The sequence below is a fragment of the Epinephelus lanceolatus genome, chromosome 22 (assembly GCF_041903045.1).
Source record: "Epinephelus lanceolatus isolate andai-2023 chromosome 22, ASM4190304v1, whole genome shotgun sequence".
Classification (NCBI taxonomy): domain Eukaryota; kingdom Metazoa; phylum Chordata; class Actinopteri; order Perciformes; family Serranidae; genus Epinephelus; species Epinephelus lanceolatus.
The window spans coordinates 1,294,988-1,410,484 of NC_135755.1; the positions used below are offsets into that span (position 1 = coordinate 1,294,988).

Sequence of the window (115,497 nt, forward strand, 5' to 3'; positions counted from 1 at the left end):
GATAAACAACACTCCAAAAGTAATCAGTGATGACGGTTGTGTTTCTGTTCAACTGTTTTTGAACTGATTCTCCATGTGAGCCGACACAGTTCGCTGATACTAAATGCTCACTTTTTCTTATATTTCACTTACGTGTCATTAATTATCATTTATCATTGTGCACAGTGTGCATCACAAGCATACTGCTCCACCTGAGGAGTCCAACGTTTAAATCGCTGTTGAATTCTCCAAGTTCTTCTAAAACTTGTGATTAAAGACCAGGTGGTCTATAGAGTACCACAAGGTTTGATTTTGATTTAATTTGCATGTTACAAAACCACAAATGATCCCTAGATAAGATGCGGTTTGTTTCCTCATGCTGCAGACAATTGACCTATGGCTAAGCCACGCCCCCTCCACTCACTTAGACAAACTATCAACATTCAGTGAGCGGCGCTATGGCAGGTGTCACAGTACACGGCATTTCACAGGAGGCAACTGATGATTTTTGGGGACATAACGATCAGATGTCATTGAGAAGTAACCAAAAGGGCCTAAACTACGCATTGGAGGGATATATTCATCATTTTATTGTTGAGAAGGTCGATGAAAAGCTTAAATTACAAGCCAAAATTTACAGGTCACAGTGTACGCTTGTGAACCGCATCTGGTTGCCGTCACCATCAAAGACAACAAGTTAAAGTGCCACTGAAGTTAAGGTTTTTGGCTCAGAATATGAGAAAAGGATAACGGCCTTTTTACCATCTTTACCAAGAGTGTCTCTCCGTTAGTTTGGTGCTACAGTATTTACACTGAATCATTCAGCATAACGTTTGCCAACCTTTGTTATCTCTGCCATTACAGATAAGTTCACTAGCAAGGACCACACCACAACGATATGCAGTTTAAAGATTTAATAAGGATGTGATTGTCAGAAAATGGTTATGAATGGGGTGGTGATAAATGGGGGAGTGCAGATTGCAGGTGAATGAACGGGATGGAGATGACGTCATCGGAGGGTCGGACTGGGTGAGGTGTAGATGTGGGCGGAGAGACTCAGTGTGGGGGTTCCGTCTCGAGTTCTGATGAGCCCATGCTGTTTAGGAAGCCCCCAAAAGAGTCTGGTTAAGTGAGACTTAGTCTGTCGTGCGCTAGACAGAGATCATTGAGGTTATTGTGGATGTAGGTTTGATATGCTTGTGAGGACCAGCGCCCGAGGACCTGAATGACTTGGTCTGAAATACCTGATCTGGCGGCTGAGGAGGCGGCGCCGATGCGGAAGGAATGGCAAGAGTAATGATCAGATGAAATTCCGGAGAGACGGAGGATGTTATGGAAGTGTTTCTGGAACCAGAAACGGGTGGCCATCCTCCCTGTTTTGGTGAGGAAGAGGGGATCTTGTGGTGAAGCGCGGGCGGAATACCGGGCGTGGATGTATCTGGTCAGTGGCTTGTGCGGTCTGAGAAAGGAGTTGAGGTGGAAGATGTAGATGGGAAAGGTTACTCCTAACTGATCAGTTTTACTCCTGTGGAGCATGAATATGAGCGAGTCTGAAGTGTGGGTGGTGATGTCGGATAGACTGGGATGACGGGAAGGATCGTAGACAGATGATGTTGGAGCGAATTCAGAGCACCTCAGGAATCCGAAGAAAGCGAGTAGAAACATTGATTCCAGTGTTAAGTCGACTGTGGGAGAGATGTAACCGGAGCGCAGAGTGCGTATGCAGCAGCTGAGCAGATCGGAGGTGAGAGGGAGGCGTCTGGCTGTCAGCGCTGGTTCGTGCTTTCGTAAGCCTTTGATTAGCATGGTGACGTGAGCGTGCGAGATTGATTGACAAGGGAGGCCGGTGGATAATTTATGAAATAAGTTGATACCAGCTAGATATGTTTGTATGCTGGAGGCCCGGATCTTTGTTACGGTATGACAGTGTGTGATGAAGTTGCATATGAACATGGCATCCAGAGAGGGAAACAGTAGAAGATAAGTGGCGTGGTAATTCTTGAAAGAGTTCCAGCCGGTGAGGTAGGCAGATAGCGTGCTTGGTGCTAAACTGTTAAGGATGGTTTCTTGGGAGATGTGAGTGAGATTTGCCAGATGAGGATTTGGTTGAATATGGTTGCTGAAAACGGTGGGATCGGTGTGGGATGGACATCCGAGTCTGGAGCCCAGTGTCCGGATTTCTGGAAAGAGAAGCGGGAGAGTGAGTCAGCGATGGCATTGTGGTGACCGGGAATGTGAGATGCACGGAGGATGAATTGATACTGAACGGAGATGAGAGTGAGTCTGCGGGTGAATGGCATGATGGCTGGGGAACGGGAACGGCCTTTATTGATTATATCTACTACTGCTGTGTTGTCAGAGTGAATATTGATGCATTTTTTTGACCATTCGTGCCCCCAGATTAGAGTGGCGATGATCACGGGGTACAGCTCGTACAGAGCAGAGGAGGGAGAGCGTGACTCTGTGTCGAGGGACTCGAACTCGGAGGGCCAAGCGGCAGCAAACCACCTCCCCCCGTAATACCCGCCGAAACCCACGGAGGGAGCTGCGTCTGTGTAGAGTTGAATGTCCTCGGGATGGGTGATGAAGTCGTCATAGAAGAATGAGATGCCGTTCCAGGATGACAGAAATTGCTGCCACATGCGCATTTCTGTTTTACAAGTGTCGTCCAGAACCACGTGGTCGTGGAGAGCGGGAATGGATGCAGCTTTGGTCAGCAGTTGAGAAAGAAAAGATTTTGCCTGTGGAATTATGCGGATGGCATAATTGAGGTGCCCGAGGAGAGCGAGCAGCTGGCGTTTGGTGCACCTGTTTGTCAGAAGATAATTAGACAAGAGCAGCGAGATGCGCTGCACTTTCTCCAAGGGCAGTGAAGCCTGGAATGACATTGAGTCCAGAGTGATGCCCAGAAACTCGATGGATGTGCCAGGTCCTGAAGTTTTTTCTTCGGACAGAGGGACACCGAGGTCGGAAAATGCAGACGTAAGTGTAGTGAGACTGTGGCGAGGAGGTGAGGACGGGGGAGTCACGACAAGAAAATCGTCAAGGAGATGAAGAACGTAGGGGAGCCTGTAATTGTTGGAGAGGATCCAGCATAGAGCCTCAGATAAAGAGTCAAAGATTTTGGGACTGCTCTTGCAGCCGAAAGTGAGACGCACAGAGAAGTAGTAAGCCCCCTTCCAGCAGACACCGAAATAACACCAGAAGTCGGGGTGAATGGGCAAGACCTTGAATGCGCTAGTGATATCAGCCTTAGACAGCCATACTCCGTGTCCCGCCAGACGAATCAGTGCCATGGCGTGGTCAATGGTGGCGTACTGCATGGAGAAATCCAGGCTAGAAATAAGGCTGTTGATGCTCGGGATGTCGGAGCCGTGTGGGGACGACAGGTCAATGATCAGCCTCTTTTTCCCCGAGTATTTGCGTGTGGCGACACCGATGGGACTGATACGGAATACGGGGAAAGGAGGATGATCGAAAGGGCCTATCATAAATCCCTCCATGACTTCTTTTGCCAGTAATGTGTCAACAGTGTTGGGCTCCGTGAGAGCGGATTGAAGATTGTGACATGTGTGGGAAGAATCAGGAAGCACCTCCATGCCGGGGTGAAAACCGTGAGTGAAGCCAGAGATGAGAAAATCGACAAACTGCTTATCAGGGTGGTCACTGAGAGCAGCAGCGAGTGCACGTACCTTTATGGGCGTGCCGAGGTGACGTTCTAGTCATGCTGCTGTGTTGGTGGGATTGTGGGGGCAGGTGGTCCTGGCGTGAGCGCCCCCGCAGAAGGAGCAGACGTGCAGGAGACGGCAGCCGGACGAGTTGCAACCCCACTGATTGAAATTATTGCACACCATCCTGCCGCCCTGATAGAGGATCGGCCGTCCTCGCTTGTCGATGCCCTTTGGCACCGGCACGTTGACAGTGGGACGTGCGTCCTTGGCTCTGGGGATGACAGGAGGGGGGGGGAAGACAGACGGTCGAAGATCGGGGCATTGCGTGGAGTGGTGGGGCGGGAGTGCGGTGGAGGAGCCATGATAGTGCATGCAGAGGCCGGATGAGAAGGGGCGCCACATAAGTCGCAGGAGAGGGAGGAACGAGCTGCGAAAATGCGGCAGTATATTTCTGAATCGAGGGCCCCCCAGTATGTCCCCTGGTTTAGCTGCTGCAACCGGCCGGCTGCTTGTGCGGCAAATTGGACATGGTAGGTATAAAATCCCGTCCCCCCGAAACGCAAAGCCATGTCCAACACGATAGACAGATAATCGTCCAGCTCTGATCGACGGTGAGGAAAAGCAGAGCAGATGACGTCGCGAAAAAGGGAGAAAGCTAGAGCAAACTCGACAGGAGTCAAGTCTTTGGACCTGGTTGGCAGTGATTGCTTTAACAGAACTGGACTGAGGACGGTCTGCAGTTCCCTGGGTTGACAACTGTCAAAAAAAGATGGCTGAATGAGCTGGGCTAGGTCTTCATAATTACCGGACAGTATTTGCTGGCGCAGTGAGTGCGAGACGGGTGAGGGGCGGTGAATGGTAAAGGCTGGCAGAGCTGGTGGTGTGGCTGTGGCTAGAGTGTAGACGGCAGCAGAGGAAAAAACATTAGGGTGTTGGGGAAGGGAGGGGGTGGGGGGGGGGGGGGTACGGGAGGGGTAAGGAGAGACACGTCGGAAAGAGAGTGGAAGGCAGTGAAACACCCGCCGGAGGAGCCTGTTGTGCTGCAGGACGGGGCTCCTGGGCTGCGATGCCAGCCGGAACAGAATAGTTGGAAGGAAGGGTAGAGGAAAGGGATGTGGGGATGGAGGATGTGTGTGCACAGGGTGAGATTGGAGGCCTGCGAGACAGGGAGGAGAAGAAGGCAGATATTGCGCGTGACATATCTGCATCAGAGGGAGCAGGCACAGGGGGTGATACGACCTGACCCCCGACTGGGGGAATGAATGAGAGAGGCTGCTCCGGCTAGAGTGGCGGAGGCGCCGTGGCGGAGGCGCCGTGACGTCACCGACGGTGACGCTGGCGGGAGTAGGCCTCGGAGGGCGACCCGGAAGTGCGGCCGGCTTGGGAGAAGGAGCTGTGGCCTCGGGAGTCCGGACGGCGGCTGAATAGAGCTGGAACAGCCTGGACTTGTTGTCGCTGCGGTGGAAGGGGATGTTTTTTGCCCTCAGGAACCGCTGGAGCCGGGCAATGGTCCAATCTCTGATGTCGGGCTCTTGCTGTGGACGTGGTGGAGATGGCCGAGTGGAGCGTGACGGAACACCGCGGGAGCGGCGAGGTCGACTAGATGCTGCACCGCTTCGGGAAGGAGGAGGAGAAGACCGCCGCTGGCTCCCACGGTTGTGGACGCGGCGTCAATTTCCCACCCGCGAGGACGGAGAAGAGGAGGCCTGAGATCCACGAGGAGTTGGGGCGATCTTGTTGATGGAGTCCGACGGAGAACCACGGCGAGACGGAGGGATGTGGACCACGGAGCGCAGCCGGCTCCCCTGGGAGTTTCGGCTACCGGCAGACTGCTGAGACAGGGTCAGAGGATCACCTGGATCGAGCAGAGAGTCGTACAAGTCGTCGGAGTCAGACTCGGACAGGTTGACTTGCAACACGTGATCCATCGGTGAGTACGCACAAAAAAAACACACTTGCTGAGATAACCTACATAGGGTCGCCAATGTTCGAGAGATCTGAGAGGCCTGTGGTAGAGCTGTGCTGGTATATATATGTTAGTCAGGTGATTAGAGGAGTGGTTGAGGCGTGGTCCTGCTCCTGAACCTAAGTTAAACAATTAACTCCATTTAATGAAGCTAAGCTCCAGAAGTTAATGTTAGCAGTCCAGGGCTGTGATGACGGGCAGGTGCTTTGGTGAATGTCACTGATGGAAGTAGCTTGGGGCCATGTAAATAATGACATTCTATAACAAGACAACAGAAATCACTGAAACTACCGATTTCTACATATTCAGACAATTTTCCAGCCATCTGAAGTTTGGTTGTCCTTGTGAGCTGCTACCACTGTGTTGCACAACTCTGGGTATTCAGACACCAACATTATCAACTCCTCCATCTTGTCTTCTCTCTGATTCTGTGATGCCCACTATTTGTAATGATAAGTGCTAACAAAGGTGTCACCAGTAGGTGGCAGTATGTCATCAGGAGGCCACATATAAAGTAAAATGTTGTAACAGGAAGTGTGGAAGTTACGTGGGAGTTATCCAGCGGGAGCAGAGGAATAAACAGCTAGCTGAAGCTAGCATAAAGTTCTAAATGATGTTTATTAATGTATAGACAAGAACTTTACATGGTACCAGGACTGGGGTAAAGAAAGAGAAGCAACACAACAAGATGGATGCAGTAAAACCGCCAGGTCCGTTGAAACTGACTGGAAATGTGGATGCAAATTGGAGGACTTTCAAACAGCATTTCCAGCTGTATATTGCGGCAGTCGGAGTGGATCAACGAGCAGAGGAAAGAAAAATAGCCATGCTGCTCACGGTCGCCGGCCCAGAAGCAATAGAAGTCTTCAACACGTTTGTGTTTGCTCAACCTGACGACAAAGGCAAGTTTGACGAGGTCGTGAAGAAATTTGATGAGCACTGCCTGTCAAAGAAAAATGAAACGTACGAGAGGTACGTCTTTCGCTCACGCTTACAGCACCAGGGTGAGTCATTTGATAATTTTCTCACCGACCTTAAGATTAAAGCACAGTCCTGTAATTTTGTCGATCTCAGAGACTCTATGATTAGAGATCAAATAGTTTTTGGGTCTAATGAGAAAAAGCTCCGGGAGAAACTATTGAGGGAGACAGACCTCACGTTGGACAGTGCTATAAAATTATGTCACGCCAGTGAGCTTGCACGGCAACAGGTACTGACTTTCAGAGAGCCTGCGCAAGGAGCAGCATATCAAGAAAACGAGGCAGTGAACACCGTGTCGGTGAAAGCAAAACAACGAAAAAAAAGTAGAAACAATGACAATCGGAACAAAACTAGTGATAAAGAGATGTTCAACTGCAAGAGATGCGGTGAGAAACACGGACCTAGACAATGTCCTGCCTATGGAAAAATGTGTGCAAAATGTAAGGGACACAATCATTATGCCAAAATGTGTCTCTCAAAGAAGAAGGGACAGGGTGTGCACACAGTGCAGGAAGACACAGATGACAGTGATGATTTGAGTGAAACATTTTTCATAAAGATGGTGTCACACGATGAAGATGTTAACACACCGTCATCAAGAGCGGATGATACAGGCCAGGCTGTTAATTCAGTAACAGGAGATAAATGGACTGCTCCACTGTTAGTTAATGGGACTATTGTAACATTTAAGATTGACACAGGGGCCAAAACTAATTTGATCAGTGAGGAAGATTTCAGAGCACTGACACAGAAGCCTAGAAAATTTACAGAAAAAGTCACACCCCTGAAGGCTTATAATAATCAGCCAATACAAACAAAAGGTGGATGCAGACTGAAGGTGACAGCTAAAGGCAAACAGCATAACCTGTTGTTCACCATTGTGCCTAATGGACATGAGTCACTCTTAGGAGACAGAGCATCTGAGGACCTAGGTCTAGTAAAGAGGATTTATCAGATAAATACAGACAACATGAAAATAGTCAAACAAGACAAAAGACTGGAACACCAACAGTGCCAGGGAACCACAGACATCGTGGAAAAGTTTCCTTCTGTTTTCAAAGGACATGGGACATTACCTTACACGTACAAAATTCAGCTCAAGGACGATGCCAAGCCTGTAGTGCATGACCCAAGGAGAGTGCCAGCACCACTCAGAGCTGGCTTGAAAAAAGAGCTGCAAAGGATGACTCAAATGGGTGTCATTGAGAGAGTGGAAGAACCCACAGACTGGGTGAACTCCATCACATGTGTCAAGAAGAAGACTACAGGTGCCATAAGAGTCTGCCTTGATCCCAAAGATCTAAATGAAAACATTAAAAGAGAGCATTATCAGATCCCAAAACGAGAAGAGATAATGAGTGAAATGGCAGGTGCTAAGTTTTTTAGCAAATTAGATGCTTCACATGGGTTCTGGCAGCTGAGGCTGGACCCAGAAACCAGCAAATACACCACCTTTAACACGCCATTTGGACGTTACTGTTTCCTGAGGCTCCCATTTGGCATCAAATCAGCACCAGAGATCTTCCACAGAGCAATGGAGTCCATAATAGAGGGTCTGGAAGGCACCAGAGTCTATATAGATGACTTGGTTGTTTGGGGAACAACACAACAGCAACATGACGAGAGACTGGAGAAACTCTTACAGAGAATAAAAAAAAGTGGACTAAAACTAAACAGGGACAAGTGTCTCTTCAGTGTCACAGAGATGACCTTCTTGGGAGACAAGGTCACAAGTGAAGGGGTGGAACCTGACCAGTCAAAAGTGCAAGCCATTTTGGACATGCCTGCCCCCACTGACAAAAAGGGTGTCTTGCGAGCCATGGGAATGATCAACTTCCTGGGCAAGTTCATCCCTAATCTTTCTGCCAAGACAGCATGCCTCAGAGAGTTGCTACAGCACAACACAGTGTTTGAGTGGACAGCACGACATGAGAAAGAGTGGACAAAATTAAAGGAAACTGTAACCACTGAGCCAGTCCTCACATTCTTTGATCCATCAAAACCAACAAAAATCTCCACTGATGCCTCGAAAGATGGCTTGGGAGCCGTACTGCTCCAGATGCATGAAGATAAATGGCAGCCTGTGGCATATGCGTCTCGATCAATGACAGAGACTGAGCAACGCTATGCTCAAATTGAAAAAGAGACGTTGGGCTTAGTGTTTGGGTGTGAAAAGTTTCACAGTTATGTGTACAGACTGCCAACCTTTACAGCAGAGACTGACCACAAACCGCTTATCTCAATCAGAAAAAAAAACCTCAATGACACGTCACCCAGAATCCAGCGCATGATGATGGCGTTGCAGCGTTATGACTGTGACCTCATTTACACACCAGGAAAACACATTGTACTGGCAGACACTTTGTCACGAGCACCAGCACCAAGCAGTGACGTGCTGGTCAGCCCTGTGTCCGATGATGCTGAAACACACGTAAACATGGTGACTGCTTCTCTCCCAACATCAGATGTCATGCTGCAGCAAATTGTGCAGGAGACGGCAAAAGATCTACTGCTGCAAAAGGTGACCCACCATATCCAAAATGGATGGTCAAGAGGAGACTGCCCAGGGTTCTACCCTGTGTGCGCAGATTTGTGTACAGCTAATGGACTGCTGCTGAGACAAAACAGAATTGTCATCCCACAATCCATGCGCCAAGATATGCTTCAGCGCATCCATGAGGGACATCTGAGAGTGGAGAAATGTAAAAGGAGAGTAAGAGAAACGGTTTATTGGCCAGGCATCAACAAAGACATAGAGGAAATGATACAGAAATGTGAAACATGCCTCAAGCTTCACTACAAACAAACAAAGGAGCCAATGCTTGTTGCAGAGCTACCCACTGCACCATGGCAAAAAGTAGGTACTGACTTATTTCATCTGCATGGCAAGGACTATCTTCTGATGATTGACTATTATTCTAACTACCCAGAAGTTGCACAGCTTTCCAGTACATCAGCACAGTCTGTCATCACACACATGAAAGGGTTTTTCTCCAGACATGGAATTCCACAGTGTGTAGTCAGTGACAACGGTCCACAGTATGACTGTAGTGAATTTCATGAGTTTGCAAAGCAATATGGATTTAAACATGTCACCTCCAGTCCCTTGTATCCACAGGCAAATGGACAGGCGGAAAAGGGGGTCCAGATTGTAAAGAGACTGTTAAAAAAGGCAAGAGAGGGTAAAGCTGACCCTTACTTGGCTTTACTGAGCTACCGGGCTACACCTTTGGAGTGTGGAGCATCCCCTGCTGAGCTGCTCATGTGTCGTAAGCTGCGCACCACACTTCCATGCATTCAAACAAACAATGACAACAAAACCAACAACGAGCTGACTGACAAAAGGATGAGACTCAAGCACAGACAAAAGATGAACTACAAGAAAACGGCAAGGGATCTGGAACCTCTGCAGGAAAAGGATGCTGTGAGGATTGAAGGCCCTGAGATGTGGGACAGAAAAGCAACAGTCCTCAGTAGGACCCAGGTCATTTGTTGTTAGAACGGAGAATGGACAAATGTTAAGAAGAAACAGGAGGAGTCTGTTAAAGACTCAGGACATTGAGAGTCAGACAGAGGATACAGGGTCGGAACAAGAGGGTGTTACACCAGCTATGCACCACAGTGAGCCTCCTTCACCTCCCCCAGTGACTGTCACACTCAGAAGGTCTACCAGACAGAGGAAGCCTCCTGAGAGGCTCATAGAACAAGGATGAATTGTTCAACTGATAAACTGTGGAAGAAAGATGTTGATATTGTAGCACTGTTTAAAAAAAAAAAAAAAGAGTTAATACTTGTGCTGAATTTGATATGTTGTGAGTTATTGATGTGTTATTGACTGCTGCAGGTGTGTAAAGTGTGAAGAGCTATTTAGTATTGCAGTGTTCGAGGCTCATTTGGTCTGACCAGGGAGATTTATGTAATTTTGAAATACATAGAAAAGCTAGAAGCAAGAATATATTTTATTTTGCACTGTGTTCATATGTTTGGTTACAGAGAAAAGCTTAGTGCTGAGAAGTGTAGTTTGTTGCGCTATTTGTGACATGTGAAGGTTAAGACTGTTGAGATTTACAGAATAACAGTACAGTACTTAAAGAGTCGTGATTGATGTTATTCTCACCTGTTTGGAAGGGGGATGTAATGATAAGTGCTAACAAAGGTGTCACCAGTAGGTGGCAGTATGTCATCAGGAGGCCACATATAAAGTAAAATGTTGTAACAGGAAGTGTGGAAGTTACGTGGGAGTTATCCAGTGGGAGCAGAGGAATAAACAGCTAGCTGAAGCTAGCATAAAGTTCTAAATGATGTTTATTAATGTATAGACAAGAACTTTACACTATTTGATTGTCAAAGGCCCGGTGGCTACTGCCAGACATTCAACACGGTGACCTGTGTGCGATAGAGCAAAATCTGTGGGCATTCACATGTGCTTCATACCCCTACCGCCATGTTCAAAACTGCTTCCCCTCTGCCGCCTTCCCCTTATCGAGATGACTGGAGGCTGCTGCTTTCACAGTGTGAGGTGCCAGAGTGCATAAAAATCAAATAGAGCTTGTTTAAAAAAAAAAACAAAAAAGTGACAGGGAGGATCCCCGGGGTCCCCTCAAAGACGTACTGACTAAGCCCAAATGTCCCCAAACCCCTGCGTACATGTGCGGGGCCACTGGCTGGCCCCTGACCTCCTGTTGTTTTCAAAAGTGGCCCTTGGGCAACACAAGTGAGTGTCCCTGTGGTAAGCCCCAAAGCCACTAATGCAAAAATCAGCACAGCATGTTGAGATCAGAATTTTCACAAAACCAGACGGCACCAAATGGCTGCCATTTAGGAATCAATGCTTTATTTCAGTGTTGAGTGTGTGTGAATATTAAAGAGACGGTTCATAACAGTGAACAGACATGACAGATAGTAAATACAGAGAGAGAAAGAGCAGGCAAGAGAAACTGTAAGAAACTGATCAGTGCTTTAAGAGCTGTGTTCCAAAAACGCTACATATCCATTTGAGGAAAAAGAACTACAGCGTCGATCACATGGTGCAAACCAACAATGATGCTCGAGCCGTGTGTGTGTTTGTAATGACTAATGTAGCTGTAGCTCTAATGTTTCTGTTGTGTTGATTTAGGAATGTCTTTTTCCAGTTGTCAGAATTTCGGAAGTTCCCTCAAATGGATGTGTAGTCTACAAATGAGCAATATGTCTGAAATGGTTGTCAACTAACTTACTCATGTTTGCAGTACATTTCAAATCAAGGTCACTGAGAAGGCAAATCCATCATGTCAACGCTGAATAACATTCATTTGTATTAGACATTAAGGCTAAATCATCAGCAAACAAGGCCCAGATTACTTCAGAAGACACAACCTGATTCTGTTGAAACGATCAATACTGCCAACAAATCCAAAAGTCTTCAACCAGTTCACTGGCGATGAGCAAAGTTGGAGATTTGACAGCAGTATTGGGCGCTTAAACAAAGTCAGAGAATGTACCTTTAACAAACTGACAATCAGCACAATTAGGGAAACGACATGAACTTCTTTTTGGGACTCTGACGATTTATCGAACGTTCACTTATCAAACTGTTTTTGTCTTACCCATCTGTAAAAGTGACAGCTAGCATTAGCATTCAGCATTGAAACCAAGTTAGCTTTTAACTAGTTGTACCCTTTGTTACAAAAGGGACCGACAGTGCTTCTTAAAGTCAAGGATGCTTCCTTGGTAGGATGAGTCCTCCCAACTTGGGATCTACAGAGACTAGGCAAGACTCCTTCCTAGCATGTGGTGAACACACACTGGAAAAGACCTGTGAGTGCCGAGGTGTGTGTCACTGAAGAGGCCCCGCCTTCAATTCGGGCAAATCATGTGCAAAGGTTTGTGGGTTCTTCACGCCTGCTGAGGATACACACATGCATCCTTGAAAGTTCTCTGAAGGAAAGACTGTCCTCGGTAGAAATCAAAGGCTCCTTGACAGTGGAACCGTCGTTCAGCGGTATTCAATGACGTAACCTCCTTGAAGTTCAGCCGTTTAAGGATCGTTCCTCGACTTTGAGAAGCACCAGTTGTTCACATTTCAAAATAAACCTCCGTACTTGGTCAATAAGCTTGAACATTGTACTCTTAGCTACAGCTAACTTATTAGCTTTGTGCTAAACATGTCCAGTGGTTTCAATCAGAATGCTAACAAACTGTTTTTGCGAACTGGCTAGCTTGATTATTTGTCCCCTACAGCATGATGACTTTCAAACAAGACACGTCTGACACGCTGATTTGTCCACTCACAACAGTCAGTATAAAATGTATCAAAGACCAACAATCATGTTTTGATTCAACAGAACAGACAAAATGTACAAAAACAATAAGTATAATGGGCACTTAAGAATTTCAAAGCACACGGTGGAACACAATCAAATGGCAAGAGAGAAAGACTGAAATGATGGAAATGATAAATAAATAAATAAATAAATAAATAAAAGTAATAACTTACATATAGTTTACTGTTTGATCCAGTGTGAACTTGACAGGACACCATTTCCCCGACAAGCCAAAGATGTTTTCTGTATATTAACGATAAAGGTTGAAACTGTCTAACTGAATGCTAATGTGAGTAACTGAAATGCATTTCTTGCCTATTTAAATGCTTTGTATTACTGTTATTAATATGACACTTTTCCAAAAGTCATTTTTAAATGCTTCACATTGTCTCGTCTCTTGTCCTTTACTCAGCGTTACTGCGAGTCTTCGTGGGTGCATGTGATCTGTTTGTAAAATGGGGAGCTTACAGTTCAAATGCGTAGTGGTAAGTTTGATGTCAACAATCACGTAATACAGAGGCATGCTTTTAGAACACTGGGGTATTGTTTTATGAGCGGTGACAGGACGTGGAGTCGTACAAGCCAGTGACAGCACTTCTGGGAATTGTCAGAGCATTCTAGAAACCTTGGCAATGTTGAAGAACGTTCTAGATTCTCCTCCCCCGGCCTCCTGGTGTTTGTCACTGAGACGGCGAGCAGAAACAAGTGAGGAAAGATGTTGCTGATTCCAAATATGCCAATGAATTTAAACATTTTACAGGATATTATTAAAGGTATTCTCACAAATATATAGGATAGATTTATAGACGCTTTTCTTCTCCTTGCAACAGATTTGTCAGGAAAAAATATATTAACACCCAAACCAAGCATAGATAAGACGATGCTGCTCGTCAAAGCTACCGTGTCAATCAACCAATTGGAACAATCATCCAGACAATCAGAACCAGAGTTAAGCAATCATTTCTATTGATGAATCTATTGCCTTAGACTTTGATAGAATACTAGCATATGGCAGGAAAGTAAATAAACATTCCACATTCAGACAATCCTAATATACAAACAATGGACAACAGGCTAAAAGTGGCCCATGTCTTAGTCTAACGAGATTTCTTTCTCATTCAACAATAAAGTCATTGTACTGTAAATTTGGCTGGGTGAGAATGCCCTTTTTAAGTGATTCCTTGCTGAATATTTACAGATATACACGTTCACTGCTGGAAGTTTTCCAGTACAACCACAGTTCTCTACTGCTGGACCAGTTTGATGTTAAGTGCTTTGATCAAGGGCGCCCTGATGAGCTCTAAAGGCCCTGACACACCAAAGTGACGTTCAAGCGTCGGTCAATGTTGGGCCTTTGGTGAGCATCAGTGAGCGCCAGCGGCCCTCATCACTGCGGTGTGTCCCGCACCATTGGCCCTCGTCAGTCGTTGGCTTTTTTTACACCGATTCAATGCGTTGGATAAAGAGCTAAAGTCAAGAGGGAGTGAGACCAGGAAGGTGAGATTGTTTTTCTTTAGCCAGTGAGTTCTTTAGCAGAAACAAATCTTGATGGTTTGTGTTATTGTTCTTTGGCACACGATAAATATTCTCCGTTCTTTCAACATTGGATTGTGTTGGTAATGTGCTAACTGGCCAACTAATGTCAAGACAGCCTTCTCAACCTGTTCTCATTCCAAAGTTGTCGCATATCACCATTTTGCAGTCGCCTTTCATGTCTGTACATTCCACGCTAGGTATCCTTTGGCATCTGCTATTTACGCTCCAGGACGCTGCAGCCAATGCCAGGATGTCAACAAAAGCACATGGTTATGTTTAGAAAAAAACATCATGGCCTCCTGGGTAAAAGTGTGGGGTTTGTTGGACTCATCCACCTCCCCTTCCTTATATTACTTTGTTACCAGCAACGTCTCATACAGCCACATGTTTCACATGCTGCGACAGCTGCCGTCCTGCCAACCAGCGGAGTATCATAAAGCCGCCAAAGGTTGCACACTGACGCCACCCGGCGGCGCATCATACGGCCACTAAGGGTGGCTTTTGGCATCAGTGTCTGATGCTAAAATCACTGGCAAAGTGGCATTATTTGATGACTTCAGAATGAGAACAGGCTGGTCTTCTGTTTTCCCTTTTTGAATGACGATTACAGACAACCGCCACCTGCAGGCACAGAACATATGTGCTGGTTGGCTGTGGGTTGAAGTCTTTGCACACATAGGCGACGTGAGGCAACCTTTGTCGCTGCTAGTTCTCTGAAGTCTTTTTGGTGTGTCTGGGCCTGAAGAGTTGGTAGCTAATGCTTACAAATGTTAGAATATATGTTGGTGGAGGAATTTAATCTACTGTACAAAAAGCAGTAGGGGGAATCTGTAGTACCAACCCAGAGTGAGAAACCAAGACGTAGACATCTTTTAGCTCGATGGCCATTCATTTGTCTGTTACATACATATGAGAAGGCAGAACATTAGAAAACTTTTAATCTTGTAATCCATTCTCTGCAAAACACCAACCTTTATTTGTTCACTCATGCCTTCGATACTTCGCCAATCCCTTTATTCGTCATACCCTCCGTTTAGGAAGCAGTGGTTTCCAAAGACATTTTTCATCATCTCTTTTTGCAGCCTGTATTTTTTCTTACTTTTGTTTAAAACTGTTTTTTTTCATTCACTCCTCCATTTTTATATTAATGCCAAACTGTGAGAAAAAGGGAGTTTTAGAATTTGACATCATGATGCAGTCGTTGCATATCTGTTTTTACTCCAGTCTTGCATCACTCCAGGGTCCCACTGCGAGTTTCCTCAAATTTGCATTAGTGCAGCAAAGTCTTGAATCCACCATCAATCCATTCCCCCTCATCTACTATTCTTCTTATCCCTCTTTAGACTACAAGAAGATGTAGTTCAAAGACCAGTCTTTCTCATCCACTGTTTCAGGTGTTGAAGATTACTATGATCATACTTTATCCAAGTTATCGAAGATGTCAAAAGCAGATCATAGGTTCACTGTGGTCTGATGATGTGATGATGACTAATCCTTCTTCTTTGCTTCCTCCTCTTTTCCATCCATCCCTCCCTCCTTCGTTACAGACTGCAGTAAAGGTTCATGCAATAATTCCTAGAATTTGACATCGTGCACATCTCTCCACTCTGACAACTGCTCCCTCCATCTGTCTTTCTTTCCTCTGCTTCACTTCTCCATCCAGTCCTCCATCATTGTAGGTAGCGGTAGACTTTGAAGCAGTGGTTGCCAGAGTCAGCCACTACCACATGTCCATCTGAGGTCAGAGCCAGACCTTGGGGTCCGTACAGAGGGTCCGCTGACGTGTTGATGTAGGAGAGAAAGGAACCGCTGCCGTCAAACACCTGGAAATGTTTGAACAGACAAAGAAAATGTGGTTTGATTTTTGCAAAGGCTCCCGTTACTCCCCAACAAGGGCTTCTTGGCATTCCAAGCTGACAAGCACTGTTGTACCTGTATTCTGCTGTTGCCCCAGTCAGCTACGATGATGTTCCCATTAATGTCCACAGCTACACCAGTAGGCGCGTTGAACTGGCCGTTTCCCTCACCGTTAGAGCCAAATTTCAACACCAGCTCGCCCTCAAGGGTGAAAACCTGGCCAGGACAGAGTAAGAAAAATATAATAGAACCCATTATCCATGTGTCCTTGAGCAAAAATTCTACCTTAAATACCTAAATGTCATTTATTTATTTCATTGTAAACAAGAGGAAACTATATGACGGTAATGCAAGTCAGTAAGGCCTTACCTTGACGGAGTGGTTATGGAAGTCAGTCACGATGATCTCATTGTTCTTGTTCACAGCTGCAAAGTGTGGACCTTCAGGTGACAAGTGCAAAAACAACAAAAACAGATTGTGCTTTCAGTGTCTTATTTATCACTTCAAATACTGTTAGAGCTAAAGGCCTTTGCAAATCAAGTCTTTTTTTAGTTTGAAATTGTTGCACATTTCAAAAGCAAATACAATCACATTTGTCAATCATGTTTACACACTGTCTCCAAAACTTTCGGCCCTCATTAAAGTTTTGGTAACAGGTTCGATTGTCCTAATTTTTCTGCATCCGTCAAATGCCTTCAAAGAGTTGTTTTACCAAGAAGCAGTAAAGAAATGTAGAGTAACCTGCAGGACACATACGGCCGCAACAAGGAAGAGAAACAGGGCAAGGGCAGAGAGGAGGTGAGCAAGAAAAAGAAAGCGAAGATATATAGAAGCAATGTCCTTCTTGAAATCCTCCACAACAAAGAGAGGGTAACATTAGCCTATCCAGGAATGCACAAGAGTAAGGTTTAACTGCATAGTATCATTTCATAACTCAGGTGGCTGCGGTGCCAAATGCAGCCAGATAGTGGCAGCACCTCCAGTGTCTGTAAGGGCTTAGGGCTTGAGTCAACAAGTCTGTAAGGGATCCATTTGGGATTGGGGGAGTGTCTTTCCAATTTGCCTCACATTGCGAATTTTCACAACAAAGCATTAAAAACTCTTCACAGAGAGTGTACAAGGTTTCTGTTTTTTAATCAAACGACTAACACATACGATAAATAGGAATTCGGTGTGCAACGGCCGTATTTTAAAGGACAACTTTGGTATTTTTCAACCTGGGCTCTATTTCCCCATGTGTATGTGTGAATATGATTCATAGGTACAACTCGTTCTAAAATTGATTCAGTATTGATGCGTGAAACGAGCTAAAACGGTAATGGGGGCAAATACGTCCCGTATAAAGTGCTTTTTTTTTGCCACTGATCGGTTCAGATCACCAGTTCTATCTCTGTAGATAGCATATTGTAGCGACGCTGGGGCAGTGGTGAGTGTGAATGAGTGGAGTCAGCTGTCAGTCAGTGTTGGAGCAGAGAGTGGGAGGGCGGCCCCGCTGGGTACTGTAACTGAGTATGTGTGTGTGAAGTGTGTGTGTTACGCTAGAAGAGTCAGAGGACGGAGTCTTTTACGTGCTACCCCCTGGAGTGTTACCGGAGTTTTTGGAGTGCTCAAATAAACGGGCCTTTTCCCCGAACGCAAGAACAGGATGTCGCGCAACACCCCGTACAGCTTTCATAGGCTGCCTTTGTCGGACGGCGAGATGCTGAAGTTGTGGCTAGTTGTGCTACAAATGGATGCTAACACTCCTCTGCAGACACTGCGCCTTGCAGACCATCGGGTCTGCAGTGCTCACTTCTCCCAAGATGACTACTGCCAGCCGAAGAAGAGAAGACATCCAATCCCGAAACACCTCTTCCTCAAGAAAACGGCTGTCCCACAAGTAGAGAGAGCTACAGACACAGTGGAGCAAAGCTCGTGACATCACACAGCCCAGAGGTAAGGGAAAAGCTTAGTATGCTATTTACAGAGATAGCACTGGTGATCTGAACCGGTCAGTGGCGAAAAAAAGCATTTTTAATGAGCAAACTTATACGGGACGCATTTGCCCCCGTTACCGCTTTAGCTCGTTTCGCGGCTGCCGGCTGCATCCGCCTCCCTCAATACTGAACCAGTTTTAGAATGAGTCGTACCCATGAATCATACGCACACATACACATGGGGAAATAGGGCCCAGGTTGAAAAATACCGAAGTTGTCCTTTAAACATACAACTGCACGTGCAGTTTTCAGTGCAAGCAAGCACACACATACATTTCCTTCTGAAAATATTACTTTGAAAGGTTGTTTTCTTAGAATAAATCCACTGTGTAAACACACCAGTCTCAGTGAAACGATAAAGTAACTGCACATGTGGCAGTAATGTTGGTAAAATCTTTAATTTTAATTAATTGACAGATCATAATTTGTCTATAAAACATTAAAGACTGGCATGGTGGCTTCTTTTGTTAATTAATCAAACACTACCTGCAAATTGCTTGTCACCGTTGCCTCGACTACCAAACTTGGTGATGAGCTTGCCGGTCAGCTGGAAGATGAAGACAGTGCACGCCTTGTTGTCAACCACGATCACATGACCGTTCTGGTCCACGGACACGCCCTTCGGCCCCATGAGTCTGCCAGAGCCAAGCTTCGTCTGATGGACACCAACAAGAGGGAAGAACCATTCAACAAAACACGTGTGAGTTTGAACAATTAGTTGATCTGCATCAAAAAACTGTGCCAGCATTAACAAGTCTTTATAAAGTAAAGTATGAGTTACATTTCTACACTGACGTCCTGTCATATAAAATGAAATAAAATAATCAAACACTAAGTAACCTTTCATCCCTTCACAGCTCAAAGCCACATCGCTCTACCTACCTTGAACTTGCCCTCGCCAGAGAAGATGCTGACCCACTTGTTGTCGTAGTCGGCAATGATGATGTCACCGCTGGGGTGCACGGCCACGCCTGTGGGACGCTGGAGTTGCCCCGGTGACCGTCCCCGCACCCCAAAGCGACTCTTGAATTCCCCCTCGTTGGAGAAAATCTGGAGCGGGGGGGACACTTGTGAGGATCTTCTTGTACATGAGGCATACCTTAACTTATAAACCAAAAAGTCTGAACCTCAAACAGCCACTTGAAGAAGTGAAGAGCGGACAAAACGTGCTCTACCTGGACACACTGATTGTTGCTGTCAGCTATCAGTATCCTGCCAGTGGAGGAGGCAGCCACTCCTTGAAGGTTGGTGAACTCTCCTTTATTCCGTCCCTTTGTTCCTAAAGAGAGCAGGAAAAGTAAAATAAAACCACTGGTCTCATAGGCCTTTCTTACAAGCTATAAATCCTTTAGCTTCACTAGCTGTATATAGTTAAATTAATGTCCCACCGATCCTGAAGATAAGGTCGTCCTCTATAGGGTTCTGGGTTTTGCGTCGTGGGGTGCCCAAGGCGCTGCTGGCCCTCTTGGAGCCCTTTTTCTTCTGGCCGGGTGACTTCCCACGTCTCTTCGCCCCATCAGAGGAGCCCGTGGACGGGGTGGCGTAGGCTGCTGAGTTGGTTGCTGTGGTGGTGGAGGGAGACACCTGGAGAGGCAATGATGAAGGGAACATACATGTGACAGGGCATTCAGTGCAGTCGTATGCATAGCAATGAAAGTGAGGATGGTAAGATAGCAAGTTAGCAAAAGGTTTGACAGGGTGATGGACCCATTTTTCTGCAACGCTTTGGTTAGTTTTGGTTTGGAGCAAAGGGGATTATCCCATGGAAGGAGGTGGGCCCCCATTGGCTCCTGTGAAAGTTGCCCAGTGGTGCATGAAGCCAAAATGCATGGTATGAAATAACATGGATTGTTCATATAATGGGGTATGTAGAGCAGTCGCACCAAAGACAGCCAAGCATCTAACTCCTGACTTGAGTGGTGATAAAAATGATAAAGATGGCGAAGAGTACGGACTTGTTATTGCTCAGTCTTGTGTGGCTGAACGAATGACATTACAACATGTCTCCATAATGTTAGTACCTACACACAACCTTCACCCACCTCAACTTCGGTCTCTGAGACCCTGTTGACGGTCAGTTTGAAGGGACTTCCTTTAATGTGCTGGTCGTACAAACGGAGAGCCAACGAGAAGTCGCCCTCCTTTGGCACCGTGTACACAAACTCATAAGTCCCATTCTTGTGGTCCACTATTTCCCCGTCCACTATGCTGCCATCTGGTGTGAAGACCTGGATCAACACATTGGAAACACTTCGTAAGTTTCTGTGGATGGATCCACAGAATTTTATTTGAGTGTGGGTGTAAAAGGAACCTCAGCTGACAGGATCGCATTGCCACTCTTGCAGGCTCCTCCTGACTTGTCTCTTGTCACTATGGTAACCGAGGCAGGATGTCCCACAATGCACTGCTCCAGGCCGGCACCCATGGCTTCACTCTGGCTTGCCACCGCACTGAGGAAGAGGAGGAAGAAGAGGATGGTCAAATGCAAAAAACGCTTTCACAGTATGATCCTGAATGTTTAGTGAGGTCACAGTCTCACCTGGTCGTGACGATGGTCCCCAGGTTGTGTATGGACTTCCTCAGCCCGTCTGTCTCCATCACCAGATCCAGCTGGTCGTTCTCCTCCGGCTGACACGGCAGACCGAGGCCGGCCAGCTCCCCTAGCCTCTCCTTCAGCTCCTGCTCCACCTGAAGGCTTGCCACACACGCCTCCCCAGCCAGAGCCTCCTCCGTCTGGCTACAGCAGGCGGTGATGTCCCCCTCTCCCCGGACAAGGCTGTCCATCTGAGCCTGGAGGACCTGGACACGGATGACACATATGATGATGCTTTTTGCTTTGTGAAGCAGCCCACTGGCAGGAGAGGCTACTTTCTTAACCATAGGAGAGTGAGGGTTCTCAAACATGCGTGCACCTTCTGTTTGAGTCCGTATGTGACCTCCAGCTCCATCAGCAGAACACTCTTCCGGACATCCAGCTGCTTGTGCAGATCCTCGAAGCTTGACTGGATGTCCTCTTCAATGGAAGCTCTCTGATTGCTCAGCTGTTGGAGGATCTCCTTGACGAAGGACAGGGCGTCTGAAATCTGAGGGAGTCTGGAGAGAAAAATAGAGAGAGACGTGAGGACTGTCACTTTGCCACAGTGTGTCCTTGTTGCTCTGTGGTCCTGCATTTCCCTGCATGTCCACCAGGTGTCACCTTCTCATCTTCTCTCAATTGACTGTGTCTCACAGGTTGTTCCTGCCTGTGTGTTCCCACAGGTGTAATGTAACTAAGTACATTTACTTGAGTACAGTTTTGAGGTATTTGTACTGTTTAATGTTCTACATTTATATAACAGTTATTTGCAGATTGAGACTTTACATACACATTTGTTTTCAGGTTGTCCGTCCGTCCATCCAATCCTTGCAAAATCTCAAGAACGCCTCAAGGGAATTTCTTCAAATTTGGCATAAAGTTTGACTTGGTTTCAATATCACAAATCACAATTTGCCCCAGAGGCTTTATAGCCGACCCTTCAACTCCCCCCCTTTAACAGGCAAAGAAATGGTAGAAAGCTCAGGAAGAGCAACTGAGCATGATATCTCAAAAGCACCAAGAGGGAATTTCTTCAAATTTGGCACGAACGTCAACTTGGACTGAAGAATAAACTGATTAGAATTTGGTGCTCAAAGGTCAGTGTGACCTCACAAAACATGTTTTTGTCCATAACTGAAGAATTCATTCACTAATTCTGACCAAACTTGACACCAATGTCTAACAGGATAAAATAATGAAGGTCAAAAGGTCAAAGGTCAGCTTGACTGTGACCTCATCATGTTTTAACGTCATATCTCAGGAACAGAAGTGGAGACATTTGGTCAGATACTTCTACCTGTTCTGGACGACGCCCAGCCTCTCCTGCAGGCGGCTGCGGTGCTCCTCCAGGGCCTGGCTGAGGGGCACCTTAGGGTGCTCCTCATGGTCCGACACACAGTCCTCACACAGCGCACACTCGCAGGCCGAACAGTACAGGTCTGCCACCTGCAGATGAAAAGAGGAGGACAGAGGATACAGTTAAAGGGAGACACCTTTGTCTTTGATTAGATTAATTGTGTTACTGAGGTGAGTGACTGCGACCCCACACAAACCCAACAGGTCCTGACACATCAGGCTGTTTTGTCATGTCAGTGTCATTTATTAAGAAGTTTCTTGGGGGAGTTTTTCCTTATCCACTGTGATGTCTTATGCTGTAAAGCCAGTATCCTTCAGATTTGAATGACATAAAGCCAATATTGCCAATATAGGTCGGACACTAAAGGTGTACTATGCAGGATGGTCGGTTACTGTTTGAGTTTTGGGTTGGCTTTTACTTTCATTTTTGAACTTCTTTACGCTGTGTCTCTTGGATGCCTGCTGCTTACAGTCTGACACCTGGCAGCGACCTTTCTATAAAGCCCTGATGACACCTGAGCGCTGCGGGGACACACGCCCATAAATGTCCCAAACATAGAAAATAAGAAGAAAAGAAAAAAGTCAGACAGACGACAGAGTCGCTGCAGAAAACTACAACGCCACACACTGAGAGTGGGTCATGAGTAAAGAGGCATTACTGCTGTTTGAGTCTATTCTGGGTGATAATACAAACTTAACCAACATTAACCAAACACTAGGGGATCATATGCCTTGTCCCTCTGAACAAACTCTCTCAGTGTGTCAATGTGTGGATGCTGAGCTGTTTCTGTTACATGAATCCATCACTGTAATTATGTGTCAGGTTAAGCTAGTCAGGCTTGAACATACTTCATGAGTTGAACGTCCACAGACAGCTACAGCCAAGCAGATGCACAAGCAATTCTATTCCTAGTACAGTTGAGGGGAGGCGAGCTTACCGTCCTCCTACTGTCGACATCAGGTGAAAGTGAAACTAAAAAGATCCCGACTGGGTTTGGAATGAATTGTTTGGGTGCAGACAACACAAATGTGCGCATGCACTAGATGTGTTCATGACGACAGAACGTTGTTTGCACAAACTGTTTAACTCTTGAAATACAAATAGGTTCGACACAGAAGAAAGAAACTGATCCCCTTTCTTTGGTATCGATCTTATTGACGCCATTATCGATCTTCAAAATGAAACTGTAGTGTCAATAGTTTTGATATTTTAGGACCGATCCGCCCACCCCTACCTGCTACCCACCCTGAACCCAACAGGTTCTGACAAAGTAGCGAGTTTCAGGTTGATTGACCATGTTTGTTTGTTTGTTTTTCTTACAGTCAGTAATAAAGCAAAAGGGTAAGGGTACCGGTCCAGTTCAGCTGGCTATGGTCTCATGCAGGCCTGGGTTCTGGTCTCAGTTTTAGCCCTGTGCAGAACCCAGAGTCATGGAGCACACAGTCTCATTTTTGTGCTTGTTCGGTTTCAGAAGTTAGATATTTGTAATCAAAGAGAAAAAGACAAATAGTGCTGGACATGACCAGAACTGAAAATTACTTTTAAGGTTTTCGACACTAATGCGGCACAACTCAGTCGCCAGGAAAAATGCTGGCTTTTTCAACACCCTGTGGTTACCATCCGATTAGGTTTAGGCGCAAGATCCATTCAACTATGGTTAGGAAAAGATGATGTTTTGGCTTGAAGCACCCGGTTTGGGGGCACAATCCCGGCAGGAAAAGGCAGTGATGTCTTGGTCAAGGACAATTGCTTTACGAGCCCCAACACAAAACATTTTCTTCTGGCAACTGGGCTGATTATGCACTGGCTTTGGCTTGTCGTCATGTGCGACTTGAAAGATAAATCTGTGGCAGAAACTGCAACACCTGAGTCGTTTACAGCTGATATAATGCTGCCATGTATGCGGGGCGTGCACAGGTTATTACCACACACAGGCAGCAGAGGGAAAATGAAAGCACTGAATAATGAGAAGCTGCCTTCTACCTACCTTCCCTGCATGTTGGGGGCAGGCGTTTTTGCCGGGCGGAGCCTCCAGGACGGTGCACTCCTCACTGCTGCTATCTGGGGAGTGTTGGTGGGCCTCCATCTGCGAGCGGCAGCCTGGTGGGGGTGGACCTCCGAGCACACCCCTTACTCCAGACTGCAGCCAGGGGAAGGGGCTGGATGTTCAGATCCAAGGTTTTCCTACTGTCTGTTGGAGATGTTTGTGTCTGTAAACGCCTTGTCTCACACTTTATTCCATCACCCCGTTGAGAGGACAGGGCGAAACATTCAGATGTGCTCCTTATGATGCCTCCTGGAACATCATGGATCTTGGGAGAGGCATGACTTTTGCTGTCAAAGTTGAATGATATCAGCCAAGACGACAGGTTTTGCCTATGTAGCTCCTTCCTGCAGAACTGTTCCACACAGCAGCAAGACAAGAGTGCTGGGAAATCAGATGTAGGTCTTGTTTTTGTTCATTTAGTGGACAATCATCCACTTTGGTCAGAGCTTCATCTCTTTGCTGCAACGTTGCAGGGCTCAACCTTTAGACATGCCCTTTATTTGAGTTTGTGATTATTCCATTACATTCCTGCTTGGTGCAGAAGGAGCCTGGCATCCAAAACTCCACAAATTTTCCCTTTAAAAAACATCCTTCTGAGTCCACGTGTGATCTACTCCAGAGCAATAAATGTCTCTTGAAACACCAAAAAGAGGAGGAATTATAGTCCAATCCAGACCTTGGTGTTGATTTAAATCACAGAGGGTTCAAACGGAGGACAGCCTGGGGAGCAAAGAGAGGGATGAGGATTAGGTGGAACAGCAGATAAACATGGATAAACACTTCTGCTCTTAACTCTGTGTCATGTGAGATGTTTTATGATTTAAGTCAGTATTTACAGTCTGGCTCTGCAAACACAATTTCATAGACAACTAGAAGAGCACTCGGAGAGCACAGGCCAAATGCCCCATCTTGAAATGTTAACAAACTTGAAAAATAATTAGTGTATCCGCCCTGTGATTCAAATCCACCCCAAGATTTAATGGGTTCTTTCTTGGCCAGTTCTGCACCCTTCTGCCAAGTTTCAGGAAAATCAGGTCAGTAGTTTTTCCATAATCCTGCTGACAAACACCCAAACAAACAACTGAAAACCAACTTAGCAAAGTAACAGGACGAGACAATGTGACACATTGAAAAAGTGAAATGAAACGTACAGGTTTTCAGTTTGAGCCTAAAGCTCTGACTGCATAGAGGTGAACGGAAAAACCCCAAACTGTTCTGTCATGATGGTGTTTCCCTTCAAGACTACGCGACATCGTGCAAAGAGATTAAACACAAGATAACGCAAAACATAATGTGAAGCAATGCAAAAGTACTTCAAGAGAAGTCAAATGTACTGTCTGAGCATGCAAAAACTTGTGTGGCAATGCGAAAGAGTTACAAGTGAATGCAACATTTACTGCGAGGGAACTCCAACGTGTTGGAAAAGAGTGCAAAAACATTATGAGAGAACACAAGAAAACATAAAAGCATTGCAAGAGAACACAAAGTTCGTTTCCATGTAACGACCGTCAGGTAGCTCCGTACAATATCCTAATAATACCAATAACTGCCGTAACGTTGGCTTAAAGGTGTGGACCCACCCAACCGACATCAAAGAACTAGCGCGGACGAAAGCCAACTGTTGCGTCGTCTACGTCGCCTCACGTCGCCTCACGTCGCCCTGTGTCAGTTGCATTTGAACACACTACACGCACTACATCCGACGGCCAAGTAGCACGTACGTTCTGCGCCTGCGTGAGAGAGAGCGGAGTGAGAGAGTGGTACATCCTGTCAGCCGAGGGGTTTCCTATCTGTGCAGCCGAGCACCGCAGCACCTCCACGGACTATTACATCCAGACGGTCCCGGTGTTTCCTCCGCAGGCTCCACTTCACTCAGCTGCCCGATAAACCCGCTGCTTCTTACCACTTTAACCTGAATAACAAACCAGGGCTCGGTGCTCCGGTTGGATCCAAACGGAGAGCCGGAGCTAGCTCAGAGACTAGCGGAGGTTAACTGGCTGTGCTTCCCTCCGGTCACGCTGCGGCTAACGCTCCGCTAGCCGCTCCCAGCTAGCTCCGCTTTGTTATTCAGGTTAAAGTGTGAAGAAGCAGCGGGTCTGTGGGGCAGCTGAGTGAAGTGGAGCCTGAGGAGGAAGCACCGGTTAGCCCCGGTTTCACTACAGGCAGATTCACTCGCTACAGGGGCGAGGAAATAAAACCTGAACAGCCAATCAGAGTGATCTCTCTCACTGACAAGCTCCGCCGCTGATTCAACATGCTCAATCGGCCAAAAAGCCGCCGACACTGAAGTGCCGACGGTGCGGGACACACCGCAAAAACTAGGCCGACAGACGCTCACCGACGGCCCGACTTTGGTTGACGGCCGACCGTCGGCTTGGTGTGTCAGGACCTTTAGAGCTAGACAAGAAAGCAATATTGAGCAGATATGGTGAGTGACTACAAACAACCCAACTTTATTGTTGGTCACAGCCACAGTTGCTGACCTTTAACCTGGTCACCAGAGTGACGTCCCCTCATCATTTATAATAATGGAATAAACACACACACATCCCCGTCAGTCGTCCCCACTATAGGCATGCCCATATGTTCTTTCCAGGTGGCGCATCAGATCGCTGCACACCCCTAATTAACTCCCAGATGGTACACTCTGAAATGAGGAACGTATGCAGCAGGTCCAGGGACAGATGGTACAATCCACAGATGGGGAGAGGTGGGGCGGGGTGCTGTGCGGCATGTAGGACCAACAGAGGGAAGTGAATGAGGAGTAAGACACTAATACAGAGCTTCCAGCAGCTGGAATGTAGGTCACAGGAATGTCTTCAAAGTGATGGAAAGAGGGAGAGACGGGAGTGAGGCTGCGGTTTCCATGGTAACAGACTGCATGGGGAGGGGCGAGGAAGAGCGGCAACAAAAAGTGCAGCAGTCATGGACCCTTTAATCCTAAAATCCTATATTTAACAGTCTGTGTGCCCCACAGAGCTGGAGCCATGCCGGCTGCGTTCACACTGATGGTACAGAGTGTCCCAGTTCATGAGTGACATACAGATGTGGTGACGAAGGATCAGTGTGAACGCCAAACAGAGAACTTGGACCTCATGGTTCCTTTTGCTGTGGTGAGGGGGAAATAATTCAAGGACACTCCACTGAAATTAAACAGATTCCAATTGCACCCGGCTGAGAAAAGTCACACTGCAGCTATTCGGCTCTTTAGATCTAACCCAACACGTTCTCACCCCAACTCGTAAAATATCACCACTTTGTCAGTGATACACCAACAAAAGTCCGGAGTTATGTTTAGAAAAAAACATGATGGTTTGGCTTAAAATTCACATGAGAAACAAACAGCAGGCCCACGAGTGAAATTTGTTTGTTTGTTGGACCCATCCACCTCTCCTCTGCCCTCCCTATTCAGACGTTCTCACTTTTTTTGTTACCGTAGTTACCGGCGGCGTTACAAACTGCTGCTAACGGATGCTTATCATATCAGTGTAACGGGTGCCTCTGTGCGGTCGTGTCCGATGCTTACATCGACTGACAAAGCGGCGGTATTTGACGACTTGGGTTTTTGCCTGCTCACCTTCAAACTGATGTGGCTGGTGGTCTTACTGCCACGAAAGGTGCCTCTATGCTTCAGTGACTGACTCTGACGTCACTGACAAAATGGTGTTATTTCAGAGTGAAAATGGTAGTGATGGCCTAGTGAAGCCTCATGAACTATTGCCTTTATTTTCTGACTCAGTAACATTCTGTTCAGGGTGTTATTGTAAATGCCAACAGTTTAATGTCGACAGATGCAGCTGATAATACAATAAGCTAGTGATGGCCTAGTGGAGCCTCATGAACCATTTTCTTTATTTCCTGACTCCACCAGATGGCGCTCTTGGTTTAAAGATAAAGGCTGAAGGACTGACAGAGAAGTGTGCTTTCAAACCTTTGTTGAACAGACAGCGCCATCCAGTGGCTTCAGAGAATAAAGACAGTGGTTCATGAGGCTTCATTTGGCCATCACTAGAGAACAGGCTGCCAAACCACGCTAGATATCCTTCCGCGTCTGCTGTTGATGTTCTAGGATGCCGCTACCAAAGGCATCAAACACATCATGGTTTGGCTCTACATTCATACAGGAAGTGAAGACCGGTGTCCTAGGTGAAAGTCCCGCCCTACAGGGACTTTCCAGTTCCTTATGTGTTGTCGTTATCAGCAGCGTTTCAAACTGATGCCGCTCAGTGGCATATCATACGGCTGCAACAGGTGCTGTCCGGCCGCACTATGAACTGATGCCATCCATCCGTCCATCGCCAGGTGGCTGTTGGCCTCAGGTGAAAGAGTAGTGGTATTAGACGAGATTCTCACTGCACTCTGCTGCTGAGTTATCGCTGCGACTGTTTATTTATTGTTTATATTTTGGCGTTAAACGCTCTGACGTGTTCCCGTCAGTCTCTCTGCCTCCTCCAGTGTGTCGTTCGGTGTGTTGTTGCCTGTCGGTGTTCGACCACGTCTGTGTGTAACATATGAGCTCAGTGTTCTCATGAATGATTCATTAGGAGGACGGATTATGGATATGAGCTCCTCTCATCTGGTTCATAATCCTGTTTTAGCTCCTCCCTCAAACATTCTGCTCAGAATACACAACCTCGCTGACACACACACACACACACACACTATATTTTCTGTCTGTGTTTGTTTTTGTCTCTAACGCAAATACATATCTTTTTTTTCATGCAGACACTGCTGCACCCCCACACCTCCATCTCTGCAGCACAACACTGCAAAGGATTATGGGACGTTACTGAGGCTCTATTGGCTCTGTGTGTGTGTGTGTGTGTGTGTGTGTGTGTGTGTGTCTTGTGACACTGTGGTGGCTGTTTGTAACTGTCACTTACAGAACGAGAGACAAATGAACCCTCTCTTTCTTTCTTTCTTTCTCTTTTTCTTTCTTTCTTTCTTTCTTTCTCTCGTTCTTTCTTTCTTTCTTTCTTTGTCGTTCTTTCTTTCTTTCTTTCTTTCTTTCTTTCTCTTTCTTTCTTTATCGTTCTTTCTTTCTTTCTTTCTTTCTTTATTGTTCTTTCTTTCTTTCTTTCTTTCTTTCTTTGTCGTTCTTCCTTTCTGTCCTCCTCTACATGTTCACAGAGCATAGATCACTCCTTTCCTCCGGCTGTACGTCTCCAGCCCACAGGCACAACCATGAGGCGTTGATTCTAGTTTCAGACTCGCTCAACCAAACGGTGAATCTGTCGTTTAGTCAGTGATGCTACGATAATAAATTCACCATTTTTACGAAATAAAAACTGATGAGAATATAAAAAACTTAATGTTATTCCCATTATATATTTGGTTTAAAGAATTCCACCATTTTAAGATGTTTTCAAATTACTGTCATCTTGAATATCTTGACTAAATGAATGGAAATAACATTGTTACTGCTCATACGACTAACTCCATGGTCACAACTCCATGTATGTTGGTATACTAACATATATAACATATAACATATAACATTGTAATAGTACATGAAGAGCCACCTCATCCGTTTGGCAGAGGTCTGTATGCAGAAAACTATGGGCTATTTTCACTGCTTTTTCTTAGTTACGATATTAAAGGGTTAGAACAATGTTGGTTTGGCTGCCCTGTGTACAGACACATGGTACTAATAATTTTAATATTGTTATCTGTTTATATGGCAATCAGTGCTATTTAAAGGACATATGACTGAACTGTAACATTTACAGAGTCTTACTGCTCCACAGCTGCTTATCTGATCTTTAATTCTTATCATTCTGTGGCTCCTGACACTCTTTGATAAACCATGAAGACATATTGACACTTCAGAGCAAATTAGAATGGAAACAGGTGATCTGATAACTGGAGGCTTATAACGTCCACCTGTGCTTGTACAGCGACAGGTGTGTGGACACTGTTGATGTGACGCCTCTTTGCTTTTTGTGCCGTTTATTCCTCAAACACACGATGTCAAAGAAGATTTTGGAATCAGCCGACACTTCGTCAAAGGCCTGAGTGAGGCTTCAGACTTGGCTTTCACTTGGCCTCACAGGCATAGACGTATAATATTAATAATCATCAGTGTGTGTGTGTGTGTGTGTGTGTGTGTCTGTGTGTGTGTATTTACTGCTCCGCCACACTGAACTGCTCGCTTTATTGCTCACTAGAGATCTCGGTGCTATGAAGTCCTGCTGGCTCTCAGCTGTGCAGGATTTCTACACTCCACCTTTATATAATTCATCTTTATCATCGTTATAAATTTTGAAATTTAAAAAAGTTGTGCAGAGTGGGTGATTGACCACGTGGTTTTTGTGCCTAAACCTAGCCACACGTTAACCACAGCGTTGTTGAAATGTAAAGTTTCAACGTATCTGCAACATCATCACATGATAATGTATGAAACATATCTGTGGTTTGCAGAAACATACCAGGCCAACATTTCTCTGGCCAGTGGACTGATTTGAGGCATTGGTATATTATTTTTAGAAAATGATGTCACTAGTTATTTTGAGATTTTACAATGCAATGATTTAGGAAACCCTGTTTCCCATGTCTTGGAATTTTTGAGACCTTTAAAAGATGATTTAGGACATTTAAATACCAATTAGGACCTTATTAGACATGTTCTCCCCGTGTCAGCATGGGTTTCCTCCAGGTGCTCCGACATGTTCTCCCTGTGTCAGCGTGGGTTTCCTCCAGGTGCTCTGACATGTTCTCCCCGTGTCAGCGTGGGTTTCCTCCAGGTGCTCCGACATGTTCTCCCCGTGTCAGCGTGGGTTTCCTCCAGGTGCTCCGACATGTTCTCCCTGTGTCAGCGTGGGTTTCCTCCAGGTGCTCCGACATGTTCTCCCTGTGTCAGCGTGGGTTTCCTCCAGGTGCTCCGACATGTTCTCCCTGTGTCAGCGTGGGTTTCCTCCAGGTGCTCCGACATGTTCTCCCTGTGTCAGCGTGGGTTTCCTCCAGGTGCTCCGACATGTTCTCCCTGTGTCAGCGTGGGTTTCCTCCAGGTGCTCCGACATGTTCTCCCCGTGTCAGCGTGGGTTTCCTCCAGGTGCTCCGACATGTTCTCCCCGTGTCAGCGTGGGTTTCCTCCAGGTGCTCTGACATGTTCTCCCCGTGTCAGCGTGGGTTTCCTCCAGGTGCTCTGACATGTTCTCCCTGTGTCAGTGTGGGTTTCCTCCAGGTGCTCTGACATGTTCTCCCCGTGTCAGCGGACAGCAGCAGTATTCTTAGTAACGCTGCCCTTTAAATAAATGTATTTAATTTCAACCTCTTCTCAGTTTATACTCATGGAAATGCATATTTTAAGATGTCTGTAGCCCACAGAATAATTAAGTTCTAATGTTCGCTGCACCAAAGACGGATATTTTAGATCTTTAAACTGATTAATTAACTTACTGCAGTGATGGCCAAATGAAGCCTCATGAACCAGTGTCTTTATTCTCTGAAGCCACTGGATGGCGCTGTCTGTTCAACAAAGGTTTGAAAGCACACTTCACTGCCAGACCTTCAGCCTTTAGCTTTAAACCAAGAGCGCCATCTGGTGGAGTCACAAAATAAAGAAAATGGTTCATGAGGCTTCACTAGGCCATCACTAGCTTATTGTATTATCAGCTGCATCTGTTGACATTAAACTGTTGGCATTTAAAATAACACCCTGAACAGAATGTCTCATGTACCTTACACACTAAAACACACTTTGTTGATTGCAAACCTACTCACGTCATCTCGGCTCAGCGGACCAGACTCCATTACATCATCATGAGACTCTTCCTTTACAAATGTCAGAGACTGTGAGCTCATTTCAGCTGAACAGTATCTGCAGGTTGAGACAGTTCAGAGGAGCTCGTCAGTAAATCTACTGTGTGACGTCTCACACACACACACACACACACACACACACAGAGGTAACTTGATCTCATAATACGACATATTCCCATGGGAAAGTTCACGGTCACTCTGTCTGTCCCTGTTTTTCTCTCTGTTTTAATGACAGTCTTCCTGCAGGTCTCTCACTCATCCTTCTCCTCACAGTTCATGTGTTCATTTATCTTTTGGTGAAGGAGCCAATGAAAACATGTTTTACTAAGTATAACTGTATATTTCTGTTTAACGCTGACGGACCACAGTCGCAAAGACTCACAGAGCCACAGGATCACTTTGATTCACTATTTAGGCAACTAATCACCAAGTGTCTCTGTGTGGTTACCTTGTGTCTCTTTGTGGACATTTTGTGTCTCTTTGTGAACATTTTTCCTTCTCTTTGTGAACGTTTTGTGTCTCTTTGTGAACATTTTGTGTCTCATTGTGGACATTTTGCATCTGTCTGTGGAAATGTGTCTCTTTGTGGACATTTTGTGTCTCTTTGTGGACATTTTTTGTGTCTCTTTGGTCATTTTGCATCTCTTTGTGGACATTTTGCATCTGTCTGTAAAAATGTGTCTCTTTGTGAACATTTTTCCTTCTCTTCGTGAACGTTTTGTGTCTCGTTGTGAACATTTTGTGTCTCGTTGTGGACATTTTGTGTCTCTTTGTGGACATTTTGCATCTGTCTGTGGAACTGTGTCTCTTTGTGGACATTTTGTGTCTCTTTGTGGACATTTTTTGTGTCTCTGGTCATTTTGCATCTCTTTGTGGACATTTTGCATCTGTCTGTAGAAATGTGTCTCGTTGTGGACATTTTCTGTCTCTCTGGTCATTTTGCATCTCTTTGTGGACATTTTGTGTCTATCTGTGGAAATGTTGTTTCCCCTTGTGGACATCTTGTGTCTATTTGTGGACATTTTATGTCTCTCTGGTCATTTTGCATCTCTTTGTGAATATTTTGTGCCTATTTGTGGACATTGTATGTCTCTCTGGTCATTTTGCATCTCTTTGTGGACATTTTGTGTCTATCTGTGAAAATGTTGTTTCCCTTTGTGGACATTTTGTGTCTCTTTGTGGACATTTTTTGTGTCTCTCTGGTCATTTTGCATCTCTTTGTGGTCATTTTGCATCTGTCTGTGGAAATATGTCTCTTTGTGGACATCTTGTGTCTATTTGTGGACATTTTGTGTCTATCTGTGGAAATGTTGTGTCTCTTTGTGGACATTTTTTGCATCTCATTGTGGACATTTTGCATCTGTCTGTGGAAATGTGTCTGTTTGTGGACATTTTGTGTCTCTTTGTGGACATTTTGTGTCTCTCTGGTCATTTTGCATCTCTTTGTGGACATTTTACATCTGTCTGTAGAAATGTGTCTCTTTGGGGACATTAACTGTCTCTCTGGTCATTTTGCATCTCTTTGTGGACATTTTGTGTCTATCTGTGGAAATGTTGTTTCCCCTTGTGGACATTTTGTGTCTCTTTGTGGACATTTTTTGTGTCTCTCTGGTCATTTTGCATCTGTCTGTGGAAATGTGTCTCTTTGTGGACATTTTGCATCTCTTTGTGGACATTTTGCATTTGTCTGTGGAAATGTGTCTCTTTGTGGACATTTTGTGTCTCTCTGGTCATTTTGCATCTCTTTGCGGACATTTTGCATCTCTTTGTGAACATTTTGCATCTATCTGTGGAAATGTTGTGTCTCGTTGTGGACATTTTGTGTCTCATTGTGGACATTTTGCATCTGTCTGTGGAAATGTGTCTCTTTGTGAACATTTTGTGTGTCTTTGTGGACATTTTATTTCTCTCTGGTCATTTTGCATCTCTTTGTGGACATTTTGTGTCTCTCTGGTCATTTTGCTTCTCTTTGTGGACATTTTGTGTCTCTCTGGTCATTTTGCATCTCTTTGTGGACATTTTGCATCTGTCTGTGGAAATGTGTCTCTTTGTGAACATTTTTCATCTCTTTCTGGACATTTTGTGTCTCTCTGGTCATTTTGCATCTCTTTGTGAATATTTTGCATCTATCTGTGGAAATGTTGTGTCTCTTTGTGGACATTTTGTGTCTCTCTGGTCATTTTGCTTCTCTTTGTGGACATTTTGCATCTGTCTGTGGAAATGTGTCTCTTTGTGGACATTTTGTGTCTCTCTGGTAATTTTGCTTCGCTTTGTGGACATTTTGTGTCTCTTTGTGGACATTTTGCATCTGTCTGTGGAAATGTGTCTCTTTGTGGACATTTTGCATCTCTTTGTGGACATTTTGCATTTGTCTGTGGAAATGTGTCTCTTTTTGGACATTTTATGTCTCTCTGGTCATTTTGCATCTCTTTGTGGACATTTTGCATCTCTTTGTGGACATTTTGTGTCTCTCTGGTCATTTTGCATCTCTTTGTGAACATTTTGCATCTATCTGTGGAAATGTTGTGTCTCTTTGTGGACATTTTGCATCTGTCTGTGGAAATGTGTCTCTTTGTGAACATTTTGTGTGTCTTTGTGGACAATTTATGTCTCTTTGTTCATTTTGCATCTCTTTGTGGACATTTTGTGTCTCTCTGGTCATTTTGCTTCTCTTTGTGGACATTTTGTGTATCTCTGGTCACTTTGCATCTCTTTGTGGACATTTTGCATTTGTCTGTGGAAATGTGTCTCTTTGTGGAAATTTTGCATCTCTTTGTGGACATTTTATGTCTCTCTGGTCATTTTGCATCTCTTTGTGAACATTTTGCATCTATCTGTGGAAATGTTGTGTCTCTTTGTGGACATTTTGTGTCTCTCTGGTCATTTTGCATCTCTTTGTGGACATTTTGTGTCTCTCTGGTCATTTTGCTTCTCTTTGTGGACATTTTGTGTCTCTTTGTGGTCATTTTGTGTCTCTCTGGTCATCTTGCTTATCTTTGTGGACATTTTGCATCTGTCTGTGGAAATGTGTCTCCTTGTGGACATTTTGTGTCTCTCTGGTCATTTTGCATCTCTTTGTGGACATTTTGCATCTCTCTGTGGAAATGTTTCTCTTTGTGGACATTTTGCATCTCCTTGTGGACATTTTGTGTCTCTCTGGTAATTTTGAATCTCTTTGTGGACATTTTGCATCTCTCTGTGGACATGTGTCTCTTTGTGGACATTTTGCATCTCTTTGTGGACACTTTGCATCTCCTTGTCGACATTTTGTGTCTATCTGTGGAAATGTTGTTTCCCTTTGTTGACATTTGGGTCTCTCTAGTCATTTTGCATCTCTTTGTGGACATTTTGCATCTGTCTGTGGAAATTTGTCTCTTTTTGGACATTTTGTGTCTCTTTAATCACATTTTGCATCTCTTTGTGAAAAATGTATATCTGTCTGTGGACATTTTGTGTCTGTGGACACTTTGTGTCTCTTTGTGGACATTTTGCATCTCTTTGGTAACATTTTGCATCTATCTGTGGAAATGTTGTGTCTCTTTGTGGACATTGTGTGTCTCTGTGGTCATTTTGCTTCTCTTTGTGGACATTTTGTGCCTCTTTGTGGTCATTTTGTGTCTCTTTATGGTCATTTTGTGTCTCTCTGGTCATCTTGCTTATCTTTGTGGACATTTTGCATCTGTCTGTGGAAATGTGTCTCTTTGTGGACATTTTGTGTCTCTCTGGTCATTTTGCATCTCTTTGTGGACATTTTGTGTCTCTCTGGTCATTTTGCTTCTCTTTGTGGACATTTTGTGTCTCTTTGTGGTCATTTTGTGTCTCTCTGGTCATCTTGCTTATCTTTGTGGACATTTTGCATCTGTCTGTGGAAATGTGTCTCCTTGTGGACATTTTGTGTCTCTCTGGTCATTTTGCATCTCTTTGTGGACATTTTGCATCTCTCTGTGGAAATGTTTCTCTTTGTGGACATTTTGCATCTCCTTGTGGACATTTTGTGTCTCTCTGGTAATTTTGAATCTCTTTGTGGACATTTTGCATCTCTCTGTGGACATGTGTCTCTTTGTGGACATTTTGCATCTCTTTGTGGACATTTTGCATCTCCTTGTGGACATTTTGTGTCTATCTATGGAAATGTTGTTTCCCTTTGTTGACATTTGGGTCTCTCTAGTCATTTTGCATCTCTTTGTGGACATTTTGCATCTGTCTGTGGAAATTTGTCTCTTTTTGGACATTTTGTGTCTCTTTAATCACATTTTGCATCTCTTTGTGAAAAATGTATATCTGTCTGTGGACATTTTGTGTCTGTGGACATTTTGTGTCTCTTTGTGGACATTTTGCATCTCTTTGGTAACATTTTGCATCTATCTGTGGAAATGTTGTGTCTCTTTGTGGACATTTTGTGTCTCTCTGGTCATTTTGCTTCTCTTTGTGGACATTTTGTGTCTCTCTGGTCATTTTGCTTCTCTTTGTGGACATTTTGTGTCTCTTTGTGGTCATTTTGTGTCTCTCTGGTCATCTTGCTTATCTTTGTGGACATTTTGCATCTGTCTGTGGAAATGTGTCTCTTTGTGGACATTTTGTGTCTCTCTGGTCATTTTGCTTCTCTTTGTGGACATTTTGTGTCTCTTTGTGGTCATTTTGTGTCTCTCTGGTCATCTTGCTTATCTTTGTGGACATTTTGCATCTGTCTGTGGAAATGTGTCTCTTTGTGGACATTTTGTGTCTCTCTGGTCATTTTGCATCTCTTTGTGGACATTTTGTGTCTCTCTGGTCATTTTGCTTCTCTTTGTAGACATTTTGTGTCTCTTTGTGGTCATTTTGTGTCTCTCTGGTCATCTTGCTTATCTTTGTGGACATTTTGCATCTGTCTGTGGAAATGTGTCTCCTTGTGGACATTTTGTGTCTCTCTGGTCATTTTGCATCTCTTTGTGGACATTTTGCATCTCTCTGTGGAAATGTGTCTCTTTGTGGACATTTTGCATCTCCTTGTGGACATTTTGTGTCTCTCTGGTAATTTTGAATCTCTTTGTGGACATTTTGCATCTCTCTGTGGACATGTGTCTCTTTGTGGACATTTTGCATCTCTTTGTGGACATTTTGCATCTCCTTGTCGACATTTTGTGTCTATCTGTGGAAATGTTGTTTCCCTTTGTTGACATTTGGGTCTCTCTAGTCATTTTGCATCTCTTTGTGGACATTTTGCATCTGTCTGTGGAAATTTGTCTCTTTTTGGACATTTTGTGTCTCTTTAATCACATTTTGCATCTCTTTGTGAAAAATGTATATCTGTCTGTGGACATTTTGTGTCTGTGGACACTTTGTGTCTCTTTGTGGACATTTTGTGTCTCTGTGGTTGGTTCTTGTCTCTTTTTTGGATGTTTTGTGCTCATCTGAAGTCATTTTGCATCCTTTTGTTGTAATGTTGTGTCTCTTTGTGAACATTTTGCATCCTTGTGGGTGTTTCTTGTCTCTTTTTCATTGTTTTGTGTCTCTTTGTCGTCATTTGCTTCACTTTTAAGTCATTTTTAATCTTTTTGTGGTTGTTTTATGTTTCTGTGTGGTCATTATTCATCTCTGTGGTATTTCTTGTGTCTTCATTGTTGTTTTGTGTTTCTTTACAGACATTTTGCATCTCTCTGTGGTCATTTTGTCTCTCTTGGTAGTTGTCCAGTGTCTGTTTTTGGTTGATTCCTGTGTCTTTGGTGGCCATTGTTCATCATTTCATTTTGAATCTCTGGGGTCATTTTGTGTCTCTTTGTGGACATTTTATGTTTCTCTTCAGCCGTTTTTATTGCTGTGGTAATTTTGCGTCTCTTTGTGACTGATTCTTTGTGGTTGTTTTGCATTTCTCTGTGGTTGATTCCTGTGTCTTTGTGTCCCTTCGTCATTATTTGATTGACTTTACAATAAGAAATATTAACAGTGCCACTTCATACAGACATTGTGCCCTGAGGGCCCCCGACCTTTTGGGCCCCTGAGCTTATGTCAGTGCCTGTTCAGTCATCGGCCCGCAGCTGTAAAAATCAGAGTGGATCAGCCCAGTTTCTGTTCACAGAAGTGACGTACCTCCTGTTAGCACTCAGGATGCTAACGTGCAGTACATGCAGGCCTGAGAGCGCGCACACACACACACACACACACACATACACAATTGTATTTGCTCTAATGCTGAGGTGGATCAGTCTGTGCCCGTGTTCATTCATCCATCCTCCGCCCTCGTCCATCCTGCAATCCGTCCATCCTCATTTCCTCCATCCCTCCTCATCTCTCTCCACTCTTCCCTCTCTCATCCCTCTCTCCTGCTCTCTCTCAAGAAAGCACACCATGCTACAGATGCTGCTGTCATCCCTAAACATTCCTCCATCCATCCACCCATCCACCCATCCATCCATCCATCCATCCTCTCACCTCTCCACACCCTCAAAAAGAAAGCAGCACTCACCATGTTTCCTCAGACGCAGGCGATGGATGAGTGTGTGTCTGTTTTCCAGCCTGAAGCCATCGCGTCATGAGAGCGTCTTGTTTGCTCTCCTCTCTACTGAGTGTGTGTGTGTGTGAGTGTGTGAGTGTGTGTGTGTGTGTGTGGGAGGGGGGAGGATATCATCGTCACGGCAACACCAGCAGCTTGCAGCAGCAGCAGCACCAGGCTGAGGAGGGGAAGGAGAGATGGGGGGGGGGGGGCATCCATCGGGCCTCGCCGCAGCGTCCACCAATGAGGAGCAACAGGAGGGAGAGAGGGTGGGCTGCGATTGGTCCATCCGTCTGTCAGTTATATGATAATGTGGGTGTATCATTCTCTCCCTCAGATCTCACTTGTATCAACCCAAAATAATTCACTTTTAAATGCATCAATATGAATATTTTTAAAATGGATTTTGTGCAGTCATGTCCATTTATTGTTCACTCACCAGATTTTAAGACTATTTTTCATCTTTCAGATTCCATATTTTATTTTCAGCTCTCAGTACGTCTGTAGCTTCTGACTGAATCTCTGGTTTGGAGTTTAGTTTCTCTCCTGCATCCTGTTTTTACTTAACATATCTGCGTTATTTTACTGTTTCATGTTTGCTCTCAGGTTTGTAGGAGTCATTTCCTTATTATGCTGCTTCACAATAAAAGTCTTTACATAACACAATAACAGGGGACTTTTATTGTGAAGAATCTACAGGAAATGAAATGTGTTTATCACTGAATTAGCAGAACGTTGTTAGCTGATTTTCTTCAGTAAACAAAGTCTAATGATTCAGCAGGGAGGAAGAGTAAAATCAGACACAGCCACAGTGAGATGATGCTGATGATGATGCTGATGATGATGATGAAGAGCTGCAGACAAACAGCTCACCTCCAGCAGGTAAACTTCTCTTACCTGCCCTGCTGTGTGATGATAAAACACCTGCAGCAACAATAACAGGGACTTTAGCCGTGGATCAGCCCGCTGCTTTTAAGAACGAGGCCCCCTTTCACCACGGGAGGGGCTGTTGATGACTTGTGGGAGGAGCTGTTGATGACTTGTGGGAGGGGCTGTTGATGACTTGTGGGAGGGGCTGTTGTTGACTTGTGGGAGGAGCTGTTGATGACTTGTAGGAGGAGCTGTTGATGACTTGTGGGAGGGGCTGTTGATGACTTGTGGGAGGAGCTGTTGATGACTTGTGGGAGGAGCTGTTGATGACTTGTGGGAGGAGCTGTTGATGACTTGTAGGAGGAGCTGTTGATGACTTGTGGGAGGAGCTGTTGATGACTTGTGGGAGGGGCTGTTGATGACTTGTAGGAGGAGCTGTTGATGACTTGTGGGAGGGGCTGTTGATGACTTGTAGGAGGAGCTGTTGATGACTTGTGGGAGGAGCTGTTGATGACTTGTAGGAGGAGCCGTTGATGACTTGTGGGAGGAGCTGTTGATGACTTGTGGGAGGGGCTGTTGATGACTTGTAGGAGGAGCTGTTGATGACTTGTGGGAGGGGCTGTTGATGACTTGTAGGAGGAGCTGTTGATGACTTGTGGGAGGGGCTGTTGATGACTTGTAGGAGGAGCTGTTGATGACTTGTGGGAGGGGCTGTTGTTGACTTGTGGGAGGAGCTGTTGATGACTTGTGGGAGGGGCTGTTGATGACTTGTGGGAGGAGCTGTTGATGACTTGTGGGAGGAGCTGTTGATGACTTGTGGGAGGAGCTGTTGATGACTTGTAGGAGGAGCTGTTGATGACTTGTGGGAGGAGCTGTTGATGACTTGTAGGAGGAGCTGTTGATGACTTGTGGGAGGGGCTGTTGTTGACTTGTGGGAGGAGCTGTTGATGACTTGTGGGAGGGGCTGTTGATGACTTGTAGGAGGAGCTGTTGATGACTTGTGGGAGGGGCTGTTGTTGACTTGTGGGAGGAGCTGTTGATGACTTGTAGGAGGAGCTGTTGATGACTTGTGGGAGGGGCTGTTGATGACTTGTGGGAGGAGCTGTTGATGACTTGTGGGAGGAGCTGTTGATGACTTGTGGGAGGAGCTGTTGATGACTTGTGGGAGGAGCTGTTGATGACTTGTGGGAGGGGCTGTTGATGACTTGTGGGAGGAGCTGTTGATGACTTGTAGGAGGGGCTGTTGATGACTTGTGGGAGGAGCTGTTGATGATGCCGCACATGCGAGCCACTGGCGGTGGATAAACAGGAAACAGCTGATAGCAGGAATTAGCGAGCAGCTAGTAGCAAGAGGGAAACACAAACCTGACAGACACTGTAAAGGTGAGCAACTGGGGAGACAAGGAATTGCGCGCCCTCCTTGTCCTCGCAAACGAAGAGGCCATTAACCATCAGATGACGGGGACGGTGAAGAACGGGCCGACTTACGAGAGAATCACCGAAGGACTGCCCAGCCGCGGCTTCCCTCCCACGTCACTGTTTGCGTCACATGCTAAGCTACACGTTTTGTTACTTGCTCACGCCCCCCATTGCCCCGAAAAAGGCACATTCTGTATAAACAAAAGTAGGTAGGCGGCATTTTGCTGCACTCCCCGATTTTGTTTTTACTAGTCCATATCCATTGGTAGCTGTGTCACCTTCTACCTATGCCAGTCCTCAATGCCTATGTGCAGTTTCACATAGATTGACCACGTCAGTGAGTAGAAAAACGTGGGACTGACAGAATGACTGACTGACAGAATGACACACTGACAGTTTCCGTGATTATGTACAGCATACCATACCATGACTTAGTCATACCAAACATTAGAAAACAACACCAACATTGGTCCACAGGGGGAGCCACAGCGATCGGTCGCATTTTAGCCATTTTGAAGCATTTTTCTGTTGTTATAGCGCCACCCAGTTGCCAATTAGAGTTAAATTTCTCCAGTCACCTTGAGGCGTCCTGTTCTACATATCTACCAAGTTTAGTAAAAATCCATATGGCGGTTAGGCCTAGATAAGAAATGAGCTCTCTAGCGCCCCCATTTTGTTTGATGGGGTCAATAATGGAGGGGTCCCCTCAGATTATGTGTGGTCATATGCCTACAAAGTTGCGTGGTGATGGGTGAAACCCTTGAGATGTTATACACCTTTATGTGATGAGTCACGCCCTCCGCAATATTCATTGCCTTATAGAAGCTCAGTTTTAGTAAGTTTTCCAACTTTTGCCAAGAGGGAACTTTAGATATTGGTCCCTAGATTATGTTCACCCAGTTTCATGCAGATCGCTCAAACTTCCTAGGAAGAGATCCATTTGAAGTGTTTTTCAAAAAATTCAAAATGGCGGAAAATCTATATAAGCGGAAGTTATGGGTTCTTGAGGCAAATGTGTTCCTCATGAGGAGAGGCATCTCTGTGCAAAGTTTCATGTCTCTACCACATACGGGGCATGAGATATTATATTATATTATATTATATTATATTATATTATATATAAAGTAGTGTATTAATCAAGTAATAAGAAATAATCTTTAGAATTAGTTGTTAGATTAGTCGATTAATCGCAAAATAATTGTTGAACTGAGCGATAGAAACGTCATCATGAGGCGTCACAGTCAGCGCAGTTCAGCCTCCGGTCCACCAGGTGGCGGTGAGGCGCCATTACAGGGGTTGACGAGCCGCCATGACGGAACAAAAGGAAGGAGACGCTCCGCCTGCGGTCAGTCCGAGCTGAGGAGCAGCTGCAGTCGTGACCGTCGCTCCTCTGAGATAAACGGTAAATCTGTCTTTAAATGTAACGCTGTGCTTCAAATGAAATACTAAACGTGTCGATGACAGTATGTAGCGATACAAGATGGCGACTGTCACTGTAGATGATGCGTGTGTTTGACGGATGGTCGGAGATTGTTGCGCAGCTCAGCGACGAGGAGACGCAAGATGTGATTGTGTAACGTGTCTCAGCGGTTATTTCGGATATGAATCAGCTGATTGACATAAACAACTCCTCGTGCTAAAATATGAATGTGTAGATGTGTGTGTGTGTAGTTGTAGTTAGTGTGGGTTGTGCAGCTCGTGCAGAGGCTGTGTTCAGTCCAGTCTGACGGGTTGAGCCTGCAGCAGGTGAGCACGTGGTGCAGGTAGACTCGTCGTGGGGGCGTCACGTGCTGCTCATTGGATGTTATTGATTCTCAGTTTATCGATCAGTTCAAGGCTGATTATATGAAACGTGGCCAGGGATTGTTTTTTATCATTAGTTCTTAATTCCCATGATCCCTTGTGTTGCAAGGAGGCACGCCTCCTGGACCCTGCTGGACCCGCAGCCCCAGACCACCGGGGGCAGTTTCAGTGGAGGGAGGCCTGGTTCTCTTACCGTGCTAAATGCATGGCAGTGATCAAGCTGCACACGTGTTGGTGTGTTGGAGGTGACAGAGGTGTGAACGTGGTGGTTGAGGATCTATTTTGTGTGTGAACGTGTGAGTTGTCAAAGGCCAAACCGGCACAGTGTCTTTTCTTGATCCAGAGAGAGCCCCCTCTCTCCGGATTGGTGCGTGGTGTAGTCTGGCCGGTCATTTCTCCACCACAGCCACGAAGAGGAGCCTGAAACTAGAGGAGGCTCCTGCTGCGGTCTTGCAGTCCCTGGAGAAGGTTCCTGAGGAGGAGATGTTTTGTGAGGAGGAGGAGGATGTTCCCAGCAGTGAAGATGAGAGCCTGGAGGGGTCGGGGGAGGAATTCCTGCCAGGCAAAGAGGAGCCCTGCAGCTCATCGGAGGAGGAGGGGGTGGACTGGGAGGAGTTGGAGGAGGACGACAGCACCTCTCCGTGGAGATGAAGAAATGGGGACATCCTGTGGTCTCCCTCACATGAAGAGGCCCAGCACTTCTTACCCCCTCCCATCTTGACCCCGGGGCCGACTCACTTCGCGCTCGCCAGGATCCCCGACACTGCGTTTGAGCTGTGTTTCCCCAAGGACACCCAGCAGCAAATCCTGCACTTCACGAACCTGCAGGGGAGGAGGTCATTAAAGGAGTGGAAGGACGTGAGTGACGAGGAGCTGCGTGCCGACCTGGGGCTGCTGATCCTCTTTGCCAGGGCCGGACCCAGAGGGAGGAGGAGGAGGAGGAGGAGGAGGAGGAGGAGGAGCAGCCAGGGCCCTCGCCCTCTAAAATGCGGAAGCAGTGTGTCTCTGGCCCAGGACACAAAATGGTTACCAAGCAGTGCTCCTAATGTGAAGCACATGCATGTGAAATGCACCTCACAGTGATCTGTGGTGTGTGTGCCTTAAACCATGAACACACGCACATGATGAAACACACGACGTCTTCTGACAAAAAGGGTATAAAAACATAAAAGATATTAAAATAATCAGATGGGTGGGTTGGTTGGGGCTGAAGTTGTTTAAAAGGTTTGATGCAGTGAAAGTAGAAAAAAAAAATACTACGTTTTACTGAGGATGAAAAGTGTAACTTCATTTTAAGGGGCCTCAAAGGTTAAATTAAACACTTGCCATTAGTAGTTAGGAGTATTTCCTTCTCACACTACTTTGTTTCTTCTGTACGTCTTGTGAGTTACAACTGTACTTTTCACTACATTAACACACTAACATCACACCGTACATTGTTTTTTACACCAAACAGACTAAAGTGTAGAAAGTACAGCTGTAACAATTAGTCGATTAATGGATTAACAGAAGAAACTGTAATTAATTAATCTGCCTGTTCTCTTGATTAATCGTTTTGATAATAAAGTGAATGGTGAAAGACGTCCTGTGTAGTTTTCTAGAGCCGAAGGTGATGTCTTTTAATTACCTGACCAGCGGCCCAAAAATCAAAAGTTAATAACTATATGGTGATGTATGTCAAAGAGAACTCCAGTGTGGGATCAATAAAGTGCCGTCTATCTATCGAAAGCATCGATTTCTCACAGAAAGACGAAACAATTCGACGTTTTTAAATCTAAATAGTTGCCGAAAATTAACCAGGAACTATTTTCATACTTTTTCACCCTAAAACATTTCAAAGGTCCAAATTTCCAAATGTGATTTGCTGCTTGATATTTCTGTAATTCTATTGAGAACAGTAGTGATGGTCAAATGAAGCTTCATGGACAATTGTCTTTATTTTCTGACTCCACCAGATGGCACTCTTGGTTTATAGATAAAGGCTGAAGGACTGGCAGTGAAATGTGCTCTCAAACCTTTGTTGAACAGACGGCGCCATCCAGTGCTTTCAGAGAATAAAGACAGTGGTTCATGAAGCTTCATCTGGCCATCACTAGAGAACAGTCTGTAATTAGCAGTTTGAGATGAGCTCCACCTCGACTAGCCGCAACCGTAAAAAATATTCCTGCCTCTTCGTGACGGCGTGAGAGAGATTCTGGGCTGCTGACGATGTTTTAAACAACACTGATGTTTCATTAGTCTTTTGTTAATAACCTTCTTCACTGAAAACTCATGATGTGACTCCGTGTTGGTTCTGACGGCCAACAGCGAACACTAACCAGCTCTCCCTCTGCTGATATTAACACGGATCTGTTGTTCACAATGTCACACTACCAGGAAACCATACGGTGTGTCCTGTGACACCCAGTAGTGAGTTTACCGCCTCCTTTCATCCTGACGTTGCAACAGGGAAGATCTCTGTTTGGCTCGGACACATTTTCTGTTGTCTCCAGAACAACAGGACACACAATCGGCCACTGCCATCGGCGAGTGTCCTCTTGTTTAGCCTGGCGACAGTCGACACAGCGAATATCGGCTGATACTGAGGTTTGGCCAATAATCGGTGCGTCCTTACTGTCTTACATTCCTGTATGAGTCATAATAATCTAATAGTTCAACAGCCAACTTTTCTTTCTCAGTTTTAATAGCCTGTTTTTTTCCCCTGATTAAACGTAGATGCATTTAGTGAAGTAACGTGTTCAATACAGGACTTTTCTTTGTGGAGGAGTAATGTACAGTGTGGTGGTGCAGTAACAGGTCTGAGTGCGTCCTCACCACTGAGTCTGATGCAGTTATTCAAGGTCTGATAATGTATTAAAGTGCTCTCACCTCCTGGTTTTATTTCTTGGAGATAATTCACAAGCTTTTGTTTTTCCTTTCAGGTTTTATATGTTCCAGCTCGTTAGACTGCTGAGGATGTCGGCTTCACCTCTGGACTGTCCCTGCAGTTTGCACAAGGTCAGATCATTTAAAACGTTGGATTGATTTAGTTATTAGCACCCTGCATCACCCTGCGCTGTGATGACATTATTTCCTGCCATTCGTAGTTTCCACCAGAGGTCGAAAGACCAAAGACGGTCCAAACCTTCCTTGGATGTCTGAGAGCTTTTGCAACACATCAGTATTTTTGTTATGAAAAGCAATTCTCAGATTGAAAGTTGGACTGAATGATGTTCGCTCAGTTAAATCAGAAGTTAACACCAGAAACGTCCTCACAGGGTCACACCGTGGACCTCCAGGGACACCGTACAGAAGCTGCTCACGATGGATGATGCGACTTATTCCTCAGAAGGTGGAAATTCATCAGCTCCAGTGAACCTGGGGACAGGTGAGCAGATCAGTCTCAACACTGATTTCAACACGGGTGACTGTGCCTTTTATTTAAAGACAGAATGTGTGTGTTTCTGCATACATACCTTAAAGTGACTTCAACAATAACAACTGTATTTTGTTTAGTGTGTACTAAGACCAAATGTTTGCATCAGTGTCGTCTTCTTCTTCTTCTTCTTCTTCTGTTACACATCGAATGCTTTTGCACTTCTGGGTCACTTACAGAAAGCCACTAGTGACACCTCATGGGTGTCACAGGAATTACGTTCTGTCATCAATGCTGGAGCTGTCCTTGATCGTGCAAACTAAATTTAAGAAATTGGACGATACAATTTACCAGAGCAGCCCTGTGTCTTTTCAAATGACTGTTTTTCGACCGCAGTCCGGATGACAAATGACAGACCGTACCTTTGTGTGTGATCTTCTGAACGTCCTCAGCTCTACTCTGTAGAGGAGCTCGGGTCTTTTCGCTGTGATGACATTATTTCCTGCCATTCGTAGTTTCCACCAGAGGTCTGACAGACCAAAGACGGTCCAAACCTTCCTTGGATGTCTGAGCGAATTTAAAAGCAGGAACTGTTATAATCCTTGTCTGTTTGTAGCTTCATGGCTAACCTGTCCATCTCGTCATTTTCAGGGTTCCAGGCTGGCTGTGCCTTCATCTTCTCTGTCCAGTCACCAGTGACGGTGGTTATTGACTGGTACGTAATTATTAAAGTATATATTTGAATACAGACTGACGGCCTGCAGTTCGCTGTGATGATGCTTTTTCCTGCCATTCGTAGTTTCCACCAGAGGTCTGACAGACCAAAGATGGTCCAAACCTTCCTTGGATGTCTGAGCGAACAGGAACACTCTATACCTTGTCTTGTGACGTCTCTCTGCTTCCACAGCTGACTTTATCTCCATCTGTCTTTCAGGGCGAACGTCTCGGTGGATGATTCTGTTCATTCAGCACCTGCACCAAGATGGTGGTGATCAACGCCTGCACAGCTGGTGTGTATGTTTTAGGATTACAGTATTTGTGCTGTTAAGGCCCTGACACACTAAGCCGACAGTTGGCCATCAGTCGAAGTCGGGCCGTCGGTGAGCGTCTGTCGCCCTAGTTTTTGTGGTGTGTGCCGCACCTTCGGCACTTAATCATCGGCGGCTTTTCGGCCGATTGAGCATGTTGAATCGGCGGCAGAGCTTGTCGGTGAGAGAGATCACTCTGATTGGCTGTTCAGGTTTTATTTCCTCGCCCCTGTAGCGAGTGAATCTGCCTGTAGTGAAACCGGGGCTAACCGGTGCTTCCTCCTCAGGCTCCACTTCACTCAGCTGCCCCACAGACCCGCTGCTTCTTCACACTTTAACCTGAATAACAAACCGGAGCTAGCTGGGAGCGGCTAGCGGAGCGTTAGCCGCAGCATGACCGGAGGGAAGCACAGCCAGTTAGCCTCCGCTAGTCTCTGAGCTAGCTCCGGCTCTCCGTTTGGATCCAACCGGAGCACCGAGCCCTGGTTTGTTATTCAGGTTAAAGTGGGAAGAAGCAGCGGGTTTATCGGGCAGCTGAGTGAAGTGGAGCCTGAGGAGGAAACACCGGGACCGTCTGGATGTAATAGTCCGTGGAGGTGCTGCGGTGCTCGGCTGCACAGATAGGAAACCCCTCGGCTGACAGGATGTACCACTCTCTCACTCCGCTCTCTCTCACGCAGGCGCAGAACGTACGTGCTACTTGGCCGTTGGATGTAGTCCGTGTAGTGTGTTCAAATGCAACTGACACAGGGCGACGTGAGGCGACGTAGACGACGCAACAGTTGGCTTTCGTCGCCACTGGTTCTTTGTCGGTTTGGTGTGTCCGCACCTTTTAATAACAGCTGCTCTTGTCGCTGTGATGATGCTTTTTCCTGCCATTCGTAGTTTCCACCAGAGGTCTGACAGACCAAAGACGGTTCAAACCTTCCTTGGATGTCTGAGCGAACAGGAACACTCTATACCTTGTCTTGTGATGTCTCTCTGCTTCCACAGCTGACTTTATCTCCATCTGTCTTTCAGGGCGAACGTCTCGGTGGATGATTCTGTTCATTCAGCACCTGCAGCAAGATGGTGGTGATCAAAGCCTGCACAGCTGGTGTGTATGTTTTAGGATTACAGTATTTGTGCTGTTAAATAACAGCTGCTCTTGTCGCTGTGATGATGCTTTTTCCTGCCATTCGTAGTTTCCACCAGAGGTCTGACAGACCAAAGATGGTCCAAACCTTCCTTGGATGTCTGAGCGAATTTAAAAGCAGGAACTGTTTATAGTCTTTGTCTGTAGCTTCATGGCTAACTTGTCCATCTTGTCATTTTCAGGGTTCCAGGCTGGCTGTGCCTTCATCTTCTCTGTCCAGTCACCAGTGACGACGGTTATTGTCTGGTACGTAATTATTAAAGTATATATTTGAGTGCAGACTGACGGCCTGCAGTTCGCTGTGATGATGCTTTTTCCTGCCATTCGTAGTTTCCACCAGAGGTCTGACAGACCAAAGACGGTCCAAACCTTCCTTGGATGTCTGAGCGAATTCAGCTCTAGTTTTAATCATTGCCTCCAAAAGTTTTCTGTTTGCTGACATCTGTATGTCCCACAGGTCGAACATAAACCAGGAGCTGGACTTCACTGGTTTCTCTTCGCTGGAGATTTTTCCTCTTTCCTTGTTTTTGTTGTTGTTTACAAAGAAATAAAGATCCAGCTGTTGCAACTGTTGTTGAATTGTTTCTTCAATTGACAGTAGATCACGTAAAAGGTTTCACTGACATAGTGGGATTCTCTCTGAGGAGGGACCAAGTCAGTCAGTCTGTTTCCATGACGACAGAGAAAACGGATTTATTGTGTCAGACTTTTAAAATCCCTGTAAACATGTTAGTGTGACTGAAATGGTCCTAAAGTGAATTTGACTAACACACCCAGATCATGTGACTCCTGCATGTATAGACCCTCGTAGGGCTGACATCACAATGACATCATGCTATCAGCTGGAGGTGCAGCTGCCTCTCCCCCACAGGGCTGTAGGCTCCATAGGAGTGTTAAAATGTGTTTGTCTTGTTGTGTTATTGGGAGCCAGAATAGAAGGAGTCATGGCTCAAAACCAGCCGCCACTGCCCGTCAACAAAAACAAAGACAACTATGGTTAAATGTGATAAGACCAAAGGACTGGACGGAGGCCATCATCAAAAATGCTCACATGTGCAGCGCACACTTCATATCAGGTTAGGGAAAAAGTATTTCCTGTTGTAGGGATGAATAAGGTTATGTGTATTAAGGGTTATCATGTCCACCTCATCAGAAACTGGGGAGGGATTAAGAGGAAGATTGGATTTCTCTGCAACACTAACTTTTTAGCACATTAGCTAACGTTAGCTTCCATAGCAAAACAAACAAGTGTGGTCCTCCTTTGTAAGATTGGCTTCCTGTGACATCATCCATCCACTGAGTGAGAGCATACGGGTCGGCCAGTCTGGTCCCGTTGGTCAGTGTTTACTTATTCAAGTAACACTGGCGGTCCCGGAGAGTGAGTGACCTGACATGGTGCGTTGGTAAATTCAGTCTGACGCTCTACACTAAAATGAGAGCCCTGTTGGTGGAAGAAACGCAGCGTTATATTTCTACATGAATGAACCAACGGTTAAGTTAATCACACATTCACTCCGCTCGGCGCTCTGCTGCTCCGTCTCCACAGACAGAGTGTCCAGAGTGCGCTCTGCCACTCTGAGAGTGCGCTGCTCTGGATAACCCAACGCCCATGCTCCGGCACTTGGGTAAGTATTTCTGAACGCACCACTCACATCATCTTCCTCCATCTTCTAAAACAAGACAACAGAACCTCTTAGCTAGCGCTACCTAATGTCTGTGGAGAACTGTTTTGCCTCCAGCTAAGCCCCGCCCACCAAAAAAACGTCATACTGTTTACAAACAGTAAAAGCTCTATACAGTCAATCAGACCCAAACTGGCCGAGGCGCTCTGAGCATGCTCCACAGTTTCCGCCCCGGGCTTTGACCCGGACGTCCAAAAGCGTTAAATGTGTAAGAGAAGAAGAAGCCGGTAACAACATGGGCTGAATCCAAATGTCCACCCTCTGGACCTGCAGACTGCAGGCGTACGTAATGTGACGTCACCATGTAAAGTCTGCAGCGTTATAAAAGGATCTAACAGACAGGCTTGAAGTCTGTGTCACTCATTTACGTGGGAACATTTGAGAGACCATCATGCATACAGTGATCAGACTGCACAGCTTCTATAGGCTAGGCTGCAATATTAAGATGCATATTGATTATAGTCTATAGCCTGTACTGCTACATATATCTGTATCATGATGATGTTGAATTTTAATCTGGCTTACGTTATTCAAGTAACGTTTTAACATCTTCACTGTTACCATGGAAACATACTGAGTGTTGTGCAAGTCACAAATAAGTTTTGGCACTCAAGTCCAAAGTTCAAGTTACCTTTGAGTTAGAGTCCTAAACAAGTCATTAATGCACTCTCACCAACTGTTTGACCATTTTACTGACAGTAAGAAAATAAAAATGAATGCTTTTTATAATTAGTATTTTTGTGTTAAGTCAATGCACACAGGCCCGGTGCATACAGCTTGGAAGGGAAGGACGTATGCTGCGTTTGCTTTGTACTCGGAGGTCGGAAGTCGGACGTGGGAATGAGTTGACAACAGTTTTTGCATTCTAGTTGACGACGGTGGACAAGTCGGAAAAAAACATGGACGCCCGCAAGAAAGCCTTTGTTGCCTGTGCACTTTGGGAGTATAGACAGCTTCAAAACCATCATGCACTTGATGGACTAAGAGTCTCCTCCTACTCTCCAGTGTGCTATGTGTGAGCTCAGTCCTGCGTGTTCTTTAATGAAGCAATAGGAGAAGATATTCGGTCTCAGTTAATGTAGTTTATTAAGCAGTAAAGGAATAAAATTACAGAGCTCTGGGTCTCAACTTCACGTCCCTGACGAACAACAAAGGTGTGTCAGTTCACGAAGTCTGACCTCCTGTCCTTTCCCTGACCCAGTATATTTGAGCGTAACAGAGTGTCATTGTGCACGCAAGGCGTTGTCCTCTTCTCACTGGCAGTTCCACTTCCTCCTTCACCACACCACGCCCCTGCCTCCTGTTAATCTGACTCCTTCCCGCTGGCGGTGGGGGCGTGGTTCCTGTTTTGAAAGACAAGAGAACAACACAACTCCCTACACGTGCTGTACCTTACTATCTGTATATCACTTTCTATTCTTTTTACCATATATGAAACTAATTATCTAAGCATTGCGGTATGTGCTCCTCAGACTTCATGTCTCTTCCTCTCCTGTACTTCTCCACTTCTGCAAAGCAAACACATTCAGATCAGCTGAAATCATCTCAGTATTCTCATTGTTCACACATCTAAAACTTATATAGTGAAACACAACTTATAGTAAAACACATAACATCATTCTATTCCCAACACACTCCAACTGATGAACGCTGCAGATGAGGCTGACCTGATGTGAGACACATAAAGCTGCTATAAACAGTACTCACTACGTATGTGACCGGCAGCCATCTTGAATTCATAAGTCAGGGATGATGCGGTTGCTCCGAGTTTTCCGAGTTGGAAAAGCGTTCGAGTTTAAACTTCTGACTGGGAACTGGGGATTTCCGACCTCCGAGTACAAAACGAACGCACCGTTACACACTCACTGGACCTGCATGTGTGCTCAGTGTTGTCAGTCGTGAATCAGATTGTGAATCTGAACTGGCTCCTGAGGTGCATCGTCTGGTCACATGATCAAATAGAGACTGTTATCATCAGCCATCACTGCAGACAGTAAGACATCATTTATCTAAAGGTTATTTTGATCAGTTAATTCATAGTTGTTATAGTTTACATAGAGGACATACAGCCCCCCACCCTACAGACCCCTGTATTCACGCCCCTGGATTCAGTATGTTCTCGCGGTTTTAATTTTGACCCTCTCGGCCTTCCGTACCTGCGCCGCCTTGGAGCAGCTGTCAGAGGAGCTGCTGTCAAAGCAGTGCTAGCTCAGCCGGCTAGCTTGCACCTTTGAGAGGGTAAAAACCAAACATGGCGGGTGTGCACCCCCAGGTAAGCAGACTGCAGGTAACACCGCGGCTGTCACACACTGTTCGCCCCGACAGGTGATACTTTTAACGGCTACATTAACGGAAACTGCGGCTAACGGGAGCTAACGTATCCCGAGCTAGCTAGCTAACGTTAGCTCAAGTCAGCTGTGTCCATACTGTGCTGCTGCTGCTGCTGTTGGGACGTGGCAGCATAAAGGCGTCATTAAAGACAAGAAGCGGCTGTTTCGTCACATGTTGGGGTTTTATTTTGTCTCATCAGCGGGTTATTTGTCATGTAGCGCAACGAGCTGTGTAAACCTACTTTAAACTGTCCAGTGAGACCCACAGCTGCTATTTCTGTCCCTGCCTCTCTATTCCAGGACGACCTGCTGAAAATGACACACAGAGAGAACTGGAAGTGAGTAGCAGCACTTTGTTTCCCAGCATGCACCACGGAAATGTGCTCATGTTCATCCTGTGTGCAGGAATATGTGATGAAGTCCTGATGTTGTCTGCATTGTGTTGTCCTTCACCCCCCCTCACACCTCTCTGTTGCTCCTGGCTCAGGGTGCAGCATGAGCGCCTGCACGTGAAGCACAGGGGTCACGAGGCCATGCACGCAGAGATGGTGCTGATCCTCATCGCCACGCTGGTGGTGGCTCAGATCGTCCTGGTGCAGTGGAAGCAGCGGCACCACCGCTCCTACAATGTGAGTAATGGTGGAGGAGGAGGAGGAGGAGGAGGAGGAGAGGTGACAGACGTGGATATGAAGGATGATACTGACCGTCTGTCTGTGTCCTCAGCTGGTGACGCTGGTCCAGATGTGGGTGGTTCCTCTTTACTTCACCATCAAACTCTACTGGTGGAGGTTTCTGTCCATGTGGGGCATGTTCTCCGTCGTCACCAGCTACGTCATCTTCAGAGCCACTCGCAAGCCGCTGTCCTGCAGGACACCCAGGTGAGAGTGATGGTGGAGACTAATGTCCAAATGTCTTTGTGGGTGTGTTCCCGAGCAGTCCACAGGGGCCTAATGTGGACTCCCTGCAGACTTCCAGAGTCCACTCAGGGCACAGACTTCATGACACTGTAGTTTATTTATCAATAGCTGACTATAAAACTTGTGTGTATGTAAAAGAGTCAGAATATTAAAACAAGACTTTAATCATGTAGGTCAGAAACAATATTCAACATCATGATACAGAAACATGTAGAAACATAGGCTCTTGTGATGTCACTAACAGGCCGACACAGTCATGTCTGTATGTGTCTGTCTGCAGTCTGTATGTTAGACAGACGTTTATTTTGTTCACTCACAAAATAACCCTGAACACGAGGTTTATATCTTGTAGTTGTCGCTCTAACATTTCCATGGTAACGAGTAAAACAGTCCAGAGGGCTGTCTGTCAAGGTGCGGACACACCAAACCGACATCAAAGAACTAGCAGCGACGAAAGCCAACTGTTGCGTCGTCTACGTCGCCTCACGTCGCCCTGTGTCAGTTGCATTTGAACACACTACACGGACTACATCCGACGGCCAAGTAGCACGTACGTTCTGCGCCTGCGTGAGAGAGAGCGGAGTGAGAGAGTGGTACATCCTGTCAGCCGAGGGGTTTCCTATCTGTGCAGCCGAGCACCGCAGCACCTCCACGGACTATTACATCCAGACGGTCCCGGTGTTTCCTCCGCAGGCTCCACTTCACTCAGCTGCCCGATAAACCCGCTGCTTCTTCCCACTTTAACCTGAATAACAAACCAGGGCTCGGTGCTCCGGTTGGATCCAAACGGAGAGCCGGAGCTAGCTCAGAGACTAGCGGAGGCTAACTGGCTGTGCTTCCCTCCGGTCATGCTGCGGCTAATGCTCCGCTAGCCGCTCCCAGCTAGCTCCGGTTTGTTATTCAGGTTAAAGTGTGAAGAAGCAGCGGGTCGGCATATAGGTCCACAGTAACTTATTATCATTATTATTATTATTGGGTCTTATAAGAATGGGCTACAATGAGTACCAGGCCATCAAATCATAGCATCCGCGGTGAGAGGACACGGAATCGTGTGCGCTTTTACGCATGCAGGTCAAGGCGATCACAGATATTTGATGTGGGAAAGTTGTAGCCAGATGTATTACCTGTTTTTAAGCGGCACCAAGATACGTGGCTCGTCTGTCTGTCCGTCCGTCCGTAGCACGAGTCATGTGTGCCACTTCACCACCGACCCGTGCGTAAAAGCGCAACAATTCCGTGTCCTCTCACCGCGGATGCTGTGATTTGATGGCCTTGTACTCACTGTAGCCCACTGGCGAACGACCCCTTTCACGAATGCGCCGTTTAAATAGAATGGAGCACGTAGGCAACTGACCTGTTACCAAACCTGGTCTCACACCATTTCTTGTCATATTCACAGTTAGTCAACAATTAGTATCACAAAAAAAAAAAACTGTACTAATTTTTCAGAACCGTTTATGATCTCAAACACGTGTAAAGGTGTATACGGACTCACCCATATGACACATCAGTTTAGTTTTTCCTGAATATTTGGGGGGAACTGTAAAACTACATCACTGAATTTATTCTTACATTAATAATCGAACATTTTTACGAATGTGTCACATGGCCAAGAATATCGTTATCACAGAAATACTCTGAAATATTGTGTTGTTATTTGCATGATTTTTCAGGATGGTGTACAAGTGGTTCCTGCTCATCTACAAGCTGAGCTATGCAGTGGGCGTCCTCGGCTACATGGCCATCATGTTCACCATGTTCGGCTTCAACGTCTTCTTCAGGTGAGAGAAAATCGAGCTCCCAAAGCTCTGTCAGTCGTATAGGACACTTAAAGTTACCTTGCAGAGCAAAATGTACAACTGTTTTGTCTTACTCTGGACATTTAAACTTTAAACAACTGTCTTCAGGTCTGTCTCACAGGACCATCCTTCATCTCTGACAAATTTGTACCTTTATTTTAGTTTCCTAACACTTTTAATTACCATGGTGCACAAGAGAGACCTTAATGTTTGGCTCCCTAAGTCACGGAAAAGGTTGTTGGACCCAGATATTGATGAGTGTGAATCAGCCCTCGGCCGTCAGCTTGAGGCTGTAGTTGAAGTTTATGTCTTTTAACACAACAGTTTAAACTGTTATTATCATGGACACATTATACAACTATGACATATCTGACATCCTCTGGCCATCACACTTCTGGAAGGGGATTTCATCTGCAAACACAATCACACGTAACACAACTGCAGTGTGCAGGGTACTGGATTCATTTGGTTTAATGTGTCAGGTTTAGGCCTGTCACGATATGCGAGAGGTCGGTTAATTGCATGGTAAATTAAAAGGGAGACAGTAACTTTTCCGGCCGCGATTAATTGCCGTATCCATGCGTGTTTGTTTTCCTCGTCTCTCTCCACCAAAGAGACTGGACGACAAGAGCGTTCACTGCCGTGCATCGTCTGGCAGCCAGGTGAGCTGGTTCATTAGCGTAATGAACGGAGGGAAAGCTCTTTGTTTTTGTCTCTGTGGGGGAGGCGGGGCTATGGGCTACACACACACACACACACGAGGCAGAGAAGAAGTCAAGTCAACTTTATTCGTGCCATCCAAGATTTTATGTCATTAATACGTAGTCATAGTGAATTCATGCTGCAAGGATCTGATGGTTTCAGCGGGAGGTACAACTGGGAATCATCTGCATAACAGTGATAAGATATATTGTCTTTCCTTAGTATAGAGCCTAATGGAAGCATGTATAGTGAAAATAAAATTGGGCCTAAAATGGAGCCTTGGGGAACACCATAGGAGATGGTAGCAGAGGAGGAGCACATATTTCCAATTTGGACAGAAGAAAACAGAGAGATAGACAGGGAACTTGTTCCTAAACCAAACACCACGGCCCCTGTGTGGGAGTGTTTTGGATTTAAACCAAATGACAGAGGGGAGCCCAGTAATTTGGACGAGCCGGTGTGCCGGGTTTGTTCTTAAACCATCTCAACAAAAAGAGCGAATACGACCAACTTAACTGCACACCTGAGAGTGAGAGACAGTCTAGTTTTGTATAATTTATTTTGATATTTTTAAGTTATTTCGGACATTTAATTTTTTTTTTTTTGCATTCCTAAATATTCTTGTTAAGTAAATGTTTATTTCTCTTTAAAAGGGTGAACTTGCATCATTATGTCTTTATTATCATTATATACATTTAAAAAATGGTCTAAGAACAGCAAAATTTGTTATCGTGACAGGCCTTGTCCGGTTGCTCATATGGAAAGAGGAAGTTATGTCAAATTCTTGCTGTTTTATTGTTCTTATTTTTTCCCAGTTTTCTAATATAATTTAAATTTTATTTAATGCTTTTATTTTCTTCTCGTTCAAACAGCATTAAAACAGGCAACAGAAGTGAAACAGATGTGACGGGAGAGATTACGTGACAGTTGTACACTAAAGAAAAAAGAAAAGAGACACATAATAAAATAAAAATAAAAAGACAGAAACTTGAATACAAGAGGTTAAAGCATCACATAATGAAACACAAGTAGTGACATTATTTTGTAACTGTTTTTTCTGATCAGGTTTGAAAGAGTTAGACTAATGTAGATTTACAGATATTAGTGATTTATTTCCTTGCTATCACCAGCAGAGGTGATTTATTGCTGAGTCATTCTTGAGTTAATGACGTTATCCTCACCAACTTTCTCTCGGTGTGGATAACGTTACACCCCTAGTTTTGAGTTGTGGGGTGGATGAACGATCAGTCGTTATCAGTTGATCTGATCAGAGCTGATCAGGTCAGACGGATGAGAGCAGCACCTGTTTGTGAGTGAAAGCAAACTTTAGACCCAGCTCACTGAAGGTTAAGTTTGACTCTCACCGCGCCTCCGTCTGCGGAGTAAATAAGAACCAAATGGTGTATAAATTCTAACGGCACATCTAATGAACGGTCCAACTCCAAAAACAGAAAATCTAATTGTGGCTCAGATGTTTTAATCGTGGCAGCCTGCCACAGATAAATTGATATGTGCGAAACACTGAAGACATTCAGTACAGTCCTGCTGTCTATTTAAATCAAATTGTAAAATTGCCCATCACACGTCTTTAAATGTCGTGTTTTGCTCAACTAAAAGCTGAGGTGATTCAGTGTGTGGTGATATATGACAAAGGAAAGCAGCAGATCCTCAACTAACAATCTTAAACTACAGAACATTTCAAGTAATATTGTGAGAAACAGTTGCTGCTAATTAGATCCCTGTCTTTACTTTTAAAGCTTGATGAAGACACATTAAAGCCTCAGACTGTGACTGGAAGTCACCTCTGCCAATTTAAATGTCTCTCAGCTCAGTAAAGCACCGTCTCTGTGAGCTTCATTGGCAGGACAGTGCACGTGAATCATCTCCACTCACTCAGAGAAAGCTGGTCTTTGTCCCTGTCTGTCTCTGTGCAGGATCAAGGCAGAGGACTCCATGGACGTAGGTGTGATCATGCTGTTTTATGGGCTTTACTACGGCGTCATGGGACGAGACTTTGCTGAAATCTGCTCCGACTACATGGCTTCTACAATTGGGGTAGGACTGCTTTTTTTTTTTTGTAATTGATTTCTCGCTAAAAATGACAACGTGATACACGTATTTTTAGACTCAGTGACAAATGGGTGATTACAGATCATCATGCTTAGACATAACTGTGGGGGTCCCACAGGGGTCAGTATGAGGCCCCACGGGGGTCAGTATTAGGTCCCACAGGGGTCAGTATTAGGTCCCACAGGGGTTAGTATGAGGTCCCACAGGAGTCAGTATGAGGCCCCACAGGGGTCAGTATGAGGTCCCACAGGAGTCAGTATGAGGCCCCACAGGGGTCAGTATTAGGTCCCACAGGGGTCAGTATTAGGTCCCACAGGGGTCAGTATGAGGTCCCACAGGAGTCAGTATGAGGTCCCACAGGAGTCAGTATGAGGTCCCACAGGGGTCAGTATGAGGTCCCACACCTCCTCCTCCTCCGAATGATTTACTGTCCATTACTACTCATACATGAGAGCAAGGTATTGATATTGTTATTGATTATAGATGATATCACAGATAACTGTCCTGTGGATATTCCTTTAGATATAAACCAGGGTGTCTGCAGGTCCTTGAAAAGTCTTAAATTCAGTGTAGCAGCAGTAAGTTCTTAAAAGTCATTAAACAGTCTTAAATTTGAAGGTGTGAGGTTTTAACTGCTACAAACATTTTATCTAATTTTATTTGTGTTAACCCTTCGTCTGTGTGTGTGTGTGTGTGTGTGTGTGTGTGCGTGTGCGCGCAGTACTACAACAAAGGAGGCATGCCCAGCAGGAGTCTGACCAACGACATCTGCGCGGTGTGCGGACAGAGGATCCTGGTGGACGTGGAGGAGGAAGGGTTTATAGAAGACACCTACCAGCTCTCCTGTGGACACATGTATCCTCACACCCAGCTGATGGTTGTGTGTGTCTTGAGCCCTCACGGGGAGGTCAGAGGTCACAGACTGAGAGAAGACAGTCTTGGTGGGGAAGAGAAAAGAGAAAGGATCAGAGAGGTGTGAGACGGAGAGATGGAGGAGGTGAATCCAGGTGTTGTTAAGGGAAGATTCTCCACGTTACCAAGAAGCCTCGAGTGTACGAGGATGTTGTTTTAGAGGATGAGTCACCATGACTCAGCAGTTTAACCTCCTCTAAACTCTGGAGGCCTGTTGCCTCAGCGTTCTGAGCCCTCTGCTGTGATACCGTGTGCTCCTTCTCTAAACACAGAGCTCTTCACTAGGTTGTAGGGCTGGGTGACATGGACAGAAATTCATGTCTTGGTATTTGCAGGCTGACGAGCGATACGTGATATACATCTCAGCATTTTCTACTAAACAGGCAACACGTGTTCAGCTGCAAGTCAAGGCCACATTTAAGATGTTGCAAACACTTTTATAAAATCAGACTGTGACAAATACAACATGCTAACGTTATTAGCACAAGCCTAAGGCTTTTTACATTGTATAAATTAGCCTAGCAGCTAGCTGAGATTTTCTCTGCTCATATTTCAGCTGATAAATCACACAAGACTTTATTGTCTTCACAATTTATTGTTTCTTATCTGTGAAATTAAAGTAAATCAAAACTTTGTTTCCACTGAGGGAAATGGTTTCAGCTTACAGAAAAAAGGACCCGTACAGGACTCTGGGCTGTACCTCCAGCAGCTAACTAGCTAACCCTACACTTGTTAGGGTTTGAATTTGGTTTTGGAGCAGGGGAGAAACATGTATCTTCTTCCAACCTCTCCTGGTTACAAGCATAATTGACACCAGCATGCTCCAGACACAGTGTTCAACTCAAGATCCACAAAACCAGCCTGAAAGTGAGGTGAATCTGAAACAACTGCACGAGAGTATATGGAGCACAGCTGTGTAGCTGTTGGACCCTGGTCGGAGCTGATCAATGCTACGCTATGATTGGTTAGTCTGTATCCAGGAGTGGGACTTAGTTTGAGTTTATCACAGTGGTGCCCGCCTGTCATTGTCACCACGTTTTGGGCAGGGGAGCAGTGGATGAAGATTCGCAGCCTCTTTCATCACTGAAAAACAAAACTCTGTTTCTTCATGGCTCCAGAAGTGAGACCCTGTCGCTGCTGCCGCTGTTTGTGTTTCTGTTACATCACTTGGCTGAAGCCGTGTCTGTGCAGGTAGTTGGCGGATAGGTAGGATAAGGTGTACCTGCAACAGTATCCCAGGTTCTGTCTGTGTACTCCAGGTACCATAATCAGGTTTCTAATAAACAGGATATATAGTGTTTACGTGCTCAAACTCATAAAAGAATTTCTCCAAGAACCTGATCATAAACAGGATATTCGTGTCTGTGTAAACGTACTCAGTGATAAAAGTGGCAGAATTCATGTATATTTTTAAAAGACTGGCTCCTTAATTTCTGAAGTAGAAGTAGACCAACGCAGCCTTCTCATTTCCATCTTAATGAAATGACACTGTATTTTTGCAGCTGTAAAAGATTTGTTGTTTGCTTGAGCAAACGCACATCACGGTCAGTTCAGTTCATTCAGGCTCAAACTGTGGCTCGTGCTAATATCCTAGTTTTCTGCCAAATATTTACGTGATTGGTTAAAAGAAAAAAGTGAAAATGCCAATCACAGACTCTGCGAGCAGTGTCACTTGTTTTGTCCCAAACCCAAAGATATTCAGTTGACTGTCAGGTGAGAGAAAGAGCAGCTGCAGATCTGTAGTTTTGTGAAGCTGAAACTGATAAAATGACTAAATGATGAAACGATTATCAGAATAATAACTGCTGGCTGATGTTCTGTTCATTGACTTGTTTTTGCCGTGTCCTATTTTAGACCTTGTTGAAACATCCACTGTAACCTCCCAGTCTCCAGTGTTTCTGCCTTAACTTGCCCCGCCCCTTCAGATTCCACGAGTTCTGCATCCGCGGCTGGTGCATTGTGGGAAAGAAGCAGACGTGTCCGTACTGCAACGAGAAGGTTGACCTGAAGAGGATGATGAACAACCCGTATCCTTTTCCTGTGTTTACTGTGTAGTGGTGTCCAAACAGAGCGAGAAGAACAGAACAGAAGCAGACACACAGAGCTCTGCGTGTGATTACAACACAGCAGAGTCTCTCACTGACCAGCACACAGAGATGCGCTTCTGGTGTGAACGGCCAGGCAGCTGCACAACAACTGACCTGTCAGGATGGCGGTGACACTTGGCGTACCAAGGCCTTTTCCCCCTTTGCCTCTGCCACCAAACCTGTGATTAGTCGCCCTGTTCAACAAGCCGCTTCTTCATTTAGTTTATTTTCAACTTATTTAATTTGAAGTGTTTTTCACATGTAGGCTGTTAAATGGCTGCTTAAAACGTATGGCTAGAAATCTGTAATATTAGCAGCTGTTAAAAAAAAGTCTACTAGTGTGAACTCTGCTCGGCATCATGATGTGCACCCTGTTAGATTTTAATATCAGGTTATTGTTATGCATCAGAGTTTAGACTAGGGGGGAGAGTCACCACAGGCCCCAGGATACGATATTATCACGATACCTTTGTCACAATACAACATTATTGCACTATTCCCCGTGTCAGCGTGGGGTTCCTCTGGGTGCTTCGACATGTTTTCCCCACATCACCGCTACTTTAAAATCCAGCAAACCATGTTTCTTCATCTCATTCATCTGAACTTTCCTTAATTCCTTTACCCCCTGCCAGCTGGGAGAAGACACATGTCCTGTACGGGCAGCTGCTTGATTGGCTCAGGTACCTTGTTGCCTGGCAACCCATCATCATCGGTATCGTCCACGGGATAAATTTCTCCCTGGGCCTGGAATAGAGCCCTGAGGAACACCGGAGTCAAGAAAAAAGTGCTGTATAAACATCAGCGCTGTGAGGACCTGACTCAGGCTGCTTCTGAAGTCTTTAGTTTCCTCAGCACATGTTGTTTGACTGAACGCTTGCACAGTTTCCAGCAGACTGACCCAGGTGGTCCGGGTGTCTGCGTGCAGAGGACGCCGCGACGCCAAAAACTGCTGCCGACTTGAACAGAAATATTTAAGCACAGATACAGTGTTCGATCATTTCAGAACGTTTTGACACAAGGAAGATGGAAACGTCGCTGTCATGCATGTTGTTTTTATTGTAATAAGTCATTGCTTTTCTTTGTACTGTATCATCAGAATGCCTTTTTAAACCGTTTGTAGGTTGCTTGCACACTGCTGGCTCTGCTGACATCACTAACTAACACGACCGTGATCTGCAGATCAAATCACAAAATGGACGGTTCTGTCCAGAAAGCTGTGGTACACATGACCTGTTTACATTTCATGTTGCTGTGTTTATTACAGAAGTTTTATTTGGAATGTCTGTACTGTGAAGTCCAGTTCAGACCAAAGATTCATGACGAGACGAGTTGAAAGAAACACCTACTGTCACCGCTCTGTTCTGTAACGTAGTAAAAACCTGCCGGCTTGAATCGAGCTCAGACCACGATGAGACGGCGTATCATCTCTAGTCTGTACTGTAAAACAGTTTTGTCTTGTCATGAATCTTTGGTCTGAACTGGACTTTATGATTTTATTTGTATGAAGCTAAGATTGATGACGACTTGTTGTAGCAGGTGGAGTCAGAATGTCACTGTAGACCGAATCACCATGATTAGGGGTGGGAATCTTTGGGCACCTCACGATTCGATTACGATTACGATTCAGGGGCTACGATTCGATTATAAAACGATTATTGATGCACCTTTGATTTATGTATATTGATGCACTTTTTCACAACACACATTTCTTTTTGTCTCACTGAATAAGCATTCAACACTTGCAATTTTTAAAAACTGCATTTGTAATAAGAAAGAGTTGAATTCATTTCCATTACATTTTATTAAACATATAAATGGAAATGCTTGCAAACTGGAAAGTTACAACTTCGTTGTACGGAACCAAAGGTAACAATAGGTATCTTAAATCACAAGATAAAATGCGCAGTTAGAGTAACAAATGATTTGGTGGTGACAGACGTCCACGCATCACATGTAACTGCGTTCCTACCTGCCTGCCTTCAACAGTGAGGCCATGACTTCTGTTTTGGTTTGATGGTAGAGTGTCGGTGAAATAGCGTCGGGATGGGATGGTGTATCTGGGCTCCAGTGTATGCAGCAGTGCTCGAAATCCCTGATTTTCCACGACAGAATAAGGACACAAATCCTTGGCAATAAATGCTGCGATGGCCTTCGTAATTCGCTTCACCTTTTCCGATGAGGGTGGCAGCTTTCTAATTGCTTCCTCGATTGTTCTCTGGTCGGTAGCGCCACTAGTAGCAGCAGCAACAACAGTAAAGTATTTTATTTTAGCACGACACAGCTTACATATAACGTGGCTCTTGTCCAGTTCGCTTCCGCCGTCAACGTTATAGAAGCCGAAGTATCTCCACACATCTGCTTTTAAATTAGAAGAAGCTGTTCAGCTCTCACGGCGAGGTGGGTGGCGGTCAGCCATGTTTGTTTTCCTTTGTGCGCGTGTCGGCGTGTCTGCTCCAGGTGCGCATCCCAAAGTGTCCCGGAGATGACACGTACCGCGCTTCTTAGTTCCGCATCATTTAGAACCTCCTGTATTACTCTAATTAACAGATTTAAATAATCGAAATTTGGACGTTTGTGAATCGATTCTGATTTGTCCATGTCCGAATCGCGATGCATCTAAGAATCGGAAATTTCCCCCACCCCTAACCATGACGTCACGCGAACAACAACAATCACTTCTGGGGAGACAACTGGCAGTTAATGACAGATATGTGAAATCAGCAAACTTGCTTATTTCTGTTGTCATTTTCAGCCGTAACTGCAACATTTAAAGATTTATAGTTAAACACGGTGGTGCGTCCTCTCTGACGTTTCTGCTGCGATTATTTTACGTGCTGTGTTTTGCTAGCATCACTCAGAAACCAAATATACCGGCACAGAAGCTTAGCAGTGTACTGCTGTGGACGAGGGCTGTAGGAAAACGCACTTTGCCAACCTAAAAAATATCCATCAGTACAAGGATACGCTGTATTTGGAATATATCGACTCCTCTACGATAGGTGGAGATATGCCCCCTTTCAGCTTGTTAGTATTGGACCTTTTTCCTGTTGACCTATTACGTCACAGACCAAACAATGGACAAACAAGTTAGCTACGGTTAGCTAGCAGCTAACTGCTACCATGGTGGACAACTTTACAGCTCTGTACATTTGGTGCGTCCAAAAAGTCACGGCTCTGGATGTAGATTTCTCCATGTTGTTACCGGCTTCTTCTTCTCTTACACATTTAATGCTATTGGACTTCCTGGTCAAAGCCCGGGGTGGAAACTGTGGAGCATGCTCAGAGCGCCTCGGCCAGTTTGGGTCTGATTGACTGTATACATGGCTTCAGTTCATTTCATGTACGTTACGCGGGGGTTTTCTTCCCGGAAGTTATTGTCAACAAGTACTGTGACTCGGTCTAATATGTTGCTGAGCAAGACATACCAGTGCAGCTGATCCTCCATGATGTAAACCAGTGTAGGAGAGAGTAAACTATACCTTTTAAGCACAGGCGTAGGTTTCAGGGGGACGCAGGGGACACGACCTCCTCAGCATTTACAATGTGCTTTTCTCCCCCAGTAACAATTAAGTGTTTACTGGCGGGGAGCTTCCAACCTCCCATTTCATCTATGTCCCCTCGAATTTTGAAACCTACGCCCTTGCCTTCAAGGACCACGTTACAAAGATCAGACAGAAATAGGTGAAGTGTTAATTTTGTTGTTGTTCTCTCAACATGGCGGCATGCACCCTGTAACTATGGTAACCACCCTTCAGATATTCAGTCATTGAGGTGTGAATGGGTTTCTATCAAATCCAGGAAGTTGTCGATCTGTCGGGAGGAAGGCTTTCTTTTGCCAAATCAAACTGACGTTGCTTTCTTATCAACACTGCTGCTGATATTAACTTTGTATTTATTAAATATTTATAAAACCAAGTTTAAGTTTCAGATAATCTGTGTTCACTGATGACAAATGGTGAGGTCACAGTTACAGAGAGGTTCGCTGAAGACTTCAGGGCGGGAAAAGATCATTTAAACAACAGTTCACAGACCTCTGAGGAGGGTTGCAACTGTGTGAGATTTTCACAGTACAATAAAATATACGGTTTATGGTATCACAGAATTGATCTCATTATCAGTCAGAATGAAAACAGAAGAGTTATTGTTGGTTTATTAAACAAGTTTGTTTGAGTTTGTGCAAAAAGTCTCCTCATAGAAAAGAACTCATATAAAGGAGAGACTCATCGTCCAGTTGTTTTTCTTTCAATATCACAGATCAACAAATGTTCACTGTGTGATGACCGCCAACATTTATATCACAGTACTCCTCAAAATCATGTATCGATGCGACCCTACCTCTGAGTCACTCACTCACCACCCTTATTTCTAATTTAAAGGGCCAGTGTGTAAAATGGGTTGAAAACAGTGACATCAGTGGCCAAATTCTAGATGGCAGGGCTCACTCGCTCACCCCTCCCATCGGGTAAATGACGGCGGCGACAAAAAGCCTTGCGCATGAGTTCTTCAGGAGTAGGTCTATCTAGCGACGAGTTGTATGTTTATTTAGAAATCTAAACCATGTTACGATATTGTAATGAATCCCTCACGAGCAGGAGACCAGAGGAGCGTTCGGGAAAAAGGCCAGTTTATTTGAGCACTCCAGAAACTCCGGTAACACTCCACTCCATCCCAAACTCTGACTCTTCTGGCGTAACAGACACACTCCATACACACATACTCGTTTACCATACCGAGTTGGGACCCCCCTCCCCTCTCTGCTCCACCAATCTCCAGCCCGCACACTGACTGACAGCGTAGCCTGTAAACAGAGCTCAGCTGTTTATTTAGCCTAGCAATATCTCCGGACTATAGTAGCTGCAATGGACGACTTTGAACGCGATTTTGAAGAGTTTCTTGTAGCGGACACAGACCCAGAGCCATACCTGTTTGAGCCGGAGCATACAGATGAGGAACTCCCAGGTGTTTGATGCTGAGCGGGTGAGAAGAGAGGCTGAATGCACAGAATGGGATTCGGTGCTACTGCTGCCATCGTTGGGGAGATATATCATCAGGAGGAAAAGCGCCGCAGAGAGTGCATCACAAGGAGTGAAGTTGCGTCTTCTTTTCCTCGCAGATGACGGTTCGGGTTCATTCTCTCCTGTTGCGTGGTAAGTGTGGTCCATTCGCAAACTTTATAACTAAAAAAACTTTTCACTACTCTCTATTGACGAACTACTAACACTCTCTGCTGTTTCCTCCTCCTTCTTCCTTCCTTCCGCTGTCTTCGTTGGTTCATTTATACACGCGAAACACGTTCTCTGGCTGGCTGGATTGTCCACTCGGGCTGCCTTACATACATGGCAGCGCAAGATGGCGACTTCTCGAAAGCAAGGCCCTTGCTATATATATATATATATATATATATATATATATATATATATATATAAGCATAATTATAAGGCTACGAAAACCAAACGAATTTTATTTTATAGCGATTATACACTTATATAAACATATTAATGGGTAGAATATTCAGATTCAGATTCAGATTGACAATAAACCATGCCAAATATTACACACTGGCCCTTTAAATGATTCAAGGTTCTGGCGTTCTTTTGATGAAGTACAAACTGAATGTAAGTCGCTCTGGCAGTACGTGACCAAAAGCTTCCCCACTTCATGTATGGATCCAGTCGGTGTCTGCGGGGAAAGAAGATCACCTGCTCCAAACCACACAGAGGAACTTCAGTCCATCTCCTTTGACTCTGCCGCCACTGCTGACCAGAACAACACAAGCACCTTCACAACAGGTAGAGTGACCCAGAATTTAGTTTTGGAAATAAACATTTCTGATTTACTCATAACTTTACGTTTAATCTTAAGGTGTAAGGGTCAGCGAGGGAATCTCTGGGTTTCATGTCGGCCATTTTGAGGATGTATGTATGATAGACCCAAGATGGCTGACATAACGGTTTCTGAAGATGATGGTTTATTGCAGCTTGTGTTTTACCTTTTTCAAAATCAAAATAAATGTACTTATAAAATTATTACTTAATACATATATATTATTATACGTACATTTTTACATATACAGATGTATACATACATATGTATATACATATATATGTGTGTGTATATATATATATATATACACACATACATACATACATATATATATATATATATATATATATATATGTATATACAGTACAGGCCAAAAGTTTGGACACACCTTCTCATTCAATGCGTTTTCTTTATTTTCATGACTATTTACATTGTAGATTCTCACTGAAGGCATCAAAACTATGAATGAACACATGTGGAGTTATGTACTTAACAAAAAAAGGTGAAATAACTGAAAACATGTTTTATATTCTAGTTTCTTCAAAATAGCCACCCTTTGCTCTGATTACTGCTTTGCACACTCTTGGCATTCTCTCCATGAGCTTCAAGAGGTAGTCACCTGAAATGGTTTTCCAACAGTCTTGAAGGAGTTCCCAGAGGTGTTTAGCACTTGTTGGCCCCTTTGCCTTCACTCTGCGGTCCAGCTCACCCCAAACCATCTGGATTGGGTTCAGGTCCGGTGACTGTGGAGGCCAGGTCATCTGCCGCAGCACTCCATCACTCTCCTTCTTGGTCAAATAGCCCTTACACAGCCTGGAGGTGTGTTTGGGGTCATTGTCCTGTTGAAAAATAAATGATGGTCCAACTAAACGCAAACCGGATGGGATGGCATGTCGCTGCAGGATGCTGTGGTAGCCATGCTGGTTCAGTGTGCCTTCAATTTTGAATAAATCCCCAACAGTGTCACCAGCAAAACACCCCCACACCATCACACCTCCTCCTCCATGCTTCACAGTGGGAACCAGGCATGTGGAATCCATCCGTTCACCTTTTCTGCGTCTCACAAAGACACGGCGGTTGGAACCAAAGATCTCAAATTTGGACTCATCAGACCAAAGCACAGATTTCCACTGGTCTAATGTCCATTCCTTGTGTTTCTTGGCCCAAACAAATCTCTTCTGCTTGTTGCCTCTCCTTAGCAGTGGTTTCCTAGCAGCTATTTGACCATGAAGGCCTGATTGGCGCAGTCTCCTCTTAACAGTTGTTCTAGAGATGGGTCTGCTGCTAGAACTCTGTGTGGCATTCATCTGGTCTCTGATCTGAGCTGCTGTTAACTTGCCATTTCTGAGGCTGGTGACTCGGATGAACTTATCCTCAGAAGCAGAGGTGACTCTTGGTCTTCCTTTCCTGGGTCGGTCCTCATGTGTGCCAGTTTGGTTGTAGCGCTTGATGGTTTTTGCGACTCCACTTGGGGACACATTTAAAGTTTTTGCAATTTTCCGGACTGACTGACCTTCATTTCTTAAAGTAATGATGGCCACTGGTTTTTCTTTAGTTAGCTGATTGGTTCTTGCCATAATATGAATTTTAACAGTTGTCCAATAGGGCTGTCGGCTGTGTATTAACCTGACTTCTGCACAACACAACTGATGGTCCCAACCCCATTGATAAAGCAAGAAATTCCACTAATTAACCCTGATAAGGCACACCTGTGAAGTGGAAACCATTTCAGGTGACTACCTCTTGAAGCTCATGGAGAGAATGCCAAGAGTGTGCAAAGCAGTAATCAGAGCAAAGGGTGGCTATTTTGAAGAAACTAGAATATAAAACATGTTTTCAGTTATTTCACCTTTTTTTGTTAAGTACATAACTCCACATGTGTTCATTCATAGTTTTGATGCCTTCAGTGAGAATCTACAATGTAAATAGTCATGAAAATAAAGAAAACGCATTGAATGAGAAGGTGTGTCCAAACTTTTGGCCTGTACTGTACATATATATATATATATATATATATATACATACATACATATGGCTGCCCGGATCATATTTCATCATCTCAACCACCAATGGAAATGTCTGGCTTTGTGTGTGTTTGTTGTGTAGCCATAGTAGTCATGGATTGATCCAAGAACCAGGAGTTCACTTTAGGTCAGTTCCATGCTTCCTGTTTTTTCCACACCAGTTTTCCAAAATGTGTGGCATTAACATAACCAGGACTGTACCATTGGTTCATGTTAAATATGAGAGTATGTTTGATGAAGTGTTTCTGTGTCTCTCACGGGCAGATTCTGTTGCTCTTGTGGGTAACGAGCAGATTTAATGCTGACCCATGCAAAAGAAGAACAAAAGTGAGTTTCATTTCCTCAGCTCTGTCCTCTCTGCTCTGCTGTCTGGTGTGTGTGTGTGTGTGTGTGTGTGTGTGTGTGTGTGTGTATCTGAGCCCCGCCCCTGTGCACAGTGCTCTCTAAGACTCAGCTGAAACTCCGTTATCAGAAGAGACAATAATCAAATGTTCTTATTTACTGGTCAGTAACATATCAGCCACTGATGCACGGTGCCTCCATAGTGTACAGTGTTATAATGTTGGTGCATATTGACTTGTTTGTAAATACTGGGTCATGTGGATTAAGGCTTGGTGTGGTGATGTGAGTTAATGAAAGGGTTAATGAAAAGTCATAGGTAACATGAGAAGAGCAACGCCCAGTGAACAGCTGACCACTTCCTCTCTATGTTCAAACACAGCGCTCCATTTTGTCTGAGCCGGTCGATCCTACATTGAAGGTAAGACACAGATTGTCTCTTTACATGTCCAGTTATCATGGTCGTGTTTTTATCAATACATTTGGGACATTTATGGATAAAAAGATTCAGAATCAGACAGTCAGTGGTAAATGAGGACGAGGTGGAAACAACAAAGAAATAATCACATTTTCTTGCCGTTCTTTGTTTGGTGTTAAAACATAATGTGTGTTGACAGTGAGTTTGTCATCACACACACACACACACACACACACAGATTAATGTTTTAATTCCTGACTGAATGTAGAACAGTTCAAGTTAAGACCAGGTCCTGGTTGTTCAACAAGCATCTCAGCCCTAATCAGGGCTCCTTTGGTGAAACACTGTTGGGAGCAGGGAGGAAGAGTTTGAAGAGGTTTCAGTTTACGAGGTGAACTTTACATGACCTCCTGTGTGTCAGAGAACTGGTTTATAAAATACTTGAGTCCTAAAGGTTCAGTGTGTAGGATTTAGTGCCATCTAGTGGTGAGGTTGCAGAACTGAAACTTCTCCTGTGTCTCAGGATGGTTGTGAATACGACCCCTGACCTCCTGCACATAGTCACTTCTCTGCTCTCAGGCTGGTTCCCAAAGGCCCTGAAAACTGCAGTCTGCTGTCTTAACAAGTCAGGTTCAGAGTGCTGCTGCTAGAGTCCTCACTAAGACCAGGAGAGACCAGATTAGTCCAGTTTTTAGATCTTTACATGACCTCCTGTGTGTCAGAGAACTGGTTTATAAAATTCTTGAGTCCTAAAGGCTCAGTGTGTAGGATTTAGTGCCATCTAGTGGTGAGGTTGCAGAACTGAAACTTCTCCTGTGTGCCAAGGAAGTAGGAGAACGATGATGGCTGACACAAAAACACAAATGTCCCTTTCTAGAGTCAGTGTTTGGGTTATTTGTTCTGGACTACTGTAAAAACAACATGGTGATCTCTGTGGAAGAGGATCCACTCTGTATGTAGATATAAATGGCTCATTTGAAGGTAACTACACCGTTACTGCCAGCAGATGGCAATAAATCCCACACTGGACCCTTGATGACTTTATGTCTCATGGAAAGCACTGCTTGCATGCTATAACATTTAATTTGTCCTGTTTATTCAGAGGTGCTATAACATTTAATTAGCCTTGTTTATTCAGAGGTGCTATAACATGTAATTTGCCTTGTTTATTCAGAGGTGTTATAACATTTAATTAGCCTTGTTTATTCAGAGGTGCTATAACATTTAATTAGCCTTGTTTATTCAGAGGTGCTATAACATTTAATTTGTCCTGTTTATTCAGAGGTGTTATAACATTTAATTTGTCTTGTTTATTCAGAGGTGTTATAACATTTAATTTGTCTTGTTTATTCAGAGGTGCTATAACATTTAATTTGTCTTGTTTATTTAGAGGTGCTATAACATTTAATTTGTCTTGTTTATTTAGAGGTGCTATAACATTTAATTAGCCTTGTTTATTCAGAGGTGCTATAACATTTAATTTGTCTTGTTTATTCAGAGGTGTTATAACATTTAATTTGTCTTGTTCAGGGTCATCACTACATCCAGCCATTGTCTGAGGGTTTGGGTGAAGGAACCTGTGTGTGTATGTTGTGTTGAGAGCCAGGTGAGTCAGCACAAGATGTTAACACACCTTTTATCCCATTAGTACTTTAGAAACTTTGACTTGTGCTGCACTGAGTATGCCATATACTGAATATAGCCAACTCAGTGTCAATGAACATAGAGACAGAATTATCAAGTGTAATGTTTTCTGAGTTTCTCAGTGCATTGAGCTGTAGATTTAATGAATCAGTTAATGGCATAGATTTGGGTAAACAACCGTTAGTCGGTTCTTTTTGAGTTGATATTTCAGGTGTAATAATTTACATTGATTTCTCAACGATGTAATTTTATTATCATTTAACCCTGTTATTGTAATTTTAGGTGAAAATGCCTCCCAAAAAGCAAAAGATTGGAAAGGATATCAGGAGCTTTTTCAGGACAACTGTAAGTGACAGCTCAGCTAACAATAATTCTCTGTAATCAATACTTAACATTTGACTCAATCTGGAACCTGTTCATTCAGTGTAAACTAAGGTTATTCCTTTCATATGAATATCATTTCTATGCCGTATTAGCTGCAGCTTGTCCGGCTAATTTGTTTGTGTGTGGATGCCATGCATTATTTTAACAGGACAGTCCTGCGAGAGGCAACTTGGCACCTTCAGGGGGTTCACAGCCAGGCGGAGCTCAAGACTCTCAGTCAGGCGGACCTACACACTCTCAGCAAGGCGGAGCCAAAGACTCTCAGTCAGGCGGACCTACACACTCTCAGCCAGCTGGAGCTACAGGCCCTCAGGTGATCTCTTTTGTGATTGTTAAATGGCAGGCTGCAGGTTCATGAGCTACTATAAATACATTTGGAAGTTTTTGAGATGCTTTGAAGAAAAGTTTAATCATTGTTGCTCTGGTATTGTTGCTCAGTTTTCTCCATCAACTCCTGAGCAAAATATCTGTAAGTGACAGCGAGAGAGACGCTGCTATCAGAACTATGAGCAGAAATGGTGTAACTGCTTGTGTTGGGTACATGATCTGATTATTACTATGGGTGTCAATGTTTAAAATATTGTTGCACAAGACTTTGTTATAAGATACATTTTGTGTTTTTTTTTATTTGCCTGTTTGCTGTCTTTCACCAATAACAAAAATAATGCCATTTGAAAACGTCAACCTGGCTAGCTAGTAGTTGGCTAGCTAGTGGGAGTAGAGAACTTTGATCTTGCAGACAGTTGAGTCAGGTGAGTTAAGTTCGTCATTCCAATCAGTAACTTGCAGCCACATGTCACCACTGTCCAAAGCCCACCAACACTTAGCCCAAATTTAGCAGAGCTGAACTTACCTGGCTAATAACCAGAAACTGACATGCACTTCCTTTATCTGTTTAACATTCAAACATCAGTAACTTGTTGGTTTGTGGTTTACACACAGCACTTTAGCCTGCTGCCCTTAAATGGGTTTTTGGGCATTTCTTTATACTGATTGTAAATTGCCTGACACAAGCATCCAATCAGTGCACATTTCATGAATCCCTTGTAGGATTCATAAGGACAAAATGGCTGACAAGGGACAACTAAAACAATGATGGCCAAATCACAGCGGGGAAGGTTCTGCCTCACCACAGGTGGTTGGTCAGAAGAACAATAAAACATGTGAGCATGTAAGCTTTTATTTCCCTCTTTGCACGTGAAGCCAAATTAGAGCGTGTGTGATCTAGGTTTATTAACTAGGTCTATTAAGGTGCTGGGTTAGTAAAAAGCATGTGTAGTTACATGCAAGACTTTGTGAAGCATGAGCAAATGTTCATTATCTTAATTTGGAAAAGCCAACTCCTCAATTACTTTACTACAAAGAGCTTACTACAGAAACACTAACTGGAAAACATCAAATCAATACATGTTACAAAGACATTGACCAAAGTTCTTGCTCAGCTTGTACTGTTGTACTAATGCTGTGCCCAGTTGTTACGTTACCAGTCCATTAATGGCGGTAAGGGTTGCTTTGTTGTGCTTTACCATCGACTAACCCTAACTCACCACCAGATGGTGATCAACTGACAGCTCTGCTCCCTCTCTTCACTCAAGTGTCCAAGACATGAGGCCACAGATCTGATGATATGAGTGCAAAGTCAATCATCAGTCTTTGGCCAAGGCTGTTCTGCACAGAAGTGTTTGCACAGAAGTCCAATAACAAAACACCACTCAGCTTCAGATCAGGCAGGCGTTCATCCTAATCACCCCCTCTCCAGGGTTCTCCCTTGTTGCCCACCTTTGTTGAAGTGCCCCAGCAGAACTACAGGGTCCACAGTCAGTATCCTTTCCAGGACACCTGCCAAAGACTTCCAGGAGGCTGGGCACTCTTAGCTGTAGTTTGGTGCATATGTACAAACAATATTAAGAGAAATCCTCTCAGCAACTCACAGTTGCATAGAGGTGACCCTCTCATTCCCCGGGGACAACCCACAGTAGTGCTTAGCCTGGGGCCTTGCACTGTGGCACTACGGAAACAGCAGGAATCAAGCTTATCTTTAGAGGGTTTTTTTTTTTTTTTTTCAGAAGTAGTGCTATGCATAGAGGTGAGCCCAACTATATCTAGTTGGTACCGCTCCACCTCTGCACCAGCTCTGGTTCCTTCCCCACCAGAGAGGTGATGTTTTAAAACCTTAGAGCCAGTCTCTGATGCCAGGGATCAACACACAAAGTTTCCTGACTTTGCCCGCCGCCCAGCTCACAATGCACGCAACCCTAGTGCCTATCTCTGTAAGTGGTGGGCCCAAAACAGTAAATCTGACTCCTCTTCTCATTTTACAGATGGTTACACGCAGCAAAGTGAAAGTGAAGGAGGAGAACGATGGTGATCCCATGGTGAGTATACTGTGACACGCAGCATGACAAAAAGTCTGCATTTTATTACATCAACAGTGACATGCAACCTTTTCTCACTGGTTTCCTGCAGGGTGAACATTTACATCGCCTCACTGTGAAACTCAGCCCTGCTGTCCACAAGGAATACACTGTTGACTGTGATCGACCTCGCACTGTGCTGGAGGCGATAAAAACAATTGAAGACATAAAATGTCCAGATGAAAACATTGTGATTCAGCTGGGCAAAGCAGATAAGAAATATACTGTTGCAACACATTTCCCTTGTACTTGTGTTGAGGATGGTGAGTCTCTGATCATATCACGTGATTCAGAAAAGGTTGAAAAGGCCGAAGAAAAAATGTTTATATATGCAAGAGAGAAATATTCTGTCTTCTACATTGAGACAGTGGGAGGGCTGTACACCAGACAGAAGAAGCTTTTTAGAAACAAAGCTTTGAAACAGTTCAAGTATCTGGTTGTCTATGGGGAGAAGGGGATGACTGTGGAAGAGGCTCTGATAAGGGACGGTCGCTTCATTGATGACCTCGGTGTCTTTGAGCTGTCTGACAGTAAGACTTCACAAATCACTAAGTGCACACAAAAGGTTGACAACCTAGATGGAAAAGAATTCAAGGTGTGTCTTCCACGGCAAAAGAAAGCAAATAAAAAACAGCTAGAAAACTCTGGTGCATCAAATAATTCACCACAGAAGTGTGACACAAAGAGAGTCAGAGGTCTAGTACATCAGAGAGGAATCAGTGTCCAAACAGCAGTGGCAAAGGCAGACAGCAACAACACTGCAGAGATTTATAAAAAGCTGCGTCAGCAGTTTCCAGCTCTGAAAGAATGGATGGAGAAAAGATTCCCTGAAAATTCTTATCAGACAGCACTGAACTTAAAGAAGGAAAACTTTGGAAAGATCCAACATTCATTCAGTGAAGTTCACAGAGTCAGGAAGCTGCTAAAACTGGGCGACTCAGTCTGCAAAGTGGCTGTTCAAGATGGTCTTCAGGGAACAGGCTTTGTGTTGTTTGACAACTTCATCTTGACAAACGCTCACCTGTTCAAAGGCTGTGTTGAAGGACAAAAGCTGATGGAGGGTACAGAAGTGTCTGTTTTCTTTAACTATGAAGATCCTATGCCGTACACAAATTACAGCTACTTCCAGCTGGCCCACTCTTACATCTGCTACAGTGAGGGTGAGCTAGATTACGCCGTACTTGAGCTCAAGCCTGAGGGACAGGAGTTCAACCAAACAACACAAACAAAGCAAATAAAGGTGCCACCAGGGCTCCTGAGGATATTTGGTCCGATGCCTCCGAATGGTGAAGCCTGTCTGATTGGTCACCCAGCAGGAGGGGTGAAAAGAATGGATCCAACCTGTATCATTGAGAAAGAGAAGAGGGAGCAGGCTGTCAGAGATCACTTACATCCATACAAAGACAGTCTTTTCATTGTCCACTCAATCAGTCACCTTATCAAAGAGCAAGGCATTGAAAACATAATGATGGGTGGACGTCGAGCTGAAAATGTAGCAACCTACAACACTTTCATGTATCACGGCTCTTCTGGCTCCCCAGTGTTTGATGCTCACGGCCGAGTGTTTGGTTTGCACACCGCAGGATACACATATGGGTTTCCAAACCACAAAGAGAGTGTGATAGAGTTCGCCCAACCTGTGCTCACTATATTTGAACACTTTGTGAGTAAGCTGAAGGAAAGTGGAAATGAGAAGCTGTTGAAGAGAGTTCAGGAAGAAGCAAAGGGAAACCCACACCTGAGTTCCATGGGCACTTGCACCGATGTCCCAGCAGACAGTGACGAGCCAATGGAAACTGAATAGGTAGTAGAATAGAATAGCAGAGAATATAAATAAAAGTGTGTAGTGACAGTTGCTGTCACTACACACTTTTATTTTTATATATATTGACCTTTTTATGATTACCAATTTGTGCCTCCTGTTCTGTTTCGGCGTTTTACTTTAACTGTATACTATAGTAAAGGTATACTATGCAGGACTGGTTGGTTTCTGTTTGTTACTGGTCACCAGCCAATACGAGGCATTTTGCCAATTTTTCGGCAGGGTCCATGATTTTCGTAGCTTCCTCTGCTGATCGGCCCACAGAGCAGAGAAATGATGGGCCCACTGGTTTGTCTCTCATCTGAACACTGGCCAATCATGGCCCACCTTTTTAGGTCCATTTATCCCATCATCATAGAGTGACGTTTCGGGCCACAGGTGCCCTTCTTCAGACACAGTTTTCTTGGTTTGTTTAGTTTAATTCTTTTAGTCCAGCACCTTCTTCACTTTATGGATGTGCGCAGCTGCTCTTTTTACAATCATGGCCCACCCCCATCCTACTAGTCCCTGCCCCCCCCAAATAACATCTTGCGTGAGAGAGGAGATAACGAGTGACGAAGAAAAGTGAGAAGGAAGCTACATGCACAAATGGAGCCGGAATGATCTACAAAACTCCCTACAACTCCTCTTATCACGTAACAAATTAAAAACCACAGTAATAGACATATAAAGATGAATGTAATATAATGTTTTTAAATGGGTCTCATGGTTTTAACTTGGGTATATATTATTTGTTTTATTGTATTTGTATTATTTTATGTACTTGTACTCAGGACTCACCTGATGTCCAGCCGATTGTGGTGGGCTGGTCTGGGCAAAAGTTCAGGGCTGATTTTATATCTCAGTCCAGCCCTGCTGCATGGTATACCTTTAACTGTAACCTCTGTTAGCCTTCTGTGTCTTTGAATGACAGTATGTTTTCTGTCGTTGGCACACAGTAATTCTGACCATTTGCTGTGAAGTTGTTGGTGAAGGTTTGTTGAAGCTCTTCTGGTTTGGGTTTTGTTTTGTTTTGACCTATGTCACTTGTTTTGCTCTCAGTGATCAAATCATGTCACAATTCACTGACTCCAATATTCATAGTAAATGACATATAAAATTAACCTGGAAATCCAGATGCCCCGCCCTTTGCAGTTTGAATTTGCACTGCACGGGAATCTGGCCCTTGCCTCGCGTCACCAGGCTCTTCACGTACAACGAAGAGCCTGGTTTCCATTCACTCTGAATTTTGTCTGGATTCTGGTTCCGGTCTAGAGAGCGGATCTGGAATTCACCAAAGTAAAAGTGTTCACCAAGGTAAAACTTTAAATTCTGGCGCACCATTGATTTCCGTCTCCTGTTTCTCCACGTTGGAAAGTTGAATTGGAAAAGAAAGAAGAGTGAAGACTGTCGCCACGATAGATGCATTTTAATCATTTAAACATGGACGTACAACAGTCTGCTTTAGAAGAGGTTCTTTAAGAAACTTGGTTGATAGAGCATGCTACATGGTGAGCATCACGCACTTTTCCTCTCTCTTCCGCCCCCACCGCCCCAAACTTTATCGAAAAAATGCATTTACAAACTACAGGTATAATGAACAAAACTAGGATCAAGTGCCTCTTAAATAAAACACACAACTGAAATAATAACTTGTAATACAATTAAATACAATAAAAGAAAAAGGTAAACTTAATGGCTTGGGGCTTTTCTTGTAAATTATATTCTTTAAATTAAAAAGTTTCACCGCATTTTTATTAACATGGTGCTTTTATTTTGACAGAAAGGCGCATCCATCGAATTCCGGATCCTGTCTCTCTCGCCCTGGTTCTGGTTGCTTACCAAAACGGCCACTAAACGGCCCCAGACTATGACGAGCAAAGCCTCGTGAATCTCATATCAGACCAATCAGATCAGTCTATCTGACAGAGGCGGGCTCTGGGTGGGCGTAACATGATGAAGACAGCGCTGCACCGTAGGAGTCGAAAAGTAAACAGCCAAGATGGCAGCTGCTGAAGGACCGCGTCCATTCAATTTATCTTTGGAAGAAACACTAAGCCAACTACACTTATCTTTTTCCTTGAGAGAGGAACAGAAGACTGCCCTAGAAGCCTTCGCTTCCAGTAAGAACGTTTTTGCCGTTTTGCCAACGGGGAACGGAAAAAGCATAATATATCAGTTAGCCCCACTGGTCGGCAAACCAGTGGGGCTTAGTGCAATTAATACGTCACCTTGTTTTTGCTCTGATTGGCCATCGTGCTATCCAATTGCGTGCGGCGGCATTTGAAATGCCTCAGTTAGGGCTGCCCCTTGGGTAGGAAGGGTGTATCGGTGAGGGCCAGACTCAAAATCTTTCTAGATTTGAGTCTGGATTTCCAGGCTAATAATGTAAATGATACATAAATAGGCTGTCATTTTATTTTATTCATTTTGTCTTTTTTTTTTAATCTTGTACTGAATTATATTATTTTACTATGTTAGTCTTGGTCTTTCCAATCACTGGGTCTCATTCATGAAAAGTGAGTAAATCTGTGTGTAGATTTGCACATAAAAGCCTACTCTACTAAAAACCTACTCCGGATTCAGGAACGCCGGGGGAAACTCAGATTTGATCGTAAACATGTGTGTATGATCATGAATGCCAATCCATCGTAAAGTGACAGCGCGCTCCCGGTAATCAGCAATTAGCATAGATCCCCGCCCATGATTAGCCAATTACCACCATATAAGGAGGTGTAGGTGCATCCTGTCGACCTGTCAGTCATGGCGCAAACAAAGAAAGAGAGAGAAAGAAAAAAGAATGTTTCTGAAGCGGAGATCGAAATAATTTTGGGTGAAATGGACTTAAGAAAAAACATTTTATTTTCTTCAGTTAGTAGTGGTGTGACAGGGACAGGCAAAGTGAAGGCCTGGAGGGAGGTAACAGATGCTGTTAATGTTGTCTCCGTGGTACAAAGAACCATGTCAGAGGTGAAGCGTAAATGGTTTGATATGAAACTGGAGGCAAAGAAACGCATAAGCACACACACAAAAAATACAGCGGCCACCAAACAAACAGAAGATTCATTTGTGGGGTTTTGAATGAAGTGGGAACGGGAAACCAGAGATGTTTTGTGCGTAATGGATAAACTCTAAATCAGTGATGGCTGTCGGAATGTAGAGCTATTTAACATTTATTTTAACAAATGATGTGGATAACATATAGCCTACAGCAGTTTGTATGCATCGTCTTCAAATTATTTGAATCTTAATAGCCTAAAGCTCTGTTTAATACAACGTAAATTAAACATTTTTCAAATCAGATTTATTCATTCAAATGATCGAAAAGCCAAAAAATAAAAAATAAAAACGTGTTGTCTTAAATAATTTTTTCAGCTGGCGCGTGCTCCTTCGTGGCTCCACCACCTGCTGCTCCTGCTGAACCCAGGCACCGAGGCCGAAGAGGCTGTGATCCGGCTGTCCTCACGGATATTTTTATTATCATCATTCGACATGTAGAAAGAACGTGTAATCTATTGAGTCGATTTACATAGATAATTCACAATCATAAACCTAATCTGGATCTTAAACCTGCTAATTGCCAACTAATTTAACTAAATGTGTTATATTTTTAATATTCTGTCATGTTTCGATTACGTGTTTCAAAGGCATCTGTGTATTGTGTACATAACAGAGGGCAATACGAGTTCAAATTGTAATTTCCAATAGTGACGAGCAGTATTTATGTGCTTTACTACATTTACACAAGCACTACGAGTGGTCAGGAGCAGGAGTAGATTTTGTTAGTAGCTACGAAAAGATCGGAGCTGCTAAAATATTGATGAATGCGGACATGCACGTAAATTTCCGTCTGCGAACAGTTTACACACAAATTCCTTCTGCTCACGTTTCATGAATGAGACCCACTGTGTTCTGTTTGCTTTACATTAAAAACTTTGGTTCATGTCACAGTCTGTTTCCTGTCGTTGATTTATCTGAAGCGGTCGTAGCACCTTTACACTACCACTCCTTTATAGTCTGGTAGTGTGATGGTGTTGACACAGGCTACAGTAATGACACATTAACACAGTGCAGCAGTGTGTCTACAGTCAGTGTTGAACCATGTGACCTTTGACCTGCTTATTAACATGCTGTAGATCACACTGGTTCAGAAAATGCGCTTAAATTTCTCTGTCATATCAACTTCAGTGTGAGTCAGTGTGAAACAGAATGAATATTTGTTAAGTGTAGTGTAACCATACCCAACGACCTGACGACCTCACCTGCACAGAAAGTTGCTGTCAGCCTTGAAAACAGTCAGTTGAGATTAAAGGTAAAGTGTGTCAGAGTTTGGAGGATTTGTGGCGTCTAGCGGTGAATTTCAGATTGCAACCAGCTAACAACTTCTGCTGGCCAGAATTCCTTCACTGTTCATTGTTCAGGTAGTTTTTAACGGGAGCTGAAGTATCAGCAGAGGTCTCTTCCTCTCCAAAACAAACTCAGTACAGACATGTCATGTTACTAACCAGCGTAACTCCGGGCTACACATTGCAGTTGGGCTTCTTACTACAGCGGCCGAATGCCCTTATGTGGAGCCAGAGTTTGGTTTGTCCGTTCAGTTGTTGTAGAAACATGGTGATGCAACATGGTGATCGTAAAAATCTTAGGCCCAGAACACAGTGCATGTGTGAGCAGCGTGTGAGGGAAACCTTGCTGAACTGCTGCGATTCACAGTCGGTACGTTTCCAGTCACAGTGAAGTGGAGCTACAGTTGCAGCTGGACGAGGACATTTAACTGGACTACTGTCCTTGTCCCAGTATACAAGCACGGGAGGGGAATCCATTTATTGAGCCAAGTATGTGCGACTCCTCTACGATAGGTGGAGATATGCCCCCTTGTGTGTGGGCACTAAATGGGCTGAAGAACAGGCCCCATGTGGGATTGTTCACAAGTTCCATGTTGACCCCGTGTCAGTTCCCCACATAGGTGGGTTTACCCAAGTGGGCTCCACATGGGTTATGCTAATGCTACCTGGGTAGCCACTGTGTATGAACCCAGATAGGCACAATATTTGGGGATCAGTTGGGTAATCCCACCTTTGTGGGCAATTGACCTATGGCTAAGCCACGCCCCCTCCACTCACTCAGACAAACTATCAACATTCAGCGCCCGGCGCTATGGCAGGTGTCACAGTACACGGCATTTCACAGGAGGCAACTGATGATTTTTGGAGACATAACGATCAGATGTAATTGAGAAGTAACCAAAAGGGCCTAAACTACGCATTGGAGGGATATATTCATCATTTTATTGTTGAGAAGGTCAATGAAAAGCTTAAATTACAAGCCAAAATTTACAGGTCACAGTGTACGCTTGTGAACCGCATCTGGTTGCCGTCACCATCAAAGACAACAAGTTAAAGTGCCACTGAAGTTAAGGTTTTTGGCTCAGAATATGAGAAAAGATAACGGCCTTTTTACCATCTTTACCAAGAGTGTCTCTCCGTTAGTTTGGTGCTACAGTATTTACACTGAATCATTCAGCATAACGTTTGCCAACCTTTGTTATCTCTGCCATTACAGATAAGTTAATGAAGCTAAGCTCCAGAAGTTAACGTTAGCTTAACTAGAGCCCTTTGGACAACAGCTAACAATGATGTACGATCACCAAAGTACAAAACTAGAACAAAATAGGCTAATGAACTCCCAGCAAACAAGGTGACATGATGAACAACGCAGCTAGGAGCTAACGTTAGGCTAACTTTAGCTAACGTTAGCTAGAGATGTTAAAGATAACTTTATATTTCTTTCCAGCAAAGTGACAATATGTTGCCTCAAACACAATGTTGACTTACCTTAGAACAGATGTAGACATCATTGTTAATCTTATTCACGTTGAGTTGATGTTGTGGTCTAACGTTACCACACAACTTTATCCAAAGGAGACACTTTTCTCGCTTGAGATGTGGTTTAAAGTGTAAAAAATACACCTGGTCGCCCAGCCTCTCAGGATACCTTGTGTCAGAGTTGCATGTACCCCATGCACACCGTTTGACCATTTTTAAACTTCAAATCTCAGAAAAAGCTCATAAAACCGAACAAACTGACTTTCTGTAATGCATTTCAATGGACGTCCAGGCAGAGAATGTCCCAGTGTATGGGAATGGCTATACGCACTGTGATTGGCTCATCGCGTTTGAGGGCGGGACTTAGCCATAGGTCAGTTGGCATGGTGCCACTATAGAACCTGGGACCAGGTGCATTTACTAAATCTTTTTCTGCACTATAAAATATCTGACCCTACATTTACAGTGAATTACTGCCTATAGTTGCATCACTTTCACAGTAAAGTGTAGAAATGCTGTAAAGTCAGAACGCTTTCAGAAATATAACGTTTAAATACAAAGTGAGCGAACAGAAGAAAAATCTGTATCAACTCAATATTTGGTGTGACCACCCTTTGCCTTCAAAACAGCATCAGTTCCTCCAGGTACACTTGGACACAGATTTTGAAGGAACTCTGCAGGAAGGTTGTTCCAGACATCTTGGAGAACTACCCACAGATCTTCTGTCTTTTCATGTATCCTGGACAGACCAGATGATGTTGAGATCAGGGCTCTGTGGGGGCCGCACCATCACTTCCAAGACTCCTTGTTCCTCTTCACGCTGATGGTAGTTCCTCATGACATTGGCTGTATGTTTCAGGTCATTGTCCTGCTGCAGAATAAATTTAGGGCCATTCAGACGCCTCCCTGATGGTACTGCATGATGGATAAGTGCCTGCCTGTATCTCTCAGCATTGAGGACACCATTAATCCTGACCAAACCCCCAGCCCCATTTGCAGAAATGCAGCCCCAAACTTGCAAAGAACCTCCACTATGCTTCACTGTTTGCTGCAGACACTCATTACCGTACCGCTGTCCAGGCCTACAGCAAACAAACCACCTTCTGCTACAGCCAGATATTTCACACTTTGACTCATCAGTCCAGAACACCTGCGGCCATCTTCCTGCAGTTTCCCCATTTCCTGTGTTTTCTTGCTTAGTTGGCCTTGTTTTCACATCAGAGGTTTTGGCTTTTTTGCCGAAGTTCTTCCATAGAAACCACTTGTGGTCAGACCTCTGCGGACAGTAGATGGATGTACCTGGGTCCCACTGGTTTCTTGGCCGACCACGGCGTCTGCGGTCCTCAACATTGCCTGTGTCTTTGTGCTTCTTGAACAGTCTGCTCTGAAACCTTTGCCTGGGACGGACCCTGCTGATGCAGTGCGACTTGTGTCTTGTTACTGTGCTCAGTCTTGTCATGGTGTTTGACCTGTGACATCTTTCACAGCCTCACTTTGGCAGCAGAGTTTGGCTGCTCCTCTCCCAGTTTGAAGCCTCCTACACAGCTGTTTCTGTTTCAGGTAACGGCTGTGTTTCAACCTGCACATGAAACTGATGATCATTAGCACCTGCTTGGTATGACTGGTTAATCAGACACCTGATATGATCCTACAAAATCCCTGACTTTGTGCAAGTGTACCTGGAAGAACTGATGCTGTTTGGAAGGCAAAGGGTGGTCACTCCAAATACTGATTTGATTTAGATTTTTCATCTGTTCGCTCACTTTGCATTTTGTAAAATGAGAAAAACAAAACAATTAAACTGGAAAGCATTCTTACTTCACAGCATTTCTTCATTCCTGCATCAAACATTTGCACAGTAATGTATAAAAGCAGGAATACAGACGAGGCGTGTTGGTCCTCACCGCTGTTACTTTTCCTGACTTCCTGTAAGTGCTGAAGCTGTTTACTGTTGGAAAAATCAGTTTCACATCACCGAGGTCCTCAGGTTGTATCAGAAACAGCAAACCAACAGCTCCCCCAAGTGGCCATCTCACCACACTACCTGCAACTGATGCTGCAGCACATCGTCTTCAACTTGAGTCAAGCTAAAAGCCTCTTATAACTTTGACATTCCTTGCTTTCAAAATAAGAAAACATGATTAAGACTATTACAAAGAATATTACTAATTGATGTGCAGTTGACGTGACTTTAAACCACACCTCAAGGTAACAAATAATAAGTGTTATAAATGTTTTTCAAGTACCGACAAATTTACAACAAAACAAAAGATAATTTATGACTTAAAATAAATGTTAAACACACTGTTGTTGTTTTAGGAGTTATCACCACCTTTTATTTTTCTATTATAATTAAACAAACTGACAAACTCTTGCAAATATCACTTGATACGATAACACCCTTGAATCTTCGAAGGTTGTAAGAAACCAAAAAGTCCTGATTAATGCAGATAACAAAAACAAAGGAGAAAAAAAACAACCGGTCATTTCAGAATGAAGTGGGTGTGAAAGTCAGAATGTCGGTTTCAGAAAGTTACAGAAATTTTCAGATACGCTCTCCCTCGATTCCAACGTTGCAAAGGTGTGTGAGGACGAGATGTGAGACAAAACAAAACAAGCTTTATATGATGTATACTGTGACCCTGCAAGTTTTTGTCTTTCAGCCCACTTTGGCAAAAAAATTTCATCTCATCTGCGACATTCCTCTCTTCATCTACATTGTTTACTCCTCCTCCACAGTCTTATTTTACACCTCATCTCCTCCGTCTTACTCCTCCATGGCTTCTAATCTTTCCTGTTAAAGCAGTCCTACTCCTTGATATTTCTCTTCTTCACTGCACATTTGTCTTGTCCTTTTGCGTTAACTCTTCCTCACCCTCACCTTGTCTTCCCCCTCAGTCATCCTCCTCGTCATCTCCTCTCAAAGCGTTGCGGAGACTCCTCCAGAACTCCCCGCTCCTCTCCTCGTCCTGAGGCCACTCCAGATAGGTGGTGGAGCTCATGAGTTTGCGCAGTTTGCAGAAGCGTTTGGGGATGTCGTCCTTGGACAGCGGTTCCAGCAGGATCAAGATGGCCGCGTCTCCGGCGGCATTCTCATCAAAAAGCTGGAAGTGGGAGAAGTCCAGCTCGTAGCGGCACCAGTCAGACTGGACAAAATTCTCAGAGAGGATAAATATGGTCCGCCGGCTGCGCTCCATGGCGCTTATGATGTTGTCCACAATCCAGTGTCCAGGAAGGAAGTCCCGCTTGTGGAGGCACAGGGTCAAAGGCCGGGGGGTTCTGGGGTTCACAGAGTCTCCATCGTTCTCACTGAAAGAGTAGAAACCAGAGAGCACAGGGGGCGGCTTTATTCATGCCATGTGTGGTATACATTGGAAGAAATTCATCGGAAGAAAGGAATAAAACAGTCTGACCAAAAATTTAACACTTCCAAAAGTTTTTGTAAAAGTCATCTTGGCTGCACTGAGCATCTTGTACCAAACTAATATTGAGATATTTAAAGCTTTTTGGACTCGTGTACCTCATTCAGAGGGTATGAGTAATGTAGCAAATTGGAAATGCCCAAAACTGTTCATACGTTTTCCTACGAAAATGACACACCCAAATTCGTGTATCCCACAAATTTGAAAGGCTGCGATCAGATGCAAAGAAGCAGTCCCATGCAGTATTGAATGGAGGCAGGTTGGGGCGGTGGATGGGTCACAAAAACCCGGACTTTACCCCAAGACTTTCCCCTCGAGACCTGTGTTCAGAACTGTGTGAACTTTGAGTCATTTCAAGGTTCGTGCTCACCAAACACCTTGTTTTCCTAAAGCTCACCTCCATAACTTTACATTAATTATGTGACTGCATGTTGAGGATGTGACGTCATCTGTGGGGTGCTCATTCATGTTCTCGATACGTTGAAATGTCGCATGGCGCCACATCTACCAAACTGTGCTCAAACTAGCTCAAATACCCTGCAAACTAACAAACCAATTCCTCCAGGATCTGAAATGTCTGATTTCACAGCCACTTTTCTAAATGTTTTTAGGCTCATTTTCAGAGTGAAATTGTGGGGGCACAACTTGTTAGAGTAAAGAAAGCCCCGACCAGGAAGTAGTTACAATCAGACGCTCCAACATTAGAAGATTGGTTAAAAATTGTTTATGAAATTTACATCATGGAGAGATTAACATTTACTATAAAAATGCAATCAGAGAAATTTAAGGGACTGTGGTCAAAAAGTGTTGGATACATTAACTCAAGGAGACCATGTCAACTGGACAACCAAGGAGACTGTGTTGTGTGTAGATCTTCGTGGATGAATGAGTTGTCATTTTTATTTTTATTTCAAGAGCGCTGAGAGTAAGCCAAATGTTGAACTTTGCGTAAAATGCTGCCCTCGTCACTGTTGCTTTTTTTACATAGACTCACAAGTCAGTCTTCAGACGCTTTGCTGAACTAAAGACTGATGACTTTCTCCCTGATTTTGTGTTTAGATGGGCGGATACAATTTCAGGGTTTAAAAAAACTCCCTACGTTGCAGAACCAATAGTAAATCCGCAGGGCGGTCCTTCGGTGGCTGCTGAACTCTTGTGCTTGTAAACATAGTCCCACTAAAAACACGTGTAGCGGTACAAAATGGCTCAGCCGTGCTCGCAGAAAACGCCGTCAAAGTTAGTGGATTTTTGTCAAGTTTGTGGCGACACATTCTCACCAACTAAAAGAAACAAACATAATCTTTTACAAGGCCATGACTCATCCGTCCGGCTGGACTATACATTGGCTTTGGCGCATGAGAAAAGGGGGAGCGCACATTTCCAGGAGGGCGTGTCCTTTTCAAAAATGCAAGAGGCGTTGCTTTGTTGCCAGCCGTTTTCTCCGGTGTGTTAAATACACTTTAGAAAAGAGTGTCCCCAGACTATCAGAAGGCGGAGATCTCTGATTGTCTGGTGGCGAGACTACTTTTTACGCAGCTGCTCTATGGCAATGGAGGACGGACAAATACCACAAAGACCAACCCTCATATCTTAAATGTGCAAGCGCTAAACAACAACAGTAGAAGACAAATATGCTAATATATTATATATATATTTGTACATGTTTCCTCGTATGAACCCACAAAGACTGGGGGCCTGTCCTCTCTCAGTACATGCTTCTACCTTCCCTTCATCCAGAGCAAGAGCTCCACCTTGTGACAACATGTGGAGAATCATAGATATTCGTATCAAAGCAACTAGTTGCAACCAAAGCTGAATAAACGCTGCCTCCATAACACTCTCAAACGCTCCTGGCTGTATGTTTCCTGAGGAGCTCCTCGTGTTTAAATCTGGAAAAAAACCCACTTGGCTGGACCTGGGGCCTTAATGCCGTTGGACACAGTGCTGAAAGAACGCCTGCTCTATTTGCTTGGATACCACACGCTAACACAGCATGTGATCTCATTACTACTCATCATATTTTGCCGTTTGGGCAAAGCAACAGTTAACATCCAACTTCGAAACATCTTGATTGTCATTAAACCTGTAAATAACATGGATAATGTTAGCTGTGTGATGCTAACAGCCCTGTCACTGTGAGCTCCAGTCCCACAGCAGCAGCCTCATGATACATGGCATCAACAACCTGCGTGCAGCTCTACAATTAATTGAGCCCCTTTTAAACTGTCAGATTTGATTTTGAAAGTTGCAGTGACTTGACAACATTGCCCCGAATCTAGCAAACACACATAATTGTGCTGAAACATTCTTAAGTATTTTTAATAAACCTCTGATGTTACCTTGGCTCCTCCAGTTCAGGTACCAAGAAGTTTTCCACCCAGCTGGCGTCTCTCTCACTGTAGGACACAAAGGCGTCATAGGATAGCAACCCTTCTGAACCCTCCTCATCTCTGCGTTGCCGTCGTCGCCGGGAGCTGCGCTTGGCCCTCAGCCACGCCCACATCATCTTGAGGTACCAGAACGCATGGAGGCGCCACAGCACAGTAGTCAGCAGGGTCCCAACAAACAGCGCCACCCCACAGCTCACGGACACAAACAAAACCCGGTGGCACTCAACAACAGAGGGGTGGACCTGACCCACCAGATGCCCATGCCACTCGAAAGGAGAGTCGCAGGTGTAGCTTTCCTCTCCGTCTGTTAAATGCATGTCTCCACCTCCGCTGATGGCCGACTGGAAGAAGCTGACAAAGTCACAGGAGCAGACGAATTTGTTCTGACCCGCCTGGAGGTCCTGCAGTCGACTGTACGACTGGAGGTCTGACCGGGCGAACATGTTCAAGATGTTTGACTGTGGGAGAACAGAGAGGGGTCACACTGGGAAACACAAAGAGAACTGGAAGAAGAAATATGATTTGCAATTGGTCCTCACCTGTATTGTCAGTGTTTGCAGATTGGGGAACAGCCGCCCAGGGGGCAGCCTCAGTATCTTGTTCCCAGAGAGGTGGAGCTCTCTCAGGGCGGGCAGGGCCAGGGTGAAGCTTCTGAGATTGTTGTTGCTTAGATCCAACACCTGATAAAGTATAAGGTGAAGGTGTTTTTAGCTGTGATGGTGTCAGACCTGTCAGTATGACTGCTACATGGTCCACTCTCAGTACCTCCAGAGTTGCAGGAAGACACGGGGTGACGGTTGCAAGTTTAGCCCCAGAGATGTTGAGGTATCGCAGGGTGGAGGGCCAGGAGCAGCCTGGAGGCATGGAGATGTATCCGTTCCTGCTGATGTCCAGGTGGGTGAGTTTGGAGAGCTTTGTTACCAGCTGGCTCACTGCGGACAGAGACTGGACAGCAGAGGGACAGACATGTCTTCAAGCAGCTCAGGACATTTCTTCTTCAAACCTGGGGCTTCAAACTTCAGTATTTTCCAACCTGGACTTTATTTTCTTAAATCTTTGTAACTACTGCAGAGTCATTTGACCCTGGAGTGAAAGCTGCTTGTAGCCTTTCCCAATTAATAAAACAGCCACATGTTAGTGGGTTTCTGTGCAGTGGGAAAGGAGCTTGAGACACAAACACAAGGTCCAGATTGAAAAATACTGAAGTTATCAAGCGGACGGATTTAGTTATTGCAACATTTGCTTTTATTTTCTGTTCCCAATAAGTTTGGTAAAAAAATGTGCTAACTTCAAATTGCTTGTAGCTTTGTAGCTATGAAATAAAATCATAAAACACATATGAATTAATGGAAAACTAAAAAAAATAATAACACCTTCAGAGAGTTCCCGCTGACGTTTAAAACTCGGAGGTCCTTCAGCGAGCTGTCTCCCTTGCACAGCGACTCCTCCAGAGTCATGTCAGTCAGCAGGTTGTCGGACAGGTCCAGGTACTGCAGGCTCAACAGCAGTCGGGACGTTGCACATGGCATCAGAAACACCTGAGGGGAGAAGTCCTGACTTTAAAATCACCCTCATGATTTTAAATTTCAAAATTTAGACATTTATTGTTTTCTTTTAAATGCTGTGACCTTCTGCTTCAGGTCAAGGAGAAGGAAGAGTCAATACATCAGTGACAGCATTCGGATTTTGCAGTGATGCCAGACTTTGGTGCCACTTCTATTGAAGTTAATGAGGGGAAAGGGGGGCATGACAAATCCCACGATAACCCATCGTATCTGTGTTGTTTCATCTTCAACTTAAAAATGCTGCCGAGCTTATGTTAGCATGCAAACTCTCTGTTGAGACCACACACTGTCACAAAGTCTGGACCGCCTGGCTGGCATTGGGATCACTGGTGTTGCACTCTCCTGGTTCACATCATACCTCACTGCCCGTCAACAATTTGTGTAATTAAGGAACCACAAGTCTGGGTGTTCGGGTGTTCCACTGGGTGTTCCCCAGGGGTCAGTCTTGGGTCCACTTCTGTTCATCATCTACCTCCTCCCCCTGGGCACAATCCATATTCACTCTAACTAGACACTGTGCACTACACTTGTTTTTATGTTGATGTTTTGTGTTAACAATGTCTTTTATCCTCTACGCTCTGTAAGGTGACCTTGGCTGACGTGAAAGGCGTCCCAGTATACAAGCACAGGAGGGGAATCCATTTATTGAGCCAAGTATGTGCGACTCCTCTACAATAGGTGGAGATATGCCCCCTTTCAGCTTGTTAGTATTGGACCTTTTTCCTGTTGACCTATTACGTCACAGACCTAACAATCTCAATCCCGTGTTTTCGTCCCATCCATGTATTTTAAAATATTTAACTCTTTCAGCTGACAGAGCATGGCCTGTGTCTCCTTGTCCCTCTAAAACTGAATGTAGAATGCTGTCACTGACGTCATGAACCTTCCCTCTTTTTCAGATTCCTTGCTTTAGGAACAGTACGTAGTGGACTGATGTAGTAGTTGCCACATGTTACACACGCTATATTCCTTACCTGAGAGTTTATGAGAGACACCTTCCTGGGGTACTTCAGCAGAAACCCCAGCTCCAGAAACGAGACAAACTTAAAGACGTCCAGCACCACAGTGTTTCGTACGAAGAACTCGTCTACGCTTTTAAGATCGGACCGTCTGGCTCGTTCCCACCTACCACCAGTTGAGAAGCAACAAACCATCACACGTCATGCAGTTATTCGTTCAAGCAACACTTCACCTCTGGATATCAACTTTTTTAGTGTGAAGTAGTTTTATTAAGTATTATTAATTCATTCAACCGTCCATTCATGACACGACCCTTTTATTACAGCCGACATTTTGAGGAAAAGCGCAGGTGAAATTGACAAATATTTTAAATGTGCCAGCGAGCTATTCTGGTGAGCCAGCATTCACAATAACAGGACCTCCCCTGAATGTAATTCAGGTACCATTAATGCTATTAAAGGGTTACTTCACCGCTGGAAAGATGTCCGTTTAATTCAGCTATGATGCTCTTCATTTGTCATTAGGCATGTTTTTGTCAAAAAGTTGCAGAGTCTAGCAAGAAAATAGCTAATATTTGAACATGGCATCTGATAGGTCATGTTGAAGTTTCCTACCTGCCCTCGCCTGTCAGCGTGACATTATCCACGATTAAGGCGGTGAGTGGCACGCCATCCAGCACTTCCAGTAGGTTAACAATGGCCTCATCGGACACCCTAAAGTTGTGGAAGGTAATTTTCCTGAAGAGTGAAATCATACAGGAGCAGGTGGTTGGTTTCTGTGTCAAAGTGATTTTTCTGTCATGTGGCATTTCACAGTTTTACACACTTACCCCCAAAAAACAACAATATTTGAGTACTGCATACATCAATGTCTCTCAGTTCCACATTTTGCTGGTTTCAAATGAAGTTTGACATCGACTGCAGAGCAAGAGGTGCTGCAGCTATACTGAGAATATTGCATTCATTTCCCTTTAATTACATTTCCCTCCCATTATTCTCAGTTTCAATCAATGGTTGATCTATAGTGTAAAGTGACTGCACTCTTAGCCCAAAAAGCATGACTGAGGAGCTTTTGTTACCATTGGCATTGCAGTGTGTGCTGCTCAGTGCTGCACAAGTGCTAAGACAGAAGAGAAGGAGATTGTGGACAAACCTGATTCTCCTCCTGGCTGACTCTCTGAAGGGCTGAACAGACAGATTCCCAATAAGATGGATGTCCTCTAGTATGAGAGGTGTCTCGGGGTACGACACGTCCCTGAGCACAGCTGAGGCTAAGGATATGTTTGTTAGAAATGGACTGTGGAGGCTCAAAGTGACACAACCCAACGGCCAAACGTATGCTAGAGTACCAGACTCGTACCTGCAGAGAGAGGAAGACACAGGAGAGGTAGAGTGAAAGATGGGAATAGTAAGACCTTTAAAGGGCATGAGAGCCTGCCGGTTCAATACTCAGTTCTTCAGTCTTTGGTCCTTACATGTCCCCTCCAAGAACCTCCACCTTAACTTGGTGGTAGCTTTTGTTTTACTTGTCTGTCTATGTCCCAACCCTCACCTGTCTGAAATGAGTTTCCTCTGTAGGGTGTCTGGGCTCAGCCTTAGAGATAGGGGGAGCAGTCAGACATCTGGAGGGAGCTCGGAGTAGAGCCGCTACTCCTTCGCATCTAAAGAGGTCCGTTGAGGTGGTTCAACATCTGATCAGGATCCTGGGCGCCTCCTGTTAGAGGTGTTCTGGGTATGTCCAACAGGTACGAGGCCCCGGGGCAGACCCAGAACAGGCTGGAGGGATTACATATCTCATCTGGCCTGGGAACGCCTCAGGGTCCTCCAGGAGGAGCTGGAACGTGTTGTTAGGAAAGGGAGGTCTGGAATACTTTGCTCAGCCTGCTGCCCCCACAACCCAGCTTCGGATAAGCGGTTGAAAATGGATGGATGGATGGATGGATGGATGGATAGATGGATGGATGGTCCTTACATTTTCCCTCCATACATTTTAAAGGATAAGTCTGGGAATATTCTATGTCTTTGTTACCATCAACAGTTCCCATGAAAAGACCAAAGCCAATGTGTTAATTCATCTCTCAAGGCATTTGGACTTCCTGTCCCTGCCAACCTTATCACCAGCTCCATCATTTAACTTGCTTATACTTCATAATGTGTCCCGTCATCTGTGAGTATAATTCATTTGCTAAATTTGGATCATGTGACGCAAAGCGTTCGTCATCCTCATACAGTACAAATCACAGGGCCCATTAGATAGAAAATAAATCATGTCAGGATTCACACCAAATTTGAATCCACAAACTTTCTCATACAGGAAGTCCTACTGAATCTGCTCCCACCACGTTTTTATTTCATTTTTTAGAATAAATTTCACTGAAAGTGGCTACACAGTCACTCAGTATGTTTCTTCTTCTCTTACACATATGCTATTGGACTTCCGGGTCAAAGCCTGGGGCGGAAACTGTGGAGCATGCTCAGAGCGCCTCGGCCAGTTTGGGTCTGATTGACTGTATACATGCAGGAGTCACATGATCTGGGTGTGTTAGTCACACTAACATCTTCACATGGCTGACGCAATAAATCCATTTTCTCTGATGTCGTGGAAACGGACTGACTGATGTGTTGTGCCGTCTGTATGGAGCTACATTAGGGTCAAAAGTTTTTTACTTGAAAAAATAAAATTTGAAACTGAAAATTCATGTGTTGATCTTGAATTTTGAAAAATACAACAATGTATTCAAAATAAAAATAAGTACATTAAACGTTTTTTCAGGTTAAATATAATGTTGATTCACTTTGGTAATTCTTTTGAATGAATAATTTATTTTCACTTTTCACTTCCATATATATTTTAACATGTGAGGTCTTATTTTTTTCAGTTGCATGTTTTATCTTTTCAGATTCAGATCTTATTTTTTACAGTTTCAAATCTGTTTTTTCAGTTTCAGACTTTTGATCCTGATGTGGCGTGGGGGGCGTGGCATCAACTGAGAGGGGTATGGAATCATGAGTGACAGTGCCTTCAGGGAACGTAGGAACTAAACTAATTCTGACTCAACACTTACATACACCATATTCATGTGACTGGCAGTGTAAAAATTGATGCCAGTGACAAACTTCCATTTAGAAATCTGTTTTAGACAGTACTGAGCACCAATTGCGGTATAAGAGCCATAAATTATGCCAGATTTTGCAGTTCAACAGCCACATTTTAAGTGCTGATATGTCCGATTTCCACATAGTACTGTGAACGCAGCGTAGTGTCCACTGCTATGATGGCGTCCGGTCGGTCGGGTCAATCTGCTGGAGCCCATACATCCAGCACACAGATGAGAAATGTTAACTAAGCTTTGGGAAATCATAACAAGTATTAAGGGGTCGTTTTTGTGACAACATACTTTTTCACAGCTTCATCATCACGGCCCTGTTGATGCTTCCTCATCCAGTAAACATGTCCCCTAGGATTGTTTCCTTTTCTCCAAGCTCAAAGGTTTCATCCAGGGGACACGTTTACTGGATGAGGAAGCATCAACAGGGCCGTGATGATGAAGCTGTGGACAATCACACTTTCCAGCTCTGACAAATTCGCCACTTAAAAGACGTCACAAAACAAAGTATGTTGTCACAAAAATGACCCCTTAATACTTGTTATGATTTCCCAAAGCTTAGTTAACATTTCTCACCTGTGTGCTGGATGTATGGGCTCCAGCAGATTGACCCGACCAATCAGACGCCATCATCGCAGTGGACACTACGCTGCGTTCACAGTGTTATGTGGAAATCGGACATATCAGCAAGTGAATCAACATTATATTTAACCTGAAAAGACGTTTCATATACTTATTTTTATTTTGAATACATTGTTGTATTTTTCAAAATTCAAGATCAACACATGAATTTTCAGTTTCAAATTTTATTTTTTCAAATACAAAACTTTTGACCCTAATGTAGCTCCACGTCTGCCACAGTGTGGTTTTTAAAACAACCACAAGGAGTCGCCAAAGCCCAAACTTGTAAAATCCGGTAGAGGCTGTAATTACCTTCTAAGGAAGGGGCAAAAATAATCTTTCTGTCCTTGTGGGGACATTTAGCTCACATGTAACAACACTAATGCACAAAAACAGTGTCAGTTCCCACCTCGTCAGGTTGTTGGCGTGCACAGTAAGCTCCTCCAGCTGAGTGACTCCAAACAGATCTCCTCTCTTTAGCTCCTCCAGAGCAGGACCTCCAAACCTTAGCCTCCTCAGCCTGAACAGACTCTGAAACACTGGAGGAGAGCCCAGGCAGCTGCAGGACACAAGACTTTGGTCTTTGGACTTGGGTCTTTATCAATGACTGCACATGAAGATAGATGGAATAACAACTATCTAACAGTGAAGCCAAAACATCTCAATTACCCCTGGTGGCTGGCTGGCTGCAGCATGAGTGTTATATCGTAGGCAATTGGACTTGCTTGAGTTTCTTGAAGGCGTTTCACCTCTCATCCAAGACGCTTCCTCAGTTCTAACAGTCTGGTGCAGAGCAGGCTTTAAACCCTGTGCGGGTGTGAACCCTTACAGAGTCGTTAAGGTCACATGTGAGTCGTTGAGCCATCTTGTGTGTCATTAGGGTCAGATGGGTCCAGGTGTGAGTGGATGTTAAATCATCTAGGAAGGGATCCCAACACTGCATTGTAGGTGGATGGTAAGTGGTGTTGTAGGCCACCTCCTCTGTTTAAAGATGGTCATTCCAGTTTGATGTGGAGGACGTCTTTTATGGCTCTTTCACACCGTTTGTCTTCTCTTGCCAACTTAGGCCTCTTGGATGAGAGGTGAAACATCTTCAAGAAACTCAAGCAAGTCCAGTTGCCTACGATATAACACTCATGATTACCATGACCTGGATGACTAAAAATCTTCACCAACATGCAGCAGAGGTCATAAACCCCGCCCCCTCCACATCAGCAGATTGGATATATGTCAAACTAAAAAAATCAAATTTCACGTCAATTTTTTTCCAGAAATCATTTTTTGTAATTTTTGGTGGTTCTTATCATGCTGATGTTTGTTTAAGGGTTCATTTGTCTGAGTTTGGGTTTTAATTTGTTATTTGATGCTTTAAAAAGGGGCGTGGCATCATGACATGATTGACAGCTGTGTGTACCAGTGTGCTTTCTATCAGGAGCACTGCTTGGGATTTGGTCTGACGGGTTTATGGTCCAGACCTTTATACTGCAGTTCTACCGAGCAGACTCTGTCTAAATGATATTTGATGGGATGTTTTGACTTCATTTTTATACAGTAGGAGGAAGTGTGTATCTTTATAAACAGTCGATGACCTTTTTACTGTGACCTGAGCCCTTTACCTGTATGGGTTGTTGAGCAGGTTGAGCTCCCGTAGCGCTCCCAGCTTGCTGAACCATGTATGATTGAGAGCAGTCAGCTGGTTGTCGGACAGATCTAGCTCCTCCAGACTCCACAGAGAGTCGAACGCTGATGGATGGATCACAGCTATTCTGTTACCTGGAGGTGAGCAGAAGAAGAAGAAGAAGATATACCATGGTAATATCAACATATAAAAACACCCTACATTCTAACAGAAAGGGGTTCCACAGGGGTCAATCCTTGGACCACTGATTATCATTCCTGTTTGTGTTGTTGTTAATATTTCTGTCAGTGTTAATATTCTCCTCAGCATTGTTTATGTTCTTTTTCTGATTATCATCATCACTGTTCAACCATTCTCATTCCAAAGTCATCACACATCGCCACTTTGCATTCGCCTTTCAAGTCTACATATTACGCGCTAGGTATGCTTCTGCACCTGCTGTTCATGTTCTGGGACACCACAGCCAACGCCGGGACGTCAACAAAAGTTAGGTCTAGGCAACAAAAGCACGTGGTTAGGTTTGGAGAAAACATCATGGTTTGGCTCTACACTCATACAGGAAGTGAACACCAGCCTCAGGGGTAAAGGTCTGTGGTTTGTTGGATCCATCCACCGCCCCTCCCACCTGCCCCATCGGGACTTTCCTGCTCCTTATATTACATTGTTACTCACTGGGTGACGTCTGTCGTCCAGTGGCGTATCATACCATCATGACTGGCGCCATCCAGCTGACCAACAGCATATCATAACACTGCGAAATGTTCCGTCCAACCATGTTACACACTGATACCATACCAATGTGTAAGGTGACTTTTGGCATCAGCGTCTGATGCAGAAATCACTGAAAAAGCGTTTGTACTTGATGACTTTGGAATGAAAGTGTTTAATGTAGAACATGATGATGTCACAGTGAAGATGACCGGTCTCATGAGTCTGAGGGCCCAGCACAAGCGCTTTCTGTCTTTGTTTAAAAAAAAGAATAAAAAAGATCTGTCCAATATTCTCTTAACACAAATATGGACCTCAGCAATGTTGTGACTCCTTAATTAATCAGTAAATCAATTAATCTCACATTTCATGCACTCTGCACATTTATTCAGTTATCTTTTCTTTTTTTTTTACAGACAAGGCTAGATTTATTCCTGTAAACCCAATAAAATCCCATCAGCGTTACCGTGGAGACTCAAAGCCCTCAGTCTCAGGTGTCCCTTCAGATCATCAGCGGTCACCACGGTGATGTTGTTGAAGGAGAGATCAAGCGTCAGGGCGCGATCTGTCACCGTGGGAACACGGGTGAGTCCTCCGTGGGAACAGTTACAGGAGAGCTGCCGGTTGCAGCGATCGCAGGAGGGCCTCTCGCCATCTGGGTTTGATCTCTGACCCCAGCAGAGGGAGAGGAGGAGGAGGAAGAGGACCGTGAAGTAAAGGCTGGTCGGCTGTCTCATTCTGTAAGGATGGAAAGGAAAGAGTGATCGAGTGGACGAATAAATCAGATAGTGAACCGAGTGAGAAAGTGAGACATAGTGAATGAGTCTGAATCAGCAGGAGGACGCAGAGACACATGGAGGAACTGAAAGAAGATCAGGGAGGAACTGGGATCTGATAAAAGAGGAAGTCTGTAACATATTGCCACTTTCACAAAACCTTTATACACAGTGCACTGGCACTAAATACCCGTCAGATGAGAGTCTATAAAAGTGGATGATGACACACAGCTAACAAGCTACGGTAGCTCCCTCTGGCCTCCCGCTCCCCCAAAGTTTAGTGTTGCCAGCGTCACAAATTCATGTGTCAGAATGTAGGTCAAGAGAAATAATGTGCACATACTTTGCCCCTGAAAATGCATTCACTGCTCGTGGCAGGTCTGGGTGTTTTGGGTGATCAGGTGAAGCTTTAAGCTGGCATTCCTAAAAGTGAGGGCTCTGTGCAGGTGCAGCAGATTCACCACTGCCTCCCTCCCCTCCGCCCCTCCCCCGCCTACAACACTTTGTGATGGGTTTGATTTGTTCCTTTTAAATGTACAAAGAGGAACCTTCATGAACTTCTTCTCATACGGTGTCGTGCAAACGTTTGGGCATCCCTGGTCAGAACTGTGTTTACTGTGAGTAGCTGAGTGAGTAGAAGATGAACTGAGGTCAAGCTGAAAACTGTGTGAGAGAGGAAGAGTGGTGGAGGTGCACTGTTGTACTGTGCAGACACACCTGGACAGGTATGACCTTCATGGAAGAGTCATCAGAAGAAAGCCTGTCCTGTGTCCTCACCACTACATTCACACTCACAGGTTTGTGAAGGGACATCGAGACACGCCTGATGCTTTATGGAGACAATAAGTCAAAGGTACACCTGTCCACCTGTTACAGACGGGGTGGACGGATGAGACAAAGGGACACCTGTCCACCTGTTACAGACGGGGAGGACGGATGAGACAAAGGGACACCTGTCCACCTGTTACAGACAGGGGAGGACGGATGAGACAAAGGGACACCTGTCCACCTGTTACAGACAGGGGAGGACGGATGAGACAAAGGGACACCTGTCCACCTGTTACAGACAGGGGAGGACGGATGAGACAAAGGGAGGATGATGTGTAACACACCTCCAAATCCACAATGGACGCCCTCAAGATGAGCCAGCTGAAGGTTAGGCCACGCCCCTCACAGTCCCCCGACCATAACATCATTAACCATCATGTGGACAGAGCTCAAAGAGCAGAGCATGAAGAAAGAACTGACAGACTCTGAGCTGGAGACAACCAGGGGGCGCTGCTGAGCACAGACCATGCAGGGGCCCAAATGTTCGCTTCAGGACCTTTTCTTTTCTTGTTATTTTGAAACTGTCGGAGATTAGAATTAAAAACCATCTTGATTGAAACACTGAGGAAATGTTTTGTCTTTAACTTCATGTCTTTTGGAGATCAGTTTGTCTTTTACTTATCGAACTACTCACAGTAAATGAGATTCTGCCCAGGGGCACAGGGGCAAAGCATTATCTCAAGTGCTTCCTTTATTCTGTCTTTCATCTGTTTCATCTGTGACGCAACTGAACAACTTCTGGTGTCATAACTGCTGTTGTAAAATGGAGAAGAGATAACGATCGGTCAGACGTCAGGCATGACAGTGTTTACAAAGTACAGTTAATGTTTTGCTCCAGGATTTTATCTTAAATCTGTTGCCTTACCTGATTTTATTTGCAGCGCTGCCTCCTGATGATGAGGGGAAGCCTTTTATAGTTAGAGCAGAGACACAAGAGAAGGAGTTTAAAGTTGTATGAGTATAACGAGAGGAAGTAGACACGGTGGGGGGGGGGGGCACTGGGGCCAAGTGTGAAAAGAGGTAGTGAGCATGTAAATTTACTTTCAGGGGGAAACGCATGAGTGTGTGTCTGTAGGAATGTATCAGTGCATGACGACCTGTGAAGAGAAGCACCGTGAATTCATCTCGAGCACATTTTCAGCCTTGTTTGCAGATATCAGTTGAACTGCAATAAAAACAATCAGTTGAATTTGATCAACTCTTCATTGATTATGACTCCAGACACAAGCTGAAGTAAAGTGGCCCAATGTTTTATTATCTTACATGTGGTTTCTGTTGCATAATAAGCTGTAACCATGTACAGGACCATGACCACGATGAGTTCCGCTCAGCATCAGGAAGTATAATCATGTGATCATTAGTAATGATGTAACATGCAAACGTCTCCTTTTTTAAACATCGTCTCTGTATTCAAGAATAAACACACGACTTTCAATAAAGCTTATGGTTAGGCCTGGTGTTCATCTTGACAGCTATTTTAGATTTAGTCTCAGTTTGAGACAAAAATGCTTCTTAGCTTTAATTACATTTTAGTAATTTTGGTCTTTCATAGTGTAAGTCTAGTTTCAAAACTAAACGTCAAAAAACATTTTAGTCGATGAAACTTTAGTCAACAAAAATTCCAGACGTTTTAGTCGCTGAAAATTCATAATTTAAAAATTCAAAACATTTTAGTCTGTCAAACTTTAAAAGGTTTTAGTGCCGTTTAACTATAATGGTAACAGGCCGTGTATCATGCCGACGTCAAAAGACGTCTTTTCTCGTTGGTGTCTGACGCTGCAAGTCGCTGCCCAAGCGCCAGATTTTGACAACTTCAGAGTAAGAGCAGGTTGCTACAACAGGAAACAGCACTTCAAAATAAAACTTTGTGCTGGAAATTCCCTGCACTTCAAAATTAAAGTGTTTTTTTTTTTTTTTAACAAACTTGACTTGTTCGCAAGTCACTTGCAGTCCATTTAGAAATGACCCACAGCCCCCCAGTTGGGAACCACTGACGTAAGGCACCTTGTTCCAGTTAATATGTCATCTACTGGTTCTCCCTTATTTCCCAACTTTTCGGCAAATTTGGAGAATTTATTTGAGACGTAACAATTACTCCATTAGACCGATCAGATCCAGCAGCACACTGAAACGCAGGATGTGCACAGTGAAATGAAAAACAGCGAGCATATCAGCTCACATTGAGATCAAACTTTAAATGAACTCATATAACTCATATAATAAACCATACACACAAACATGCATCAAAACACACAGTGAAGGTCATTTATTCTGTCACTTACATGACCCACAGTCACTACATGTGACCTGTGTTTTGCATCTCTGACCACAAACACCAAACTGGGACAAAAAGCTTTGGTTATTTAAACAGGTGTCACCAGTACATCAACCCTTGACTATGGTTTGAGTCCATTAAAGTTCATATTTGACAGCATTCAGATGAGTAATGGACAAAGAGCTGCGCATTCAAATCTCACGGTGTCAAACAGCACCTGTTTGCTTTGTGTGTGTGTGTCCATGAGCTTGTATTGCTGTCTTTGTGAGGACCAGTGTCCGTTTCAAACCATCATAGTGAGGACACATTGGCTTTGTGAGGACATTTTGGCCACACCCCCACTCCTTAATAAGAGTGTTTAAAGGTGAAGACTCAGAACTAGATTCAGGTTGGGTGTAGTGTTAGCGTCAGGCATTTAGATGTGGTCTGAAAGGTTTTGGGGTTAGGGGAGAGAGAATGTCTCAAGTCAATACCAGTCCTCACAAGGATAGAAAAACAAACCTGGGTGTGTGAGACAAAGAATGATTGTTGTCTGGTTTGGTCTGAGCAAAGTTTGATTCAAGAATTCAGGTCCGTAAATCAAATCACATCCTGCCATCGGTGCAGTTTTGTTACCTGTCCTCAGTGTCCTGGTCCAGCTGGGGACAACAAGGCACACACAGGTGTTTACTGTCGGAGCACAGAGTGCACTCTGGGTGCAGACGGAGCAGCAGAATGCCAGGCACAGTGAAAGTGAAACTTAACCGTCCATTGCCCTGGTTCTAAAAGTTTGCTCTTAGTTGCCTCTGCAGCAGCTGCTCCTCTTAATCATCGATCTGATCTGATTGGACTGATTGATCAGTTATCCATCCCACGATTCAAACTCCACAAATTGCTGCGAAGGACAACTCATGAGCAGTTCTGCCTGCGCCGATGGACGATCAGAAACCTCAGAATTTATAGAGGGGACACAGAATGATACGTCGTCAGCTACCATCACACAGAGATCCTAACTATGTGGGAAACACTGAGACCTACCTCAAAAACATTCATAGAAATTCTATAGAAACTCTTCTTAAAACCTCAGGAACGACCAAACAGCAAAGTTAAAATCACCACGCCACCACTCAACAATCAAATATCATGTAAAATTACTATATAAATCAAATGGACTTACCAAAACTCTTAAAGAGCACTTCACCAGTTTAGCACTGCAGAGCTTTGTGTTGTGCTATGCTAGTAGCAAATATAGCCAGGAGCGTCTAGCCTGCAGCAGAGATGGGCCCGTACACACACCGCGTTTTTAACCACCTGAAAAATGTGAGGTCAGGCACTGGGTGCTACTCTTGCACCCTCTCTAAGGGCTTTCACACCGGCAGGGCACCGGCACGGTTCTGGTTCCTGAACCCAATTTTGAACCGGCTGACACGTTCAGGCCGAAAAAATAATTGGTTCGGAACCTGAAAAGTTGGTTCACAGCAGAACCAAAAAATAGTTGGTTTTTCCTTGCGAACTGTGACATCATAAGTGGGTGTGTGTCATTCTCGGCTGTGTAGACCATAGATATTAGGGATGGGTCACGATTTTCAAATTTCGAATAGTCGTTTTATTTTTGAAAAATCCATTTTTTAATGCGACTATTAGTATTCACAGTCTTATTTCCCCCCTTTATTTGACATGCAATTAAGCTCCTAACCGCACGAGGGCAGTATAGGATTGCTACAGCGGTGTGAGATGGGCCACCAGCTAGTTTGATGCTCTTCTACAAACAGGAGAAACATGCAGAGACTACTACTCCGCGAGGAATGTCCGCAGTCATTTGGGCTTTCATAGTCGAGTGCACATCCGCGTTGTAGTTTCCTGTAAAAATGGCCGTGAAAAATCCCTGCGATGTGAAAAATACATGCCGAGCAGTCACTGGTGCACGGAGCGGAGTCCACACGGTCGTAAAATCTGAGCTTTGCGCGCACAGGGCTTGCGGACGTCCGCTATGAGTCCGCGCGGACCTCCATGGAGTCCATTCTGCGTACGTTCCGCCCGAGGATGTTCGGGCCTTTAATGATGAATTGATCTCTGTGTGCGTGGCTCCAGGGGGGGGATTATTCGAAAAATTGTCGAATAGTTGCCACGGTTTTCGAATAGGGTTTTTGCTTGTGCTGCCCATCCCTAATAGATACCTATAAAAACACGAGCCTATACTTTTTACATACCATTCGCCTTATACGTAATCGTCTTCTATGTCTTCTCATCATCAACAGTTGGTGCATGCTGGATTGTTGGATGAAAACAAATAAGTGGAGTAACAAAGCAAAAGCTTGCAGATAATCCATGTGATCTGTCATTTTGCTGGCTGTTATGTTTACTTCCGCGTGAGTGCCGCGGAGTAACGTCCTCCCACTTTGGTTCTGCTTAAACTGGTGTGGACATGGGCTGGTTCGCCAGACAGCACCCAGGTTCTGAGACTCCAGGACGGAGCCAGAGCCGGAACCAGAACTGTGCCGGTGCCCTGCTGGTGTGAAACCGCTATCTGTGCCAGCTTTCAAGAGCATGGTGGCGGGTTGCTTCTGAGGTTGCTAAGCGACCATAACCAGCACCATATCATCGCCTGTTTACCTGAAACCCTGAGGTCAGAGCTGATCTACTTCCTGTGTGTCTGTGGGACAGATGAGACGCTCTGACAGCTCTGCACTAACATGATCAGCCTCTCCTCCATATTTATGACACTCTGATATTTACTGAGGAAGGAAAGATATCTGTGGGCTGTGATTGGTTGGTCCTCGTCACATGACATGTGGTGCGTGCTGCTGCGTTTCAAAGGTTGAACTCTGTTTTTAGGCACTCAGGAAGGGCTGCCCGATGTGACAGCGTCGCTCTGGCATTTGAGCGCACCTGCCATGCATCTACGTTGAAAACAATGAATTAGAAGGCGCAAAAATGCAGCATGTGTACGGCGCCATGAGCAGCAGCTCAGAGAGGTCTGTTCAGCTCACTTCTTCTCAAAAGTTGAGGGCTTCAGCCCCAACCAACAACCAGACCCCACAGGCTGATCGAAATATCTCCTGTGAGTTAACACAACGTACAAGATTGATAAAAAAAAAAAACCCACAGCATTCGCCAACCTTCAGCAGCCAAGCACAACGACCAAGCAGCTACCACACCAACACTGCAACCACTTGGCAGCCACCTTGAATCATCTCAGCAACCAACCAATTAAACACCACTGCAACTACATAGAATATATTAGCAACCTCTTGTGACACCTTAGCCGTAACAACCACCCTAACATCAAAGTGTCCACCATGCAACAACATAGTAAACGTCTTGGTAACCACAGTCACCACAGTTAATGCTTTAATCCATCAATTCATTCTGCATGTTGTAACTGAGTCACTCAACTGTGTTTTGTGTGCATTTAATCTGTGTCTTTACTTGTGATTACAGAACAATGATAGTTTTCCTGCCCTGTGAAGATACAGCAGAGGCAACATCAGACTGCAGGGCAGATTAAACCAGCCTGAACATGCCGCTAACACACAGCGGACACTGGTGCTCAGCAGGTGAGAGTTGTACAGGCCACTGGAAGCAAGCAGCCCCACAAACCACAACCCCAGCACTCCCAGTATGGCTGTGACAGTGTGAAAAGCCCTCTGCTTTGACTGGTCAACCCGCTGCTTTTCTCCGCCTCCTTCCCCTGGGCCTGGACGAATCAGAACACAGAGAACAGAAAGGCTGCAGAAAGACACGACTGCTAAGGAGAAGACCAACAGAATAATCAGTGGGATGAGGGCTGTATCAGGCAGATACAGAGCAGTTACACCCGTCATCACAAAGCTCATCAGCCAAACACATCCAATGCTGATGTTTCTGATCCTGACACCATGTTCATTTCTTAATCCCATGTAGGTGATGGGGTGAACGACAGCCAGGTATCGCTCCACACAGGTCAGGACGTGGAAGAAGGCCTCTCCACATACAACAAAAGAAGAAGTGTAGATTCCTGCGTCTATCATCTTCTGCAGGTTAACATACACGCCACAGATAATGCAGATGCACGCCAGGCCCCAGATCAGATTTAAGACAGCCATGTTGTAGGTGAAGACGTCAGAGTGGCTCGTTGTCTTAAAGGAGCACTGCTGCCGCCATCGTTGGTGACCCAGGTACAGGACGAGAGAGCCGAGAGGGAAGGTGAGGATGGTTCTTAAGGCAATACTGGCAGTGCTGATGTAAATGCTAACTCTGGAGTTGTAACAATCGTACGGTAAATGATTGCTGGAGTTGACAGTGGTAGAGGAGTTTGCCGCCATATCTACCGTATGTAGCTGCTGGCCTGAGGAGTTAAAAAGAGGAAGGAGACATGAGGTGTGTAAAAAGTGACAAGAGACTGAGACACAGTCAGATTAAAATTTTTCTTTAAGACTCTTTACAACAATTGCAACGACATTGATGGCCGTGAAATGAATTGCAGTCAGCCTTCTGTTGCTCACGCTGGCACTCCATAGCTGCGAGCGAGCACCTGGGCATCAGCCGAAACATTAGTAACGTGACACATACGAGGTGAACGTGATTGACTGACATTGTATCTACAGGATGCTGGAAAATAAATTACAGCCATATTTAGAATAACATTACTATCTACAATGTTCCAACTTTCATTTGGACCATTGGCCCCATGACACTAAGTAGCTCGCCCTTTGGAATTTGCTTTTTCAGGTAACGTTACGAAGCACCCAATGACTGAGCTGTGTAGAAGTAACAGCTGTCTGGCTAACCTTAACTTACAGTTAGCTCATTGTCCGCTCCTGTGTCGCTGTTAGCTAGCGAAAGGCGCCTTGTACCATTACGTAATTTATTGTTGGCTAAATCAATACCATTTTTCAAAATGCATAAGTTTGTATCATGGATGACGTTAGCTGATAAAGCACGAGCTAGCCAGCTGACATATTCACTCAGGTTGTATTCTGCTCACGATAAGGATAGCAAGCATGCAAGCCAAAGTTAGCCAGCTCTAACTAAGCTATGCTGCATGGGTCTGATGTTGGTTGCTTCGTAACGTTAGCTAATGAAGTCATTTGCAAACGGCAAGCTAGCCACTTTACTGGCCTAAATAGAAACAGATACATCATTGGCAACAGCACCCCGTTCAATGCTGTGAAAGTTGCTCAGTGGTGCATTAAGCCAAAACTGCTTTATTTTTGTAGTATAATATTACCTGGATAATCTGCACTGCGTCCGCATCACTGGGCCCATAGCACACTAGAGACTTCCACCGGCGTAGCAGCTACTTCCTGTTTAATGCTCCACTAAGTTTAGTGGGGATACAAACGATTTAATCTTGCGGCTCTGCTGGACTTTCCGAATGTTATCGGACCAAATGGAGTGAAATGAGTAATTTGGAGGGGGTTTTGAAGCTCAAAAAAATATATCTACTGATTTAAAGATGTCTTTTGCCCATCATGATTCTAGGGGAAAGAGTATTTTTGGGCCCAGTGGCATCACGTGACAGGTTTGGAAGCTGTAATTAAACTGTTTGGCCACTATGAAAAGCCCGGCACACTTCCTGGGGTCTTGAATCAGCCCTGGAGTCTGGATGAATCAGATGACGTTAATCACTCAAGACAGTATTTTGCTGCGATAGCTAGGTAGCAGTTCATCTGCATTAGCAAAATAGCTAACATTAGCCAGCTAAAACCATAATGTTAAGATGTATTTTACAAGTCAGTGTTTCCTATAAGGTTAGTATTTGATTCGTAATTCTGATATGGGGCACTGAATTTGATAAATTTACTAAATCAGACCACAAATGAGGCAGGAATTAGCTAGTTAGCAAACATCTACGACACTACTTCCCTGAAAGGATGGCAGCTCAGACTTCCAGCTGAGTCTAACTCATTTAAGCCATGTAAAGGCAGCAACAGAAAGTTTGCTCATATGATAGGTAGTTGGGGCAGTCAAGCAGAGCCTCTGGCACTGGGTCTTGCTCTGGCTTAATTTAAGTTGCTACGGGGTGCTAAGTGAAGGACCGCCTCCAGGACACAGCTGCAAAATGTGTTTATCTGTAACACAGAATGTGTGAACTCTGTGTTGTGTTGATTCAAAATAAGATTTAACTCTCAGTGATTGGTTTATAGTACTGTCTAGTTTGTACCTTCGGACCTTTTGTCAAAGAACCAGATATTTTATGTTTTATTTTCTAACGTAGTTGTTCATCTTTTGTATTGATGATTCAAGCAGGAGAGTTTTGTGGCCAGCAAAGCCTTGGAAATGCTCCACCTATTACTCGGGCACCCAAAATAAGTCTTTTTGCGACTTCATTGAAAAATAAAAAATAAATGGATTTTAAAAATTGTTCATCGTAAAAAACTAAACAAAACAAACAAAACAAAAACATAAGCAAGTGGCCCTTACCTTTTAACACCTATACTTTACCGATATTAAAACAAATGGACGATCTTTTTTAATTCATAGGCCATTACAACATCCTGGGTTTCTTACACGTTCTTTTTGCCCTCTTTTTTCTTCCATTATTGAATCACGATATAAGATCAGACTTTATCTTAGGTCAGAAATGCTAAAACAGGTTTTCCCTCTTGTACTTGTCACGTCTCCTACAGCCTAACGCACCACTTCTTTTGCCTCCTTTCTCTGCAGTGACTGAAACAAAACACTGGAGCCCCCAAACGTATATTAACTGTAGCTTTCCTGTGGATCTGTCTCAGCCTCAATGTCTCCATTAATGGGCAACTTAACACCCCTTTTAGCTACGATGCAGCATCACCAATGAAGCACTTATTTTGCCAGGAGAGAGTATTTGATAGTACTCATGCAACAGGAATTATCCCATCATTACTTTTTACTTCTTACAATTCTAATAAACATTGAAGTTATTAAATGTCACTCACCTTGTCAGTGATGTTTTCTGATTGTTCTCCTCCTGCGTCTCCACCCTCATCAGCTGCTCTTCACTGATATCGAGTGACATGTGGCTGGGAGCTTTGGGAGGTTTGGGAGGTTTGCATATTGCAAAACCAATAAGTTATTTTGTGTGACTGAATAATGAGCTGTCTGACCCAGTGCTCGCCCCATCTGTGACTTCAGCCCTTAGCATGTAATCTGTATAGACAGACATCAGCAGACATCTTGTGACACTGGTCTGATTTGGAATGAATAGAAGGTTTGTTTGTTTGTTTTTTTAGGTTTTTTGTTTATTACTGCACAAAAAATCCCACAAAGTCCTTCAAAATAAAATTTCTAAGTTAATCACAGCTGTATTCTGACATGTCACATGTGCAGGCCATCAAAACTTCCCACGAATAAAAAAAGGCATCTTGTTCCAACGAATGTGTCATCCACTGGTACTTGGAGGATTTGAAAGTTGGACTGTTCACGTCCAGAAAAAGAATCATGAGCTTATTGCACCTGATGATAAATGATGAGAAAAGACAAACAGCATTTAATATCATCTCACTGTCTGAGGTCACACTTTGAATGACCTCCAAGACAAATCCTGTAATAAATCATGGACAGAAACGCATTATAAACACAGTAAAGGTCATTTATTAATCACTGATACAGACAGACATGTACAGTAATGCGTATCATCAAACAATAACATCAGTGTGTTTATTTAAACAGGTGTCACCAGTACATCAAACCTTAACTATGGTTTGAGTCCATGAAAGTTCATATTTGACAGCATTCAGATGAGTCATGGACAAAGAGTTGTGCATTCAAATCTCATGGTGTCAAACAGCACCTGTTTGCTCTGTGTGTGAATGCTTGTATTGCCATCTTTGTGTGCACTAATTTGAATTTGAATTTGAATTTTATTAGCACACAAGATGTGATAAAAACAAATGTATAAAAATAAACATGGCAGGGATTGTGCAGGAGAGGTAAGGAACCCAAAGGAGCTTATGGTGAAAACTTCCCCTCTAGAATTTCAAATCTACTCTAATACAAATATTTCTCTACTAAATGTGAGAATATAACAGACAAAACAAGTAGTTAAAATGATCATAAATAGATGAAACAGACACATTAACACAGCTAATACATTATATCACAGGTGGTCTTTCATATTAGATTTAAATGAGAGTAATGATGGACAAGTTTTGATAAATTTCAGTTTTCACTTCAGTTTCAGTTATGAGCCATCACAGTGGGGACACATCTGCGCTGTGAGGACATTTTGGCCGGTCCTCAGTACTGACAGCCTGTTCTCATTCCAGAGGCATCAAATAGCGACGCTTAGGTGCCTGACACCTGACGTCAAAAGCCTCATTTGCAGTGGCATGACACACCGCCAGGTGGCGTCAGTTGGTAATGCGGCCGGACAGAACCTTTTGTGTTTTAATGATACACCGCCAGTCGGCCATACAGCACCTGCCATGGTGGTATGATGCATGGACGGGCAGTGTTAGCTCATAAAGCGGTTGGAAGGCACCTGTTGTGGTGATATGATACAGGTTGAAATGCTGCCCGCAACGACATAATATAAGGAGCAGGAAAGTCCCTGTAGGGGGTGGGAGGGGAGGTGGATTGGACCAACAAACACTGGACTTTCACCTGGGAGGCCGGTGTTCACTACCTGTATGAATGTGGAGCCAAAAAATGTTGTTTCTAAACCTAAACATGTGCTTTTCTGACATCCCAGCATTCATAGCAACATCCCAGAATGTCAACAGCAGACGCAGGAGGATACCTACTGTGTAATATGTAGAGGTGAAAGGCCGCTGACAAAGTGACAACATGTGACGACTTGGGATGAGAACACATTGGTACTTAAAAGGACTGTTTGAATGTTAAGTCAGAATTAGGTTTAGGTTAGGGGACCTCAGGGGTCAGGCATTGAAGTCCACGAGTTCAAACAACTACTGTCAACGCTCAGTTCTGTAATGTTGTAAAAACCTGCCGGTTCACAGGAAGTGACCACCATGAGACGGTGTATCATCTCTAGTCAACGACTCTCTGTGCTTCTGATCTGTAACGTTGACAGGAAGTGACCAACATGAGACGGTGTATCATCTCTAGTCGACAACTCTCTGTGCTTCTGATCTGTAACGCTGACAGGAAGTGACCGCCGTGAGACGGCGTATCATCTCTAGCCGACAACTCTCTGTGCTTCTGATCTGTGACGTCGACAGGAAGTGACCGCCGTGAGACGGCGTATCATCTCTAGCCGACAACTCTCTGTGCTTCTGATCTGTGACGTCGACAGGAAGTGACCGCCGTGAGACGGCGTATCATCTCTAGCCGACAACTCTCTGTGCTTCTGATCTGTGACGTTGACAGGAAGTGACCAGAGGAAAATCTTGCGTTAAAGTCTGTGTTTTTGTGACCCATCCACCACCCCAACCTGCTTCCTTAAATCCCCCAGGGCAGCTTCCTTATTTACTGCTCTCAGCACATTGATCACATGATCACAGCTTTTCAAAATATGTGGGATATGTATGAATTTGCCAACCTGTAGCAGCCACGCTTAGAAGCACTTAGCAACACCCAAGCAGGAACGCACAACAACACTACAACCACTTTGCAGCCACCTTGAAACACGTCTGCCACCAGTCCTTGTGACAGCCTAGCCATAAGCTAACAACCTCCCTAACATCAAAGTAACCACCATGCAACAACACAGTAACCACTACAGCGACCTTAGTCCGCATGGTGAGTTGTTTAATGTCTTCACTCTTTGTTATAACAGCAGCATGATAGTTTTCCTGCCCTGTGCAGATACAGCAGAGGCAACATCAGACTGCAGGGCAGATTAAAAAGGGATACAGATGACAGCAACACACAGCCAACACCGCTTTGGCTCAACTGGGGAGAGGCGTTCAGGATGGTGGAAGCAAGGAGCCCTACAAACCACAACCCCAGCATTCCCAGTATGGCTATGATAGCCTGAAAAGCCCTCTGCTTTGATCGGTCAACCCGCTGCTTTTCCCCGCCTCCTTCCCCTGGGCCTGGACGAATCAGAACACAGAGAACAGAAAGGCTGCAGAAAGACACAACTGCTAAGGAGAAGACCAAAAGTAAGACTGATGGGACGATGGGTAAATCAGGCAGATACAGAGCAGTTACGCCCGTCATCACAAAGCTCATCAGCCAAACACATGCAATACTGATGTTTCTGATCCTGACACCACGTTCATTTTTTAATCCCATGTAGGTGATGGGGTGAACGACGGCCAGGTATCGCTCCACACAGGTCAGGACGTGGAAGAGGGACTCTCCATAGAAAACCAAGGAAGTACCATAGATTCCTACATACACAATCTTCGGCAGATTACCATACGTGCCACAGATGTAGCAGAGGCACCCCAGGACCCAGATCAGATTTAAGACAGCTGTGTTGTAGGTGAAGATGTCAGAGTGGCTTGTTGTTTTACAGGAGCGCTGCTGCCGCCATCGTTGGTGACCCAGGTACAGGACGAGAGAGCAGAGAGGCAAGGTGACGATGGTTCTTAAGGCAATACTGGCAGTGCTGATCTTAGTTCCAATTGTAGAGTTGGAGCAATAGTGGAGTAGTTGGTCGTTGGTAGAGTTAGCTGCCATCCTGTGCGAAGGTGTTGGCCTGAGGGGGAAAAAAGTACAAAGAGAAAGTTAAGACAGGAAGTGTAGACAAAGGGAAAAGACAGACAGATATCGGTCCTGTTGCCTGAAGAAAATGTGAAGAAAATGTTGGCATTGTACATTTCTGCAAACCACAAAGATGTTGCATTTGCATCGGATAATATCAACGCTTCTAAAGCTATGTCACATGTGAGCCGAGTTAGTCATCTGGAGGCGGAAGGGATGGATGATGTTAAACCTCGACAGGACATCGGCCAAGCTTTAGACCACTGCACACAACTGTGGGACAACAACCAATAAAACCAGTTGTCTTTTATCAAGGCATTGCTGTGTTTCTTGCACCTTCCTGGGCACCAAACATGGGTGTTTCTGCATTTCCTGCTGGGATAGTGCCACAAAAGTGATTGTTCTTCACCAAGACATTGCTGCTTTTATAATGAGGACTGTACCCCCTGGGTAAGCCCAAATGTGATCTTTTCCACCATAACTAAGTGAATTTTGTGACAAAACATAACCACACATTAACCAGTGTTGTTGAAACATGTACAGCTACATAGCTCCTCCAGGAGGAAGAGGAGGAGGAGGAAGAGAAAAAGAGAGATTGAGATAAAGATGAACAAAGTACAGGTGCAGACAGAGGATCAAAATTGCACTGTCAATGTGAACTTAAAGGAGAGACTTAGCTCGCCTTTATTGAATCACGATATAAGATCAGACTTTATCTTAGGCCAGAAACTGGAGCCCCCAAACTAACATTAACTTCAGCTCTCCTGTGGGTCTGTCTCAGTCTCAATGTCTCCATTAACGGGCAACTTAACACCCCATATTTAGCATCTAGGCAGAGTATCTGGTAAATACTCCTGGAACAGTAATTATTACTCTAAGAATATACTTTGATAGACATTGAAGTTATTAAATGTCTCTCACCTCGTCAGTGATGTTGTCTGATTGTTCTCCTGCGTGTCCACGTTCTCACTGATATCGAGTGACATGTGGCGGGACTTAGGAGGTTTTTGCATATTGCAAAACCAAAAAATTATTTTGTGTGACTGTCTGACCCAGTGCTCGCCTTATGTGTGACCTCAGCACGTAATCTGTATAAACAGACATCTGCATATTCAGAATCTGTAGGCAACAGATTCCCATTTGTAGTCCAAGTAGCTCTGACCAATTACATCTGAGTGGGCTTTGGTTGGCTGCATGCAGGTATAATGGGAGCATACCTATATTCCAAGGGTCTGATGTTCCCTGCTTCATCAACACTCCTTTGTATTCATGCCACTTTCTCATCACTCTCTACCCTTAAACTGGCTTTGGTTCACTCTGCGTATAATACATGAGACTTTTAGACAAAGAGCTATAAATATATTAAAATGCAATATTTCAGACTTCCTTTCCAGGTCTTTTTTCCCTAACCTTAACCTGTTTGGAGATGGGAATTAGACCCAGCCATAGAGCTCCTTTCAATACATTTGTTTTTGTGATACACTTGTTATTTATTGGGTCAGTTTATTTATTTAAGTGTTCTCCCAACAGAAAGAGCAGCTATATTTAGACAAAGTACTTTGCCAGTACAATTTCATCACTCTCAGAGTCATGATTTTAGTCCCCTAACCTAACCCATGTCATGCTAAGTGAGTACAGAGCTGGGGAATATCTTCCTCAAGTTCCTGTTAGAGCTGAGGAACATTCACCTTTCGTGGTATTATGATACAGTGCAAGTCTGAGGCCATGGTCCTCAGCCGGAAAAGGGTGGATGGTCCACTCCAGGTCGGGGGGAGGTCCTTCCTCAGGTGGAGGAGTTTAAGTATCTCGGGATCTTGTTCACGAGTGAGGGTAGGATGGAGCGGGAGATTGACAGGCGGATTGGGGCGGCGTCAGCAGTGATGCAGGCGCTTAACCGGTCCGTTGTGGTGAAGAGGGAACTTAGCCAGAAAGCAAAGCTCTCAATTTACAGGTCGGTCTACGTTCCAACCCTCACCTATGGTCACGAGCTCTGGGTAGTGACCAAAAGAACGAGATCGCGAGTACAAGCGGCTGAAATGAGTTTCCTCCGCAGGGTGGCTGGGCTCAGCCTTAGAGATAGGGGGAGGAGCTCAGACATCCAGGAGGGACTCGGAGTAGAGCCGCTGCTCCTCCGCATCGAGAGGAGCCAGTTGAGGTGGTTCGGGCATCTGGTAAGGATGCCTTCCGGGCGCCTCCCTTGGGAGGTGTTTCGGACATGTCCAACCGGGAGGAGACCTCGGGGCCGCCCCAGAACACGCTGGAGGGATTACATCGCCTGGCTGGCCTGGGAACGCCTCGGGGTTCCCTCAGAAGAGCTGACGGAAGTGGCTGGGCAGAGGACTGAGAGTACGAATACGAGCAAGGCGGTGTCAGTTTGAAAGGCGGCTGGACAGAACCTTTTGTGGTGTTATGATACGCTGCTAGATGGCGTCAGTTTGAAACGTTGCTGGCTACACCGGAACCCCTGAAATATTGGCTGTTGCACCCAGAGGCTTTATCATCTGATGGGTTCTTGGATGGGATGATGAATAAATTGATGAATTGATTGTGAGTATTCAAGGACCATACAGCGATCAGCCACAACATTAAAACCACTAACAGGTGAAGTGAATAACACTGATCATCTTGTTACACTGCAGTGTTCTGCTGGGAAACCTCTGGTCCTGGAAACCCAAACACTGTTACAGACCAAGTACAACCTCTAAACAGACCCCCAGCAGAACAATGCACTGCAAGAACTGCTCAGAATTGGCTTGAGGAATGTGACAAAGGGTTTAAAGCCTCTGGAAACCCAAATCCACAATAGCCTTCTAACTATGTAATTTAGGGTCTTATGTACATAATATTAAACATGTAAAACAATTAGAAATCAGTTTCCATCCATATTTGAAATATCTGTCTTTTAAGTTTTTGTACATTCTTGAAATTGGGTTTGATTTGGCCGTGGTTATCTCTCAGATTTATTACGCAATAAATTCCAAACCAATCATAAATCATCTGTCAGTTGTCTCATCCCGCCCCCCAGTGGCAGCGCAACAAAACCTTTCTGCTCCAGCTAGATCTGCCTCTTTGAGTCTGAGCCAACTCGTCTCTACATAGCCTTTTGCTAGCTATCGTTAGCAATCTAGCTAGCTAACGTTATCTATCTTTCCATCTATCTAGCTACCCATCTATCTATCCATCGATCTATCTATTGATCCATCATGCCCGTTTGTGCCGTCCCCGGATGCACACCCTCTGGTGAGGACAGGTCATTTTTTTATTTTCCAACTGAGGAGGAGTTAGGGGGAAACTGGACCGCGTTTTTAGTGAGCCGTGGTGGAGTCGTCCAACAAAACTCCCGCATATGCAGCGCTCATTTTACCCAAGACCGGTTCGATAATTGTCGACCTGCCATCCGAATTCCCCAGATCCCAATCCGATCAGGCATCTGTGGGATGTGCTGGTACCCCAGAGGTCCTGTATCTATGCCTCCACAGGTCAGAGCCAAGTCCAATCCGAGGTTTAACCTCTGACCTGTGGAGGCATGGACACAGGACCTCTGGTAGTGACTGTTGTCATCAACCTTCCTAAAGGAAGTCACCATGTACACACAGCCAAACTGAGAAAACACAGGTGTTCTGATTTGAATCAGCAGCACTTTTATCTTACAGGTCATTTGAATCCTGTCAAACACATGGACGATGTCTACATGATGCATGATCAGCACGAGTCGCACAAGTTCACAGAAGTGAGTTAAGCTTGTGCGTCCTGTTACTTCTGGGAACATTTGCAAATGAGGCCTGTATAGATGCCCGTCATGGGATCACCTTCAGTATCAGTACTCCTGGTTTTACAGGGCAGAATTACACTTGAGTCTATTTTAATATCCACAAATCAACCACAACATTAAACCACTGACAGGTGGAGGATATGACACTGATTATCTTGCTTATCAATCGCTGCTTGATGTGCTCCACCCACCCAAACACTGTTGCAGACTAAGCACCCCCCCACATGGCAGCGACACTCCCCGATGGCAGTGGCCTCCCAGAAAGACAGTGCATCATGGCAAACTGCAAAAACTGCTCAGGAGTGGCCTCAGGAATGTGACAAAGACCTCAAGACGTCAACCTGGCTTCCAAATTCCCCAGATCCTAATCCAACCAAGCATGTGAGACTTGCCAGTACCCACCTCACGACCAACAGGTCTCAAAGGATCCACCACCAATGCACTGGTGCCAGACTCCAACAGGACACCTCCCAGAGGTCCTGTGTCCATGCCTCGACAGGTCAGAGGCCCTACCTTGAATCAGACTTGACTCTGACCAGTCTCGGCATGGACACAGGACCTCTGGGGTACCAGCTCGTCATGTGACAGCATGCCGAAAGTCACTAACCAAGTGCCGTGTTTCAGTGATCATGGAGTGAGACTGGGTTGGGTTAGCAGACGCTAAAATTTCAGGGCCGTGGATAGAGCTGTTTGTTGTGTGCACAGTCCCACGCTTATGTGACCTCCTGACCTTTCCAGTCCATGCTGTAACAAACACAAAAAACATGAACGATGATAAATAGTTTTTCCACATGGAAGAAAACAGCCCCGCCCCAACAACACTTTACACACAAAAACCACGTGAAACATTACATAGATGGTCACACACACACACACACACACAAACCTGCACACAGCAGTCAATGACTTCGCCAACAGTAGAAGGACAATCAGGAAGCAACGCCTCAGGTGAGATGAACATTTTTTAATCCTCTTAGTGGATTTATTTATTGACTTACTGATTAGATTTTGTATTAAAACTGACAATAGTATGCAATATAATGTGACATGGAGAAGAAACAGTGACAACTGTGATTTCAGTTGGATTAAGAAAAAGTGTGCAACATAAACATAACATAACATAAACAAGATGAGAAATGAACTGAAATGTTGTACTAAGTTTATCACACTGAGATGCTGTTTGCTCACACTGATGGATTCATGCACTTTGTTTTTACTTCTAATAGCTTGCACCAAAAGCATTAGTGCCATTTATTCTGATGTTTCTTCCTCCACTTCAAATGCATCAGAGGCCAGCAGAAAATGTTGGCATTGTATGTTTCTGCAAACCACGAATATGTTCCATTTGCACATTTCATACGTATCATTACATTTCTGTAGTGACATAGTTTATGAGCTGACTTTGTCATAGAGAGGTGGAAGGTGTGACATTTACATGAGCATCAGACCACAAGCAACACAACCAGTTGTGATCTGGCGAGTCATCATTGTGTTTCCTGCTGGGATTGTGCCCCCTAAACCGGGTATCTTAAGCCAAAACATAATCTTTTCCTAACCATAACCAAGTGGCCTCACATCAGCCACGGTGTTGTTGTCTTTTTGCATCATTCATTGTCTTGATCA

At 44.5% G+C, this 115,497-nt stretch overlaps 6 protein-coding genes and 5 non-coding genes across 11 annotated transcripts; 8 read left to right on the forward strand and 3 right to left on the reverse strand.

Moving 5' to 3' along the window:
• Positions 1-1,414: 1,414 nt before the first annotated feature.
• On the reverse strand, positions 1,415-3,857 carry LOC117248141 (uncharacterized). The gene has a single exon (XM_033612885.2). It carries the CDS (start codon positions 3,576-3,578, stop codon positions 2,025-2,027), a length of 1,554 nt encoding a protein of 517 aa, XP_033468776.2. The 5' UTR covers positions 3,579-3,857; the 3' UTR covers positions 1,415-2,024.
• An 11,299-nt stretch (positions 3,858-15,156) lies between these two features.
• LOC117246175 (tripartite motif-containing protein 2-like) lies at positions 15,157-38,587 on the reverse strand. The gene is made up of 14 exons (XM_033609933.2): positions 38,451-38,587; positions 24,188-24,967; positions 22,141-22,289; positions 21,181-21,361; positions 20,808-21,067; positions 20,580-20,718; positions 20,311-20,496; positions 19,657-19,852; positions 19,444-19,547; positions 19,151-19,318; positions 18,755-18,923; positions 16,662-16,732; positions 16,368-16,508; positions 15,157-16,258 (listed from the first exon to the last, which is right to left on the reverse strand). Exons 2-14 carry the CDS (start codon positions 24,284-24,286, stop codon positions 16,106-16,108), a joined length of 2,016 nt encoding a protein of 671 aa, XP_033465824.1. The 5' UTR covers positions 24,287-24,967; positions 38,451-38,587; the 3' UTR covers positions 15,157-16,105.
• A 3,478-nt stretch (positions 38,588-42,065) lies between these two features.
• On the forward strand, positions 42,066-48,682 carry LOC117272740 (uncharacterized). The gene is made up of 8 exons (XM_078164721.1): positions 42,066-42,168; positions 45,491-45,566; positions 45,827-45,936; positions 46,576-46,639; positions 46,859-46,934; positions 47,973-48,048; positions 48,270-48,333; positions 48,545-48,682. The coding sequence occupies exons 5-8, from the start codon at positions 46,907-46,909 to the stop codon at positions 48,680-48,682; spliced, it is 306 nt and encodes a 101-aa protein (XP_078020847.1). The 5' UTR covers positions 42,066-42,168; positions 45,491-45,566; positions 45,827-45,936; positions 46,576-46,639; positions 46,859-46,906.
• Positions 46,406-46,499, forward strand: LOC117246529 (small nucleolar RNA SNORD14). Its single transcript, XR_004500737.1, has one exon. It is a non-coding gene; the product is annotated as a small nucleolar RNA SNORD14 (small nucleolar RNA).
• On the forward strand, positions 46,690-46,783 carry LOC117246531 (small nucleolar RNA SNORD14). The gene has a single exon (XR_004500739.1). It is a non-coding gene; the product is annotated as a small nucleolar RNA SNORD14 (small nucleolar RNA).
• On the forward strand, positions 47,804-47,897 carry LOC117246527 (small nucleolar RNA SNORD14). The gene has a single exon (XR_004500735.1). It is a non-coding gene; the product is annotated as a small nucleolar RNA SNORD14 (small nucleolar RNA).
• On the forward strand, positions 48,103-48,196 carry LOC117246530 (small nucleolar RNA SNORD14). The gene has a single exon (XR_004500738.1). It is a non-coding gene; the product is annotated as a small nucleolar RNA SNORD14 (small nucleolar RNA).
• LOC117246532 (small nucleolar RNA SNORD14) lies at positions 48,384-48,477 on the forward strand. The gene has a single exon (XR_004500740.1). It is a non-coding gene; the product is annotated as a small nucleolar RNA SNORD14 (small nucleolar RNA).
• Positions 48,683-51,920: 3,238 nt separating the features above from the next.
• Positions 51,921-64,499, forward strand: rnf175 (ring finger protein 175). The gene is made up of 9 exons (XM_033651794.2): positions 51,921-52,041; positions 52,400-52,437; positions 52,587-52,728; positions 52,823-52,977; positions 54,690-54,797; positions 57,452-57,572; positions 58,309-58,442; positions 60,425-60,526; positions 61,219-64,499. The coding sequence occupies exons 1-9, from the start codon at positions 52,021-52,023 to the stop codon at positions 61,337-61,339; spliced, it is 942 nt and encodes a 313-aa protein (XP_033507685.1). The 5' UTR covers positions 51,921-52,020; the 3' UTR covers positions 61,340-64,499.
• Positions 64,500-68,957: 4,458 nt separating this feature from the next.
• On the forward strand, positions 68,958-79,381 carry LOC117246201 (serine protease FAM111A-like). The gene is made up of 6 exons (XM_078164378.1): positions 68,958-69,193; positions 70,721-70,796; positions 71,117-71,179; positions 71,367-71,531; positions 73,540-73,593; positions 73,685-79,381. The coding sequence occupies exons 3-6, from the start codon at positions 71,123-71,125 to the stop codon at positions 75,434-75,436; spliced, it is 2,028 nt and encodes a 675-aa protein (XP_078020504.1). The 5' UTR covers positions 68,958-69,193; positions 70,721-70,796; positions 71,117-71,122; the 3' UTR covers positions 75,437-79,381.
• A 4,184-nt stretch (positions 79,382-83,565) lies between these two features.
• Positions 83,566-98,273, reverse strand: LOC117246200 (toll-like receptor 2). The gene is made up of 12 exons (XM_033609987.2): positions 98,139-98,273; positions 96,136-96,407; positions 94,939-95,095; positions 93,732-93,881; positions 90,748-90,954; positions 90,210-90,332; positions 89,610-89,760; positions 88,444-88,608; positions 87,836-88,015; positions 87,610-87,750; positions 87,020-87,528; positions 83,566-84,567 (listed from the first exon to the last, which is right to left on the reverse strand). Exons 2-12 carry the CDS (start codon positions 96,404-96,406, stop codon positions 84,153-84,155), a joined length of 2,469 nt encoding a protein of 822 aa, XP_033465878.1. The 5' UTR covers position 96,407; positions 98,139-98,273; the 3' UTR covers positions 83,566-84,152.
• Positions 98,274-115,497: the final 17,224 nt, after the last annotated feature.

Bases quoted from the DNA above. Each gene is read 5' to 3' on its own strand.
- rnf175 (XM_033651794.2), top strand. From the start codon at position 52,021: ATGGCGGGTGTGCACCCCCAG. The intron at 52,729-52,822 runs GTGAGTAATGGT...CTGTGTCCTCAG, and splicing joins GGCACCACCGCTCCTACAAT to CTGGTGACGCTGGTCCAGAT. The intron at 54,798-57,451 runs GTGAGAGAAAAT...GTCTCTGTGCAG, and splicing joins GGCTTCAACGTCTTCTTCAG to GATCAAGGCAGAGGACTCCA.
- LOC117272740 (XM_078164721.1), top strand. From the start codon at position 46,907: ATGGTGGTGATCAACGCCTGCACAGCTG. The intron at 48,049-48,269 runs GTGTGTATGTTT...TGTCATTTTCAG, and splicing joins GATCAAAGCCTGCACAGCTG to GGTTCCAGGCTGGCTGTGCC. The intron at 48,334-48,544 runs GTACGTAATTAT...TATGTCCCACAG, and splicing joins GTGACGACGGTTATTGTCTG to GTCGAACATAAACCAGGAGC.
- LOC117246201 (XM_078164378.1), top strand. From the start codon at position 71,123: ATGCCTCCCAAAAAGCAAAAGATTGGAAAGGATATCAGGAGCTTTTTC. The intron at 71,180-71,366 runs GTAAGTGACAGC...TTATTTTAACAG, and splicing joins GGAGCTTTTTCAGGACAACT to GACAGTCCTGCGAGAGGCAA. The intron at 73,594-73,684 runs GTGAGTATACTG...GGTTTCCTGCAG, and splicing joins AGAACGATGGTGATCCCATG to GGTGAACATTTACATCGCCT.
- LOC117246200 (XM_033609987.2), bottom strand. From the start codon at position 96,406: ATGAGACAGCCGACCAGCCTTTACTTCACGGTCCTCTTCCTCCTCCTC. The intron at 95,096-96,135 runs GTAACGCTGATG...GCTCACCTCCAG, and splicing joins GAGGGCTTTGAGTCTCCACG to GTAACAGAATAGCTGTGATC. The intron at 88,609-89,609 runs GTAAGGAATATA...TTCTCCCCTCAG, and splicing joins TGTCTCTCATAAACTCTCAG to GTGTTTCTGATGCCATGTGC.
- LOC117248141 (XM_033612885.2), bottom strand. From the start codon at position 3,578: ATGGAGGTGCTTCCTGATTCTTCCCACACATGTCACAATCTTCAATCC.
- LOC117246175 (XM_033609933.2), bottom strand. From the start codon at position 24,286: ATGGAGGCCCACCAACACTCCCCAGATAGCAGCAGTGAGGAGTGCACC. The intron at 20,719-20,807 runs GTGAGACTGTGA...CCTCTTCCTCAG, and splicing joins GGGACCATCGTCACGACCAG to TGCGGTGGCAAGCCAGAGTG. The intron at 16,509-16,661 runs GTAAGGCCTTAC...TGTCCTGGCCAG, and splicing joins TCCATAACCACTCCGTCAAG to GTTTTCACCCTTGAGGGCGA.